The sequence below is a fragment of the Dasypus novemcinctus genome, chromosome 20, assembly GCF_030445035.2.
Source record: "Dasypus novemcinctus isolate mDasNov1 chromosome 20, mDasNov1.1.hap2, whole genome shotgun sequence".
NCBI classification, from domain to species: domain Eukaryota; kingdom Metazoa; phylum Chordata; class Mammalia; order Cingulata; family Dasypodidae; genus Dasypus; species Dasypus novemcinctus.
This window is the reverse complement of record NC_080692.1, coordinates 30,234,155-30,339,957: the sequence shown is the minus strand read 5'-3', so window position 1 is coordinate 30,339,957 and position 105,803 is coordinate 30,234,155. Positions and strand designations below refer to the sequence as shown.

Here is a 105,803-nt window from a genome sequence, read left to right as displayed (position 1 = left end):
GATTACAGAGGTAGACAAGGTTAGGTGCCTATAAAGATGGCACCCTTTTTTAAAAGTTGGTGGGAACAATATATATATATATATTTTTAAGTTATTTATTTTAGAGAAATGGCAACAAATATTTAGCTTTCTTTTGAAGATGCATTTTAGGCTGTTTAAGGATTGGCACTTACGTGCTCTGTTAGATGTTCCTGGTGAACTGGTACCTTTTGGGCAGTTGGTTTTATTCAGGATTAGTGCACTAAGTTGGAATATTTTTTTTGTTTTCAGCTGTGGGAGTGATCAGAATTACAGAATAAAGTTTTTTTGCATTTTGGTTTTAATTGTACAATTTCTGGTAATTTTGACTGTCCCCTAGGTGACCCATTACTAGTAAGTAAGCTTTATTTTTGCTATGCAGTAGAGTATACTAGAATAGGAGGTTGGCTGAGTTTGGCACCAATTAACCAGCTACCTGCAAGGTACTGGTGACCCCATTGTTTTTTAGCTAATACTGTTACCTTATTTTATAGACATGTTTATTAACTATTTAGAAAATGAAGTTACCAGGAATTTAATATGTTTAATGTACTTTTGTACCTGATTCAGAATTGAAAAGATAACATTATAATTATTAGGTATATATTTAGAACAGGAAAATAGTATAGCACTTAATATTAATTAATGTATACTTAATGTGTAGGATTTGTGCTGCAATTAATAGTTTTAAGTTTTAGGTTTGTAATACCTTGTTATTTTTCTGTGGGAGCAGGCTGTAATGCCAATTGTGTTTCAGTTTTACTTACAGTATTTTGGTAATCATGGCTCCACTTAGTATGTTTTTTATACAGTGAGCAAGTTGCAGCATTGTTGATCCTAGGGAGAGTTTTCAGTATTTTACCAGCCTGGTGCATAGTGCTTTTTGGCACTATGGAACAGTGCTAGTCTGAAAGCGATATTTATTGTATGCTTGGATGTACCAAGTTATTATTGGCTACTGCAGGAGCTTGAATTGCAAGTAGTTTTCCTTGACTTTAGGAGCATAATTGGAGGCTGATATAGCAAATATTTTTCTTTGAGGGGTTAGTGACCAGCCTAGCCAATAACTCACATGGACAGGTAACCTGTAATGTATTTAAGGCCTGGTTTGAATGCACAAGACAGTTTGACAACGTTAAAGTTCATTTTTTTGTTTTTATATATTTTAAATATTTTAATGCAACATATTCTATATTAAATGACTTTTGGGTAGTGGACTTGGTGCAGTGGTTAGGGCATCCATCTACCACATGGGAGGTCCATGGTTCAAACCCCGGGCCTCTTTGACCCATGTGGAGCTGGCCCACACACAGTGCTGATGCGCGCAAGGAGGGCCGTGCCACGCAGGGGTGATCCCCACATAGGGGAGTCCACGCACCAGGAGTGCACCCCATAAGGAGAGCCACCAAGAGTGAAAGAAAGTGCAGCCTGCCCAGGAATGGCACTGCACGCATGGAGAACTGACACAGCAAGATGATGCAACAAAAAGAAACACAGATTCCCATGCTGCTGACAACAAAAGAAGCTGACAAAGAAGAACATTCCACAAATAGACATAGAGAACAGACAACTGTGGGGGAAGGGGAGAGAAATACATAAATAAATCTTTTTCAAAAAATAAAATAAATGACTTTGTTTACTGATAAAATTTTACCATGAAGATAATAGTAGGTATTTTACTCTAGTAATAAAGGGGAAAGAATTATTTTTCATTGTTAAAATGAAAATGGAAGATTTACAATAGAATTAAGATAAATTTTAATTACCATTTATTTAAATATGCACCTTGCGGTGACCTTTAAATAGGTTTTATTATTATGAAGTTATTTTTTGCCACCTATACCAACCCAGATTTTCAGTTAACAATGACTTTTAGAACTAGAACCATTTAAATGTTTGGCAGATATTTTTACAAACTTTTTATAATTGACTACAACCACATAGACTAGTTACTTTATATTTAAATAAACATTAAATTACAATTACCAACCAAAGAAGTTCCTTTATTTAAGAGAGCATATTTACAATTTTTTAGCTTAATTTTATTAACATAAACTTACAATTTTCATTATATTTTGTACATATAATGTTAATTTATTTAATGGGTAATTTATAAACTAAGGGAGATTACACCTAAGCTAAACAAAATTGAAACCATTATAGTTTATGCAAGGAATTGTTTTTTTATACAAAGTTAAAATGTTTTATGTTGTTTGAGTTCTGATACTGTGAATAATTTTTAAAAGCCTACTGACTACCAGGTTCTGAAACACATTATAATTATATAATTTTAAAAAAATTATATAATTTGTTTAATCATAATCCAGGAAAGATTTTTTCATGGCTTTTATGGACCTTCCTTTTTTTACTTATTGAAATTTGGCAATAGAACTATGAAACACCCTTATTTGAAGGCTGTTAAAAGGTTTAAACTGGGGAATTACAGGGCAAACTGCTTTTTAATTTCCCAGCCTAGTAGATGGAAGATGTCACACCTAGTTCCACCCTCAAAGCTTTTGCAAAGGGAAGATCCTTTTTCAATAGTTCCTATAATCAGATTTTTATATGACCTTCTTATATTGCTTAGTTTAATTTGAGCTCCAGGAGTATTTATTCACATATATAACTGCATAATTAATTTTTAGCAATTTGAATAGAGCTCTTTTAAGACTTTTCATTTGTTAATTTGATATTATTGTCCTGATGTATGAAGATACGCACTGAGCAAGTAGGCAAACACAAATAGAGTTAGACACAAAAACATAATTTATTGATGTTACTTATAATTTGCATTATTTTATATACCTTTCAGGTTAACTTAGGTTTTAGAAATATATATTATGTATATAACTGTATATTTAACCAACAATTTGAGCAAATAGGCAGACATGAATAGTTTGACATAGAAACATAACTTAGTTACTAAAAACTCCTATTTTTTGCAAAACAAGTGTGACTGCAAAATAATTGAAGATTTTTTAAAGGTTTTTTTTTTTTTTTAATTTGCACTATAACTATGCAGTTTGCACAAGAATTTTGTTTTTTAACTAACGGTTTGTAACCAAAATGTTTCCAATGCTTTAATACAATTTTTATTTGTTTGTTTTAGAACCTTATATTTTACTTTGAATTTTATGAGAGAAAGCAGGGTTACTAATACCAATAGGACAGGAGACAGGGATGGTCATGTCTGCTTTCCCTTGGGCTGTAGGGGCAGAAGCTGTTATGAAATAACCATAAGCAAAGGCAAGGGTGAGGCTAAACTAGGCTGGAAGTGACCAAAAACAAAGGTAAGTTTAGTTTAGAATTTGTACTTGCAATGATACTTTCAGGCTAAATTTATCCAGTTATAATTTCAGTTATTATTCTTCTGCTGTTTTGTAATATAAATGCATCTATAAATGATCTTAACTCTTAGTTACAGTTTTCATTAAGTTTTAACCTTAAGGTGAATTGGATACTTTTATTAATTAAGTTACAAGGATTTTATTAATAACAATCCTGTGAAGTTCTGCCTTTTTCTAGTAAGGGAACAAATTCTCATCTGCAAGTTAAGCATTTAATTCACAATCAAGAGAGTATTGGTATTTGAAGATTCATTTTGAACTATTTTTACCATGAACTTTTAGGCACCAGCAACTGATAAAAGCCAAATACAGATTTAAAAGTTGAGGTTTATCCGTTTTTTGTTTCCTCTGTAGTTTTAAAACCCTGACATTCCCAGTCAGACCACTAAAAAGACTATCAAGTGATTAGAAGTTTATAATTTTCAAGTGATAGCCTCTTTTTTTCTGATAAGTTTACAGTTTTAAAACATTATAAAGCATTTTTGTATGGACTCACAGATTTGGAAAAGCAGAACCTGGGCAGGATGCAAATTTATGTTGGCCTATGACACTTTAGGGAGCGAACTTTATTGCATTTATTTCGATTCTGCTTTGCATCCCTTTCACCTCCCCACTTTCAGGCAGTTGGGTGCATAGCGATTAAGTAGGAATGTGGATTATGAATAGAAGGTGTGGACTCACTGGAAAGGGGCAAGCCACTCCCCGTTCCCAGCTTCTTGCTTCCACTATGCCCCCTCCTAAAGGGAGGAGGGGAGAGAAGGCAATGGTGGCGAGTTCTAGATTGCTAAAATTCGTCCGAAATTTGAATCCTCCAAATTCGGCGTCTTTCCTGGGGACCCCCTGTCCTGGCAGGGCTATGATTCAAGCCACTGGCTCCATCAGCCACCTGACTGGGCCAGCTCCAACAAACCTGGTGCGTGGGGTGCACACAGACACAGACAATCCCTGAGTTCCCACAAATGGGCCGACCAAGAGAGCCAAGACAGCTGAGCCTGTGCAGACACATTTACGCTGCAGTTTTGCTTCACATACAATCAACTCCCTCCTCCGCCAACCACAAGGGAGGGTTCCAGCTCGACCAAATTCCAACATTCCACACAACCACACAACTCCAACACCAGCACTGAGCTGACAGGCAGAAGCACAAAACCCATTAATTTGACCCACAAGTTTTATATATTATTTTTTCAGCATAGCTGTCCCCACAGCCATTACAAACTTTAGAAAGAGAGATCTCAACATTAACATCTGATATGAAGTTAATTCATTTGAAATTCAGCACCATAACAAAATATTTTAGCTAGACTTTTTTCATTGTTTAACTTTATCTCCAGACCAAGCTTCAGTAGAAAAGCCGATTCATTTTCCTGTAACCAAGTTTTTTAAAATCCAGACCATTTTCCAGGATGTTAGGACTCGAACCTATTAACTTCCTTTTTTAATTATAATCAAGCCTTCACTCTTTTAAAAGAGACAAGACAGATTCTAATGTGCAGTTCGACAAACCCAAAACTCCAGGCATTTTCTCTCTTTTTTTCCCTTTTTTCAGACCTAAAGAGAATAGCTTCCCCTCAGATTTCTCGAGGTAGTAGGGCTCTCTTTCTCAGGAGGTGATCGAGCTTGCATCCTAGCAATTAAAGCTGGAATTTTTCTGACTATGCTCCACTGGGAGTCTTAACATTTCTCCATATTTGGAGTCTTTTTGTTCCCAGAATTTTTTGTCCTCAGACCTTCCATTGCCCTTGATTTTTGTTAGGATGATTCTGGTGGAGCTCACATCTTTTGTGGATTAAATTTAAACCAGGGGCACCCAGATTGTGGTTCACCTGAGTTCTCCCAGCTTCCTCAGGGATCTGGAAGGAGCAGCAAAATGCTACCATTTCTGGCTTTAGTTTGCAATCCCAGACGAGCCCCCATTAATGTTGTAGAAGTTGAGCGGTATAATTATTTGCATATAGAAAGGCCAGGACTCAGGAATAATTTTGGGGAAGGAAAAATGATTTATTTATGACCAGCCAAGCTCAGAGCTTTTCATTCCAAAATCTGAGCCCTGAACAAGGTTTTTGAGTTCCTTTTATACAGAGGAAGGGCCAAATGGTTCTTCATTTCTGTGCTCAATAGGCTTGAATTAGCATATATCTTCCACATCCTAGGTAAACTTTTAGCATGAACTTTATACATTTTGGATAAACTTTTGGCACATTTGGTTTGTATTTTCCCTGAATATTTCAAGTTTATAGAGTCTGCATTGCTAAACTGTTTCTCCAGGACTGGAGTTGTTTTCATAGTTACCAGGGGCAGGGCTGCACTTCTCACTGTTCCAAATGCACCGCTCAGAAAACATACAGCTCAGGTTATTTACGAAAATATGAACAGCCCTCCCCCCCCCCCCCCCCCCGATAGCCTACATTATAGCAAGAGGAGATGTAGAATGTCCTGGTGGATGAGAAGAAAGAGAAGACTAAAGTATTAAATTGGACACAGTGAGACTTGAGCAACATTTTGAAGGAGGTGCAGGCATCAGCAACAGATATCTTAGGGAAGATATTTCTGGTGGAAGGAGCAGCTAGAACAGCAAGGAGCCAGATGATTCTTTGCTAGAGCAGAGAGAGCAAAATGGAGTATATACTGGTAGGTGTTGGGAAGACATAATTAAAAACAAAATCTTTTCACACCCCAGAAGAACCATTCTACAAGAAAGAAAAGCAGTTGTATTATTGAATAAACATTAAAGCAGAATATGATGTATCATAGGCAAGTCACAAACAGATGGCAAAGACAGAAAGAAATCTCACTTTTTTTATGTGGAGAGGCATTATATAACACATTCTATGGCCATTTTGAGGTAGGTTTACAATTTGGAGCCAGGAGCCCCTTGGAAGTAGGTCAATATCTTCTCTGATAACTGAGAGATAAGGGCAGTAAGTCCTTGATTACATTACAAATAAAAGATTTCCTTCCCTCTGTAGAACTTGTAGTGAAATTTACAAGAGGATTATTCAATATTTTGTGTACATTTAAATTTATATACATTTAAAAAGGACAAAGAAAAAGAATTCACAGCTACAGATTTTCTAAAGCAAATGCAAACAGATGGGAAGAAGGAGGAATACTCTTCCTTTATTGGAAAATTAAGGCCTTTATAATTATTATTAAAATTTGTATTTGCCCTTACATAGGTAAGCAGATAAAAATGGCAACAGGAAATAAGATCCTGCAGGGGCTTGAAGGCAGTTGTTAGGGTTTTAACTTTCACCAAGCTTAACTAGGTTCATTGCAGGGTTGGGGAAGGGGAGTTATCTGAAACTAAGATGATCATCTGGCTGCTGAGTTGAAATTAGCTGTAGCAGTGCAGGAGAGGAAGCAAGGATACCTGTGAGAGGTGATTGCAGTAATCCAGGCAAAGATGATGATGTCTTATGTCTACTTATGGACTCACGCAGAGGCCCTTCTCAGGCAACTGTTGTAAAAATTTTAAGGGAATATCTACAGGTAGAATTGGAAGATAGAAAAGGAAGTAAATGATGTTTTCCCAAAGATGTTATGAAAGGCTCCAATCCAAAAGAACCACAGCAAAAATGTTGTAGAATTTGAGAGAAGTTCAATTATTTGAGTATAGAGAGGCCAGGACTCAGGAAGGATTTTGAGAAGGAAAAATGATTTATTGATGGCCGGCCGGACTCAGGAACTTCTGTTTGAATCCCGAGCCCTGAACAAGATTTTCAAACGTCTTTTATACAGAGAGGAAGGGCCAAATGGTCCCTTTGTTTCAGTTCTCAAAAGGCTTCAATTAGCATATATCTTCCACATCTTAGGTAAGCTTTTAGCATGGACTCCAGATATTCTAGATAAGCTTTTAGCATATTTACTTTTTGCATTTCCCCTAAATACTTAAAGTTTATAGCCCTTGCATTGTTAAACATTTCCTGGGACTGGAGCCTGTTGCCATTTTCCCTAAGGGCAGGACTGCAGCCTCTTACCGTTCCACACTCACAAGTCAAACAGCTTAGTTATCTCTGAAGAGACAAAGAGCCTTCCACCCATAGCCCACATCATCCCCCCCCTTTTTGCCAAAGTTTAACTTGCTAAGCTTTGGCATAATTATTGTTGGAGCTATGAGGTGGATGGCTGTTTGTTGTTTTGATTGATTATTTATCATTCTTTAGTACAGCATCCAGGACTGTTTTTAAAAGGTTAGAACTTTTCATTCTGGACAGCAGAATCTTGGGCAGGGGCCTTCTGCAGTTATTCTGCTGCCACTGGCACTCACGTGGATTTCCAGTCAGGTTCCAGATCCATCTATTACTTTTTTTTACTCTTAAAGAGTTACACCTTTAATTTAAAAGGGGTGCTGAAGGGAGACGATCTCTTTTCTGTAACTGCTTCCTGCTGGCCATGGGCTGTAGTCATTGCCTAATAAGGTGTAAAACTCTTAATTTATTCTAACTGGAGGAAGATGGATCTGGCATTCCATACGAAGTTGGATGAAGTTTTCATATGGTTAATAAGGTGTTCACTCTGAAAGAAACAAACTTAATTAAAAATTTGGAATACCCGTTTTTAAAAGAGGACCCATTGGATTACAGAGGTAGACAAGGTTAGATGCCTATAAAGATGGCACTCCTTAAATGCTGGTGGGAACAGCACATATATTCTTTTTTAAGTTATCCATCTTTAGAGATAAATTGCAAGAGACACTTAGCTTTGTCTGAAGACACATTCCAAGCTGTTCAATGATTAACACTCATTCGCTCCGTCAGATGCTCCTGGTGAACTGGCACTCCTTGGGCAACTGGCTTCACTCAGGATTAGAACACTAATTTGGAAATACTCTTAGTTTTCACCTGTGGGAGTGATCAGAACTACAGAATAAAGATTTTTACACCTTGGTTTTCATTGTACAATTTCTAGCAATTTGACTTGTTCAATAGGTGACTCACCATCAGCAAGCAAGCCTCACTTTTGCTACACAGCTGAGTACAGCAGAATATAGAAGTTGACTGAGACTGGCTGAGACTGCCACCTTATTCTATAGACATGTTATTAACTGTTTAGAAAATGATTTTACCAGGAATTTAACATATCTAATATACTTCTGCATTTGAGCCAAAATAGAAAAGATAACATTACAATTATTAGGCATATATTTAGTACAGGATAAAAGTACAGCACTTAATATTAACTAATGTATTACTTAATGCATAAGGATTCAGAGTTGCAATTATTAGTTTTGAGTTTCAGGTTTGTAATACCTTACATGTTATCTCTCCATGAGAGCAGGCCATAATGCCAATTGTGTTTAAGTTTCACTTACAGTATCCTGGTATCATGGCTCCACTTAGCATGTTCTTCAACGCAGTGAGCAAGTTGCAGCATCCTTCATCTTAGAGAGATTTTCCAGTATTCCACTAGCCTGGTGCATAGTGCTCTCTGGCACTATGGAACAGTGCCAGTCTGGAGGCGATATCCATTGTACACTTGGCTGTACCGAGTTATTATTGGCTGCTGCAGGAGCTTGAAACTGCAATATAGTTTCCATCGACTTCAGGAGCAGAACCAGAGACTGATACAGCACATATTTTAATTGAGGGGTCAGTGACCAGCCTAGCCAATAACTCACATGGAGAGGCCACCTGTAATGTATTCAAGGCCTGGTTTGAATGCACAAGAGTTTGACAATGTTAAAGTTTATTCCTTGTTTTTATATATATTTTAAACAACTTAACACAACACATATATTAAATGACTGTTTATTTACACAATTTTACTATGAAGATAACTGTAGGTACTTTAGTAATAGAGGAAAAAATATTTTTCATTGTTAAAATGAAAACAGAAGACTTCCAATATAATCAAGATAACTTTTTATTACCATTTACTTAAATATGTACTTTGCAGTGGCCTTCAGACAGGTTTATTATTATGAAGTTATTTCTGCTACCAATACCAATCTAAGTTTTTTAGTTAACAATGACTTCTACAACTAGAACTATTTAAACATTTTCAGTTTGGAAGATGTTTTACAAACTCTTTATAATTGACTATAACCACATTGACTAGCCACCTCATGTTTAAATAAACTTACTAAATTACAATTACCAATGAAAGAAATTCACTCTTTATTTAAGAGAGCTTATCTACAGTCGTTTTCCTTTAGCCTAATTTCACTAATGTGAACTTACAATTTTCATTACTCTAAAGATTTCATACATAATGTTAATTTAGTTTATAAATTAACTATGGGAGATTACACTCAAGTTAAATGAAATTGAAACCATAATAGTTTATGCAAGGAATGTTCTCTTTTTCCCTTACAGGAAGCTAAAAACTTCTTTTCTTTAAGTTATGAAAATTATTAATTTAAAAGCATACTGACTACCAGGTTTTAAAACACATGCATACTGACTACCAGGTTTTAAAACACATTACACAATTACTTAATTTTTTAAAAATTATAACCCAGGAAAGATCTCTCCACAGTTTTTATGGACTTTCCTTTACTTACTGAAATTTGTTAATAGAGCCACTAATTACCTTTATTTTGTTGGAAAGAAATCTTCTGGAAGAAAATAAGGCTCACCAGATTGTGGAGAAGAAAATAATTTATTCTCAATCTTGCAAGAAGGGGTGCAGAGCCAGATATGGCTGGTGCCACGAACAAAGAAAAATGACACAATTTATACCCCTAAGCCTAGCATGCAAGCTCTTCCTCTGTTTTTCCATAGATTGGATACTTCAGAAGTTACAGCTTATCTGAGATTTAACTTTCCCACGCAAAAGTTTGATTTAACTGCTTCTTCTATCACATTCCAACTATTTTAGTTTTTACCTGCTCCCCTTTGTCAAATAAGGAATAGAATTAAGTGCTGAAATGGCACCAACTTAGTTAGCTCCTTCTTGGGCATCCTTCCACTGCCCATAGGACTGGCCTAAACTGGTCTCCTCCACTGCTGTCCAACCCAGGAGTGGGAGACTGAGGCAGCAGGCCACCAGGTCACATCAACATTTTTCTTATGTGAAAATTAAACTAATCTTTGTGGGGTTTTTTTGTTTTTTTTTTTTTGCATTTTATGGCTGACAAAGGTTTAAACTGGGAAATTATCAGGCAAACTGATTCTTAATTCCCTAGCCTAGTAGATAGGTTTAATCTGCCACACCTAGTCTTGCCTTAAAACCTCTTGCAAAGAGGAGGCCCTTTCCCAATTGTTTCCATAATCAGATTTCTATGACTTTTTCATCCTGCTTAGTTTAATTTGGGCTTTAAGAATATTTATAAATATAACTGCATATTTAATTTTTAACAATTTGAATAGACCTCTTTTAAGAATTTTTATTTGTTAATTTGATATTATCCTGATGTATGAAGACATACATTGAGCATTTTTTTTAAAATGGGCAGACACAAAGAGTTAGACACAAACACAACTCATTGATATTACTTATAATTTGCATTATTTTATATACTGTTTAGCTTAATTAATTAGGGGTCCAGAAATACATATTACTTATATAACTGCATATTTAACCTCAACAATTTGAGCAAATAGGCAGATATAAATAGTTTGAGACAAAAACATAACTTTAATTACTTTAAACTTCTAATCTTTACAAAACAAGTGTGACTGCAAACATTTCAAAGACTCTTGAAACTCTTCTTAATTTGCACTATGACCATGCAGTTTACCACAAGAATTTTCCTTCTTACTTAATGGACTGTAATAACCAAAATGTTCTCAATGCCTTAGCACCATTTTGTTTTAGAACTTTATATTTTACTTTGAAATTAGCAGAATTTTGGAAAAGCAACAAGATTAATTTTATATATATTTACTGAGGCTATTTGAAGCCTCAAGGAGACAGACTGCTTTCTCTCATGAACTGCCACTCTTAGGAACACTGACCGTCAAGGCAGGAGACTTCTCCCCTTCCACCCCCCTTTTTGATTTTGGAGATAATAAAGCTCCAGTGGTCATTTAACCTTATTCCATCAGGCAGCCATTTATTTAGGTTACACTTGAATTCATGAGAGAAAGGGTTACTAATACCAGGAGAGGAGACAGTGATGTCCCAGCTCTTCTCAATTATGAAATAACCATAGGCAAAGGCAAAGGGTAAGGTTAGGCTTGAAGTAACCATAAACAAAGGAAAGGTTAGTTTAGAATTTACACTTAAATAATAGTTTCAGGCTAAATTCACCCAGGTATAATTTCAGTTATTGTCTTTCCACTGTTTTATAATATAAATGCATTTATAAATGATTTTAACTCTCAGTTACAGTTTTATTAATTTTTTAAAAAAAACCTATTAATTTTATAACACCTTTAAATACCTTTCATTCGACTTATAAAATATTAAATGAACTTAACCATTACTTTAATTTTTCCTTTAAAGTAAAAGAATAAATCTCTTGCAGTTAGTTTGAAATAAAAAGCTACTTTTCAGGATTTGATTTCTAGAACATAAATGTGCTTTTAAAAGAGGTAAGACTCTTGTTTAAACACTGAGGAAATGATGAGGTTAAAGCACAAGAAGCTATTGATAAAAGATTTTCTTTCTATATTGATCTTACTCAATTTTAATCATAAAAATTTTCCTTCCACAAACCTTCTACACTTTCAGTATTCATTCAGGTTCTGTCCCACACTCTACTCTTTCCAATAATCAATCATTTTATCTTAGGACAAAATCATCTTCTGTTTCCTTAACAATAAAAACACACTCCATATATCCCACATACTAAGTTACCAGGCAAACTTCTTACAACATATAATTGCCATTAATACTAAACAAGCTTATTAAAATAATGAACTTTTCTTCACTTTAAATACTTAGTAGCATGTAATACCAGAAACAGTTCTTTTGGAAGCAAGTTGGCAGGGGAGATTGGCTGCCGAATAAGTTTGTTATAAAATTGCCTTTTATTATTATTATTATCAATTCAGTTTTGTTAAATAATGACTTTCTGCAATTAGCCATTTAAATACCTTAATTTAAACAATGCTTTGTAAAACTTTTATAATTATTTATACCCTTAAGACAAATTTTACCTTCATTGAACACATTCTCTTACTTAAAGTTACTACAATACCTTCTAAGAACCTGAGCAGAATGCAAACGTATTTTGGCTTTGACACCCTAAGGAGGGAAGTTTACTGCATTTATTCTGATTCTGCTTTCCACCCCCTTCACTTTCCCCCCCTTCCAGGCAGTTGGGTGCACAACAAACAGGAATGCGGGTTATGAATAGAAGGGTGGACTCACTGGAAAGGGGCAAGCCGCTCCCCCCTTTCCAGCTTTCAGCCAAAATGGGCAGACAGAACCTACTCAAATTAGAACCTACTCAAATTTGGCAACTCTCCCAGGAACCCAGCCACCCTGACTGGGACATTCCCAACAAACTTGGGTGCTTGGCGCGGACACAGATGGCCTCCAAGCCCCGGCAAAGGGCCAGACCAGAGACAAGACAGCAGAGCATGCACAAACATCTAGACTCCGCAAACATCCAGACTCCTCAGCTTTTGCACCAGAATCATTTCACCCCCTTGCCAATGGCAAGGAAGGGCTCCAGCTCAGCTGTAATTCTACTTTACATAAGGACACAACTCCAACACTAGCATTGAGCTGACACAGACAGAAGAACAAAGGTCACTAATCGGACCCACAAGTTTATATATTTATTTTCACCATGGCTGCCCCCACAGCCATCACAAACCTCAGAACACTTAACATTTGGTATAAAGCGAATTCATTCACAAATTAGCACCATAACAAAAGATTTCAGCTAGACTTTTCCACTGTTTAAACTTTACACCCAGACCAAGCTCCACCAGAAAAGCCAATCCATTTTCCTGTAACCAAGTTTTGTTTTCCTTACTCTAGACCAATTTCCAGGACATTAGGACTTGAACCTATAAATAGCCCTTCCTATTAAAATCGAGACTCCACTCCTTTAGTGGATATAAGACCAGTACCAGATTCTAACATGCAGTTAGACAAACCCAAAACACCAGGGCTTTTCCCCGGTTTTTCTCCTTTTCCCAAGCCTAGAAAGAACGGCTTCCCCCCAGCCTTCTGGGGCTACTAGGGTTCTCTCGGGATGTGATCAGCCTCCCCTTCCTAGCAATTAAAGCTAGGGCCTTCCAGACTGTGCTCACCCGGGGAGTCTTACCTTCTTCCATGTTCGGAGTTCTTTTTCGTTCCCAGAATCTTTCTCTTCAGACCTTCCATTGCCCTCGATTTTTGTCAGGAAGATTCTGGTGGAGCCCACATCTTTTCTGGATTAAATTTAATCCAGGGGCGCCCAGATTTGGGGCTCACCCAAGTCCTCCCGGCTTCCTTGGGGATTTGGAAGGGGCAGCAAAATGCTACCGTCTCTGGCCTTCCTTTGTTGTCCCACCACAATCGCCAAAAATGTTGTAGAATTTGAGAGAAGTTCAATTATTTGAGTATAGAGAGGCCAGGACTCAGGAATGATTTTGAGAAGGAAAAATGATTTATTGATGGCTGGCCGGACTCGGGAACTTCTGTTTGAATCCCGAGCCCTGAACAAGATTTTCAAACGTCTTTTATACAGAGAGGAAAGGCCAAATGGTCCCTTTGTTTCAGTTCTCAAAAGGCTTCAATTAGCATATATCTTCCACATCTTAGGTAAGCTTTTAGCATGGACTCCAGATATTCTAGATAAGCTTTTAGCATATTTACTTTTTGCATTTCCGCTAAATACTTAAAGTTTATAGCCCTTGCATTGTTAAACATTTCCTGGGACTGGAGCCTGTTGCCATTTTCCCTAAGGGCAGGACTGCAGCCTCTTACCGTTCCACACTCACAAGTCAAACAGCTTAGTTATCTCTGAAGAGACAAAGAGCCTTCCACCCATAGCCCACATCAAAACAACTTCAGTGATTGTTGTGTGTACATCTTACATACTGTAGAGAGCATTTTTTATCATCCAATTCTCAATTTTGAGTTACCAATGAATTTGGCAAACTGGTTTCCTCCTCCAAGAATGAGAACAAAAGAGAGGAAATCTGAAACATAATTTTGAAGCTGTAGGAGGATGACAGCAAAGAAAAAGGGAAGTGAAGCAGGCTAGTAAGATAGGGAATCAATAGACAGATCTGGAACCTCGCAAGAAGTCCACGTGGACATCAATAACCCCAAGACAGCTGCTGGAAGACCCTCCCCAAGATTCTGCCACTCAGGGGAAGACTTCCTCTGGAAGCCAGGAGAAACCCCGGATATCCCCCAAGGACTTTGTCCTTGGGCCCTCATGGGAGAATGATGGGACAGATAATCAATCAAAAGGATACAGCTGGAACTCCCCTGCCATTAACAAAGGGGTGGGATAATTACCAGTTCAAAAGTAGGCAAAGTGAGAACTGAGCTCTCTCTCTCCTGTGCACTTGCTTCTGGACCCCAACTCTGGCTGCCTTCTCCCCCACTTGGACTACTCTACAAATAAACAGGGGGATTTATAACCTATAATGGGGGATTAGAATCTGCAAATCAGCCCTTTTTCTCACTTTTAAGCCCCTCCCTCTCTACCTGGGACCCCTGGTTGTTATTTTCTCCCATTTCTCTTCCCTCTTTACCTTAGTAAAATGCTGGCCTAACTGACCCAACAAGCTCTTCAAATTCATTCCTGCAACATAGTCAAGAACATAGACAAAATCAGGTGACAGAAGCATAAGGACACTTACTCAACAGAAACATTTTTAGGTGAAGGAACAGAACAATATTTCAACAGTATCTTAGACTGACCATTTATATCGTCAGTTCTGCCTTCAGAAATTGAGTGACTTTCATCTTTGACCATAGATAGTAAAAAACTGAGGTGCTGGCTGCTCAGAGTGATTTGGAAATGTTAATGCTTGCATAAATGTCATACAATTAATTCCCGGTGGAGTATGTATTAAGTAAAAGTCTGTAAATATGTCAATGAGGCCACTTTTCCCAGCATTCATAATTTTTTTTCACTTCTTAGGAAGCTTTTGTTATGTATTTTCTGTTAGTAGTATGCGGTCACCCCTCCGGCTGAAGTGTGGTTTGCTGGCCTGGTGAGGGGAGCGGCCGCGGTAGGCCTAATTCCGCTGCCCCCATAATAGGGTGGTTGGTCGGGCCCACCGCCACCCCTGAAGGAAGCTCGGCATGGGTGCAGAATGCCCTCGGGTCTCCCCTTCTCGGCAGCCATGCTTCCGCGGCCGCCCCTCCTCCCGGATGGCGCCACCCGATGCCTTGTGGGGCGGCACCCTTCTTCTTCTTTCTCCCTGCGCAGGCACAGGGCAGAAAATTCCAGTCTGCCCTTTTCCCCTCCCCTGACAGCAGCAACAGCAAGGCGTGGGCGGAAAAATCCAGCCCGCCCTTTTCCCTTCCCCCGACAGCAGCAACAGCCAGGCGTGGGCAGGAAACTCAAGTCTGCCCTCCACCCCAGCAACAGCAGCCACCAATCCCTAAACCCTGCCCCTTCCCCCAGCAACAGCGACAGCCAATCCCTAACTACCACCCCTCCCCCGTCCAGTACCGCCCACTGACCTTTCGCCGGCAACCAATCAGAACAGGGCGTGGTTTCGACCAATCAGCCTTCCCCAGCCCCTATAAAACTGTTGCCTCTCCCTCAGTAAAGTGGACTTGCGTGTTTACCTCGTCTCCACGGTAGTTCTTCTGCCGTGCGCCCTCCAGTCCTGAGAGTCCCCGACAAGGGCCTGGCCTCCCTTGTCCCCAGTTCGTCGCCTGCTTCTCCGGGCGACCCCTTCGTCACCGGCTTCGCCGGGCGACCCCAACAGCCAAACCGCGCAACCCCTGTGAGACCGACCCCTCGTCTGCTGCCGGATCGACCCCTCATCCCAAGTGGGACCGACCCTTCGTCCCAAGCGGGACCGACCCCTCGTCCAGAGCTGGACCGACCCCTCGTCCGCAGCCAGACCCCACCTCTACCGACCGAGCAAGCCGCTGCAGTAGTACTTAAAAGTGCAACTTCTAAACACAAAATAAATAAAAAGAAAATATGTATAGGAAGAAGCAGTTAATTTGATATTCTTTAGTAAATTTGTATTAAATTCCTCAGAGTGTGATATGTTTCATAAGAACATTAAAGTATCCATGATTTAAAAAGAAGTTACCCACAACACATCATATATCAAGATAGATTCCATTTCGTATTCTAGAACCTTTAGCTCAACTGCACTGGATAAGTTATGCTTTCCTTGAGTGGAATGTCCTGGGGTGTTTTTTAAAAATATATGGATGCTGGTATGCTGCTTAGACAAATCAGAATCCCTAAAGCAGTGGCTTCCAAACTTCACCGCGCATCAGCAACTCCCAGATATGAGGTTGCTGGACTCCAAACCCAGAGATTCTGATTCAACAGGCCAGGATGGGGCTCAAGAATTTGCATCTGTAACAGGTTCCAGGAGACACTGACCTTCCTGGGCCCAGCTCCACGCTGGGAGAATTCTTACTCTAAGACAGTGCTTAGGGCATCAAGGTTATTAAAAGCTCCTCGGGTATCTGGTGTTGAACCAGGACTGAAAGCTGCCTCTCCGAGTGTGTGGGCAGAAGAGCAGCAGCAGCAGCCTCACTGGGAACTTGCCGGAAATGCAACATCTCAGGCCCCACCCAAACCTACTGAACCTAATCCACATGTTAACAAGACCCTCAGCTGATGCGCCAGTGAAGCACTGATCAGACCTCTGGTCACTGAACTTTGATAACTCTCAATTCTCTTTACTGAGCCAAAGAACCATATTTCAACATTTTACCTTGCTTATAATCTCCCAAATTTCTGTTCTGCCCCATCCTTCTGATACACTCCAATATTCAAAATAAAATATCTTGAAAAATACAAATTTCCCGGCTTTTACTAGACACTGGTTGCTCACCTAACAACCTTCCTCCTTTCCTTAAATTATAGAACTTGCGGTTTGCTAGACCAAGGCATGCTCTGGATACTGAACAAATGTGGGTCCTTTCCTCTCAGTGTCTTAAAACCAATCCATGGGACAGCTGGGTTTCAAAGAAAGAAAGGTTTCATTTGGTTGCGTAAGCAAAAGAGGTCAGTTGCCTTAGATGGCCCAAAAAGTGTCTCCCTGATCTGCAGACATTCTAATATTTTATAACATCGGGGTGCTAATGATAATTGGGTATAGGTGAACATAGGTTCCTTCATTGAAAAACATTAAGGGGCAGAGCAGCATCAGGATGGACCCCAAACTAGGGACTCACAGAATTACAAACCTTATCAGAGATCAAGGCTCTGGGATACAGCGCCGAGGTCAGTCACAAGGTTCTCCATATGGGTGGTTCTTGGGGGACCAATGAGAGGCCTATTTGAAGCTATCCGGGGCTTCCCCTTGACCCTGGAAAGAGTTCCAAACAGAACCCCATGGCCAGGGTCTTGGTGGGGTCTTTCGGGCTTTGTTTTCAGGAGCAGCTCTCCCCTCAGGGGGGTTCCATGTTCTCTACCAGTACCAGCTGTAACTTGTCTTCCCTTCACCCTGTACTAACCTGCCTGAATTCTTGCCTACAATATGCAAGCTTGTTTAGGAAACATTGTTATATATATAAAAATTGGAGGAAAAGTTATATGGGTATTATTTGGTTAATAGATCTTCTTGTTTGTTTGTTTTTAGCAAGGAAGATATATATAGGAAGCTAAGCTTTAAATATTTGACTTTAATTTAAGAGTAAAGCAACCCTCCCCCTTGGCCCTTTCATTCCTGTTGTCTGAGTTCCCACCTAGGTCTTCTTGCGGTTTTTCCAGGGAGCATCTATGGAAATTCCTTTTCCAGTGTCCTTGGCAATTCCCACATTGACTGGTTCTTAGCTCAACATTTTCCAGTCCCTGGAGGGGTGGAGGTTGACCCCAAGGGTCTTACCTTTTTGAGGCAGTCTTGTTCTGATTGTTTTCAGTCTATTAGAGCTTTGAGTAGAGTCATTCACCTTCTGAAGGGCAGGTTTTCTTTAACTCAGTCCCCAATGTTATAAACGTCATAGGCAGTGTTACCTAAAGTAGAGATGGGTGATGCTAGTTGAGGACCTGAAACTCAAACAGAATAGTACAATAAATAATAAATAAAATAAATAAAAAAGTAAAAGGTGGAGTGGTAACAGCAAGGGAATCATTCTGGAAGGAATTTAAGGGAACTCAAACTGTTGAACTAAATTCCTGATTTCTTTCGACCTTGGTGACCTGCTCACCCAGACAGGTGTCTGGACTCAGGGCTGGAACTGTTTCTCTCTCTGAAGCTATTAAGCACTCTTAGGCCCTGGAGTGCCAGCAAGGCAGGAAAAATCGGATTGTCAAACTTTTAGACCAAGAGGGTCTAGCTGCCATAGAAAGCTCAATCACTGTGCTTACCTCGCTCGCTGGAGCCCCAGGACCTCAGACAGTTGGACTCATTCAGGGACCCCTTTGTCCTCAGTTCCACTAGAGTCTCCAAATTGGTACCAAATGAGCACAAAAGGACCAATGGGTCCTTTTCTCCCTATATGTCTTTAAAGCCAATTCTTGAAACACCAGGGTTTCAAAGAGAGGAAGTTTATTTGGTTGTGCAAGCTAAGGGGGTCCCTCTACTTAGATGGCCAAAAACTTGCCTCCCTGCTCTGTAGAAATTTTATAACACTGGGGTGCTAATGAATAACTGGGGTGGAGCTGAACACAGTAACCTTCACTAATAAATATTAAGGGCTGAACGGGATTGGGGTGGGCCCCAGACCAGAGACTCACAGAGTTGCAATCATTACCAGAGATCAGGGTTCTGGAATAGGGATGTACAGAACAACGGCCGGTTACAAGGTTTCCCATACAGATATTAAACAGAGGAGGGTGGGAGGTTACCATCCCAATAGCAGGCATAGGCAAGGGTGAACCTAAACCATAAACAAGGATAAGGTCAACTTAAAACTATCATCTCAAAGAAACATACACAAGGGCAACTTTGAGTCTAGAGTAACCAAAAACAGGGGTGAAACCACTCTAGCTGGCTTCACGAATTTCAGGTATTAACCTTTTGCTTTTTCCTAATATAAAGGCATCTATACAAGGATTTAGTAATGCAAATTACTTGTTAATGCTTAACCCTCAATTATACTCATGAGTGAATTATGATTTTTTTAAGCCAATCACATAGTCACATTGTTGACAATGGTCAAGTTCCTTGGAACACAGACTCTTATATGGAGATTTGTGTGTAGGAAGTTTTTTGGGCAAGACGCTCACCACTGACTCCTGTGAGGGAAGAGGGAAACCAAACTGTGTAGACAGTTCAACTATAAAGGTCACAGGGGATCCAGGGGGGTTCTGGTGCTGGAATGTTGTTCACAGTTGTCATTCCCTAAGGGAGGGGTTCTTAACCTGTTTTGTTCCACAGACCCCTTTGCCACTCAGGTGAATACTAAGAATTCCTAAGTCCACACAATACCGTGTATTATTCAATAAATATATCACACCTGCACCAGCATATCCCCACAGGAACAATGTTATTGTAAATTTAAATTCAAGCTCACGGACCCCTTGTTAAGAACTCTTGCCTTAAGGCAAGAGTGCCAGACTTTTGTATCACTTCAGCAACCATTCTTGGATGTTCAGCTGCCCCAGGGGAGGAGGTGGGACCTGGGGGAAATGTGTTTTCTGATGCCAAGAGCAATTTCTAGAGCTGAATTCAGCTGACGTTCAACAGCCACCAACACCCCCAGAGGCTAGGGTTTTGAGTACCTCTGCCAGGATGGGATATCTAAAGGATATACCATGTCATCCTCTATTTTGGTTTAGCAACAAGAGACATGAACCAGCCTGGCTAAGGAGCTATTTAGGGTTATCTCCTATCTATTGTCTGGAGATGTTGCTCCCCCCAAAAAAGAGAGAGAGAGATGAAGAAGAAAATTCTTTTTCTGCTGATTCCATTTGTATTAGTCAGTCAAAGGGGTACTGATGCAAAATACTATAAATCAGTTGGCTCTTATAAAACGTATTTATTTGGGGTAGATGTATATAATTACCAGTCCATAAAGCGCGAGTTAATACCCTCACCAAAGCCTACTACCTTGTGTGGGAACAAGATGGCTGCTGGCGTCTACCAGGGTTCAGGCTTCCTGGGTTCCTCTCTTCCCAGGGCTTGCCTCTCTTTGGGCTCGGCTGCTCTGCTACCTTCACAAGGCCAGCTGTAGATCATGAGGTGAACAGCTCTGTCTCTCTCCCTGAGCTTGATTCTCTCTGGACTCAGTTGCTCAGCATTCTCCCACGTGTTTACTTACTGGGCTCCAGCTCAAAACTCCAACCTCCCTCTCTGCGGTGCAGTTTCTCTGTCACTCTCCACACACCAAAGGGATGCTACAGCCTATTGAAGTGGCCCAATCAAAGCCCTACTCATAATCTAATCATGCCCAGAGGAACAGTCTAGTTTGCAAACATCATCCAATATCTATTTTGGAATACATAAACAATGCCAAAATGCCACTCTGTTCTTCCAGATTGTAAGTATAAATATCTTTCTTTCTAGGAATCTTTGGCACTTTGTGTACCAAGCTGTGACCAAAATGGGAAATGATGTGGATGCACTGTAGGGGTCCCTGAAGGAATGTGCGGGGCTCAAGCCACCTTGCTAGGGAGGATCAATGTGTGCAGAGTGGTGAGGATGTGGTCAGCCGTGTCTGAACCTGCAAGTAAGCAGAAAGGAGCTGATGTCCTGATAAGAAGAAATTTCAAAAACTCTTTAAAGAATGTCATGCCTGATAGCTCCTGCTCTGAGAACAATGACCTAGTTTACTGCTTTAAATAAAGCTTGTGGTGCCAGCTTGGGACCTTGGCTTTGCCATCAGCTAGCCCTGGCCCACTTGTTCCCTTCTAAACTTGTCTTTGTGTCTGTGTGTCTTTCTTAAGCTCCCGTCACCTCCCCTCAGGTTCTCTGTTCACCCACACAGTTCCCAGCAATGTAGAGTGAAAGGAATGTGAAAAACGCTTTTATGGCTTTGGTGAGCTGCTGCACCACTCCTGTATGAACTTCCTCAGAATCTGTGCTAAATAACATGATCATTGTCTGAATTTTTTTTTAAGAGATACTGATTATTGAACCCAGGACCTCGTCCATGCAAAGCAGGCACTCCACACTGAGCTACACACACTCCCCATTGTCTGATTGTTAAAATCTCAGTTAGGCCTTCCATTACTTGCAGCTAATAAATGTGTTCTTGTCATCAACATTTTTCTTTTTCCTATTTCTTTCTCTTTTCTGCTGTGTTACCTTCAAATAGAACCTGTGCTGTCTTCTTGCCTGAGTTCTTCCTAAATGACTAACTCTAGGAAAATCATTTTTGAAAGGTGACAGGACAAGTTGCTGGGCTGTCAGGAACCATCCATTGTTCACAGTAATGTTCTTCATAATATAAGATTTTGGTGTATGTTTGCGTGTGTGTGTATGTGCGTAGTATTCTGTCTCTATAGGAAATTATCCAGTGCCAATTATGTATCAGGCACTGTGCCAATCACTTTAAGTATATTAACTTATTTAAGCTCTACAACAAACCTATTATCTTGTGTTATTAATGACAATTAAGGACAAGGCAAGAGAAACACAGAGGTCTTGAGGGAGAAGACAGATGGGCACAGCTTAACATCCATCTACTGCAGGAAAAATCTGTCTGCTGAGGTTGTGCAGAGTTCTTGTCATGAGCAGGTTATTCAGAGGGGAGGACAAGTTTCTACTGGCTACATTACTATGTGAGCAAATAATGTACCAAGTGAGTTCCTGGAACATTCCTCCAAATATCTTCAGTCTCCATCTAAGAAGAAACTCTATCTAACAATGAATGTTATGCAAAGTGATTTCAATCAGAGGTTTTAAAATGGTTAGAATCTTTCCAAAAGTTTTATATTTTCATAGTATGAAAAATTAAAAATACCACCCAGGCACCTCTTTGAAAGAAAATGAAGTAGGAAAGGTGTTAACAGAAACATATATAAGGGAAGATATCATAAATGTTAGGAACCAGTTGGCAACCCAGAGGATTCTTATTTGGGTGGGCCACTGTAATAAGCCCAAACGTAGTCACAAACTTACTTACCATAGGGCTATGTATTGAAATATTTAATAATTATGGTTGTCTCCACTAAATCAGGTTGATCAGATTATATGTGTGTATAAATAGAAATTCAAATCACCTTACAAAAGCAAAGTGTTCTAAAAGTTCTTCCTACTCAACAAATTTATATATTTGTAATGATTTGTGTGTGTGCGTTTTTTAATTCCTCACCTTAATTTCCCTGTTCTTGATGATAGCTTTGAGTTTCCAGATTAGTTGATAGTCTTAGAAAGCATTTGACCTCCACTCAATATCACTACTGGTATTATTTATGCTTGGCAATTTGATTAATTAATACAAATGTTCTAAATATAGGCACATAATTGGACTGTGCTCTTCAAATAATAAGTGACCATTTAAGACTCCTGCCTTGGACTGGGTGTTACTGGAAATGGGCATATAACTCCAAAGAATCAGTAATGGACAAACAAAGAGAGGGAGGTTTTTTAAAATAAATTTTTATTGGAGTAGGTCATTTATGCATGAATATTCATAAACAGTAAGTATATAGCAAAACAAACATGCATGTCCTCTAACAAGGCTCCCAACACCACCCCATCACCAACACCTCACATTGCTGTGAGACGTTTGTAACAAATTATGAAAGAACATCGTCAAGGAGAGGGAAGTTTTGTTGTTCCTTTCCATAAAGGGTAACATAAGTGACCAACAATCTAAGACTGTTTCCCATCTGTGATATAAAGAAGAGATCATGGACTAAGGGCATAAAGTCCATATTCTCAGTCAAGTGAATTGGGCCAATTTTCTTTAGACTTGGAGGTAAAGAAGCATACTATATCAAGCTGACTTTTTAGAAAGGAGTAGGTAAAATGCAATACAAAAATACAAATTAATAATCAGTAAATTGACCATACACTGGAAACCAAATGATGATTTATTTAATCCTTTTTAATTCTCTAGAATACGTAAGAGTGGGAAACCAGCAATAGAAAAGTTGAAAGTATGCATCTATTTCGGCATCAAAATATCAAATTCCTTCTTTAGACAAGAGGAGGGCACTCCAGTAATTTTGTTTTCCATACAATTCTGAGGGCCAAGAGGGCTTACTTACCCTTCACATCATAAAGTGGGTTCGGAGAATGCAAAGAAGTCCTCGTCTAGCCAAGAGAGTTATTAAATATTTGAAAAAACATTAGTATTCATTAAGGACCTATATAAGGGCCTATTCCAGACACTGAAAGACCAAACATTAACAATACACACAATCTGTGTCTTCAAGGTTCTCACAGAGAAGTAGCAGACACAACATAAAATAAGTATTTATAGTATAACATGACATTGAATAATAAAGATATGTACCTGAATTATAGAAACTTAAAGGAGTAACAACTAATTTCAAGAGGAGATTCATGAAAGTTTGTGCTGAATCATGAAGAACAAGCAAGAGTTACTACCTGGCAGGAGGGAAGTCATGGAGAGAGACATGCTAGCCAGAGGATTTAACACCTAAATATGCAAAGAAATGAAAGTGTGGCACTTGTTGCAAATTCCTATCATTTTTTTTTAAAGAAAGAAAGAGTGGTTATAGGACACTTTCGACACTGAATTTGAAAGGTAGGGAAGGAATTTCTCAAGAAAAAACTTGTTAAAGAGTAGACAGTCATGAGGTTGTCTTCCAAGAGCGTTTTTATTTTATTTTATTTTTTGAGATACCAGGGCCAGGGATTAAATCGATGACCTCATATGTGGGAAGCAGGAGCTCAACAATTGAGCCTCATCAGCTCCCCTGAGTTGGTTTTTTTGATTGTTTTCTTGTTGTTTGTTTGTTGGTTTTATCAAGAGGCACCTGGAACCGAACCCAGGACTACCCATTTGGGAAGCAGGCACTTGAGCCACATCTGCTTCCCTACCAAGATCCTAACGGGAAAGAAGCACAAAATAGTCGGCAAGGAGATGAAGAAAATGAAATACAACGCAGAACAAAAACTAACAAACAAAAAATGAAAATAATGTTTCAATAAACTTTTCTTCCAAGATATTATTATTTCACAAGCCATGAGACCTTGATCAGGCTGACTTAAGTCTGCTCAGATTCACCTCAAGGAGTTTCGCTGTAAATGTTGGGGATATTTATCTCCCAGCAGTCCTCTTATGTTTCTAAAGGCAAATTGTTCCACCACTTTCCTAAGCTAAGTTTATCAAGGCATAAAAAGAGGTGTGATCTTGAAAAAGTAATGGAAGAGCACTGGGGACCAGCTTGCCTTATGTTTACATAAGTAATATTTCAAGGTAATGATCTATGGATATCTTTAAGATGGCAGCTTCTTTTAGTAAAGAAATTGATAATTAAGTGCCAATTTATTTTGTATCTCACTACAATTGTAAACCATTTAGAGCAATAAATGTTAAGTCTTTTATAATACAGGTTATTAGTTATTTTCTTATCTTTAGTGTTATATTAAATATTTCAGATTTTCAGTTAATTTTTTCTCATGATTTTGAGTTTTGCCAGGAATTTTTTGGCAAACAAAAATACATTATATGGAAAATACAACCTCAGCAATTACTAATAAGAGAGTGCATGAAAATATTTGAATCATTTTTTCAATCTGAGCTTCCTTAAGCATTTTTCTATCATTATTTTTAGAATTTGCTTCCGACAAAGTAACTGTATGAAACTATTGTCAATCAGAAATGAGTATTGCATTTTCAACACAGATTTAGCTTTCAAGCTGGAAAACATTAGTATAATGAGATAGAAATTCATTTGCAATAACTGAATTTCTTGAAATGAGGTTTAATTTGGGCTAACAAAAACTCACAGCTTCATATTTTAAGTCTGGGAAGTATTGATACTAGACTTCATAAATGAGATGGTGATAATCAAATGACGTGTACAGACATGGGTACTGACATGACTAAAATTAAAAGAATGCGTCCAATTAGGTTATGTTCTGTGACTGGCTCAGGAAATCATGACAAAAACCACCACATGGATATATAGCTGCACAGTTGGCTTTACTGGCCGGTGAGAACGTTGGAGCTCCCAACACGCTGACCTGCATGTGGATCACGGATCATGATGTGGAGGAGACTACTTCTGGGCATTTTCCTCTTCCATCTTTCTCTTTCTCAGTCCCCTGGAGTGTAAGTGATGGCATGGTGTTTTTTTGTTACATGTGGAAGCCAAAGAGAGCTTGGGGTTAAAAATCAAACATTCATTGCGGTGATTTGATGTTTGACAGTATTACCACTTTACAATATGATCCAAAATATGCCGATTTGTACAGGAAATTCCATATTTGAGTGGCACTGATCCTCTCTGCCTAGTAGATATCCAGAATGCTCGTTAAGAGTTATAACCGTGCTGTATTTGTGTTGTGGAAAAGGTGTCAGACTGCTGCTGGGGAAGGAAGCTAGGTAGAGAGTAGACAAATGCCAAGTGACTTGTGTAGTATCAATTCAGGGGCAAATTGTTGGGAAGGCACTGACAGCGTCAATCTTTTTGGAACTAATGACTTAAATTAATTGCTGTTTCGTAATTGAGATTTTCCTTTTGGGTCCAGAAAATTCAATTCATAAACCAGTATCTTCCCATTTCATGCATTGCATGCCCTCAAATTTAGACTTTCGGTGTACTCCTAACATTTTATCATAACACATCTTTCTTAAACTCTAAGAGTCTGCAGTTAACAAAGCAATTGCTAAGTCACTTGACATTTCTTTATACTTTCATGTTTAATGCTCTTGCTTAATTTTTGTAGGCAATATGTTCTGTTGGTCCCTTCCGTTCTACAAGGAGGCTCTTTGGGTAAAGCGTGTGCCCAGCTTTCTAACCTTCCTGAACATGTATTTTTGAATGTCTCCCTCAACTACGCTGAAGTCCAGACCAAAATATTTGAAGAGAATGTTGCAGGAGAGAATTTCTTCAAATGCGTCAGCTTTAAGGTAAAGTACTTCATTCTTCTTTATACGCCAAAGAATGTTGCAGGAACAGAAAAACCACTACATCACTGATTTTATAAGAATGATGATTTTACTGTGTGTGTCAAAGTCTTTTAAGTCTTAAAAGAATAACAATCCTCAGTTTGAGATGATGTAAGTACAGTCCTAAGTGGTGATGTGGGCATAAACTAAACCGTGTGATTTTATGCACAAGTTTTTTGAAGGAAATGAGATACGAAAAGAGAAAGACTCTTATATAGAGGAGAAAAGGATTTTTAAGAAAGATGGAGGAGAATTAATGTAAAAGGTGCAATAAAGTGGCCAAGCAAGAGAATCAGGTTGATCATTCAATAAATAGATATGCTATGTCACGGATTAAAACTTTTAGTGATACCAACACACCGTTAATGGTTGGGATTTCTTGACAAACGCCAGTCTCGTAAGGTATTTAATTTGTTCTCTAGGTTCCTGAGGCCCGCTCTAACCCACTGGGGTTCATTACCTACTCCGCTACAGGAGCCACTCTCAAACTGGGAGAGAGAAGGTCTGTGGCAATCCAGTCCAAGGAAAGTGTGGTCCTCGTGCAGACAAATAAACCTATCTACAAACCTGGAGAGAAAGGTGAGTGTATGGAAATCACATGACTCTCAGCTAATATCATTTCTGAGATATTTAAATGGAAAGTATGCAATACAAGCTCAGCAAATTGAACAAAAAGAAACACAGATTCCCGGTGCCGCTGATAAACATAGAAGTTGTCACAGGAGAACACACAGCGAATGAACACAGAGCAGATGAGGGGGGGCGACAGGGTGGGGGGGGGTGGTTGGGAGGGTAAAGGGGGAGAAATAAATAAAAAATAAATCTTAAAAAAAAAATCCATTAGAGAGTTTGCTTACAGAGCAGATCATGTACTCTCAAAGCCAGAGATTTCATTTCTGTAAGTCTAGGATGAGGAGTTTTGGGCACTGTATTTTTAAAGTGCCCCCTACATGTTCTAATACTATCCAAGTTTGGAAATTACTAAGTTTTAGTTAAAGCAAGCTTATGAGCTTCTAGTTGAAATAGAGGTAAAAACGAATTAGAGGTAAAAACGGTGACAAAAATGTGTCAAGGCCATAAGACATAACCCTAGTGACTAGAAAATTTCCCAAGATAGAACGATCAGGATGACATTGAATTAAGCTGAAAAAGCCTCCTCCAATCCACGGGATTGGAAAGGATTGGTGGGCATAGGTACTGACAGTGGAAAGACAGACATTTCTGATCAGATGAACAGCACATGAGAACACACAGGGGTAGAATTAATTTTTAAAACTACGCCTTAAGACGAGAATTGACATAGTTGGTGTGAAGAAAAAAAAAATGAAAGGGAGGAAAATAAGTTGAAGTGAATAGAGTGGTAAAAAGGAAACCCTGGATATGGGGTCCTTTTGCATGCAATCAATTAAATAAGGTCCACCAGGAGTTACAGTAGGTTTGAGGCATAGAGCACGACAACAGTCTGAGGAAGACTATTCAAAACAATCTATTAATATTGCTGAAGTATCTCTCCTGTACTTTTTCTTTCTTTCCTTCATTTTTTTTAAAGAGGTATCAGGGATTGAAACTGGGACCTCATACATGTGAGGCAGACACTCAACCACTGAGCTATGCTCACTCTGCAGCTCTCTGCTATGCTTTTGATCAACAGTCCACCAAGGACAGTGGGCATGAAAATGAGGGGAAAAAATGATATCTTTCTCTACTCCTACTATTCATGGAGGCCTATTTTGGAAAAGAATGAATGAAATTATAAGTATTACTTCTTTTGATTAATGACATGACCAATTTTTTCATTCACTATGCAATTATCTTCAAAGATTCATAGCAACATATGCAATCTAAGAATGGCCACACTGGCTATCATATTCAGGTTTAAATGTTTATTGATGTGCAAAAGTCAATAAATCTGCATGTTTTACTTTTGAGATACATCTTGAAAAAAAACCCATACACTTACACTTTTAAAATTTAGGAAAACACACGAGAAAAGCTGTCTTTGTATAAGTAATTTACACATTTATTTTTACATTTGGTTGAAGGTATTTTTAATACTCGTGTATTAAACACACATACATAGATTACCAACAAAGATTTTAAAAAAATAAGTTTTGAATAAATGAATTGAAGCCAGGAGAGGGTCAATAGCCTGGAATAATGAAGTTAAAGAAAATAAACTTTAAATGAGTATGAAAAAACACATTTCAAGGGTTGTTAATATGTGTAGACAGATGACAAAATAGGATCTGATATCGATGAGTGATTTTTCTCTAAAGTGCAATTGCTCTGGTATAATGATGAACAGATTTTGACATGGATCTTCATTTTCCTTAAAAAGTAAAATGCATATAATATAAAATAGGACACTAACCAGAAAGTAATAGATGACATCAACAAGAATAAAAAGATATTTATTGAAACTGATAACTTCTAAAATAATAATTCCTCGCTTTTGAATTTAAGTGCAAGGAAAATATCTTTAGTCAGAGTTATGAACTTAAGTAGTTAAGTAATCCTCTTTTTGAGCCATGTGGAAGGTGAGAGGTCTTCCCTGGAGAGATCTGGAGGAAAATAGGCACCGTGGAGCAGAAAAGAGTTGGCAAGTGTGTTCTGTGAGAAAAAGAGGGAAATTGCTTCATAAGAGAAGACATTTCCTTGATGGCACAATGACATGGATTCTATAAGGACCATTGGGTTGAGAGTTATTTGGGCATGGGACGTCGTAGATGCACCGGGAATGAGAGTGTGAGAGAAAATAGATGACTGCAGAGGATTACACTCTGGATTGGTTTAGGAAAGATAGAAAGGGATATACTGAATTAAGTAAGTAGAAGATTACTGTGGGAAATTATATTAAGAATTATATTATCTGAACTGCCTCCTCAGTCTTTTGCTTCTTTGGCTTGAACATGTTTTATGACCATGCATAGGAGGTGAAGGATAGAAGGAGATACAAACAAAAGAAAGCCAGGAGGTTCTTGACTGCAATCCTTCTTGTTGGCAACATAACGTGTTCAACATGGTAACCCCAATATTTGCAAAAAATGTTATGTAAAATATGTATGTAACTCCTCATCACATACTGCAAATTTATATCACTTTCTAAGTCATCTAAGTCCATCAGTTTAGTGTGAAGGCTGTTATGACACAAAAGATACTGATTTTGCCTCACCTTTATTTCCTCCTCCAGTGATGTTTCGAGTTGTATCTCTTGATGTTAATTTGAAGCCTGTTAAGGAATCGGTAAGTTATAAATGGGAATATGTAAAGGTTTATGGGTGACTTTGCTTTTCATGTCTTAAAATTAGTCAGTGAAAAGAGGCAGGCTGGTTGAAAGTATTGGTTCTGTGTTCCTAATGGCCTAATGACACATTGAACTCCTCACTAAACCAAATTCTTTCCTTTTCTCTTTTCTCTCTTTCTCTCTCTCTTTGATGAACAAACTTGAATGTATTTCCCAATTACATAAAAGTGTGCAATTATTAGTTACATAATTATACGTTATAAAGCCCCGTGCTAGTCACTGAGATCCAAAGATAAAGAAGAAACTCTTTTCAGCCCCTCTCCCTACCCATAGTGGTTGCATTCAAGTAGAGGTGGTTGGAGAAGTACATAAGTGGTTATGATAAAAGTGACATTAGAACATTATAAGCAAAGCACATCACTATATTCTGGACATTTGGAAAAATATCTGGCACGTAGAAGGCTCTTACCATTACAGAATGAGGGAATGAATGAATGATTGAAAACATTATAACCTCTTCATACTGGTGTTATCAGGGGATGTATTATCTTTCCCCAGAACCAGATCCTGAGACAGGGAATAATCAACGAGGGAATTATTAAGAAAGTGCTCCCAAGGGAAACAAATTAGAGACTGGGAAAGCAGGACAGGGAAGGGGAAAGAGCAATGTCATCCCAATGGTCTCCTTAGGATTTTTTTCCCTCTTGTTGTTTTCTAGTTTGTTTTGTTTTTTATTGTCAATAGGCCAGGTAAGATTGTCCAATTCCCAGCTTTAGTAATCACTGCATTTGCTTAGGTACAACAGTATTGATGATCTGTTCCTTAAAAATGTGGGCCTTGGAAAGATTGTTTTCACAGAATGTTTCTGGAGAGGAGTTTCCACAGTGTGGCAAAGTACAGCAGCTTATACACAGCAATCAAAATTGATACAGTATTTCTGAAATGGTGGCAGCTAACAGACTACATGTTTACATATTTCCAGACCCTATTTGTAAGGTCCACAGCTATTTCAGTTTTAAATCCCATTTAAGTAAATGATTCAATATATAATTGGTCTTTTACGAGATCTGGGGAATCAGTAAATTTAACTGAAAAAAAACAAACAACAAAATATTATTTTATGCAAATGGATCCAGCTATGGAGTATGTATGCAGGAGGGTTTTTATTGTCCAAATTTCACATCTTTCTTTTCTGTCCGGTGTACTTACCTTCACTGCTGACTCTGTCTTTCCTCCCCCTTAAGTCAGTTATGTAGCATATTCAAAACATTATTTTTCCAGACAGCTCCATTTATATTAGGAAGTTTCAGATCTTTCCTCAAACTTACCCATAGTCTGGAACTACCTCTCCTCTCAGAGGTCTTAGATATGATCATGTCCCTGATCAGAGAGAGATTTATGAATCAAACTACAGAAGAGCATATAAAGGTGTTGCTTTCTAGGTTCTTGACTGTTATGCAAGATTTAGCTATGGACAGAGTCATTAGTTACTAAGCAGAATCAGCCCTTTTCTAATCTTTGTTTTTGGAGAAAATAAAAAAGTTTAGATCAATGGTAATATAATTTTGCTAGATCCTTGTACACCATGTTTTTGAAGTAGGCTCATCTTTGTAAAACTAGAGGACAAATTTAAGTAACAAAAACTCAATTTGTTGCATGTGCATTGGAAATATCATAATAGATATGAAAAAGGTACAGTACTCTAACTTCATTTCTCATTATTAGAATATTTCCTCTTCCATGGCACTTGTAGAAAATATACTCTTGATTTCCCTCCTGTGAGGGGATCTCACAAAGATGCCTCACCTCTAATAATTGTTGAAAACTATTCAACACCATCTCAACAGTTTATCCAGGAGATGCCATGTTCCCGAATTTGGAGTAACAGATAGAGCTTTCAGTCCAGCTGTTATGTTTTTTTGTTTCAAGAATTCTGAACAAGGATTAAGAACCCTGATCCTATCCCTGTATGTGTGTGTTCTATCAATGAATGAATGTTGCTGTCAGTAGCAGCTTGAGGAGTGAGCAAAGGACCCTAGGGAACCTTTTTTTATCCTGACATACCAGGCTCTGGATTGAACCCTGAACCTTGTATGTGGGAAGCTAGTGCTCAACCACTGAGCTACATTATCTCCCTGGACGCCATTTTGAAAATTGTAATCACCCTGTTCACCTAAGGATTCTTTCCTTGGGCTTCTGCCTAAATTTATTTACTTGTCTAGTAAGGAAATGTCAGGATATGTGGGAATGTTCAAAAAACAAAGACAATCGAATTAGTGCTGGATACAGAAATCATAGTTTGGAGTATTTCCCAGAAGGGGAATCAGCAATGTTAAACATTATAGCTGTGGGATTGAACACTGACCACAAGGTTTGTCAATAAAGAAGTCATTAATGATCTTTGGGGATAATTTTGTTATATTGGAGAGACCTAAGTTTAAATATCTGAAAAAGGAGAACCAGAGACAACACGTAGTTCTCCTAAGATATTTGGCATTAAAAGAATGATGGGAAATATTGTCACCTTTTTACTTTGCTATGAATTCTTTCTCCTTCTTATACAATTTCATAGCCCTTCACTCCTTCATTCCTTTTTCTCCCTCCCTCCCTTCTTCCTCCCTTCCTCCCTTCCTTCCTTCTTTCCTTCCTCTCTTCCTTCCTTCTTTCTCTCTGTATCTTTCTTTTTCTTTCTGAATTCTTTCTTTTTCCCTCATGTGCATTTGTTTTGCTGCTCCTCACCTGAACGATATAAGCTATTATATACTGCACAGTATTAAGCAGACTGATAGACAAATACAAGAGTATTATAAGATAATACCTCAAAAGAAATAAAATTATACCTTCTGAGGTGGAGGAGATGTCTCTGGGATGGAGCAGCCCAGTACCATGTAATTACATTAACAGTCTAATATTTCATCCAGGATTTAAGCCTCAGGTTGAATATATGCATCCTATTGATTGACCCCTTGCCTGTCTGTGAATGCATGCTTTCAGAGAAACGGTTGAGTATCTTCCACCAGCAACAAATCTAGATTTACCGAGTTCCCCAAATGCTCGACATTGGCATGGGATCAGAAACAGATCCCTTCTTCTTATCCTCGTTCAGTTTTCTTGATGTGTGAGTTGTTGTTGTTGTTTCATTTTATTTTCTTTTAGCAGTTAACTTTCACAAAGTAGTGACCATTTCCAAGGCAACCTTAAAGCAATAAGTGTGTTTGACTTCCTGCCTGTGTGCATTACCTAAAGTGAAGGAAAAAGTTTATTTAATCCACATCCTCAGTGTGCTGAAACCTGTGTTGGAAATCCAAGCAAACACATCAGGGGGTACAATATAATGTTGTCCTTGACTGAGTGGTACAGACCATACATGCTACAGAAGGGCGGTGGAAAAGCACGGCTCAGAAAGGAGGGCATTAAGTAAGGGAGTGGAATGTGGTAAAACAAAACAAAACAAAAAACCTTGAATAAAGATAAATTAACAGAAACTGGAAGGTAAAAAGGAAAGCATTCTAAGGGGAGAGAGACAACTTGAGCAAAGTCCCAGGCCTGGAAATGAACATGGACTCTTTTAGGGACCATACTAAGACTTGCTTACTGAGACTCCTGGGTGTGTGTTGTGAAAGAGTGGTAAGTAAATGAAAATTCTTGAAAACTAGCCAGAAGATTTTAAGTATGAGCAATAGACATTCTGACTTTCAGTCAGAATCAATATTTCTTTCAAATATTCTAAATTATCTCCTTACGTTTCTTTCCTTAATAATAGATTTTGATCTCTTCACTCAAGGAGAAAACAAAAACAAAAAATCTTGAGGTCACATATTAACATGATTTTTATTTTTCTTTCAGTATCCAGTGATTGCCCTTCAGGTAAGACAACTGTTATTTCAACTATGGTTTTCTCATTTTTTTGACATTCCCTGAAACCTCAAAGTCAAAAATGAAGTTTACAGAGGAAGACAGGCTATATAAATTGTCTCAGAAATATTTATTTCATGTAGCCATCCTCAAGAGGATACAAATATTTTTTCAAACATTTCACAGTAACAGTCACATGTTAAAAGAACTGAACAATAGGCAAGTATGATTTCTTTCAATTGAATGTTTATTTATTGAACATATATTAATGAGCAGTTACTGTTTTATGCACTGGAGATAAAATGACTCACACTTAGGAAATCAGAGATGAGCACAGAAACTCGAATTGGAAAAAATAACTATCCTAAAATATAAGTACTACAGTATGAACCTATGTTCAGATGGGACAGGAATCAGAGGACACACCCATGTTTTGAATGAGTAGGTGAGAATCTCAAGAAGTGGAAAGTTTCTTATTGAAAAAATCCAGCATGCAACAATATGTTCTTTCTTGCTTCTCAGGATCCACGTGGCAATCAAATACAACAGCAGGTGAATGTGACATCTTCAAGAGGGATTTTGGAAGGTTCCTTCCAGTTAACCTTGGAGCCTGTCTTTGGCCAGTATCGCATCATGGTGCAAACCCTCTCTGGAGAGAAAAAGTATAAGTCCTTCCACGTGAATAAACATGGTAAATAAGTGCTATGAAGCTATTATCTGTTAGTGACAAGAAAAACATATTAAAATCTCTCTAGTTTTGCAAGGGCACTGTTATTAAATAGCATATTAAGTATGTATCTGTATGTCTTCCTTACCTTCTTCCTTATACTCTGTTTATTATCCCAGGATTCTCCACACTAATTTATCCCATAATTCTCATGCAACACCCTGATAACCTGGGACCTCTATCCTCTTCCTTTTGTGGCATCTGAAATCTGTTTGTGTTGGTTCCTGGTGTGTTAACTCTCATTTTTTGCCATATTTATGCTTTAAAGCACCTTTGATAATGGGGAAGGAATTAGAATTAGTTATATAAGTTAGTTTATATTAACTCATAAAATCCTCAAAAAATTCCCTTATGATATTATTATTCCCACTCTACTGTTGAAGATATTTAGGTACACTTTCCGTTGCTCAACACATGAGAAGGCACAGATTTAGAATTCAAATCTATATTGTTCTATTCAATTCCAAAACCTAGCTCTTATATATTCTTAATACTATGTATTAACAGCAAACATAAGCATAGAGTCATGATCTGTGAAAGAAATACATAGTTGTATTTATGTTAATACATGTCATACATAGGAATACATAGTTATATTTATGTTAATATGATTTTTTTTCTTTTTATTGACAGTGTTACCCAAATTTCGAATTACTATGGATGCACCAGCAACCATATTAGTTGTGGACCCTGAATTCAAAATAAATGTCTGTGCCTTGTAAGTTTGAATTATGCGCAATAAAATGATGGATTCATAGAAAGAGACTAGAATGGAGTGAAGATAGCTAAAAAGAAGTGACAATTGAAAAGTGTAGAAGGCAAGGGGGGGGTGAAAAGGATTTGCTGGCTTTTGAATTCTTGCTGTATTTCAGTAAATATCTGAGTGCATGTTAGGACATCAGGTTTTAAGTAAGAGTCTTCAGACTTCTGACTACTATCTGACATCACAAGTTAACTCAGTCTTTCATGCCATCCAACATGATAAGCACTAACCACATTTGGCTGTTTTAATTGATTAAAACTAAGCAAAATTTAAAATTCAATTCCTCAGTTGCACTAGTCACATTTCAAGTGCCTACTACTCACATGAGGCTAGTGGTTATTCACTTCTGAAGCGCACAGACATAGAGCATTTCCATCATCACAGAAAGTCCTACTGAGCAGTGCCGGATGAGGAGGAAAATCATATGCTCCCTCTGCCTCTTGATTCATTCTTCATATATTACATGATTAAAGAAGAAAACTATAGTTCAAAATGTATCCTAGGGAAAACTGCCATAAGAGTTGAAAGGAACTTTACGGTAATTCTAATGCACTGGGTGGAAGATTCAAGGGCAGAGGCAAAGGGGTGATGCAGATGTGCTTGGCAGGAGCAGCAGCCAGCCATTTCAAGCTGTCTTCTGCCTCCCTCCTCACTGAGTTAAGCAGCATTAGAGGAGCTCGTGTAATGAGGAGTGACAGCTAGAGCACTCATCAGAACATACTGTCTCCTCAAACCTGATGTGAGAATTGATTCTTTCCCTGGTCACAGGTCAAAGCTCATAGACATTATGTTTCATTGTTTTTCTTTTTCCTCTTGGATATTTTTTTTGGGAAAAAAAGGAAGGAAGGAAGGAAGGGAGGGAGGGAGGGAGGGAGAGAAGGAAGGAAGGAGGAAGAAAGGAAGACCAATAACCTAAATTTCCACACTAAAAGTCCCCCAGCATGTGTCTGCTTTGGACTGGAAGTCTATAATGGAAAGAAAGGGCGTGGCCAGCAATTTGATGCCCCTATCTTGTCTTCCACCTCAAGGTAGAATGGGAGGATGCAAGAAGGTAAGGGACCAGAAAGTTCCAATGCATTTTGGTTGGAAACACAGGGAATTTCCAGGGTAGCTGGCAACAGCCATGATGAATGGAAAGCCCCGAAGCCCAGATGAGCAGGTACTGCCATTCAGGTCCTGTGTCATATTCACTGGAGGGATACTGCTACAAGCAGAAGAGGCACTCTGAGTCAGAACAGCAGGAATCCCCCCTATATAAACATGAATCATCAAACACCTGAAGACTCCAACAATTTGAAACGAGTATTAAATTTTATTAATACTTTATTCCTGAAAAACACAATTAAAGGTCAACAGAATAAAAATTTAGAAAAAAAAGTCAAATTTAAATACTCAGAGGGAGTGAATAGTGCATCTTTTAAGATATAGTCAACGAACATGGAATTCAGCATATTGATTATTAAAATAAATATATGTAGTAAGTCAACTAGAAAAATAAATAGTTCTGAAGAGAGAATTAGTGATTTGGAAGATGAAATGGAGGAATTCTCATAGAATATAGCCGAAAGGAAAAAAGTACATAATGAACGAAAAGTACAAGTATGTGGCTAGGAGTTCCAGAAGAGAACCCTGAATCAGTCAGATTTATTAATGTCTAGCTTAGGAATCCAAATTTTCAAACCTTTAAAGGAGAGGAATTTGCTGACAGGACTCCCTGGTGAGGTTTGAGAACCAGCATCAGAAGATGGAGCCAAAAGTCAGTTCTAGGACATAGCAAGGACTCCAGTCGAAATTTGCTAGAATCTAACATGCCAGCATATAGCTGCTACTGGCATATTACAAAGAGTATAATCCCTTTTACCCAAACACAAACAGAAAATGAAAAATTTATATATATTTGTATGTATCTATGTCTAAATATATATTGAGAGAGTGAGGGAGAGAGAAGAAAGTATGATTCTTCTCTCCCCTCACTCTCACAATTGGTCAAAGGGGATTTTAAATTTTTATTTGTTGTTTGAGTTTTTAACAATGAAAATGTATTTTTGTACTTCTGTTTAATTAAAAATAAATACAAGTTACCTTGTAAAAGTAAAATGAACAAAAAGTTAATATATGCCCATTGCACAGCATATTTTGAAAACACAGAAATAAATACTATTATATTTATAGACAATGTAAATATACATTAAATAAATATTAACATAAGAAAATAGTCAATAACTGCTCTATATCTTTCCTTTCTATTAATATTGTGTTTGTTTACATTGTATTTTAGTGACATAGATATGTGATTTCTTCTTGTTGATTTTCAACTTTTTAAATTAAGAGCTATCTTTGCTTAAAGTATGCACCTGAATTTTAGTCACTCAAGTTGTTTTAGATTTCCTCAAGAAAATGTTTAAGGATGGCAGTTTGCAGTTGTGGTTGTAGCCACTAAAGAAAGTTTTTAAAATAGCCTAGGCAGATTAAAAACGACATTGATCCCTATAATATTATTGTTGTTTCTCTCTCCCTTTAGGTATAACTATGGCCAACCTGTGGAAGGAAATATTCAACTTAGTGTGTGCAGGGCGTATGCATTTCAACCTGCTTGTCACACTGCTGTGACTTCACGATGTAAAAATTTTACCCATCAGGTAAGAGATGCATCTGCAACTTCATAAATACGCATTACTGTTATATTCACTTTCCACCCACTCTCCTTTCTCCTTGTTACCCTGTATACCTTGAAGATTTTTCCTTTTTTCTACGTTCCTAATCCTATTTGTAAATTCTCTATTTTTCTTTTGTCTTAATCATTTCAGTGGTAAATTTCAGTTCTTAATTAAATGATTCCAGATTGTAACCCACATACTACCAATGTACTAGAAATGTGGTATGTCTTCCATTTTACCTTATGCTTGTGATAGAAGATAAGAAAATGTCCACATGTATTTAAGAATTTTAAATGAGTGATTAAATTATTTTCTCTCAATCAATTCTGACTGGAAATAAATGAATAGGAGTTCCGGAAGGAGCATGCGTCTTGCAGAGTTCTTAACTACTAGCAAGAGGAATTAACTTTTTCAAACTGTCAAAGGAGAGGAATTTGCTGAAGAGACACATTGGGAAGGTTTTAGATCCATTAATTGAAAATGGGCACAAAAAGTCAGTTTTAGGATATAGCAAGAACTCCAGTCAGAATCATGCCAAAGGCTGACTGGCTACTATAGAGTTGCCATTACCATATTGCAATATTACAAACAATGTGATACTATTTATCAACACACATATACACACTCATATACACATGCATACTCATACTTGGCTCTCCCTGAAGATGACTTTTGAATAGAAATAATAACAAATATTCTGGCTCTTAAAATTTTAACTTTATTTATTTATTCAAACACTGAGAGCAACAGCAATAATGATAATAATACTTTTTAATAGATGCTTACCAGGTGACAGGCACTGGGCTAAGTAATTTATATACATTGAATTTTCAAAGCAACCTTATGCTTTGAATTTTTGTTTTATTATTATCACACTTTTACAGATTAAGTAGAGAGAGGTTAGGTAAATTGCTCAAGATCATATATTTTAAAATCTTGAGGGGCTGTATTCTCAGGCACTTCAGGGAACGGAAAATTTTCTCCATTTGTTCATTCGAAAATCAATATTGAGGTCCTTTAAGATGTAAGCATTATTTTATTTAGGGGCTACAATATATAACAAGACAGACTTGGTCCTAATCCTCATGAAGCTTACATTTTATGAAATATTTTCTTTCTAGAAAAAAAACGAACCATGCCAAGTACACAGTGTAGCTAGATTCCAGAATGTATTATCAAAAATATTATATAGCATAGATATATGCTATAGCATAGATTTGAGAGCTCTGACAATTGAGAATACATCGCGTAAAGTACACTGACATGTGGAAAGCAGGAATATCTATTCAATGATTCATCCAATCGTTCACCTTCAAGTCTAGTGAAATGGTTCTGGGCCTTTCCACTTGTGGAAATGGCATCAGACCTTGGTGTAGTTTCAGGTGCACTCTGAAGTGGCCATAGGATCTTGACAGACCACCTAGCATCTCTAGGTCTTGTTCTCATCTCATCACAAAATGAAGGAGTTGAAAAAGAATTTAATTTCCCCCAATTTAATATGGACACTTTTCATGACCATACTAGATTGTTTTGCCATATTCACCAATTCCCTCTGCTTAACTTCATTAATTGCGAATTTTAAATATTCTCTCAATGAGGCATTCTAACTTGACCAAATACATTTTGATTGGCATTAAAGAGAATTAAATAATTATAATAATCATAATAATAGTAATAGCTACCATTTTTTTAATGTTTTCTAAGTACTGTGCACTATGCTAATACTTTCCAGGTGTCATCTTACATAATACATACAACTCTCCAAACTCTTTATTAACATCTGCATTTTTTATGAGGTAATAAGTGGCAATCAAGGTTCAAATGCTGGTCTTTAACTCTAAAGCCTGTCTCTTTAACTGCTGTGTAAATTCTAGTTCTGTAAACATCCAATGCATGGTGACTACAAAATAGAACTCAGTTTCAAAACTGAAAAAGAATGTGGAATCAACAAACTTTCAAATATTAGATGTGAATTAGGTGACTAGAGGTAGATTTATTCATTATCTTGTGAATTAACAAAACAATGATACTATGAATTTTTTTTAGTGGACAGTATTGTAAAGGTTAATACCTGTAAAAAAAAAATCAAGTAGAGTCATAGGTAAATACATTAACTGAAATTTTATATTATGAAAGTGCAAGAATTACTTTATAAAATTAGAACTTGGCTAATACAGCTTTATTAAAGTTGCTTCCCAGAAATTACACCTTTTCCCTAAAACTACTATCACAGTCTTTTTCAAATTTAACTTTTCTTTTTACGGTTATATTCATTTATTTTTCAGTTAGGAAACGATGGCTGTTTCTCCCAGGTTGTTGATACTGATGCCTTTGACCTAAATCGGGGTGGATACAGCAGGTATTTGCACGTGCACGCTCTTGTCACAGAAACTGGAACAGGTAATGAACCCAAAGCAGTTAGACCCCAAGGGCTATTGCTGTCCATTTGCATTGCTAGTGGGTGGGCAGCTACACAGTGTTAATCTAGTCATTGTTTTCTGGTGTTTGTCCTCAGTTTCTCAGATCCACAACCTGAATGTTTCACATCGAAATCAAAATTTATTAGATTCCTGCTGATGGATGGTCAAAGATTAACTTCAAAAGAGACTAAACCAGAAGTCAGAAGGCCAATCCATGGATTTGTAACAAAGGCCTCATTTTTCAGATGTCAGCATACTCATTTCCTTTAATGATTCCACCTAGAATTTGAGAAATTTCGTTTTTGACATAAAACGTTTTTGGTGAGCATAAAATCAGAACAAGAGTAGTATAATAGTTTGGGGAGAGTGTTTTACCGAAACTCCAGAAAAATCCAATAAAAATCTCATCTCACAACCAAGAACATTCTTGTAAAGACTGTGTCTCCCTGATCTACTATCCCTTCCTCTCCCTTAAGTACAAAATGATACACTTTATTCCTTAAAATCCTTTTTTTCTGTGCTGCCCACTCCTTTTCTGTGAACAGCATCTTTTTTAACTTATGCATATATTGCTGGTATTTCAGTGAAATTTCTGCTCATGGGATATTAAATTTAATGTATATATATCATTATTCAGAGTTTCAAGCATCTGTCACATCCTCCTGAGGAAATTCAAGTATTAAATAAACATTTAATTGATAAATATATTTGACACATCAAAGTAAATAAAGAAAAAAAGAATCCTTACTAAACGATGATATATACATTCCTAAAAGGACTACTATGCGGCCTTTAAAAATCAAAATGTTTAGAAAGTTATCACAGAATCACAACAGAATGTTAAAAATGATATAAAATTACATATGCATATATACATATAAATGCATGTAGATATGCGTATTTACAACTATATTAATAGAAATATATAGGTTAATAAGTATACCATTTATAGTATAAACATCTAGAAATAAATCAGAAAAATAAGATGCAAGTCTAAAATCATTACTAAATATAATGAATCATTAGTGAATGTATTTTAATATATATACTAAATTCAATTTTGATCAAAATCCAAGAAGTACGTTTATAAAATGCCAGTGTATCCTAAAATATATATAGAAATTAAAACAATTCAAAAGAGCCAGGTAATCTTGAATAAGGAGAATCACTTGGAAAACTTACAATGTCATATTGGTATATTAAAATCTCTAGTAATTAAGGCAGTATGGTATTGAGAAAAAAATAGAAAGAGGAAGATAACAGTCAAGAAATTAATACATGATTTATAACAAAGAATTGTGCAGTTGTGCAGAGTTGTGGAGAAATGATGATCTTTCAATAGATGTAACTAGGTCAAATGAGATGGGAAAAGGTACTCATATAGGTATGTAGTTTCCAACAAAAGAGAAATAATCATGAATATGTGAAGGCCTCATATATATCAGTAACAAATAGACAAAAGTCTTAATAGAATAAATTCAACTAAATTCATAATAATACTTCCATATTTGAATTTGTAACTACAGAGTTGAGTTAACCTCTTCTATAGTACCTACAGTTAACATAACATTTAAGATTAATTTTGAGAATGATTTTACACAGCTTTTGCTCAGCTTTTTTTTTTTTCCTGAGGAGAATTACTTTGAATCATGGCATTTTTTTACTGTTTTAAAGTATGCTAACCAAGTTCTCAACTGGAAATCACTGTATAATTAATATTTTAAAAAATAATTAGTTTATAAGAGTTTTCACTGGGCTTTAGAAATAAATACCATTCTACCAACATTGATAAATGTTCCTAATGAACAATGCAGTGGAATAAAAAACTTAACAAATTGTCTGTCCAATGAATTCATTTTATATATTAAAAAAAAAAACTGATAGGAAATAGCCTAAAGTGTTAATTTTTGTTATCTTTGGTATATCTGAAGTTTGGTCATTTAAAATCTTAAAACTTCTTAATTTCTAATAATGCACATATAATCCTTACTATGATTAGAATAAGTGTGTGTTTTAACCAAGCAGACAACAAAAGAAACATTGATAAACAATTGCTTAAGAATATTGAGAAATGAATGAAGTTACTAAGCCCTCAAAATGGCATGTGAGTGGATTGCGTAATTATCAGCATCACCAAGGGAATGAGAAGCTTTTAGTTTTTTTCCCATCTTTGTTCATTTTCTTTTATAAAAGATATGTATTCAAATTGCTTCGGATGTGGAAACTATTGAAAAGAATGGTGGACGTTTGTGGGTTTTTTCTGTAGCTCTCTTTGGCTGTTGTTTGGTGATATTTTCCTAATAATCTTATTGGACCCTAGGTGTGCAACATACACGGGCTGCATCCATATACATAGAGTCATCAATGGTGAGGATTAGCTTTGAGAATATGGATAGAACCTATAAGCAGGGACTTCCTTATTTCGGTCAGGTAAGAGAAGCAATCATTTCTTTACATGCTCATTCATTAATCCGCTTTCATTCATTTGTTCATTTGTTCATTCATCCACAGCTATTTCCTGAGAAGTTACTCTGTGAGAAGCGCTGGGCTAAGCATAGTAGGGTATCCTACATTGTAGGTTTTCACAGGTTTGTCTAGGTTTATGCCTTTTGTCAAGGTGTCATTATTAATACACTGTAAAAATGTTCAGGCTTGGACAAAAGATTCTATGATCCCTGTAAGTATTGCAGATATAAGGGGTATAAGGGATAGCCAGGCACTGTCCATGCCCTCATGGAGTATAGAGTTTAAAAGAGAAAATAGACATAAACTACACAATTTCACAAATAATGATTTAATTCTAGTCATGATAGGTGATATGTCAGGGAAATATTGACCATTTAACGAATCTACATCCAGGTCAGGATTTTCGTTTCCTAGGCTGCTCAAACAAATACCATAAAATGGTTCTGCTTAAGCAATGGGAATTTTTATATGTTCACAATTTTGAGGCTAGAAATGCCCAAATCAAGGCGCCATCAATTTTTATTTTTAAAGCATTATCCTTGTTTCTATTATCACAAAAAAATAATTCCTTGAAGACATTGAAATTTCAAATTCTCCAGTTGTAATTATTAAATATATTTTCAGTTTATTGCAAAAAGATAGAATTAAGGCCCATACATTATATTGGTTGATATATCTCCTAACCCTGTTTAAAATAAATAGGATCTTCTTCCCTCTCTCTTTTGTTATCTTGAAACAAATTTATTGAAGAAATTGTGTAATTTGTTCTGCAGCATTTCTCTAAAGTTAGGTTTTTCTGACTGCATTCCCCTGCTTTCTTTAACACTTTCCTCTGTCCCCTGTATTTCCTGTAAACTAGTGGTTAGGTTTTGAGACTTGATCAAATTCAAGTTCAGTTACCTTGTAGGGGTTGAGATGCACAAGCATACAGGAATAGTGGTATGCACACTTTCTGTCACTCTTTTTGTGTTGTTAGTAGCCATTAAAAAAAAATTACTAAGATTCATCATGTCCCTAAGCCATCATTTCTCAACCTTGGCACTACTGAAATTTTGGGCTAGCTAATGTTTTGTTGTGAGGGCTACCCTGGTAGGATTTTAGCAACATCCTGGTCTCTACCCACTAAATGCCAGGAGAACCTCTGCACATACACACACACACACACACACACACACACACACACACACACACGAGAGAGGTGGGAACCAAAAAATGTCTCCAAACATTGTCAAAGGGCCCCTGGGGCCAAACCTTATTAACCAATAAATTAAGAAGTAATAAAAATAGAATATTGCAACTCCTAGAATAGTGGTTCTTAACCAGGGGTGATTTTTGTTTTAAAACGCTACCTCAGTTCCATTGTTCCATCTAAAAAACTAACGTTAATTCCTTAAAATCTTCTAGCCATGCTCCAAACTCAACTCATTGAATTCATTTATGTCTTCTTCTCTAGCACAGGACCTGGGAGCTGGGAATTTATTTTTGTGTGAACCTAAACCCTAATCTCTCAGGCTCAGATCCTTCCCACCTCTTCTGAGAGCTGCTGAACACATAGAGGTGGAGTACTATTTAATCCATGGTCAGGGACTTCAAGACACAGCCTCCTGTAAAGGAGAACTAGGAAAACCAAATGAAGGGGTTCTAAGTTGTCCTGGAGGTAGGGGGAGAAGGTACCTACATGAATCAGGCATCCTTGGATAAACTAGTCTGCTCTGTCGTAACACAGGTGCAGATACCCAGCCTGGACAGATCTCCGTTTTTAGCCTTTGTGAAAGTTAGATCTTGACAACCAACATAAAGGCTCCAATCTCCTGGATTATTTTAGGGGGACCAATGTCAGCCTTAGGCTGCTACTTTAGTTCAAAACTATGGTAGGTTCTGGATTTAGGGTCTTTTTGTGGTGGCAAAATGCCATTATCACCTCCTGGAGCTGTGCCAATATAAACAAGGCAGTCTCTTTCTCCTTCTGGAAAGGGGGCTGGTTACTCTGCAGTGAAGGAGAGCACTTTGCTAGCTACATTCTCAGAAATTACCGATAATGTATGTGGCCATGAATTCTGTGATAAGGTCAATAAGCACATGGCTCAGCATTGCTAGGTCTTTTGAAGGTTAAGTTTTATTCCCAGAATAGAGGGACTTTCAAGACTCCAGGGGTAATGTCTCCAGAGGTAGCTGTGGACTAACAGGAAAATTTCTTCCTACGTGATAGACACAGCATCAGTGGACGGCTGAAATGATCGTCCATGAGAGTTCAGGACACACAACAAACACACATGCCGCAAGGAACATCCACAGAGTGTGGCATATCTGGTCCCTAAAGACTATCCTGGGCTGGTGCCACTGGTCAACATTATTGGGTATGGGGACAAAGAAAGAAAGGAAAGCCCTTGGGAACCTTGTGGATTTTTCTGTTTCCCAAGATTAGAAAGGGCTCAAAGGAGCTGATTTCTAGCCAAGTTGCAGTAAAATAAGAACCTCTGCGTAGCAGGCTGTCATGACTCCATGGCATGTAGATTGCTGACATATGTCAATTTTTTTTTACAAGATAAGGTCTTGAGATAGAGGTGAATTATTAAGCTAGAAAGATAGTACAAATGAGGCATTAGGCTAAAGATGCCAACCACAAAAAATAAGGGCTTACTCGAACCAATGGGGAAATGATGGGGGTGGGGTGGGCAGGAATAAGAAAGCAGAAGGCTTTCAGCAGAAATCAGCTGAAATGCAAAGAGGGCGTCTAAAATAGCTCTTTAGGATTACTGAAGCCTCAGGTGTTATAAAGAAGGATGCTGTTAAAAATTCCAAACTGGCGCAGACACGGATGCTGATGTGATATTTAGTGCAAATATGCCAATCTGGGGAGGCAACTTTAAAGACTAGCATTGCCTGTACTAGTAAAACAAGGTGAAGATTTCTAGCAAATACCCATGATTTATTACAGTATTCAACAAAAGTTTTAGGGAGAAGAAAGATAAATTAAGCTTTGCATTTCAGGAAATTTGGTTAGTCACCAGTATGGAAAAAGAACAGACAGGGCCAACAGAGAAAAGAGTCATTGGATAGGAGGCAATTAAATGTGACAGGAAACAAACAGGATGACAAATGGACATAAGACAATAGCAATGGCAATTCTGGATAGTTTGCTAGGGCTGCTATGACAAATACCATAAAATGGGTAGGCTTAAACAACGGAATTTATAGTCTTGTGGTTTTGGAAGCTAGAAATTCAAAATGAAGGTCTCATCAGGCTGTGTTTTCTCCCAGTGGGGTGTATTCTGGTGCTGGCTTGCTGTAATCCTTCCACTTCCTTGGCTTGCCTCTCTGCCTCTGCCACGTGGTCTCTTCCTTTGGCTTTCTCTAACTGTGTTTGAACTTCCTCTGCTTTATAAGGACTTCAATGATGTGATTTAAGGTTCACCCTGATTCAATTTCACCTAATAGTATCTTCAAAAATCCTATTCACGTAGAAGTCCATACCTTAACAAATAATAATATCTTCGAAGATCCTATTCACAAATAAGTACACACCTTAACAAATAATATCTTCAAAGAGCCTAATCACAAATAAGTTCTCACCCACAGGAAGGCAGATTAAGACTAGAACAAGTCTTTTAGTGGGGTACATGACTCAATCCCAAAGGCAATGAATATGGTCAATTGGAAACAGAAGATGTTAAAAATAATAATAAAATTGAGAGTACTTTTTCAACAACTAAAAATGTGGTGAAAGAAAAGAACTAGGATATCCCTGAATTGTTGAATTGGTAGCTAAATGAATGAATGGTTGGGTTAATCCCTGAGATTAATGAGAAAGAAAGAAGGGACGATTGAACAGATAGGTAATTCAATTTTGAGGATTTCTTAAATATTTTTATTATAAAATTTTGAGGATGCAAGTAAAGATATCAGCCTGAGTTTCAAGAGAACTTTACGGGTGTGAGAAATAAAGTTAGGGCCATTAATATTTTTATAGTATCTTAACTGTCACATACTTGACAACAGTAGATGAAACTAGCCAGAAAGTACACACACGACAAGGAAAGAGGAATGTTGACACCAGAACCTCGGCTTATGAAGAAAAAAATGATTCCCAACTTTAGTAAATGCTTCAAAAATTTCTTTTCTTTCTCAGATTAAATTGCTTCTTCCAGATTACTCTCCTGTCCCAAATCAAGTTGTCCAGTTGCACCTGAAGAACAAAATTGTTGGCAACTATACCACAGATGTAAATGGCATTGCCCAGTTTTCCTTGGATACATCTGAGATGACATGGCCAAATATGACTTTGGGAGTAAGTTAGCTAAAAGCAAGTTGAAAAGGAAACACTGTATTTGCTATCTAATATTTAGGTCTATGTTAAAGGATATTTATGGAGCAAAAATGGAAATTGTAGGACAGAAAAGAGTAAAAATTTTAGAGAAATAATATTAAGTGATAACTTTGTGAAAGCCATATACTGGTCACTCTAGAATATGACTACAAAGTAGGAATGGGGAATTAGGTTAAACTGAATGTAGAAGAACCAAGAAATTTTCATGTAGAGAGAGAGCAGCATGATGATAAACCATCTTCTAAAATATTGTTTGACTTCTCTTTCTCTTTATCCCATAATGTCTCTAAATTTGACACTTTATCTAGGCAACCTACAAAACCAGGGAATACTGTTATGCTCATGGCTGGGTGTTGTGGCCTTATTACCCAAAGGCAGAGTTCTTGGTTCGCCGATTTTACTCCAAGTTTAATAGCTTCCTAAAGATTGTCCCTGTAACAGAAAAACTGAAATGCAACCAGAAGAATCACGTGGCAGTGCACTACCTTATGAATACGAATAACCTTCAAGACAAAGCCTACACAGCAACCTTCAATTATCTGGTATGTGCTAAAAATATTCTTCCACAACAAAAATAATTTCTTGATTTTCAAACTTCTTGGAACTTAATGTAAACCTTATATCATGGTAAATTTCAAAGTAAATGCAAAACATATAACTGACAGAACTGAAGTTTCTGTTTAAAAACTATACAAGACAGGCCAAGTCATCATACTCTCATCCACTTCATTTTTCTCACCATACTTTTTCCATAGTCTGTCATTTCCATTTTAACATATCTGAGATCAAATCATGCTTTAACCTCTAGAGAACTTTAATTTTTTAGTCTAATGAAAATAATCTAATCAGAGGGATGTTAAGAGAATTAAATGCAATAATACATATAAAAGCCCTTTGGACAATGCCTTGTCCATGAAAAGTGCTCATTAATTATTATAATGAAGTATATTTTATTATTTTATGTTGTCTAACTGGATGCATGGTCCTTTATTAAGATTGATAAGGATGATGTAAAATTAAAGAAACATGAATTAATTCAATCAACAAACATCATTAGAAGCTTTTCATGGCTCTGGGAATAGAAACAGAGAAAGTGCAGTTGGAGACAAAACATTAAATTATAATGACATAAATGCAACAAATGAAATGTGTGCAGTCAGAAGGGTGATACAGAAGAATCAATGCTTAACTCTAGCTAGGACAATGATCCCCAAGTTAGGGCATCATCCTGAACTAGGGATGGGTTTAGAAATGCAGATTATCAGGTCCCACCCTGGACCTACAGGCTCAGAATCTCTGGGGTGATACCCAGCAATTTTGTTTTAACAGATGATTCTAATGTATACAAAAGTTTGGGAATTACGCTTAGGAAATATGCATAGATTTCCTCATACATACGAGTGAGGATATGCCTAACCAGGGTTTGGTAAGGAGAAGTAGGAGTCTCCCTAGCTGACATGGAGGCAAATTTAGGTTTGTTGGAGAAAATAACATATGAAAGGTCATAGAGGTCTGAAGTACATTGTAGTTCTGGGAACTAATAGTGTTTGGATAGATCTACATGCAGTGTGAACGTAGTACAACAAAATTTCTCCTGTTTATCAAACTTGGAATCTTAGAAAAACCTTTGACACTTCTCTTTTCACCCTATTTACTGAATCACCATATCCTGCCAAGTTTTCTTTATATTCCCTCTCACTTTTTTGCTGTTCATTCATCAAGTCCATATATAATAAAATACTTCAAATCAGTTTGGTATGGGCACCAAGCAGGCAAAATAGACCAGTCATAACTCCATTAAAGCCCTTTGCTAGGCCTGGTGTGGCCTATTTAGCTTGCGGGACAGAGGAGTCTATTGGGGTGAGTCCAAGGGAAGTAGGGTGTGGGTCTGGGGAACTAAGGTTCTTTACCACCAATACTGAAATACTTCACTATTTTAACAACACTATTGCCATAGTGCTGAGTGAGGAGCACCAAGCATCCTTGGGAAGAGAAGCTGAATCTAATTAGTCTTTAGAAGACATCCAGCCTCCCAGAGTTAGGTTCCTCCCCTCCCCTCCTTCTACCCCTGCCCACCTAGGTATCCCATATCTCCCACTTCTGAGCAGAGCCATTCTGCAGTTCCATGGGCTGAATTGAGTTGTCATCAGCTTCCTCTTGAAATAGCTTATGTTTATTTTTTCTCTTCTCCTATAAGGGCTTAACAATTACTTCACCTGATTTCTATTTTAAAAGATAGCGCAGGGTTACCTCTGTTTCCTAATGTAATTAAACAAGGAGTTTGTCCTTCTTTCCCTCCTCTACCTCCCTCCCTCCTTCCTCACTTTCTTCCTTTCTCTCTTCCTCTTCCTTTCTCACTTTCCCTTCCTTCCTTTATTCTCTCCTTTCCTTCCTTCTTTCCTCCTTTTCTTCTCCTTCCTTCCTTTTAAGTTTTTGTTTTTCTTGCTCTTTCCAAGGCCTTTTATAGAAAAGAGAACACAGAACTCTTAAATCTGGAAATCTAGACTAATTTCTTCCCAAAGCAACAGGGATTATTTCACTCCCCTAATTGAAATACATTCAGTGGCTTCCTATTACTATTAAAATAAATCCCAAACTCCTTGTCCTTGCCTGCCAGGCTTTACCTCTCTGTCTCTTGGAAAACTTGCCAGTGCCATTTGGCATTATTCTGCACTGTGACTTTCTTCTTTGCAGACACAGTGGTCTTTCATGTTTATGGACAGACAAGCTCTTTTCTGTCTCAGGAGCTTCCCACATTCTTTTCCTTATGCCCATCATACTCTTCCTTCCCAACTGCACCACTACCACCCCAACTGCCTACACTCTATTTGCTTAGATGATCCTCTTCATCATTCGATTCTTGGCTTCAATGAAACTCTCTAAGGAAACCTTCTCTGCTCACCCAGACAATTCAAGTCATTGTACTGTTCAGCTCTACATATCCTTTCCTAATCAATGGGCTTGTTTCTCCTGTGACTTATCAAAGTCTGTGCTCATGTCTTTGTTTATGTGATTGCTTGCAAATTGCCTCTCACTCTTCTGTAACCTCTAGGAGGTCAAGGACTGGGTTTGGAGAGTGCACAACATCAAGGACATAAAAGTACAGTATTTCAAAATGAATTCTTTATTATGCTTTTAAAAGGCAGCATAACTGTGTGAACGTGGGTAAATACCTTTACCTCTTCGTTCTTCCTCAGTTTCCCCATCTGTTATAATATCTTACTGTTTTGAGGAGTCAAAGAGTTAATATACACAACAGTATTCAGAACTGTGGCCAAAAGGCTTATTAAATATTGAGTCTCATTCCTCTTTGCACTCTTACATTACCAAATACAGTATCTTACAATTAGCAGAGACTCAATTTTCCTTTAGGATTTAATTACCAAAACAACGCACTCCAGATAGTTAAAGCAATTTGAGAGTTCAGTGAAATATTGACAATAGTAGGATTACCTGGTCCTGCAGTTTCAGGTTATATGATTTTATAGAAATTTAAATTTTCTCCGAATTTCAGCATCTCTTTAGATAATACTCTGAGACTTTACTCTGAAATACAATGGTTTTCTTAACAGAGGTCACATCTCCAGCCTTTGTTTGTACTTTAGAGATTACAAGTAAAGCGTGTTGATGTAAATTTGCACAAGGTTGTTGATAAAAGCGAAGTGAGAGAAGCTTTCTTCTGTGACACCCCCTCCTTTTTTATTTTTCTTCTTAAATTTTGATTGGAGATGGATGAGCATTCCTTACTTACACCGTTTGGGTCAAACAAATCCATCACCCAGAAAGACCTTTCAAGCACTGGGAGACTCTTGATAATGTATTTGTGTAGTTTTGTTTTATTAAAGTAAATGCATTTAATTATTAATATAATTCAATACTTTCAAATATGAGTGGAAATTTTTTCACGTATAGGAAACAAACCAATATATAACAAACATAGGGAATTGTTTGTTTTGGAATGTGGGATATTAAATTGCTTTAGAGAAATGTATCCAAGATGCCTAAATTCTGTTGAATATAATTATTAGGGTTATAAGCTCATTTACAGGTATCCTATTTCACACATGAACTTGTTCAATTTTATTGTTCAGACCAAATAAAGAGGTAAATGACAGAAGTCTATAATGAAATTAAATTATGTTACTTTTGCCTCAAGTTTATTATAATATTTTCATTCTTCTAGGTAATTGCGAAAGGTGTAATCGTGCTTCATGGACAATATAAAGCCCAGATCAGTGATAATGGTGAGGTCCATCATTTTAGCATAGAATTTAATGCAACTAGAATGTTTTAATGTGGGTGTATATTACATTTTTCTTTAAAATCATAGCCCCTCATTTTTAGGGTTGTTTACTGCCCCAAATCAATGTTTGAGAATGTGTAAAAACATATGAATATGAATAGGCTTAATTTCAAAGAAAAAATGTATTAGTTAATAAATATTTATATTAATTATAACTAAAGCACTATTGTAAGGGACAGGGTCACTGACCCTTTCCTTTCTCTTCCAAGAAAAACAGTATCTTTACATTGAAACAAGGAAGAATTTTAAAAGTGAAACAAAGTAAGACTTTGAATTTGAAACATTAAGGAATGCCCAGCTGTCATTTTCTTTTATAATTTATTAAAGAGTTGGGTGACCTCCTTCTGGAAATGCTTTATGAATTAGTTTGTTAGATTAGGTATCCTCTTGTTCGCTGGCAGTGGGTGAGACGGCTAGAAATTCATGGAGGGTTTTGCTAGCTAAAGGAGTCGGCAATTTTTCTAAGACACTTTTCTAATTTGATCTTCTCTTTTCACAGCCAAAACTGGCACATTTTCCATCTCTATAGAAGTTAGCACTAAGTTATTTCCCTCTGCAGTTATGCTTGTCTACAGTTTACATCCTGGAGCAGAAATGATGACCGACAGTACCAGACTGAAAATGGAAAAATGCTTCAATAATAAGGTGAGGGGGAAAAATTCCCCTTCAGAATTGTTCAAGTGTTGGAAAACTGAGGAGAATTTGGAACATGTTGGCTTGAGAAAATTCCCAATTTCTCTGAGAACTGGAAAAGAAAACTAGTATGGTAAAGTTAATACACTGGGGGATTAAAGAATACCAGGATTACGGCCTCCACTTTGAAAGTTGTTCCCTTTCTTCTAAGTTCCAGATGCCATTTGGAGGGTAACTCGATTAGAAGACATACCTAAATGGTATGTGCATTTGAAAAAACTAAGGGTAGTCTGAAAGAATCTCATATGGCTTCCCATCCCTTGTTCTTTGTTCTATTATCATTTTCAGGTCGACTTAAATTTCTCTGAAGAAAAAAGTTTACCGGGATCCAGTATCAGCCTTCAAGTCTCAGCTGCGCCAAACTCTCTTTGTGCCCTTTTGGCTCTAGACCAAAGTATATTGCTACATAGGGCTCATGATCAGCTATCAGAACAAAGTGTAAGTGATTGAAACTACTTTTATTTACCATCCACTCTAAGTTTTATGTCTTTACCTCAGATAAAAATGGGAAAACTTAAATAAACGAGGGAACCAAGAAATTGGCAAAAGTCCACTTGGAATAAAAAGTATTTTAGGTTGGAAATCATGTGAAATGAACTACACTAATTCTCTTGTGGTAAAAGGAAGCAACACTTTTAAAAACAAATATTGACTGAACGTTTTCTATTCATAGCCATGCTACTGAGTATTCTGAAATACATTATTTCCTTTTATTTTTATATTAACTCTATGGAGTTGAAATTATATTTCCACTTTGACTAATGAATAATCTTAGGCTCAGGGAGATTTAATAAATTAACCAAGGGCGTTGTATGACAATGTCCTTGAATGATGACTCATCAAAGAATGTTGTGCTATCCCTTTATATGAAGTTCTTAAAATCCAGTTGATTCTCATCATTCTTTATTGGTTTTAATATGATTAAGCCAGTAATTGTGCAATTGATTATATGACAAATCAAAGTATTGATAGCCCTGTGATCCTATACTTTCCTAGTAGGTATTTTGTATAGATAAGATGACAATTTTCCTTAGGAATTTTACGATTGTATAGAAGATATATATATTTCTTGTGGGAAGAAAGGTAAATTATTATCCATTAAAAATACATCATTGATTTTTCTCTACCATTAGATATATAATCAGCTATATCATAGGGAACTGAGTGGCTATAATTTCAAAGGACATAACTTAGAAGATGTCCAAAAAGAACCATGTCTCGATGCTCAAATCCTTTACAAAGGAATTTATTATGAACCAACATCAGCTGACTTTGGAGAAGATGCCTATGACCTTGTGAGGGTAAGAAAATCATTAGTTAAAATGGTTAATACATGTGACAAAATCAAAATAAGAATACTAGAATGAAAACAGCAAGGAAATATTTAGAATGTGTCTTCATTAATCTAAGAATTCTCAGAGTATTGGTTTACAATGCAAGATAAAGAATATCTAAGAAAATTACCAGTTTTCCTGACACAATGTTGCCTGCATTATGTACTGGGTATCTAATATAAATTCCCAAACACTTTTCTCCTACCCCTACTCCCCAAATTGAAATTCTGTACTATCAATATATATATATGTTTAAAGTGTTTCCAAGTGGGCTTTTGTTCTAGTCCAACATAAAATGCCAAATTCAAGGCAGCAAATGTACAGTATAAGATTTTTTTTCATTCTTTCTCATTTAAAGATTTTCATCAACAGATGTTAGTATTAAGGAAAAAGGGAGCAAAAGTCATTATAATCGGAGGAAATAAAGGAATTGAAAACATGGAATTTGGAAAATGGCTGTGAATTATGTCTAAATATATGACAATTAGAATTGGAAAAGTAAATAAAAGGGAATAAATATGTAAGGAAAACAAAAACTTGGTCTAAACTGCTAGTCTGTATTGTCATATGATCTAAAACTGATCTTGCTTTGCAAGGCAATGGGATTAAAAGTCTTTACCAACTCTCATCTCCGGAAACCAGTTCTGTGCAAGAAATCCAGATATCGTTATGATGGTCAAAGTTATTCAGGTGAGTCTTGATATAACATAGAGGACAGGTGATAGATTGTAATTTCTTAATTTTGCAAAGCATTTTTGGGAAAAAGGAGAGGTTTTTTGTTTGTTGTATTTATTTTCCCCTGATACAGAATATTGGTGACATAGTGACAATATAGAGTATATGTAAAGGATATATTGAGACTATAGCAGGAGAATCTTTATATTCAGGAAGTTTACATTGAAGTGGGCTACAGACAATTCATAGAAACATAATTTCAGGTGGTAATAAGTGCTCTGATCATTGGTATTTCTTAAATAGTTACTCCAGTTTAATGATGAGGAAAATGATGCACAGAGATTACCTAACTTGCCCAGTGCAGCAGATAATTATTGGAAGAGACAGGATTGTAATCAAGGCACTCTGACCCCAAAGTACATGTTTTTTACCATTATATTGTACTCTTTCCAAAGAATTGCTATGGAGAAAATAAAACAAGAAAAAAGAAAAGAGCAGAACATGAGCATGCCATTTTAAATAAGATAGTCATAGAACACCTCTATGAAGAAGTGATTTTTGATTAGAAATCTAGAAGATGTCAAGGACCATACAAAAAAATTTTTGAAAAAATTGAAAAATAGAGAAAATATATGAAGGCATGATACAAAGGAGGGGAAACAAATAGGTAAAAACTGTATGAAGAGATATTTAACATCACTAGTAATATCATAAAAAAATAAAGGAACATCAAGAAACGAATTAACATATACACCAATTTCAAAAGGTTTAATTTCCTAGCTGCTAAAATAAATGCCATGTAGTGGATTGACTTAACAGTAACTTATTGGCTCATGGTTTCAGAAGTATTTTAGTTTGCAAAAGGCTGCCATGGCAGTGTGCCAGAAATGGGTTGGCTTTTACAATGGGAATCTATTAACTTAGAAGCTTACAATTTTGAGGCTGAGGTAAATGTCCAAATCAAAGTTTCATTAGGTGATGCTGTTTACCCTGAGGACTGGCTTCAGTGGTCCTGGATTCCTCTCTAATCTGGCAAGGCACCAGATGAGGCAAACAGCAGCATCTGCTGGTCTCTGCCTTCTGCTGTAGGCGTGGTTACTTTCTGATCAGTCTGTGGCTTCCTCTCTCCTGGGTTCCATTGATTTCAACTTCTGGCTTCCAGGACTTTCTCTCTTAGCTTTGTGGAGTTTCTCTTTGTCTCTGCAGCCTTGCCAATTCTAGTGTATAAAGGACTCCAGCAAGAGGATTAAGACCTACCCTGGGCTACAGCTTTCCTTAAGTAACCTAATCACATGACCCTTAACCAAATCTACCATAATCTAAGTTCTTACCTACGATAGGTTCACACCCACAGGACTGGACCAATTTAAGAATATAATTTCCTGGGATCCACAAAAGACTCAGACCATCACAAGAAGCTAGAAGACCTGCTCCTTTCCAGGGTGGTATCTTCTGGCTGGCTGACAATATTTGGGATTCCTTGATTTTTCTGTCACATGTCCTTTCTCTTCTGGGTTTCATTGACTCCTAGCCTCTGGTCACCCTCCATGACTTCTTTCTCCATCTGACTTTCACTCTGCTGATAAAGGACTCCAGTAATCCAGATTAAAGCCCGACAGGCTTTAGTTGGGCCACACCTTAACTGAAGTAACACCTTGAAGAGATTTATTCATGATAGATCCACATTAAGGAGCCACCCCCATGTGAGAAAAGTGTAGCCCACCTAGGAGTAGCACCACACACGTGAAAAGTTGTCACAGCAAGATGATGCAACAAAAAAGAAACACATATTCCTGGTGTCACCGAGAATGCAAGCAGACACAGTAGAACATACAGAGAATGGACACAAGAGAGCAGACAACTGGGGGAGGGGGGGAAGGAAGGGGAAGAGAAATAAATAAAAATTAAAAAAAAAATTCACCAAAAAAGAGACAACATGAATAAGATTTAAGCACAAAGTTATACATAGAAAATCTAAGAAACACAGTGAGATCTAAATTACAGTGTCATTTATATGACTTTAAAATAGATAAACACACTAAAACCATATTATATATCTGTGAAGGATATATACAAATTGCATTAGAGTATTAGACAATGTGTTGCTTTTAGGAAAATGGGGAGAGGTAATATTTTAATATGCTATATGGACATTAATACATATTATTTTATATTAGTTTATTGACATAGGGAGAAATTCTTTGCAATGTATTTAATAAAAACAAAGAAAAATTAATTACTAGAATATACATAAAACTCCTACCAATTAATAAGAAAATGTCTGACAATGCTCTAGAGAAAGTTAAAAAGCTAATGAATGAACAGTGCACAGGAGAGGAAATACATATGATTAATAAACATAATAAAATTTGCTCAATCCTGTTAGAAATTCAGGAAATATAAATCAAATGTGGTACAATTTTTACTTCATAAAAATTTTTATTCTGGTAATGTCAAATAACAGATGCTCTCATGCCATTTGTTTGTGAAAATATAAATTGGTCTCCAAGGAGCTTTTTAATGGTATTTTTTATAAAGAAAAATGTACATACCCAATAATCCAGAGAGTATACATGTTGTGTTAACTGCAGAGAAGTAGTCGTACATTAGAATATCAATGAACAAAGATACTGAATAAAACAGGAAATAAATCTGAAAATTTGCCCATCAAGAAAGGTATAGGTAGCACCGTAAAACAGCTAAAAATAATGAAATAAATATATTTATATAAACATTAGTATAGCTCAAAAATAAATTGTTAAGGGAGAAAAACAATTTATTGAATGATAAATATACTACCATTTTAAAAATAAAAGAGAATAGAAAATAGACCTATATTTTCTACGGATACGTGGAAGATTACATACAAGAGGGGAAAAAATGCAAGGTTGGTGGTGAGGTCAAAGGGGGCCTCACTTTATTTGTCATGTTTTAATTATTTTATAGAACAGTGTATTCCCATATTACTTGTGTATGTACTTATAAGTACAATCTGTCAAAATATCAATGATAGATGATCACAGGGATGAATAGTTAATATACTCTTACTTTTTTAGTAAGCATTATAAAATATTCATAGAAAATTCACCAAACCTAAGGTGAATCCTTTTATCTAGGAAAAGGATCTTAAAGCATCATAAAAAAATATTGTGAGGATTAAATGAATTAAAATATGTGAAAAGCATTTGTATAGCGAATGGAACATAGCAATAATTCAATGAATAATAACTTCTTTTATTGACTTGTGCTCAAAATATAAGTTCATTTGCCAAAAAGTTGAATTTGACTTTTTTCTATATGAAATAGTTTATTGTTCATAATGTGTTTTGTCTTCTAGGAATACATTCAGAGGTAGATGCACGTTCTCAGACTTCTGAAAATGCTAACTCTTACACTGAGACTCTGACGACATCATTTCTTGAAACTTGGCTTTGGAAACTTGTCACAACTGAGTGAGTTTTTTTATTGTTTTCCTGTACTTAATTATTTTTTTCTTTTTACCTGAAAAACTGAGGAAAAATATCCATAAATACTTCTCAGCCTTAACAAAATAAATGTGCCCCAAAGTAAGAAGCTTAAAAGAGCATGTTGAAAACTCTTCAGAGCCTCTGATAGGCTTCTACTAAGTCCTCTCTTTTCATCCTTTTAAATTCTCCTTCTTTCATTTTTACTTACTTCTTTTCCTTATTCTGTTACTTTTTATTGTATATTTTTATTAGAATCTGATATTGTGGGAAGAAAAGTTGTATGGGAGATCATGAAACTGTTTTCTCTTATATGAATGGTAAACATAATAATCACAAAATACATATGGCTGTAAGGGAGAAAGGAGAGAGGAAACAAAATGTGAAGTTAGCAAGAAGAGGCAAAGAATGGAAGAAATAATGAAAAAGAGGTAGAAAAGGGAGGAGAGAGGTTGGGGAAAATGAGTTTCTAAGTAGGGACTGTAATAAATTCAAATATATGATATTTTAAAATTGTACGGCAGGGCTTATACTTCTAAAGTTGTCAGTAAAGTTGGATAAATGTGGCAAAACAAGTTTATGAGTAAATTAATCACTAATGCATGTATCCCAAGTAAATTAATGTCATTAGTTCATGTATCCCACCTATTCCAACATTTTTAAATACTTTGCTTCTAAGATCCATCAAAGCGTCTATCAATAATTAAAAAAAGAGAAATATACACAGAAAAAAAGTATCTCTCTCAGTATTTTATAAGTAAGTGAGAGATCAATCCCTATGTCAAGTATTTCAACAATTTGTAATTTGGTAAAGATTATAAGGAAAGATAGATGATCAATAGAATTTAGAGTAAAAAGATACCTCAGAATTAAGAGACAAAATAGAGTCTAAGGAAAGTATAAATGAATAGAGGCTAGTACACCAAACACAGGGCTTGCCTTTGAGCTTCTTTAAAGATAAGGCATAACAAGAAACTAAAGAGAGGAAAAATGGGATTTATTTAAAAAAGAATTCTCCTTTTGTAGTTTAGCTGAGTGTTGACTAGTTCAAGAGAGGGATGCAAAGCTTTGAGTAAATGAATGATCCAGTTATTTCTTATGTGGTGACTGATCCTTTCTCCAGTGTTGTCTCAATCTTCTCCCTTAGCTCCACAGGTGTAGCCAAAATTCCTCTTACTGCTCCTGATACCATTGCACAGTGGAATGCCAATGGATTCTGCATTAACGATGAAGCTGGATTTGGCATCTCCGAAAACACCTCCCTCAATGTTTTTAAGCCCTTCTTTGTAGATCTTACTCTACCCTTTTCAGTTGTTCAAGGAGAAACATTCACTCTGACGGCCAATGTCTTCAACTCTATGAAAAGATGTATTCAGGTACTACCTTGAGTCTTTTTAGTAAATAGACATTTTTTTGTCAATAAATTGAACTTTGGGGGTACTTTATGTTTCCTAAATTTGTTTTGAAGAAATTTTATCAATCAGGATTCTCTAGAGAAACTAAACCAATAGGATATTGATTAGATCACTAAGTAGGTAGGTAGGTAGGTAAGTAAATAGATAATAGATGATAGATAGGTAGGTAGGTAGGTAGATAGATAGATAGATGGTATAAAGATATTTATTTTGAGTAATTAGCTCACGATTGTGGGGGCTAGCATATCCACAGTTTGAAGGGCAGGCTGGCAATCTGAAAACTCACTCAGAAGTTGACGTTGCAGTCTTGAGTCCAAAATTTGTAAACTGGCTTCTGGAAACCCAGGCAGAATTTTATGCTGCAGTCTTGAAGCAGAATTTCGTCCTCTGGGAAAGCTCATATTTTGCTCTTAAGGCCTTCAACTGATTAGATAATATCCATCCATGTTATGAAGGGTAATCTCCTTTACTTAGTCAACTAATTGTAGATATTAACCATACTTTACAAAATACTCTCACAGCAACATTTAGATTAGTGTTTAACTAAACAACTGGGTACTATAGCCTAGCCAAGTTGACACAATGAGACTAACCATCACAGATATTGTCGAGCTTTACACAGTCATGCCGTGGGGACTTTAGAAATATAAATTAGTATATCTGGATGGATGGATGACCAAAAGAGAACTGAAGACAAACTCGGAGGCATAAATTATCTTTTCCGTTTGTGTGTGTGGTGTGAGGAGGAATGATTGGATGAAGAGCTATCTAGCGCCTTCAATTCTTCAACATATCCAAGAACTTAGTGGAAGGATTTGTTAAATAATCAAGCTGAATGTTATTAAATTAAGTTTTAAATCTGCTTACATTTCCCCTTGAAATTAGCTGAAGATGTGTAGAATATATAAATGACTTCTTAGTGGTTTCATGGGCTCTTGACCATTGGGCAATAACTGTGGAAAAGCAGCAATTTCTTAGAAGAAAAGCACAGACTTTTCCCTCTGGGTTAAGATCTTGGTTTTTACACTTCCTGGCACTACTGCTTTGAACAAGGTACTTAATCTTTCTAAACCTCAGTTTACCAGTGTGTAAAATGATGTTACTCTACATATTTGGCTGGATTCTTAAGAGCATTGAATAAAGTAATGTCAATGATGAGCCTTTCATAACATATTGCAAACACAGGCATTTGGATTATTTTCCCTTCTCTGTAGTCTTCAACTAAATGAAAAATTTTAGTAATATCTATAATGAAAGTATGGCCTTTTGCTATCTTATTGCTCACCTTTTATTTCAGTATGGTTTCAGCATGGTATGATGCTCAAACCCAACCCTTTATTGACATCCAATTATTTTATCAACCTAAGTAAAAAGCAATTACAGATTTACATAACCAAAATGTCAAGTAAGATACTTGACCTATTAACATATTCTTGATTTAACTGAAACAGTTTATTGAAAAAAACCAGGTGTGTAAAAATCTATTAAGTTAACTGGGATTCAGCATTCAAGTAGCTAGTTTTTAGGGAAAAAATAATTTCTCACATTAAAGGAAGTTTTGTTCATTTGCTTCCTTGCTTGCTAATAAAAATTTTATTTCTAAGCCTGAGATGAATGCACTGTTCTAGATATTTTATATATGCTACCTGCTATAACAGACATAACAACTGTGAGCAAGAGAAAATAATGGGGGAAGTGGATTTGGCTCAACTGATAAGAGCATCCTCCTAACATATGGGAGGTCCAGGGTTCAAACCCAGGGCCTCCTGACTGGCGTGGTGAGCTGGCCCACATGCAGTACTGATGCGTGCAAGGAGTGCCATGCCACACAGGGGTGTTCCTTGCATAGCGTAGCCCCACATGCAAGGAGTGCACCCCATAAGGAGAGCTGCCCCATGCAAAAAAAGTGCAGCCTGCCCAGAGTGGCAGCTGCATACATGGAGAGCTGATGCAGCAAGATGATGCAACAACAACAAAAAGAGACACAGATCCCTGGAGCTGCTGACAAGAATGCAAGCAGACATAGAAGACCATACAGCAAATGGACACAGAGAGCGGACAATGGGGGAAGGAGGGCTTGGGGAGAGAAATAAAATAATATTTTATTTTATATAAATAATAAATATTTATTATTTATTAATAAATAAATAATAAGTCTTTTAAAAAAAGAGACAATAATGGCCCTAATTTACAGATAAGTGAAAGGAAACTGAGGCTCACAGTATGATAACTTGATCTACCCAGATTGATCAAAACATCTGCTTATTTTGTGATACTTTTCTAAAGTAGTATATTATTCTATGTGACTTAACTATTGTTTTTGTTTTTTTTCCAAAATAATAAGTCATGGGTCAATAAGTGCCAAAGGTCAGATTATAGTAATTATGTAGCAGAACTTTGAAGGTTTCTCCATGGCTGATAAGCTATTTTTCCCATGGTAGGAAATATGGAAGGTGAAGAATTCCTTTAGAACCTCTGGGACATGCCTGGCTATATTATGTAAATGTATGGAAAGAACTGAATCTTCTCTTTTTCTCTTTTTGTATCTGGATCTCACAGATTAGTAATTATCTGGAAGCATCTAGCACCTTCCAAGCCACACTTCTCTCAACTGGTGATGAAAATCATTGTATATGTGCCAATGAGAAAAAATCCGATGCTTGGCTGGTTACCCTGCAAACAGTGGGTAAGATTGTCAATTACTATGTATTTTTACATTCCTTTTAAATCTTCCTCAGAGTTTATGTTAGTCTATTTCTCTTTTACAGCTAATTCACACATTGCTGAGTACCACCTCACCTGTCCCTTCTTCTATTCGGACTATAGTCTTCTCTTTTACAACTCAGGTCTACTCTGTCTTCAGACAGGGGTCAGAGTTGGAATCAAATGCTAGCTTTAAGAGCTCTCATACTGTCCATGTCAAGTTCTTATCTCTCTTCTGTAAAATGTTTAATTTATAATTAAACTTAGAGCCTAGAATGATCTCTACGTCCTTGAATTACTTTCAGTAGAAGGAACCACTGAAACCCTGACATTTGTATTTCCTGCCATTCAAGGTACAGTCAATCTCACTATCAGTACTGAAACCCTGCAGAATAATAACTGTGGGAGTGGGTCACCCATGGCCTCGGATACTGCCTGGAGGGATACACTGATTAAGCCGTTGCTGGTAGAGGTATGGCCTCAAAATAAAACTTATCAGCCTTGAAAATCTGTCTGTACTTCAAAATGCCATTTCATAGCTGACAGAAATAGGAACAAGCCATCTATCCAAAGAGACAGTACTATAATTTCATTCAAATTGGCAGACCAGGAAAAGAAATTTAGTCTCCCCCTACAGAGAACCTTTGTAGTCAAAGGTAAAACATTCTTGAAAGAGAGAGTTGGAATTTTGTAGCTTGAAGGATATTTGAGAAAATCCTTGCCTTTAAATTTAGAAACACTCAACTTATTCTATTATAGCATGCAAAATCCAACTTATTCTATTATAACATGCAAAATCCATTAGTTCTTTCTGCATTAATTCAGGTTTAAGAGTTCATGTACTCATTATCTGGCATAGAATTTTATAGCTGATTTGTTCTTTTCAAATATTATCATTAACTTATGAATATTCTTATTTACTTGATGTATGAAATTGATGACATCTTCCCTCTTTTCTTCTTCCAATGATTAGCCCGAAGGCACTGAAAGGGAGATAACACAGGGCTCCCTTATTTGCACACATGGTAAGTAGACACTTTTACCTGGTCTTGCTAATATGACACTATTGAATGAAACTTCTGTCTCTGTTTTGGAATTAATTGCTTTATTATTGATCTTTAGCAGCATGCTGCTATGAAAGATTAAACTACTTTCAAGTTTAAATATGCCATGAGCAAAATCAAAAGAACTTCCTCTTATTCCCTTCTCCCCAGTTTGGAAATACAAGTACACTGGACTTTCATTCAACTCTTATCTTACCCCTTAGTTCCTCTTCATTCAAGTCTTGATTTCTTCATTTAAAAATTTACTGTGATTACAAATATTCTGTCAAAAGACCCTAGTCAAAGTAGAACTGTTTCTATCTGCTTAAAACATTCATTTCAATGGGGCTTTTTCTTGTCATCCATCTCTGAGACAGATTCTTCCAAATCTTTCTTCTGAATAGCACACTTCAGAGGCCCACCCCTATCCAGGGCACTGACCCGTATCCATTGCCTACAAATATTTCTATTCCCAAAACTGCAACAACTAGATTGCCTTATATATAGCACCTGGCCACAACTTGATTTTTCTGTTATCTAAATTACTTTGCAATTACTCCATCTGTAGTATTTTTTTTTTTTCATTCTAGAATTCCTTAGGCCCCTACAGTTGGAGAGGCCAGAGAGCTCATTTCATTTTCAATATATTATTACCTTAAGGAGCACACTCAGGTGTGGAGTTATTTCAATACTATGTGGAAATTATACTGACCTTGAATTCAAAACACCAGGGTCCAGAGTCTGTGTTCCATTACTGTTTGTGATCTTTTGTGATCTTCCAATTCCCTTATTTAATTCTGGCTTGAGCATTCTTTTCTACGTGGGGGGCGGGGGCTGGAATAGAGGAGATATATCTGACCTATTCATCCACTAAGTTATTTTGTGAAAATTCAATTAGATAATATGTGTGAAAGTATACAGGACATTTTAATGTGATCTCCAAAGTCAAAGTTTTGTCATGTGTTCTATTTTAATTGAATGTGAAATTTTTACATTAAGTCTGATTAATTTTTATCATAGGAATCCCTCAGCCCTTTTTTCCCCTGATTATTTTAAAAGTAGGAATGATTAATAAGAAGATATTAAGTGTTTTATCGATAGGGAGGATAAATTACAATCACAGTCAGAATCCTGGTCTTTACGATAAATGAGAGTTCTGAATTAATAAATTCTCTTTACTATTTCTTAGACTCTACAGTGTCTCAACTAGTAGAACTAACTTTACCAGAAAATACTGTGAAAGATTCAGCTAGAGTTTATTGGTCTGTCCTTGGTAAGTCTGCAATATAATGCAATATTGGGGAGTTATACAGACTGGGAGGAAAAAGAAAAGTTTTACTTTTATCTGCTTGGTCCTACTTGTTGGTTTTGTCATTTGTTTGGGGTTCCATTTCTATCCTTAGACTTTGAAGACTGAGGTTTGTGTATTGACCTAACCAGTAAAATACACTAAGAAAACTGCAGATTATGAAATCATATTATCTCATAGTCTGTAACAAATGTTCCTTCATGGTGTGGTGTGATGATAGAGGGGTATTGTATGGGAATTCTGCACATGTGCATGATTGTTTTGTAAGTTCACAACTTCTGCCATAGAAATATATTTTTAAAATAATAGGGTGGGTTAGGGGAAAAAACCAAATGCAGGATATGAACTATAGTTAGTAGTAAGATTTTGATGCTATTCTTTCCTAATTTGTAACAAATGTCTCACAACAATGCAAGGAGTTAGTGGTAAGATGATGTGTGGGACCCCTGAATGATGTGATGCATGTATGCCTTGTAAGTTCACAACTTTTACTATATACTTATTGTTTATGTGTGTCTATGTATAAATGACGTAAAAATAATATTAATAATAGTGTGGGTAGGGGGAAAATAGGCCAAATGTAAGATACTTTGGTTAGTAGTAATATTTTGAGGATATCCTTTAATCATTAGTTAAAAATGTTTCACGACAATGTAAGATACTGGTGATAGGGTGAGGTATGAGAGCCCTGTATGATGTTATGTGTGTTTGTTTTATAAGTTCACAACTATTCCTATACACTTATTGTTTATATATGTTTACATATGAGTGATATACTTCAATAAATTAAAAAAAGAAAAGGAAAAAAAGAGAATATAAGTATCGGAACCAAATTTCTGGCTCTTTCTTTTCTCAAATACCATTTTAACTCTCTCATAAAAATTAAGTTCCAGTGTTAGCCCTCCTGGGTTGTGTCTCATTCCAGACTAGCCTGTAAAGAAAAGTTCTGACCTTTTTTCACACTCCAGTGATTTTGAGAGCGTGCATTCTAAGCCAGTTAACTGTCGAATGTCACTCTTTTTTGCACAGGAATTGGAATAGTCAGGGAGGCACAAACAACACTACCCAAAGATCATTGTTCTGTGGGTCAATGACCAGAGCAACGTAAAGCTTTTTACTCCTAACTTGCAGGCCCTATAAAGCCAGAACCTCAGTAGTCCTGCTCAAAACTGAAAAAACTAAAAATTAACCAAGAGCAACTACAGAACACTTTCTTCATTGATTCTCTTTTGAGATGTTCTGTCCAAAGACAAAAAAAGAACTTCCAGAAGTTTTAACATTGATATAAAAGCAGTGATCACCAAACGTTCTGACGGGAAGGAGAGAGAATAGGTATAACACGGGGCATTTTGTGGACCTTGGAATTGTTCTGCAAAACATTGCAATGCAGATATAGGCCGTTATACAGTTTGTCAAAACCTATAAAATTGTACGGTGTGAAGTGAAAACCACAATGTAAACTATAGACCACAGTTAGTAGCAATACTTCAATATGTGTTCATCAGTTGTAACAAATGTAGCACACTAAGGAAAGATGTTAATGGGGAAAAGTGTGGGACGGGGAAGGAATGGGATCTATGGGCATCCCCTATATTTTTAATATAACTTTTCTGTAATCTAAAACTTCTTTAAAAATAAAATTTTAAAAATGTTAAAAAAAGAGAACACTTTCTAACACAGAAAGGGCCATAGAATATATCTGCTAAAATTAAAGACAATATTTACCTATCCTTGTTCCCCTGTTGCAAACTAGAAAACTGCTTTCTTGGTCCACTTAATATTTTAAAGTATTTCCTGCCTGATTTACTTCTATCTTTAAAAAAAGAAAAAATCCTGGACTGTTTAGCCCTTTCCCTCTCCCTACCACCTATGGGCAACCCAGGGTAAAATTTTATGATAGAAATATAATGAATTCAGGGGAAGAGATTCTACACTCTGTGATGTCACAGTAAAGCCTGTTTGTTGCAGTAGGCAGAGTGTGGGCCAGGCAAAGCTCATGGGGAAAAGAAACAAAAACATTTCATATCAAGAACAAGTCCCAAGATCAAAACTAAAGAACACCTGAGTTTACCTGAACTTTTGATTTTAAGCAAATCAGTCCCATCCATACATCACCAAAATGATGTCCTACAAGGCATTTTCAGGACAATCATTGGAAGGTGTTCTTATTTTTTGTGATCTTATTTCCAATTTCCATCCAGATGGTAGAAGTTCCTTACAGTAGCTAAGTATAGGGCATAAGACAACTAGCTCTACAAGCAGATCGTCTAGTTTTGAATCCCAGATTCACCACTTCCAGTATTGCTTCGGTCAAATTGTCCTCTGCCTCCTTTCCTCATCCTTAAGTGGAGGTAATAATAGTACTTATTGCATATGGTTGTTATAAAAATTAAACAAATTAAGATGCTTGGAACAATTCCAGTTGCATACTAAGTGCTATATGAGTGTTAGCCATTGGTAGAGAGTGTGTAGGGAAGTGACAATCTGTCCAGACAATCTGAAGTCTAGTCTGTGATCTATTCCTGATTCGCTCTGCATTTTTCAGTTTTTACATCTATAAGATAGAAATAATAATAGTGCCAATGTACATTACTGCTATAAGGATTGAATGAATTAATATAAATCAAGTGCTTAGAACAATATCTGGTACAATGTAAATGTTTCAGAAATGTTTATTTGGGATCCTCTCAAACTGATGATTGAGCTTTATCTTGAGAATTGTACAATAATTTTGATTCCTATAAACTTTTTTAGCTCTTCTGCTCTTGGCTGCTTTGAGTACCACATCTCTACCTTAGTTCAGGAAACAAAGTAATTCTATGGTCTGGGCCCAATAAGTAGGAGAGGGAGGAAGATTCAGATAATATAGACAAAAAGTAATTATTTTGAATATCTGTAACATAGAGTTCTTAAACACAATTTAATATTATTAATACTTACCAATTTTGATAAATTACATCATATCGACTTGATTGACTTTTTAGGAGACCTTCTCGGTTCTACCATGCAAAACTCACAGAACCTTCTCCGAAGGTCTTTTAGTCGTGGAGAGCAGAATTTGGTACTAATCACTCCCACTATTCACCTCTTCGACTATCTGACTCAGACTCAACAAATGACAGAAGAAATAAAATCCAAGGGTATTGGATTCCTGTCCACAGGTAGAACTTTTAAAAGTCCTTCTTTTATCTCAAGTAAATCCCTGAATTCCACCTGGTTTGTTTATTATTAAGTACATGAATTTCTTTTTTTTGTATGTATATATTCACTTATAACTAATACAAATATTCAGTTTATACAGTTTTTATGCTAGATTAGTATGTTAAGTTTTAAAATAGGTCCTTTCCTGTTCTAGGATATCAAATGCAATTGCCCTATAAACGCTCAGATGGATCTTACAGTATCTATGGACGTCCCAATCAACAAGGAAACACATGGTTTGAATTGCTTTATAAGTTTTATCAAGAGTTATTAGAGGTTTCTAAACATTTCTTTCTTTTACAGGTGAAATTTTGACAATTTCATAAAAGCTATGGGCATTCTCTCCTAAACCTTTATATACAAGGCTCCACAGGCATATACACAGAGATGTGCTTTAATAGGATCTTTGCACTGTCAGATTAAAGATTCATGATGTATGGCTTTGGCTCTATGCCCCTCTTTTACTTAGGAAAAATGCATGTTCAGTAAACAAATCATAAGGGGGGAAAGCAACTCAATTGGGCAGTATGAGTTCTGTGACACTCCAATTATTATGCAAGCAAATTATTCCATTTGAAACATAAATATTATCCCAATGCAACCCCAAAGGTAACTTCAATAGCACTTATACTCATTGGTGATATAACGCTGTGCAGTTATGAATACTCTTGATGACATATTTAAGCAGAATGGACTTCCTATCAATAGTGAAATAAGTACTAAAATCAAATTAAATTAAGCATAGATTGTGTTATTACTTAAAGCCTGAAAGACTAGGTGATCAGTTAGATGCAAGTTAAATTTTAAAAATTATTCTTTATGTTCTTATCATTTATTTATAAACACATATTTATTCCTGAGAATAATAAGCCTTTGAGATACAAAAGGACAAATGCTAATTATGATCATTCTTACTGTATCCTCATAATAACCCAACAAGGTAGCTAGCACTGTATACCAGTTTCATAGATTAAAAAAACAGAGACACAGAGACGTTAAGTAATTTGTCCAAGATCATGCTGCAAATTATGGGGCAGAGATTTTATCCACTATATGATTTTGCTTCTTGATAACACATGATCTTTGATCTTAGAAAGTTCAGAGTATAGTAAGGAAAGACAAGTAAGTAAAATATTATAGCATAAATTGATAGAAGACGTAGTAAAAATAAGCACATGACACTATCGAGCAGATAGGAAGGACCACTTTTCCAGAAACATTTGGTATAGTTAGGGGTTTTTTGACCTTTCTAATGGCAGTATAGTGGTGTTTCATCATGGTTTTAATTTAAACTTCTGTGATGACTAATAAGCTGGAGCATGTTGTTATATGCTCATTAGCCACTTGGATACCTTCTGTGGTAACTTCTGTGTTCAAATCTTTTGCCCATTATTTGAGTTATTTTCTTATTATTGAGTTATAGGATTTTAAATATATATATATTCTGAGTAGAGGTCAAAAGAACATATGATTGTCCCAAGACACAAGATTTAAAGACCATTCCCTCTGCTTCTCAGCATTTACTATACATGTTCATGCTTTGTTGCATTTTCCCAGGATCACTGCATTTGTTTACAAGTCATTTGCACAAGCTAAACGCTACATTTATATTGGTGACGAAGTCCAGTCCCAAACCCTTGTTTGGCTCTTAAATATTCAGAAATCAGATGGCTGCTTCCCATATCTGGGCACTGTCTTCAACAGCACTTTGAAGGTACTTAAATTTACCTTACAATTTCCTGTCCTTTCATCATGAACATTTAATAAACACCAAAGTACCAGGGTAAAATTTAGTAGAAATCATTGAAGTGGCATTCCTACCATAATAAATCAATTCTCTTGAAACACCCACAAAGCCTTTCTTCTTAACATATGGAACATTTTCTTTCTTTCAGTCAGATCGAAACCCCTACAGTTCAGATTTCCTAACATCAGTTTGGTGACGGTAGTGGTGGTGGTTATGGGAAAGAGTAGGGGACAGTGGCAGGAGTATTAGTAAAATTATATGAATGAACCAGAATAATTACTAATATTTTAAAGATTTAGCATTTAAGAAATTCTGTTAAAATTGTTTGATTATTAGAATTCAATTTTTTTAGCTTTTACTTGTTAATATCCCCAAGGTAAGTATTTATGAATGAATTTGCCAATTAGTTCTCAGTTTCTCTAATCTCACTTTTTCTTCCTAATTGTTATGGTAATGCTCATTAATTGAAAGTAGCTTGGAGACTTAATATAAAGAATGAACCAAAATATCATTCCTATGTCAACTACTCAGAGATAACTACCATTAAATTTTTGACATTTTTTTGTTCAGTCTTTTTTCCTGATATATAAGCATGCTTTTCTATAACTGGGATTATCCTCTACTACTGAGTTATTAGTATGCTTTTTATGAAATCCTAACATTATTTATAATGACCTTGCCATGCATTACATTAAAATGTTTAAAAACAATCTTAAAAGTCTTGTAATACTCCATCATATGGATCAACCATACATGTTTATTACTCTTTTGTTGAACTTACAGTAATGTTTTATAAACTCAAAGAAATATTGTTTAAGCATTCTTACATATAAATATTTGTTCCAAGATCAATATTGACTTAGGACAGATATATCAAAAAGTGGACTCTTTCTAAGATTCTGAAAAATGTCACTACATTGTTTTCTAGTAAAATTGTGCCAATTTTTACTGTCACCATATATAGACTATCTGACACATAGAATTATCGTTAGCATTGAGTAATACAAATAAGTACTGAAAACAAAAATCTTCACAAATGTAGGAGCAAAAATATAGTGCTTCACTTCTATTTTTGTTTATAGGACACGAGGTGTTCTGAAGATAAATATTTTTCAGGTGTTGACTTTCAATTTCTATTTTCTCCCTTTTAATTTCCTTTTATCTTTTGGGGTTAGTTTGAATTCATTAATAGTTAATATTATTGATCTGCTAGAATGTATTTCAGTATATTGTATAATCTATATATGATTTATTTCTATATTCTAAATAAATCGCTACTTATAACACCTTTTGTTAATTAATGCTGTATGCCCTACTGATTTTTAATGCCAACTTTATTACATTGCTTTCTATACTTGCTAGGATTTCTTTCTGCTTTACCTAATCCATTCCATTGACCAACCTTTCTATTTTATACTACACTATTGTAATTACTGTAATATTATAGCATATGTTTTCTTTATTATTTCTGGAATTCTTTGCCTCCTTTAATTCCAAATACCCCTTTTGGCTCACAAGTTCCTTTTTTAATTAAAGAAATTATGGGTTTACAGAACAAACACATAAAATACAGTTTTCCCATGTACCTGTTATTAACAACTTACATTGATTTGTATATTTGTTACAATTAAGGAAAACATGTTTTTATAATTGTATTATTTACTATATAGTCCATGGTTTAATTTATAATTCACTGTTTATATAGCGCAGTTCCATGGATTTTTTAAAAATTTTTATTCTATTACCATATATATAACCTAACATTCCCCCCTTTAAACCACATTCAGATACATATTTCAGTACTGTTAATTACATTCACAATGTTGTGCTACCATCACCACCATCCATTACCAAAACATTTCTATCATTCCACCATAAGTTATTTTTATAAGTGATGATTCTACACTGTGAATTCCCTGGATTTTCATTCAATACTCCCTGACTTTATAAGTAGTACCTTTTGTGGAAATGAAAAACACTACCCCAAAAAAAAGGAAGGAAGGAAGGGAGGGAGGGAGGAAGGAAGGAAGGAAGGAAGGAAAGAAGGAAGGAAGGAAGAATATAATGCATAAACAAAGAAATGTATTCGTCCCTCTGAATTCTACGAGACTGACATATTACCCTTTGTTTTGTTCAGAGAGAAGACTATGAGCTTTCTCTCACTGCACATGTTACTGCTGCACTGATGGAAGCCGGTCACCCAGTCTCAGTACGTAGCCCACTGGTGAAACCCCTGACTTAATTCTTATGAACTTGAAACATTTTATGCCAACAACAACAACATTTTATACATTATTAGGAACTAGAACTATGCTTGTAACTACCACAAAATAACATTGAATCACTATCCTTCTTAATTAGTCAAATCACACCTTGCAGGTAGAACCATACTGAAATTTAAACACATGTGGCATTTGCCCTTTCAACGTTTCAACACAGAAAAGATCCAGCCCTGACTTTTTTCCTGGATTGAACATTTACATGTGTTCACACATATGCGTTTGAGGGCACGAATAACTTTTTTTCTTTCCTTTCCTTTGAAGTTTGAGGCCGTTCAAAAGGGTCTCCAGTGCTTAGAGGCTACGTGGAAGAAGAGAGCCATCACTACCTATGAACAGGCGCTCCTGGCCTACACTTTTGGTTTAGCAGGCCAGGAAGACAAAAGGGCATTCTTCTTCAATGAGCTCAGCAAAAAAGCAAAGGAAGAAGGTGAGTGCATGTGAGTTTTCCCAGTCAAACCCTGAAGAAGTAAAGTGACCGGCAGTGGTATAATTATCATGCCCTCATGTTTCTTTATTTCCCATTGGCCCCCACCTGAGCCTACACATATCCCATGCTTTGGCACAGACACTCTGCAACTCCTTTTCCTTTTATGGTCAGGTGGCTCCATTTACTGGGATGTAGAAGAGAGTATCTACTGGGTAGCACCAATTCTCTTCTCTCGGGCGTCACTTGCACATATAGAGACGACCTGTTATGGCCTGCTGGCTCTTCTCCACAAGCCCCAGCTGACTTCAGAAGAGCTGACCTATGCTTCTCAGATTGTGCAGTGGGTGGCAAAGCAGCAGAATGCCTACGGCGGGTTCGCCTCCATGACGGTAACTCTTTGTCTATTTCAAGTTTCTCAGAGCAAGAAAATTGAGCACCTGCCTGGTACTGGTCTTTGGGCTTATATGTTAACTTTTTCCAATTAGATGGGTTTGACATCACTATTAAACTTGCTGTCACTTTGTGATTTGCTATCTTTTAGGCTTTTTGAAGAGAATAGTATTTTATCTAGTAACAATCTCTGATTATTCAAAAGCTAATTTCTTTTAATTTTTAATACGAGAATTTAAATACCAACCTGCAAAATTTGCGGTATAAAGGAATACTCAAAATGAAACATTACAATACATATTGGTAAACTTTTTAGGGGAAGTTGCAGCAGTTTGCATTGTTATTAGCTGTGTGTGTGAGTACCTTTCTCTACATAACTTCAAAATCATTTGTAAAAATCTTTTTAAATCTGATACAATAAAAATAGTAACATTCTGTATAAAAATAATTCTCCATGGTTTCTACTTGGGTAGAATGTGCCTTCATTTTTAAAAGTCCTCCTTTATTTCATGCATTATGAATTACATGGTCATACCATCTGCAGATTTCCTAATAGTGTTATTAATCTTTTTCTTGATTGTTTATAAGATTTTGAATACAGTAAAGATACTATCCTTTGAACATGCATGTAACATATCCTTGCCGAATTTTCATTTTCTTTTCAGCATTTTTTTAAAGATTTTTTTATTTATTTATTTCTCTCCCCTTTCCACCCCATCCCCACCCCCCAACCCCTGCCCCAGCTGTCTGCTTTCTGTGTCCATTTGCTACTTCTTTGTCCGCTTCTGTTGTTGTCAGTTTCACAGGAATCTGTGTTTCTTTTTGTGTGTCATCTTGCTGAGTCAGCTCTCCGTGTGCGGCGCCATTCCTGGGCAGGCTGCACTTTCTTTCACACTGGGTGACTCTCCTTGTGCATGGGGCTCCCCTACGCAGGGGACACCACTGCGTGGCAGGGCACTCCTTGCGCGCATCAGCACTGCACATGGGCCAGCTCCACACGGGTCAAGGAGGCCCGGGGTTTGAACCACGGACCTCCCATGTGGTAGATGGATGCCCTAACCACCAGGCCAAGTTCGCTTCCCTCTTTTCAGTTTTTATAATGCTTTAAATATACGGATTATTTTATTTTCATTTTCTCTGAGTGTAATCATTCCGTTCAAGCTTTTTCTCTGTAATGCTATGATAACAAAAGCGTTCAACACAAAAATATATAAATATATAGCCATACTTTCGTATACTATTATGGATAAATGTATAACTTTTCAATTAATCCATCTGCAATGTATTTTTATAGAGATGTGTTGTAGATACTCAACTTGATTTTTTAAAAATGTTCAGCCAGTTGTCTCAATGTAATCTAATTAATAATTTCCTCAATGATATGAAATGCCTCTCTTATTGTCTAACAAAAAGATACAAATTTTGGTGTCGTTTTAGGTTTTCTGTTCTTTCTCTGTGATCCCTTCGCTTTTTTGTGTGCTTTAATACCTAGTAGAACAAAGCCACTCAGTAGGCAATTTAAAAATTTCCTTGGCTCTTCTCACATTTTATTCTGTTAGAGTTAAGTTTTCCCGTAATTTTAAAGAGTTGATCTTACAAATGAAAATGTCATAAATCCCATTTATTTTCAATAAATTATACAGTGCTCAAGACACAGTAGTTCATAAAAGAACGGTTATTGCATTTTAAATCATTTTTAAGCAATTCACAGCTATATTGAGCTTAAGATTTCTAAATCACGTAGTATATTCTAATAAAATTTATGACATTATTATTTCAGGATACCGTTGTGGCTATCCAAGCTTTGACCCGGTACCAAAGCCTCACCTTCACTAAAAATAGACAAAATTCAGTGAGGATTTTCAAGGACCAAACATTCAGTAGGGACTTTAGAGTGAATGACAGGAACCGTTTGCTGCTACAACAGATTCCGTTACCAACAACTGAGGGGAGATATACTGTGGAAGTGAGCGGCAAAGGCTGTGTATACGTACAGGTAAATCAGGACTTTTTTATCCTAGCATCAAAAATTAGAAATAAAATATAATGAATACGTTCACACTTTGCAATTTTTGCTTTACCATTTTTTTCTGGGGGGTGAATTTTAAAGTAAATTTAAGACATCATGGTGCTCCTAAATATATCATAGTGCACCTTCCCCAAAAAGAACATTCCATCGTGTAACTGCAATGTCAGTATCACACCTAACAAAAATTAACAATAGTTTTATAATATAATTTTAAGTGTCAACCCTCTGCCCCCAAATATATTTTATAGTTGTTTCTTTCAAACCACAATTTAATCAAGGACCATGCTTTACAATTTGTTGTTATGCTTTTTAAGCTTTGTAAGTGTCTTTAAACTAAGAGTCCTATCCATTTGTTGTTTGTTTTTGTTTGTCTGTTAATTTGTTATAGCATCAACTTTGAAGACTTCAGGCCAGTTGTCTTAGGATGTTCCTCATTCTGGAATTAACAAATTGTTTTCTTTTTAGTGCCATTTAATTTGTTGTCCATTCCCTATATAATATTCTTAAAACTGAAAGTTAGGCCTATATTCCTATTTCATCACATCGCCTGGCACCTGACTATTAGTCAGATTTGATCATTGGATTTAGGTGGTGACAGCCATGGTTCTTCAATTATGGTGCTGTTTTCAGCCATTGCCACTAGCAATTAATATATGAAGTGATCCATCGAACCATGCAAATATGGAGTCTACAGCAATTTTCACTGAGAAATTTTAGTATGCCATTAATGATCTTTTAACATAGCATTCATCTTTGGATGCTTCTTTCTCTCTGGGAAAAAAGGGAGAGGACTGGTTCCATCTTGCACTTTACCTGTCCTAGACCTGGAATCATATTTTGCCAAGGAGTCCTCATCTTTTCAGGGGAGTATGGTATTTTTCACTGAAGCCTGGTGATGGTGTTCCTTTTACTACCGAGAGGCTGATAGGTTTTGCCCTGGGGCAGAGCTCGGAAAGTTTTAAATCTTTTGAATTCTTACAAATAGTCCCACTCAAATTTAATACTACAGTATTTGACTAAGAAATTATAATGATATAACAAAAATTTATTTGCTTAGCCTAAAATATAGAGAAAATAGTGCTTTTGTTTTTTTAAAAGATTTATTTATTTGTCTCTCTCCCCTCCCCCCCACCCCAGTTGACTGTTCTCTTGTGTCTATTTGCTGTGTCTTCTTTGTCCACTTCTGTTGTCAGTGACACAGGAATCTGTGTCTCTTTTTGTTGTGTCATCTTGTTGTGTCAGCTCTTTGTGTGTGTGGTGCCATTCCTGGGCGGGCTGCACTTTCTTTCATGCTGGGCGGCTCTCCTTACGGGGTGCACTTCTTGTGCGTGGGGTTCCCCTACGCGGGGATACTCCTGCGTGGCACAGCACTCCTTGCACGCATCAGCCCTGCGCATGGGCCAGCTCCACATAAGTCAAGGAGGGCCAGGGTTTGAACCACGGACCTCCCATGTGGTAGGCGGATGCTCTAACCACTGGGCAAAGTCCGCCGCCCGAGAAAATAGTTTTAAAATAACAAACAATGTTACTATTAAATGGAACTAGTGAATGAAATGGAACTACTGAATTTTAAAGTCCATTTTTTATTTTAGAATACATACTCCTAAAGATATATAGTCAAATAACTATATTCTGTACTTTCCTTTGTGTGATTATATTGAAAATGTGATATGGTTAGGTTTATTCATTTCATTTTCTCTTTAATTTCAGGATTTGTTTTTTTATTTAAGTATGACAATATTTTGAATTTGTAAAATAATTACATGGTTTTCATTTTTTGAAGTTTTGGTTTGTTCTTCCAGTGTTTGTTTTTGTAAACGTATACTAGTATTAATCTTATAGTTTTCTTATTTCTCATCTGTTTTTATACCTATGTTAGCATTCAAGATAAATATTTAATATACACTATATGTATAATTAGTCAAATATTGATGGACATTTGCACTGTATATAATTTGGCCATTACATAGTGCTGTAATGAATGTGTGCACAGATTATTGCATAAATGGACAGGGATTCCTTCAGGCCATATTTCTAGAAGTGGGGTGATTAGTTCAAGTTAAATCTTTAACCACACTTATTTGCATTATTCTGGATTTAGAGTCTACAATTTCCCTTTCAGTTATTTTATTGCAATCATGCTATTCATCTTGATTCTTGCAGCACTAACATGATCTATAGTAATTTTATTTCTTACAGGTGAAAATTAGGTAATTGTAATTATCCAAGAGACTATATAGGTATACTCTGGCTTTGTTATTTTTTTACTATATGAGATTTGACAAGTTATTTTACCTTTGAAAAGTTCTTCACCTCTCTACCTGGGTGCCTTTCCTGTAAAATAGTGGCTATAAATAGTATCTACATCACAGGGATGTTGGAAAGTTTAAATGAGTTATTACATAAAAAGCACTTAAAAATAAGTGCATTGTATGTGCTCAGTTAGTGTCAGCTATTATTACTATTGTTGCTAATGGTATAGAAAATAGGAGACACAGAAGTCAAATTTGACTTTTAGTTTCAGTTGAAATGTTTATGTGCAGGTAATAAATTTAAAAGTAATCTTGTGGCTAATAAAGAATATATTTTGTATTGATTCTAGTCATCTCTGAAATATAACATCATGCTCCCCAGGAGTTCATCTGGGTTTTATCTTTATGTGACGACAGCCAATGCTATCTGCAGGGGATTATCTGATACAAAGATTGACCTTATTATTTCAGCCAGGTAATAGCTTTTTTTTCTTGGCTTAGACATGTCTCTATCTCTAAAGCAGGTATCCTAGTCACTCTCTCTGCTGCCTTATGAAACCACATCCCAACCATTTTCTGTAAGAGGTTGGCCTGTCTTGATTCCCTAGGGATATACATTTCATGGTACTTAAATTGCCTAAGGGGAATACTGGGTAGAAAAAAAATGTGAATTGAAAATATGAAATAGGAGGGAAAGAAGGAGACTATAGGAAAAACAAATTCTACAAATTCCTCAAGAAGTATATTTCCTTAACATTCCTACTTCAGAAAACAACATATTGCTACCTCTTCTTTCTGGAAATCAAAGATCCAAACCAAGAATATCAGTCAGGTTCAACACTCTGGGTTCAGTTAGGAATGGATTGAAATTTATGTTGCTTCATTTTGGAGGACCATTAATTTCAGGTTATTATGAGATTATTCCAGTCCCACTACAAGAAACACTATATAGTTTATAATAAAATGGACAATTAATAGCTAACAAAACTGAATTTTGCCTTTGCTTTGGCCCAAAAATTGTGCATTGACTCACAATTAATAATGCTTATAAATTGTCTTATTTGGTAAAAATAGTCATGTTTTTTGATCTTATCAAGAAAAATTTAATTGATTGAAGCCTTTGCTTTTCACGGAAATTTGAGATTCTAGAGATCATAAAAATACACAGAAATAAGTCAAAAGCACAAGTTGGAATCTCTGCTAGATATGCTTTTATGTTTTATTTCCATTATACAGATGTCATTTACTCAATTTAGCTTTGGGAATATGGCAAAACACAAAACCCTGTTCAAGATTGTACCATAACTCATTGAAGAGTTTTGCATGCAAATATATTTTTTGTTGGTAATTTGATTTTCTAAATAATTTCTAAAGTTTATCTGTATTTTATATTTTGTACTTTTTAAAAAAAGGTATTATGGAAAGCACAAAACTTCCAACATGGCAGTCATAGATGTGAAGATGCTTTCAGGCTTTGTACCTGAAAAATCATCTATTGAGAAGGTAAATAATTACATGATTTTAATTAAATAATTTTCACAGATGACTGTTTGTGTTAGGTCCTGCGTTATACATTGGGCACAAGTTGGTAAAAAAAGAAAAGACACATTTTCTCTTTTCAAGAAATGAAATTTCAGTCTCCAATTTCAATCTCATATTTCATAGTACAACATTGTTTGAGTTTTTCAAAGTTATATTCTTACATTGTTAATACAATATAAGAAATTATCAAAAAATAAAACAGGTAGATGACTTGGTGTTCAGTTACTATTATTCTATTCTATTATTCTATTTATTGAAAATTTAGCAGCTAATATTCTACAGACAGATCTCTCAAAAATGTTAAAGGAATGAGTTTCAAAGATTAATATTTATTTCTGAGGTTATGTGGAAACAATGCTGTTATTTATAAAGGAAGCAAGAAAACCACCGAATTGGATATTTTTGAATAGATATTTGTATTACAGGTTCCCTGTATTTAAAGCACAATTTTTTTCTTCTCATTTTTAGCTTCAACGAGATGGCCGAGTACAAGAAGTAGAAATCAAAAGCCCTCGTATCTATTTCTATCTGGAGAATGTAAGTCTATCTCATAATTTGTTTATTGCCATTGTTTATGCCAGAGGTACACTGTGGGATTGTTTGTTTTTTAAAAATTTTCCCAAGAACACAAATGTCAAAAGAGCACTGTTAAAATAATTCTGAATATTTGAAATGGAGAGAAATTAAGGAACTAAATTTCAATATGCCTAACAATATTGTTTTTTTTCCCAGCTTACTAAAAAGTCAAATCAATTTTCATTTTCCATTCAACAAGAAGTACTTGTGTCTGACATCAAGCCAGCATCCATTCAACTCTATGATTACTATGAAACTGGTAAGAGTTTTCTTTAATTTTTGTGTTCTGTTTATATCCTACATTAAATGAAACATATATATACACACACCAATTTTCATTTTCTCTGCTGTTGCTACAATTTCTATTTCTGAAATCTTCTTCCCTTATTTGACTTCTTTTAACTGTTAGTGCCATCTAACCCAAAATGTTTCAGAATGTTAACAGCAAACAATCCTTGAGATTTATATCTCTCTCTATAGGCACAACCAGGTCTATAGATAGGGGCACAATTGATATGATTTTTTTTTTTTTTTAGTCTGTAGAGGTAATGTTTATTTTCAAGACAAATAGTACTGTCAGTTTGACTTGCATTTGCTAAAATTTACAAGATAATATTAGATGTACTTATAATTTTGAGATTGTAGCTATGTTAAGTTAATATGGCAAGATAAATTTATTTTGAAGTAGGAACATGGTATCTATGAAACTATTTTATGAACAGTCAGTTCTTAAAGTACCATGTTTACTCCAATTTGCATTAGCCAGAAGTTATTTTATCATACATTCTGCCTAAAGATTAACATTTGTAAATTGGCATGGGTTTTTTCGTGTTTTACATAAAGTCCCTGTTACTTTTTAGCTTTGCTTTTAGTAATATACATAAACTTGGACTTTTCCTGTCAACCACTGTCATACCCACACTAGTTACAAACATTATGATATACTTTAACCATTTCTATTCATTTCCAAAGACATACAAACCACCTTTTTACCAATTCTGCACAGATTAACCCCTAGCCTTCCATTCTCCACCCTCCTTCCATCTTCTGGTGATCTATACTGTAATTATTAACTCCATGAGTTTACACAATGTATTTAGTTCATAAAAGCACAATCATACAGTATTTGTTCTTCTGTGTCTGCCTTGCTTCACTCAACATAATGTCCTCCAGGTTCATCCATGTTGTCATATGTTTCATGACTTCATTTCTTCTTATCACAGCATAATATCCCATTGTGTATATACACCACAATTTGTCTATCCATTTATCAGTTGATGGACACCTGAATTGTCTCCCAACTCTTGGCAAGCATGAATAATGCTGCTGTTAACATCGGTGTGCAGATGTCTGTTCATGTCTCTGCTCTCAGTTCTTCTGGGTATATTCCTAGCAATGGTATTACCAGGTCCCATGGCTAGTCTATATTTACCTTCCTTAGGAATTGCCAAACAGGCCTCCACAGTGTTTGTACCATTCTACATTTCCACCAAAATTAAATAAGCATTTCTATCTCTTCACATGCTCCCCAATATTTACAGTTTTCCAACTTTTTAATAGTGGCCAGTCAAATAGGTGTGAAAGTATATCTCATTGTAGGTTTCATTTGCATTTCCCTAATAATTAGCAATGTTCAACATTTTTTCATGTGTTTCTTTTTTTTTTTAAAGATTTTTTTTAAATTTATTTCTCTCCCCTTTCCACCTCCCACCCACCCCAGTTGTCTGCTCTCTGTGTCCATTCACTGTGTGTTCCTTCTGTGACTGCTCCTATCCTTATCAGCAGCACCAGGAATCTGTGTTTCTTTTTGTTGCGTCATTTTGTTGTGTCAGCTCTCTGTGTGTGCGGCGCCATTCCTGGGCAGGCTTCACTTTCTCTTGCACTGGCTGGCTCTCCCTAGGGGCTCCTCTACACGGGGGACACCCCTGCGTGGTAGTGCACTCCTTACACGCATCAGCACTGCACATGAGCCAGCTCCACATGGGTCAGGGAGGCCCGGGGTTTGAACCGCGGACCTCCCGTGTGGTAGGCAGACACCCTATCCATTCGGCCAAGTCCGCTTCCCTTCATGTGTTTCATTGCCATTTGTATTTCTTCTTTGGACTTTCATGTTTTCAAGACTTTTGCCCATTTTCTAATTGGGTGGTTTGTCTTTATATTGTTAAGTTGTCTGATCTCTTTGTATATTATGGATATTAAACCCTTTCGGATATGTGATTCCCAAATATTTTCTCCCATTAACTCAGCTGCCTTTTCATCTTTGGACAAAGTCCTTTGGACTACAAAAGTACTGAATTTTGAGGAGGTCACATTTAATTTTTTTCTTTTGTTGCTCATGCTTTGGGTATAAGGTTTAAGAAACTACTGCCTACCACAAGATCATGAAGATATTTTCCTACATTTTCTTCTAGGAGTTTTATGGCTATTGATGATCCATTTGGAGTTAATTTTTTTATAAGGTGTGAGATACAGGTCTTCTTTCTTTCTTTCTTCTGGATATGGACATCCAGTTCTCCCAGCACCATTTGTTGAACGGACTGTTCTGGCCCAGCTGGGAAGGCTTGACATCCTTGTCAAAAATCAATTGTCCATAGAAGTGAGGGTCTATTTCTGAGTTCACAATTCTGTTCCATTAGACTCTATGTCATTCTTTATGCTAGTACTATGCTGTTTTTACCACTGTAACTAAGAAATATACTTTAAAATCGATAAGTGAGAGTTCTCCAACTTTGTTTTTTTCTAAGATCTTTTTGGCTATTCAGAGACACTACCCTTCAAAATAAATTTGATAAATGACTTTTCCACTTCTGCCTAAAAGGCTGTTGGGATTTTTATTGGAATTGCATTGAATTGGTAAATGAATTTGGATAGAATAGACATCTGAATGATATTTAGTCCTCCAATCTGTGACCACCTAATATCCTTCCACTTATTTAAGTTCTATTCAGTTTCCTTTATCAAAGTTTTGTAGGTTTCTGAATACAGGTCCTTTATGTTTGGTGAAGTTTATTCCTAAAATTTGACTTTTTTTTCTGACTTTCTCCTCAGATTGCACATCAGTAGTGTATAGAAATGCTATTGATTTTAGTGTATTGATCTTGTATTTTGCCACTTTGTTGAACTCATCTATTAGTTCTAGTAAGTATCTTGGGGATTTTTCAGGAGACTCTAGATATAGGATCATATCATCACCAAATAGTGTAAGTTTTACTTCTTCCTTTCCTGTTTGGGTGCTTTTTATTTCTTTATCTAGCCTAATTGCTCTAGCTAGAACCTCTAGCACAATATTGAATAACAATGGTGATAGTGGACATCCTTGTTCTCTTCCTGATCTCAGTGGGAAAACTTTCAGTCTTTCACCATTGAGTACAATGCTAGCTGTAGGTTTTTCACATATACGCTTTGTCACATTGAGAAAACGTCCTTCTATTCCTAACTTTCGCAACGTTTTCATCAAGAATGGATGCTGTATTTTGTCAAATGCCATGCCTGCATCAATCGAGAGGATCATGTGATTTTTATTCTTCAATTTATCCATGTTATTTTTTACACAAATTGATTTTCTTGTTTAGAACCACTATTGCATATCTGAATAAAATCCACTTGATCATAGTGTATAATTCTTTTAATGTGCTTTTGGATTCTGTTTCAAAGTATTTTGTTGAGGATTTTTGTACCTATATTCATTAGAGATATTGATATGTAATTTTCTCTTTTTTTTTGAAGTATCTTTATCTGGTTTTGATATTAGGGTGATGTTGGCCTCACAGAATGAGTTTGGTAGTATTTTTTCTAGTTCAATTTTTTGGAAGAGCTTGAGCAATATAGTTATTAGATTGTCTTTCAGTGATTGGTAAAATTCATCTCTGAAGCCATCTGGTCCTGGGCTTTTCATCTTTGGGAGTTTTTTGATGACTGTTTCATTCTCTTCATTTGTGATTGGTTTGTCAAGGTCTTCTTTTTCTTCTAGGACCAGTGTAGGTGGTTTGTTTTTCTTGGAATTTGTCCATCTTCTCTACATTGTCTAGCTTCTTGACATATAGTTATTCATTCTATCCACCTATGATCTATCTTATTTCAGTGGGAGCCTGGGTAATGACGCACCTCACATATCTGATTTTATTTCTTTCTTTCTTCTCTCTTTGTTTCTTTGTCAGGCTAGATAAAGTTTTCTCGATTTTGTTGATGTTTTCAAAGAACTAACTTTTGGTTTTGTTGATTCTCTATTTTGTTTTTTGTTCTCAATTTCATTTATTTCTGCTCTGATCTTTACTATTCTTTCCTTCACCTTGGTTTGGTATTAGTTTGCTGTTCTTTTTCTAGTTTTTCTAGGTGTACAGTTAGATCTTCAATTTTAGCTCTTTCTTCTTTTTTAATGTAAACATTGAAGGCTATAACTATTCCTCTCAACTATCTTTGCAGTGTTCCATAGGCTTTGATATATTGTGTTCTCATTTTCATTTGTCTCGATATTTACTAAATTCTCTTGCAATTTCTTCTTTGTCCCACTAATGATTAAGAGTTGTTTAATCTCATATATTTATGAATTTTCCCTTTTTCTATCCATTATTGATTTCCAGCTTCATTCTGTTAGGATCAAAAAAGTGTTTTATATAATTTCAATCTTTTTATATTAATTGAGACTTTTCATGTGACCCAACATATGGTCTATCTTGGAGAGCATTTGTAAAGAAAGTACATCCTGCTGTTTTGGGCTGCAATGCTCTACAGATGTCTGCTAGGTTTAGCTCAGTTATCATATTATTCAAGTATTCTTTTTTTAATCCTATGTCCAGATGTTCTATCCATTACTAAGAGTGGTGTATTGAAGTCTCCAACTATTATTGTAGAGACAGCTATTTCTCCCTTCAGTTTGCCAGTGTGTGCTACGCATATCTTGGGGCATTCAGGTTAGGTGCACAAATATTTAGCATACTTATTTCTTCTTGGTGAATAACCCCTTTTACTAATATGTAATGACCTATTCATCCCTTATGACAGTTTTGCATTTGAAATCTATATTGTCCAATATTAGTATGCTAGTCCAGCTCTTTTTTGGTTACTATTTGCATGGAATATTTTTTCCAACCTTTCACTTTTAACTTGGTCATGTCCTTACATCTGAGGTGGATGTCTTGTAGATAACATGTACACAGTTCATATTTTTTTATCCATTCAGTCATATGCATTTTGATTAGAGTTCAGTCCATTAACAGTCAATGTTATTACTGTAGAGGGCATTACTTACTTCATCCGTTTAGTTCTTTGGTTCTCTGTTGTCAAACTGTTCTATTATCTGTCTTCTTAAACTTTAGTTTACCCTTCCTAATAATCTTCATTTTGAAACTTTTCTCCAAAACTCTTGTCCTTGTTTCTTTTCCTTTCAGGCAGCAGCACACCCTTTGGTATCTCTTATAATTCTGGTCTTTTGGAAACTGACTCTATCAGTTTTTGTTTCTCTGTGAAGACTTTGAACTTACCTTCACTTTTGAAGGATAGTTTGGCTGGATACAGAATTCTTGGCTTACAGTTTTTTCTTTTAGAATCCTAAATACATCATACCACTTTCCTCTTGCCTCCATGGTTTCTAATGAGACGTCACATTTAATCTTTTTTAAGATTTATTTATTTATTTATTCCCCCCCCCTCCCTGCCCCAGTTGCCTATTCTCTGTGTCTATTTGCTGTGTATTTTTCTTTGTCCACTTTTGTTGTTGTCAGCAGCACGGGAATCTGTGTTTCTTTTTGTTGCATCATCTTGTTGTGTCAGCTCTCCATGTGTGTGACGCCATTCCCATGCAGGCTGAACTTTCTTTTGTGCTGAGTGGCTCTCCTTACAGGGCACACTCCTTGCACATGGGGCTCCCCTACGCAGGGACACTCCTGCGTGGCACGCACTCCTTGCGCTCATCAGCACTGTACGTGGGCCAGCTCCACATGGGTCAAAGAGACCTGGAGTTTGAACCACGTACCTCCCATGTGGTAGACGGATGCCCTAATCACTGGGCCAAGTCTGCTTCCCACATTTAATCTTATCAATCTTCCCTTGTATGCGATGTTTTGTTTTTCTCTTGCTGCTTTCAGAATCCTTTCTTTATCTCTGATATTTGTCATTCTGAATACTAGGTGTCTAAGGGTAGATCTATCTAGATTTATTGTTTGGGGCATGTTGTCCTTCTTGGATATTGATATCTATGTCTTTTATAAGGACTAGGAAGCTTTCACTCATTATTTCTTCAAATATTCTTTCTGCCCCTTTTCCATTCTCTTCTCTTTCTAGGACATGGATAACACAAATGTTCGTTGATTTCTCATTGTCATTCAATTCCCTGAGACTCTGTTCCATAATTTCCATCCTTTCTCTTTCTGTTCTCCTGTCTTTTCCAGTTTAGATGTTCTTTCTTCAAAATCACAAATTCTCTCTTCAGGCAATTCAAATCTGCTTTTATGTGCCTCTAATGTATTTTTTTTCCTCTTCCCCTCCCCCCCATTGTCTGCTCTCTGTGTCCATTTGCTGTGTGTTCTTTATGTGACCCCTTCTATCCTTAGCAGCAGCAGCGGGAATCTGTATCTCTATTTGTTGAGTCATCTTACTGGGTCAGCTCACCGTGTGTGTGGCGCCATTCTTGGACAGGCTGCACTTTCTTTTGCACTGGGTGGCTCTCCTTATGGTACACACTCCTTGCACGTGGGGCTCCCCTATGTGGGGGACACCCCTGCTTGGCATGGCACTCTTTGCGCGCATCAGCACTGCGCATAAGTCAGCTCCACATGGGTCAAGGAGGCCCAGAGTTTGAACTATGGACCTCCTATGTGGTAGGCAGATGCCCTTTCCATTGGGCCAAGTCTGCTTCCCTCTAATGTATTTTTAATCTCAGTCATGGTGTCCCTCATTCCCATAAGATCTGTTACTTTTCTCTGCAGGCTTTCAAATTGTTCTTTATGCTCTCCCAGTGTCTTCTTAATAGCCTTCATTTCTTTAGTCATATTTTCTTTAAATTCTTTAAAGTGATTTAGAAGAGTTGTGTAATTATCACCATTTACTTGTCTCAAATCCTCTCTCTCTTCAGGATATTTGGTTAGTTCCTTTGGTCGGGCCATCTCCTCCTGTTTCCTAGTATGGTTTGGAAGTTTTTGCTGATGTCTAGGCATCTGAATTGGTGAATTTACTCTGATGGCCAATTTCTCTCTTGCCTATTGTTTTTCACAGCTCTTCTTTGATATTTGTTTCAACTTGTTCTAAATCTTTAAAATTGCCAGACTTAAGTTATCAACATGGGAACAGGAATTCACTAATGGTGTACAGATTTTCTCCCAGGGACAGGATACAGAGTTGAGAATTTTGTCCCTGCCATTTCAAGATCAGACAGGAGATGGCACTTGTCAGCACACCTTTCCGTGGAGGTATTCCTGTCTTGGCTTTCCTGTGTTCCTGTGTTGAATCTCCAGAGCAGAGATTCAAAGCAGGCTCTGCTGGTCAAGTTCACTGAAGAAAAGCCCCCTGACTCTTCCTCCCTTTTCCCTTGAAAGCACTGACAGGCAGGATGGTGTCTGTTCCCTTCTCAGTTGGCTGCAGTGAGCCTGGGTTTTACCCCAACTTAATACCTTGGGAGTGGGTGAGGGGAGCCCTTACCATCCACTGCAGGGTCTTGGTAACTAACATTTGGCATTCAGCCTCCTTGTCTCTCTGTCTGTCACCTCCTGGGAGTTGTATAGCACCATACAGGTCTGCTGTCCCCCAAAACAGGTGCCTCAGACAGATTTTGGCTCTTTGACTGAAGTTTTTGTGAAAGCATTGAGCTCTGTCTGTTAATCTAGCACCATCTTCCCACAATCAACATGATTGTTTATAACCAGGGTTTTCACAAAAGTGTTTAATTAAACTTACTGGAAACAAAATCTTTGGTCCATTACATAAGTTGTGGATTCAGGCAAATAAATTGCAGATTCAGGCAACATAAAACTAGGGGCTGCGAATGTTGACATAGAGGCTGTTAAAGCATTAGCGTTGATTAGAAGACAGACATTATGTGTTTATCTGATTAGAGAAAGAAATTTATGTACTATTGAAGATGACAGAAATGTCTTAGTGAAAATATTTAGAGGAAGGTTATTTTTTTAAAGTCACAATTATTTATTATTCCTCATAATAGTATAGACTGGCCAGGCTGGCTGGCCTGGACTGGCTTGGCTGAGCTCTGCTCCAAATCCCCCCATGGCTGAGGTCCACTGGGGGCCACTGGCTGTCTTACCCAGAGTGGCCTCACTCAAAGGTCAGGGGCTTGGCAGGCCCTTGTTTGGAGGCTGGCTGACTGATGAATCAACTTGTTCTGGCTGCTCACCTTTAGCAGACTGCTTTAGACATCTGTATCTTTATCTACTTAGTGATCATCTATCTATCCATTTATTGCCAAGTATAAAGGAATTTTTGAATAATATATATATGTATTTACATGATAAGAGATATTTTGTCAGGTAATTTGGGGTTTCTGTTTTATTTTGTTTAACCATGTTTTATTGGGGTTGTGTTGTTGTTTTAACCAAGGCTGAAAGTCACTTATGTCACAACATGAATAAGAGCAAGGAGGATAAATTGTGTCTCTTTACTTGTAATTGAGGCTTGCCTGAACTGTAGCACTCTGCATTCCTCAGATTCAAATATTATGCATATTAATAAATTAGAATATAGATCTAATCATTTTATTAACCAAAAAATGAAAATAATTTTCAAGTCAGATTATGTCAGCCAATAAATGACTCAATCTTAGTTTTTAAAAAAGACTGTTCTATCTATGATATAGTGATAAATATTTCAGCCAAACAAGGAAGTGCTTAACTACTTAACAGTAACTTACAAACTTTGGGTACCCAAACATTTGGTAAGTGTAGCTTTACCTGTTGCCAAAGACTCGATTGATTGTTTTCACTGTCTCTCCAGCACTTGTGATACTATAGACTTTCTAACCTGTCATGTTTCACATGTATTATACACTAAATGTATACCCGAAACACTTAAAGTGATTATATATGTATGCATGCAATGTAATTTGGAGGAGTATCAATATATATGAAAGTTGTGGTGCAGAGAAACTGTTTTAGTAGCATAAATTACTTAGCATAGAGTTTGTTTCTGAACAGACTTAAGAAGCAAAGATGCTTATTTCTTGAACAATACTGTGAGACTGTTCTCATAACAATTTTTCTCTTCCAGGTGAAATTGCTGTTGCAGAGTATAACTCACCATGCAGGTCTGTTGAAACCTCCTAATTCCAGGATAAGGGAAATGAGACGTAAAAGAAGACACCTTGGATCGGGGGTACATATTGAGTAACTACTTCCAGAGTTACAACCAAATAAAAGCATTCGGAACAGTTAGATGACAGATGTTCAAGTTCATCTTCCACCAACAGCATCTCCGCTTGGGTAGACCACCAAGGACTTCTTGCTTTCTCCCCTTGACCTTCCCTGGAGCCCTGGAAGGCAGCTTGACCTGTGTGCAAACGCAACTGAGAAGAGCAGGTTTAAGGCCCCCAGGGACAAACTTCAACCAATGAGTAAGCAACGCTCCAGCCTCTTGCCTTTGGTCAGAGAATTTGAGGACACGTTCCAAGAGCTTCTGCTGAAGTCCCCTGGACTGGAGCTCCCTGTTTCTCAGGGAGGCAACCTCATAATAACTAGTCCTTAAATTAGCCTCTTTCCTTCCATGTCACAAGCTCCCTGCTCCCCAACTCCTGCTCCCTGGATCATCTACAAAATAAATTCTTTGCACCCAATTCCTTGCCTCAGATTTGCTTTCAAGGCAACCTAAAGAAGACAACATATCACATCAATTCATGAAAAATAATGAAAAGGTTTAATTAGATGTGGACCATTCTAATATGTTGATAATTTAGTTCAGGTATATGCTTTGGAACAAATACTTCAGGAACAATGAAAATGTAGAAATTTCATAATTAAATGAAAGCAAATTTAGTTTCCTTGGGAACTATTTTTGGAGCTAGATGTGACCAAAATTTATTTTTTTTAGCTTCTATTTCAAAATAAAATTTTCTTCCTAAGGATATACCTGGCATGGAACAAACACACCCAAACCTACAGACACACATGATTGCTTGAGGATCTCATTTGAAAATTGTATCTGTAATTTTTTTGATGTAAAATATTCTGAAGAGACTTAAATGCTTCATTTAAAGATAAGATCAAACATTCATTACCATATTATTGTTGTATACATCCACATATATGTATAATTTAGAAAAGGTTTTAAATCTATGCCTACAGTGTCCGTGCCCCAGGGCCTCCTTGTGAAGGCAGGCTCACCCGCCCGCTGCGGAGAGCCCCTGGCCCAGGCACCGTGGGGTGCTGCCCGGCCCACAAGTGCCATGGAGAGCTGACTCAACAAGGCGACACAACAAAAACAGAGACAAGCAAAAAAATGCAGAAGAGTGCACAGCAAGCAGACACAGAGAACAGATAGCAAACAAGCCACAAGAATGGGGGAGAGGGGGGTAAATAAAAATAAATACAGACACAGAAGAACTCACAGTGGAGGGACACAGAGAGCACACAGCACGCAAAAAGCTGCAAAGGGGGGAATAAAAAACAAACAGGAACCTGCAATATCTGTGCCAATATGGCTCTCTTGAAAACTATAGGTCTTTTATTAATTAATTTCAGCAAAATGCAAGTGCAAAAAGCCAAAAACCCACAATCCTTTTTCAGATGGCTTTTCCCTCTTGATTTAATTATAGGTAGCTTCAAAGTACCAAGGCTCTTAGTAGGTCAACCTCCTCACTTTCCTTTCTGAAGAGGGAAGTTGGGAAAGTGAAAGGAAAAACACCCATAAAAACGGTGGACTGAATCAGCTTTTCAAACAGGAAGGGGTTCAATTTCTCTATATGGCTCTCAGTTATGTCTACAAACATCTTTTCCTCCTTGGAGCACCAAGTCTCTGAGCAGAAAGACTTGATTTGCTGTGTGTATTGAGGAGGGTAGCTATGTGAACCACAGCGTAGTGGACTCATATTTCATAGAGGGATACCGCTTAAGTAAATCTTACAACTCATTGTCTTTTGTCATCCTGAATATTGCATACAATTCCTAAACTCAGTTTCTGGATGTGAAAAATACTCGTGCCACCTAAATGTTCCTTCTTTAGCCAGCTTATAATGTATTTTATAACATATTTTTATTAGAGACCACGCTGTGAAATCACAAAGCCATCATGCAATTTAAGTAAGATTTCCTGAAACAACGTTGTATTAGGAACGATTCTTTCTGTGATCGCTCATCCTTAGCAATATTTTCAAACTTGTCCATAATTATATTTTGATTCTGAAGGGTTAGAGAATATCTAAGCTATGTTCAAAATAAATTCTAAAATCAAAAAATGTTAGCCCATTAGACCTGTACTGATGGAATTAACCCAATCTTTAGGCCAGCGTTGGACCTGATCACAGAGGGAGGAGGGTATTGCTTAGGTTAACTGCCCCAAGGGCTTCTTGCCCCACTCAGTGTCAGCCCCACCACAGTCCTCTGACAACTGCACAACAAGGGAAAGGCGGGAACCAGGAGATGCTGAGGAGCAGCCAGGTTACACACCTTAGGAAAAAAAGTCTTGAAGAGAAAAGATGTTGGAAATAATTTGATGCTTTTCTCAAATTAGGGTGCAGGAGGGCCTTGGAGTCTCAGGTCAAATCAGTTTCAATCTTTCTTTTAAGTGATACAGAAATTTGATGGCATCAAACAACAAATACCAGCTGCAGTATTTTACAAATCTATAGTAAGCACTATTCAAAATACAATATAAAAAAAAATGACATTATTGTAATTAGAAATGCTTTATATTCTACCTAAAGATGGAAAATTTCAAGTGTCCAAGCAATCCTCAGGCATGAGGTAGCCTACTCTTCTCTCCAATGGCAGGAATTTTCAGGACTACCATGGATGGAAGATACAACTTAAACTGTAGTCCTCTGATGGACCTTCAGCTAATCTTCTGCAAGAAAAATAATGTCTGTTGCACTGAGAAAGAAAAACTCACTTAGCAGAGTGAAAAAAAGATACTTTGTTGTTTGTTTGTTTGTTTGTTTGTTTGTTTGTTTTTAGGAGGTACAGGGGAATGAACCTCAGGACCTCATACATGGGAAGCAGGCACTCAACCACTTGAGCTATATAAGTTACCCAAAAACATTGGGTTTGGTAAAAAAATTTGCAACCACCACCTAGCGCCACCATGTTTAACCACAACACCAAAATTATATTTTCTCTCTGAAATCCAAATACTAGAATGAAAGCTATATTTTTTTATAGGAAAGTTCATTTCTAGTCATCCCTTCAATGTCATTATACTTAATCTCACTTGACACCACTACAATCTTCCTATGTTTTAGGTGTTGGATAAATATGAGTGATCTTCAGCGATTATATAATCACCAAGAAACTTTATATGCTAATTCAAATGAAAATAAGAATAGGAATATTCTTGGTTAAGGTGTCTGAAGTTTTATTAGATTACCTGCGGGACAAGGGGTTGGGAGGTCACTGAGATCCAATCACCTGATTTGCATTGATCTAATTTGCTTGTCCTTATGATGTTCATTCGCCTGGTGAGTTTTCTCTCTGATTTCAGACGTGGAGTCCTTGTCATCCCAGGTAAGTTATCATTCATGTTCCCGAAAATAAAGGAAATTGGGAATAGCAGAGAATTATTATCAAGCATGTGGAATTCTTTAAGGGAAAACAAGGATTACTGAGGGGTTGGGAGAAAATTTCACTTTCAAGTCTTGAAAGTGCTAGTAATTCCATGTTCAGAAAAGTCTTAAGATGGATTAAATGTTTCATGAAGAAGATACCAGTGGTTTAAACTACTTCATCAACTAATAGCACTCTGAGCTCTAAAAAACTCCATATGACTGAAAATGTGCCTGTGACAATTCAGTGACAACAAATGAAGCTATATGGATTTTATAAATGAGCTTGTCAGGATCATGGTCAAATAAATATTGGGTTCAGAACCCCTAAGGCATTGAAGCAAAGCTACAGGCCATGGAACTTTCCCCAATTTTTTTCAATGACCTAAATGCATGTACACCTTCTAACTGAAACCCCTTACACACCTTTTAAGCAGGAAAGGTTCACCTTAGATTTAGTTTCACTTTATATCCTGTGAAGCAATATTTAGCAAAAAAAAAAAAGGCACACACAAAAAGTCCAGTTTTAGTCACCTACCACGTCTAAAAAACCAAAATTGCTCCCTTAGGCTCAAAGCCTCACTATAATGCAAATCTTCCCCTGTCTTTTTCAGAACCATTCATTGGACTTTCCTTTGAACATACTCCAGAAAGAGGACATCTCCCAAAGAGGTATGCCTTTGTCAACATTGTTTCTCTCATCAAAACCTCTGTTCTTCTCTTCTTTATGTGTTGTCTTCTGACACTTACCTTGGACATTGCAAATGCCTTTCTATACAGGTTAAGGTAGCAGAATATCAAAGGCTGAAGACAATACAATATCCTTCTTCACTAAGCTCATGCGTTTAGGTCCTTTCTACTTCTCTTTCAGTCTGAGACCCAAACACCTTGTGTCACTTAGCTTCTCTCATATTCCGAGTGGCAATCTCTCTCTCTCTCTTTCTCTCCCTCTATGTCTCTTAAGGTTAAAATGACATCCACACCTTTGTTCTCCAGTGCACCCACTGTTGCCATCAATATGATCAGTGAAGTGGGCTGTACTGCATGCTGAATACAGGGAATGCTCTGGTGAAATAATGTTCACCTGGAAGCCCCAGGTTTCAGCAATTTTTAAAATAATTTCAGGTAAAGCTGTTGTTGCAGATGAATTCCAAAAGAGGTTTTACAAAGCTGTGAAATGGAAGAAGACATTCAAATGCTGTTGGAGATGCCAGTGAAGAGAGAAAAACAAATGGCAGGAAGGAATCACGAGCCTCAAACTACTTTGCCAGGTTGGTCTCTCAAAAGAGTTTTGAAAGACAGTCTGGGTGGGGTGAGGGGCTAGAGATGGGATGTGGGAGACAAGACACTTTATTGTATTTGCAAGGATCTAATTCAGGGATTCCCTTGCTTCTGTCATTTTCGTGCATATATTCACCTCCTTCGTATTTATAGTCCTGTATGCATGGAACACTCAGACATAGACTACTATTTAAATCACTAATTCTGAGTCATGAAAGAACATTTAGCAATTTCCCCACAGGCCTGTTTTGTTTGAAGGGGCAATTTTGAAGCTGGATGATGAGAAAGTAGAAAAGAAATCTTTGGTGTCTGAGAGAGCAAAGGATGGTGTGTGCAAGTCGAGAAGAGAAAAGATACCAAGGAAAACTCACCTCAATGCTAGCAAAGAGGTAAAGCCAATAGTAATCCTGTGAGGCAAAGTCATCTTGTTAATTCAAGCTTCTCTGGTACTCAAATAAAGCACCATTTGACTCCCCATTCCTACATCCTCTGTGTAAATGGGACCCAAAAATCCTATTCAGGGCTTGGGTTTTGGACAGGAGTCCCTGAGCCTGGCTGCTCATAATAAATCTTTTTCCTTCTCAAAAACATTCTTGTGTCCTGGCCTTCAATACATAATCAATGAATCTTTCTGCTTCCACAACATTTCTTGGGGGCTCGTCCAAGTTCGCAATGAAGGCCAGAGAGGCAGCACTTCCCTGCCCCTTTCAGACATCTCTGAGGAACCTGGAAGGGCTCAGGTGAAGCCCAAATCTGGGTACCCCTGGACTCTTTTCAGTCCAGAAAGAGGATGTGGGCTCCGCCGGAGTCCTCCTGGGGAAAATCGGATGCATCAAAAGGTCTAAAAGGAAATTCTGGGACTGAAAAATCGCCACATACCAGACAGGTAGGACCGCTCAGAAGGTATAGTGTCGGAAAAACCTAACTTTAAACGTTGGAAGGGGGGCCTGATCAGCTCCCAAAGAAGACCCTAATAGCCCCAAAAGTTTTGGGGGAAGCTGACTTCTCCTGGCCTGAAAGAAAAAAAAAAAGCCTGATGTTTGATTTTAGCTAACTGTGGGTTGGCATCTGGTTTTGCCTTCATTAAAATAGTTACAATTTGTTTACAGTGGGAGAGGCAGTGATGGGTTTAAGTCCTGCTCACTACCTTCCTTTAAAATTTTAAAAAAGGGGGAAATGACCTGCTGCCACTTGTGCCCTTATTTGGCTGCTCTCTCTCTCTCTCTTTCTGCCACCATAGAAAATGAGGTGTCAGTATCCCAGCGCTTTCATCTAGAATGTATCCTGAAAAAATGATCTGGATTTGGAAAATCTTAGTTACAAAAAAATGGATTGGTTTTTGTAATAAAACGTGGTCTGAATATGAGTTAAACAGTGGAAATGTTTTGCCAGAAATAAGTCTTTGTTTCGGTGCTGGATTGCAAATGAGCTTATTTTGTAAACAACAAGAGTAGGCAAAAACTCCAGTTAAAAGTGTTGTTAGAAGTTTCCCCTCGCTAAGGTTGCAATAATTAACAAGCTATAGATTAAAAACAGCCATACCAGAAAAATGGAAATTATAAGTCAAATCAATGGACTTGTGTTTCTGTCTGTGTGCCATGGCTCTTTAGTGGTTGTTGGTTTATTCAATGCAGTGTATGTTTTCATGCCTCCAGATAGTGGTATTGAATTTTGTGAAATAATGAACTTTGGTTAAGCTGCAATCCCTCCCCTGCCATTAGCAAAGGAGTAGAATAATGAATAGTTTATAAAGCAGAGCACAGAGCCAGAACATGCGCGCACTCCGCTTTCTTGACTCTGAACCCATTCCTGCCCTTTGTGCGCTGCTCTCACCATTTGCCGGGGCTTGGGAATTCTCCATGTCCACCTCCGTGCCGCGGACCCAGGCTTGTAAATTCTGACCCCAGTCAGGATGGCTGGGTCATAGGGCAGTGGCTTGAATTATGGCCCTGCCAAGACAAAAGTGACAGGCCCTGCAAAGCTTCTTCAACCCATTTTCCTAGCGAATCTTTGTCCTCGGGCTTGCAGGCCATTGTCTTCTCCCACCCTCACCCTTAGGGCCTTGCGTGGCAATGGCAGAAAGCCAAAAACTTACCCCTCCCACTGGGCCCACGCCATTACAAGCAACATTCTTATCTAATCACACCCAGCTACCTGGCAAAATGAAGTCAGAAGGCTGTGGGCAAAAGCCAAAATGGATGCCATGGAAGTTCCTTTCCCAGGGTGGTCACAAGCCAGGATACCCTTGCATAATTTACCTTTACCCATGTTTTACCTTTGTACTTCTTGCTTCTGAATTTCTCTTTGCAGGTTGGTGTCAGAATGTTTTGGAATATTTTTAAAACTGTAAAAGTAAAAATGCCTTTGTCTAGCAAGAAGGTTCTTGTCTCAGAACCCCAAGGCCTGTTGGCTAGAGCAATTAACCTCTGATCACTTAATAGCCTTTTGGTTTTGTGGTTTTTTTATTTTTAAGATTTATTTATTTCTCTCCCCTCCCCCAGTTGTCTGCTCTCTGTGTCCATTCGCTGTGTGTTCTTCTGTGAACACTTCTATCCTTATCAGTAGCACTGGGAATCCGTGTTTCTTTTTTTGTTGCGTCATCTTGTTGTGTCAGCTCTCCATGTGTGCGACGCCATTCTTGGGCAGGCTGCACTTTCCTTCATGCTGGGTGGCTCTCCTTATGGGGCACAATCCTTGCGCGGGGGCTCCCTTATGTGGGGGACACCCCTGCATGGCACGGCACCCCTTGCGCGCATCAGCACTGCACATGGGCCAGCTCCACGTGGGTCAAGGAGGCCTGGGGTTTGAACCGCAGACCTCCCATGCGGTAGGTAGATGCCCTATCCATTGGGCCAAGTCTGCTTCCCACTTAATAGCCTTTTGATAGCTGGTTTAACTGGAAAACTAACAGACCGTAAAGTCATAAAACTGAAACTATATCTAAGAATTCTCAAAAAATAGGAGAAAAAGCACAATTCAGCTTGGCAGCTTCAAGTTAAAATCTAGTCAGCCTGTCTCCCAAGTCTAAGACTGCCCAGGAATGCCTAGTGGCAGGAACTTTATGATTCCCTGGAGTAACAGGAAGCAGAGATCAGCCTCTGTATAGAACCCTGAATTCCAGTTAAACCAGTGTAAGAGAAAAAAAATATATCTAGATCAATCTGAAACCCCAAAACCTCATGTCATGTCTCCTTAAAGAAATAAAAAAAAAAACAAAACCTCATGTGCCATCAATTAAGGTCAAAGAATTCCTAGAAATGCTAAGTATATAAAATTCTTCTGTTTTGATCTGTGCATAACCTTGTGTTTAACTTTAAAATCTGTATTTAACTTTGTCTGTTTGCTTGAGCCTAGAAAATCAGATTTGGGGTTCAACTCTTATGCATTGTATAACAGTAAAAGGTAACCTAAAAATGAGTCTTTACATGCCAACACTGTCTTGTTAGTGAATTTACTGCATAACTAACAAGTAAAATTCATTTAATTGCTGGAAAAAGCAGAAAAAAACTGCAGGGTTGTTACTAATAAAATTGTTTTAACTGCGTAATTAATAAATAAAGGTACCCAAATTAATTTTAAGTAAAAACTTTCTAGAAACTAAGAGTTGAAATCATTGTATAAGTACCTTTATATATATATATAATAAATAACTGAAATTATTATAGCAGAATAGATGTAGCCTTAAATTTCAGCTATTGCAATAGTAAGCTTAAACTAATTTACTTTTGTTTATGACTACTTCATATTTATTTAGTGCTTACTATAGTAATAGTAATTATAACTAAAATTTATCTTTAATTATAGTTATTTTATAACCAACCTCACCTAACCCTAGACTTGAATTATTGTAGTGGTAATCATAAACTGAGCTTGCTTTTGCTTACAGTTACTGCCAATCTAGGCTTACTCCTTGCCTCTGCTTATGGTTCTAAATCAAAGAAAACTTGTATCATAGCATTAGAAACATTTTGGTTGTAAGCCATTAACTTAAAAAAGCCACAGAGGGGGGAAACTGCGAACCCCTAGTCTGAAGAAGCCAGCAAAGAAAAGCCTTCCAGAAAATCTTTCAAGTGTTCTTTTACAGTTAAAATTGTTTTGTAAAAAGAAAAGTTTTAAGTAACTAAGTTGTGTTTCCAAGTCAAACTATTCATGTCTGCCTTTTTGCTCAAACTGTTAAAATTAAATATGCAGTTACACATGTGATAAATATTCCTAGAACTCAAATTAGACTAAGCAGTATGGAAAAGTCATATAGAAATCAGAATATAAAAACTATTGGGAAAGCTATGAAAAAAATCCTTACAAATTATAATTAAAGCAAATTAAATAATTATTTTATATTCCAAAGCCTAGAAGTCAGTATGCTTTTAAGATTATTCACAGTTTTAAAGTTTTATCAAAGACAAGAAGTTTTAAACTCCTGTAAAGAAAAAAGAAAAAAAAATTCTTTGTTTAAACAATAATAGTTTCAACTTATTTAGCCTGAATGTTATCTCTTTGGTTTATAAGATACCAGGTTAATAAGTCAACATAATATGTATTAAACCTTTAAAATAATAAAAAGCTGTAAGTTTGTGTTTAATAAAATTGAGTTTAAAAAATGGCAATGTGCCCTCTCCTAAGTGCATAAAGTAAAATCCATCGGTTGCCAATTATAATTTAAAGTAAATTAACCAGTCTATGTAATTGTGTTTAAGTATAAAAAGTTTGTAAGAACATCTTCCAAATTAAAGCATTTGAATGGCTAGCTCTAAAAAGCCATTATTAATTAAAATCTAAATTGGTATTAATAACAAAAAGTAACTTCATAACAATAAAACCTGTCTGAAAGTCATCTTAATGTGCATATTCAAGTGGTGTTAGTAAAAAGTTACCTTGATTCCATTAGGAACCTTCAGTTTTCATTTTAAAAATAAAAAAAGTGATTTTTCCTCTACTGCTAAAATGACATACTGTGTAATTAATGTCTTTGTGGTAAAAGTATAAAAGTAAAAACCAAAGTACTAAAAGTTCTTTTAATATATGATACATTGCATTAAGAGTGTTTAAAAGATATATAAAATTCAAAAGATAAACTTCATCATTGTCAAAATCTCTTGTGCATTCAAACCAGGTGTCCAATACTTGCAGGGTTTTTCTCCATGAGAGTTAGTGGCTAATTTGGTCACTGACTCCTAAAACAATAAAAGTATCTGCTACATCTCTGGTCATGCTCCTGAAGTGGTTGAGAACTACTTTGCAGTTTCAAACTCCTGCAGCAGCCAACAGTGGCTAAGTATAGCCAAATGTACAATAAATATCATCTCCCAACTGGCACTGTTTCATAGTGCCAGAGAGTGCTACGCACCAGGCCAGTAAAATCTGCTCCCTAGTTTCTCTCTAGAGTCAATGGTGCTGCAGCTTCTGTGAAGAACATACGAAGTGGAGCAATGAATACCAGAATACTATAAGTAGAACTTAAACACAATTGGCACTATAGCTTGCTCCCATGGAAAAATAACCTGTATGGTATTGCAAACCTGAAGCTTAAAGCTATTAATTGCAACTAAAAAAAAAAAAAACTTATACATTAAGTAACACATTAATTAGTATTAAGCACTGTATCTATATCCCATTCTAGATATATTTCTGATAACTATGATAATGCTTCTAGTAAATCATATGCAGAAAAACATTGAACAAGTTAAAAGTCATGATCAACTTCATTTTCTGAATAGTTAATAAACATGTCTATAAGATTAAAAATGGCCACCTTACCTAAAAGCAGTAAAGTCAACAGCATTTTAATTTAAAAACCACCAAATTAACTTGGGGGCAACCTCTTACCGTCTTCACCCCACACCAGGTAAAAAAATGTACTTGAGCCCAGGGCCACTAGTGGCTTACAAGTAGGCAATTAACTAATGCCAAGCTCAATTACTAAAACCCCCCAAGTGCAAATAAGGGTGTATCAAACTTATTCCAGCACTATTATATTAATACTTAAAGTTCCACAGTGTAACCAGGGCAATTAGCTTGGGGTTCACCCTGGAAACTGATAAGTAGCTTCTTAAAAATGTTCAAGTCTACCTGCCAGGGACAATACAGTAAAAAGTCTTTATAAACTTCACCAAGCCACTCATCTGGGGAGGAATACCCTAAATAGCTTAGCAAAATGGGTTTTCAAAAAAAAAGCCTGGTAAAAATACTCAAAAAATTTATCAGGAGTTGCTCGATTAAAGCCAAAATATAAAACCTTTACTCTACAGTTCTGATCACTCCCCCAGCATTAAAGTTAAAAAAATGTCCAGCTTGGTTTACTAATCCTGAATAAAGACAGTTACCCAAGAGTGCCAGGTCACCAGAAACACTTGACAAAACATATAAGTGCCAGTCATTGAATAGCCTGGGATGCATCTTCAAGAAACAAAGTTAAATAGTGTCTATGTCAGTATCAACTGTTTCCTTTAACTCTAGCCCAAAGGCCAATTGCTAAGAAAAAGACAAACCAGACTTCCCTTTAAAAATATTGCCTCTTTTCATCTGCTTTGGCTTAACGGAAAGGAGAAATGCTTCTTCTCATTTCTCTCCTCTACCATAAAAACTGATATTAATGATTTATGCCTAATCCCATTGTCTATTGCAGTTTCTCTCTGGGATTAGCCAACAGCATAAAATAACTTAAAAATGTGTGTATATATATCTCTTTCTCTCTCTCTCTCTCTCTATATATATATACTGTTCCCTACCAACTTTAAAAAGGTGCTGCCTTTGCAGGCACCTAAACTTTTCTACTTCTGTGGTCCAATGTCCTCTTAGATAAAAAATGTATTCTCAAAATTCTAATTTTTGAGTTTGTTACTTCCAGAATGAGCATCTTGTTGGGCATGTGAGAACTTCATCCAACTTCATATAGGATGCCAGATCCATCTTCCTCCAGTCAAAATAACATAACAGAGTTTTTACACCCTGTCAGGTAGGGACTACAGCCCATAACCAGCAGAAAGTACCTACAGAAAAAGATCATCTCTCTTCAGCACCCCTTTCAGATCAAAGGTGTAAACTCTCTGAAGGGAGAATAAAGCAGGCAAATAAAATAGGGAATTAATAGATGGATCTGGAACCTGGCAAAGAGTCCATGTGGATATCAGTCACCCCCAAGATGGCTGCTGGAAGACCCCCACCCCCAGGATTCTGCTATCCAGAATAAAGACTTCTTCTGGAAACAAGAGAAAAAAACAGATAGTCCCTAAAAACTTTATCATTGAGCCCTCACTGGGGAATTGATCTGTGGGGTAACCAATCAAAACAGCCAAAACTCCTCCCATGCTTGCATCATAATTCCCTGTTTCCTCCCCTTAATAATAACTAGAGTATGCACTTTAATAAATGAAGCAATAAGAACACAGACAGTCACCCACCTCATGACTCTAACAATAGTGATGCCAAAGCTTAACAAGTTAAGCTAGCATCAAAGGGGGGAATGATATGCACTATGTGTGGGGGCTGTGTGTTTCTTCATGAATAACCTGGGCTGTGTGTGTAAACTTGCTAAGACTTAAAATCCAGCATAAGCCATGTGTGCATGCAAATAAGAAGAACTGCAGCCTCACCTTCTGTAACCATGTCAATCACTCCAGTCTGCCTAGTTCCTGGAAAACCAATTAAGTGATATATGCTCCAGATGCTTTGGATATTCAGGGAGGATGCAGACTAAATGTGTTAATTCAAGTTTACCTGGAATGTGGGGGATATGTGTTAATTCAAGCTTTTCTGGTACTCAAACAAAGCACCATTTGACTCCCCACTCCTACATCCTCTGTATAAATGGGACCCAAAAATCCTTTTTGGGGGCTTGGGTTTTGGACAGGAGTCTCTGAGCCCAGCTAGTCATAAAAAATCTTTTTCCTTCTCAGAAATATTCCTGAGTCCTGGCATTCAATATGCGATCAATAAATGTTTCTGCTTCCACAACAATCTGTTCAACTGCTTGACTAATTCTGAGGGTACATACACAGGCACATTTTTCAGGGATACAAAATGAAAACTAAACTAAACTAATTTTCTTTTAGATTAAATATAATTAAATAATATGATTTAATTATATTTTAATTAAGTTTATCCTGGGCAAAAGAACAAGAGACAGTATCTCAGAATAGTTCATCAACTCATGAAGAAGTCAAGAGTTGTGTGAGTACTTTTCTGAACCTGGCCCCATAATCACCATAGAATTCTCTTTTTCCATATCTTCATTTATTTCTTTGCAAGCTTCTTTACTTGACCAGCAGCTGTGTCCTTGGTTTCAGATTGAAAATCACACTCTTGAGACATAATAGGCTTAGCTATGGCCAGTGTTCCTCTGTAAGAAAATGCACAGGACAGGCAAAATCACAGCATCTTCTCAAAGAGCACAGAATAATTCTCCCAAAGTGACATTCTGATATCCCCAAATCACACACCATTTGGGACACTCATGGCTATGTGGTCATGATAGTTGAGGTTAGTTGGCAGCCATCAGCTCTGAATCATTTAACGTTTTATGCCTTTATATTCATACAGCTAACCCCCTACTCCTAAACTTCTGCCCCCAGCATTGTGGACAAGCCTTCCTTCTGCGTTGCAGCTCCATCATCATTACAAGGTACTCTTTGCTCAGTAAACTTGATAATGAGATTTAAGTGTCGATTCTGGGATTGCTACACCTCATCTAGACTCATTTATCTTAGATCTGATATACTCTTATGAATTATTTGTTTTAGTGTTTCAAGTTGCATTCCATCATGTAGGAAAGCTTGGGTAGCCCTGAGATTGCAAAGAAAATAAAAATACCGTAGTATTTCCTCTCTTCACCCTTTACTTTTCCTGCTGCTTCCACTTTGCCTCCTTCTCATCCTTCTCCTTCTCTCTCTCTCTTGCTCTCTCTCTCCTTTTATCTCTCTGTCTCAGAATTGTGATAGGAAAGTCATCTAGTAAGAGTTGTTCTTCAAAATTATGGTCAGTTTGACAAGAACATATTCTTCTGAACAATTATGAAAATATGACTTTCCATGTCTTCTTGAAATATCTAAGCTCTCCAAGCCTCCAGATGCCACCAAATATACTGAATTGTACAATTTATTTGAACTTTTTCTTTTCTTTTTCGTTCAGGAAGAAATTGTTTCAAATATGCTGCACTCTGAAATGACTACTTCTAGAAAATCATGCAATGAATACCTCAGCCATTTTTGTTTCATTGACTCATGAGCCATTTTTATTAATACATTTATTGTTACTGTCAAATACTGAAATCTTTTTGATGTATGTTAAAGCTTTCCACAAAGGATCTTGTAATTACATGACGCCTTCATAATTAGAAATCTGATGGAACATTGGAGTTTGAGATGCCATTTTCTAGGAAAATTTAAGCTTTACAGTTGAGGAATGCAATGAGAATGTATTATGAATGTATACAACTCATAAGTAGGGGGTTCTGCCACAGTGGCTTCCTGCCCTTATAAGCATCCAGGGCTGCTACTTCAGGGTTCCAGAGTTTAAGGGAAGGTCAAGCCTGTCGCTAGGTTAGACCTTATTTCCCCCAGACTTCCAAATGGAAACCGTTGAAGCATCTGCACACAATAGTAAAGTAAGAGGGGTAGACTAGGGCTGGGAGATTGCTGCTAGGTGTGTCTCTCACTTCTCCAGTAAAGGCTGTATCAAACTAATGACAATTTTATTTCTTCATGGTATTTTTAAAAACAAAAATCTGATACATTATTTGAAAAAATGGCTCTTCAACCAGTTATCTGTAACCTACCTTAGCTATAATAATAAGGGGTGGATGGCAGGGCTTGCATAGCAGGAACTACTTATTTGTCCTGTGACCTCTTGCCCTGAATGTCAAGTAACTACTTTCTATAAGTTTCTTTGTTTGTTTGATTTTCACTTTTAAACTATGTCTAATAAGTTCAGGAAATATTTTTAAGTATGTAGAATTATTTCTTAGAGCATAAACATTTTTTAGACTATTTCTTTCCCCCTGCTTTCTCATTGTCTCTGTAGATCACTCTCAGACCATACCAAAGAGAGAAAAGACTCCAATAACTTGCCTTAATTGCAGGGCTATCAGATTCTCTTGCAAAGCCAGATTTTTCTTTCCCAATGTCTCAGTTAGAAAGGAGGCACTAGAGTGACCAGCTGTCTGACTTCCCAGTCCCATTTTAGGCATGAAAGTCCTATATCCCAGGAAATCACTCCCCAAGAAACAGAAGGTGTCAGTTTTTGGAGACGGTTGGGAAAGATTGGGTATAAAGCATAAAATACATACGGTGACTCAAAATACAGAGGCAGAAAACAACAGATGATCAGCCTCCTATAGTTGTAGCTGTTTCTTCCTCACCACCACCCCCAAATCTGATCACTGATTTAGGCAGCCATGGTTGGCATTTCCCAAAAATGGATCATCTATGTTTGCATCACTCCAAGTGATATTGTTGTAGCAGTTGTGAGAGGTTCAATTATTTGCGTATAGAAAGGCCAGGATTCAGGAATGATTTTGAGAAGGAAAAATGGTTTATTGACAGCCAGCCAGACTTGGGAGCTTTCTGTTTCAAACCTGAGCCCCGGACAAGAATTTTGAGTTCCTTTTATACAGAAGAAGGGCTAAATCATTCTTTGTTTCCGTGCTCAATAAGCTTCAATTAACTTATCTCATCCATATCCTAGGTAAGCTTTTAGCATGGACCTTATACATTCTAGATAAGCTTTTAGCACATTTGGTTGCCAAGGGCAGGACTGCAGCCTCTTACTGTTCCACACCCACAAGTCACAGATAGCTTAGATTATCTACAAAGAGATGAAGAGCCTCCCACCCAGAGCCCACATCAATATGGCTTAAATTAAAGCTTATATGCATTAGCAAAACCTCTTTAACTTTCCCTGTGAATAAATGCTATGCTTTGTATTGAGATAGTTGAATATTTGAATATTTTGACACTGTGAATGTTATGATTATGTTTTCCAGTCCCAGGAAACAGTTTAACAATGCAAAGTCTATAAATACTCAGGGAAAATGCAGACCAAATGTGCTAAAAGCTTATCTAGAATGTATAAGATCCAAGCTAAAAACCTAGGATGTGGACAATATATGCTAATGCAAGTCTATTGAGCACTGAAACAAAGAACAATCCTCTGTGTATAAAAGGAATTTGAAACTCGTATTCAAGGCTCGGGTTTGAAACAGAAAGGTCCTGAGTACAGCTGGCCTTCAGTAAATCATTTTTCCTTCACAAAATCATTCCTGAGTCCTGGCCTTTCTATACACAAGTAATTGAACCTCTCTCAATTTCTACAACAAGTCCACTCAGTGGCCATGGCAGGACATACAATGTCCAGCATCTGTCACTGCAGCACCACCCGGGACAACTCCAAGTCCTATAAGGAGGTTTGAAAGTCAGTCTGGGTGGGGTGAGGGGCTAGAGATGGGCCGTGGATGACAAAACATTTTGTTTTATTCTCATTTGCTTGTACTTCCTAATTCAGTGGTTCTCTTGCTTCTATTTTCATGCATATAATTCATCTCTTTCATATTTATATTCCTATATCTGTGGAACACTAGGACTTGCACTGTATCTTAAAATCACTAATACCGAGTCAGAAAAGAGTAACATTTAAAAATTTCCCCAGAGTGCTTGTTTTGTTTGAAGGGCCAAATTTGAAGCCAGATTATCAGAAATTAGTGAAGAAATCCTTGGTGTCTGAGAGTGACAAGGAATGCGTATGCAAGTCGAGAAGAGAGAAGATACCAAGGAAACTTGCCTCCATGCAAGCATGTAAGGCCAACAGAGATCCTGGGAGGCAAGTTCACCTGTTCAACTGCTTTCCTAACTGGGAGGGTCCATATGCATGTACATGTTATAGAGTTAAAAGTGGATTCTAAACTAAAATAATTTCCTGTCTTTTAGGTTAAATATAAGTACACCATACGATTTAATTATGTTTTAATTAAGGTTATCCTGGGCCAGAAGAGTAAGAGACAGTTACTCAAAATCGTTCATCAAATCAATGGAGAAGTCATGAGTTGTGTGAGTAATTTTTCTGTATCTGGCCCCATGATCACTGATAATTCTCTTTTTCCTACACCTTTTAATTCTTTGCATGCTTCTTCGGCTTGATCACCAGCTGAGCCCTCATTTTCAAATTGAGAATCTTACTCTCTGTAAGAAAATACACAGGATAGGCAAAAGCACAGCATATCCTCTAAGAGCATAAAATAGATCTCCCAGAGTGACATTCTGATATCCCAAAATCACACCCCATTTGGGACACTTATGGCTATGTGGCCATGATGAGGTTTCTTGGCAGCCATCACCTCTGAATCGTTTGAGTCTTTACACCTTTGTGTTCATGTAGCCGATGCCTCCCCCTCCACCCCCATTCCCCTGGACATTTTGGACTAGCCCTCATTCTGTGCTGCAGCTCCATCATCAGTACAGGATATTCTTTAGTCAATAAACTTGACAAGATTTAGGTGTTGGTTCCAGGATTGTGTTACCTCATCTAGATTTGTATTTATCTTAGGACTAATATACACTTACGAATTATTTACATTAGTGTCTCAAGTTGCGTTCAACCATATATTAAATCCTTGGGTATCCCTGAGGTTATAAAGGAAGTAAAAAAACACCTGTTCTTCCTCTTTCCTCCACATTTTACATATCTCCTGCTTCTATTTTGCCTCCTTTTGTCCTCCTTCGCACTCTGAACTCGCTCTTTCTCTCTCTCTGTCTTTCTCTCTGTCTCTCAGAATTGTGATGGGAAAGTCTTCTAGCATGAGTTGTTCTTTAGAATGATGGACAGTTTTACAAGAGCATATTCTTCAGAAGAACTATGAAATTGTTTTTCCTGAAAAATCTAAGTTATCCACGCCTCCAATTGCCCCTAATGCACTGAATTGTACAATTAATTTGAACTTTTTCTTTTCTTTTTTTTTCAAGAAGAAATTGTTTCAAATGTGTTGGACTTTCTGAAATAACTAATTCTTTTAGAAGATCACTCAAAGGATATCTCTGCCATTTTTGGTTCAGTGACTCAGGAGCCATTGATTATTTGTACATTTACTTTTACTTTCTCACACTGGAAGCTTTTGGTACATGTTGAGGCTTTCCACAAGGATCTTGTGCTCATTTGACACCCACACATTTAGAAATCTGAAGGAAAATTGAAGTGTGAAAAATGCCTTTATCAAGGAAAATTTAAGTTTTATACTTTTGGAATTCAGTGAGAATGTGTTGTTAATGGAATATATTACTGGGGAAGCAGATTTGGCCCAATGGATAAGGTGTCCGCCTACCACATGGGAGGCCACGGTTCAAACCCCAGGCCTCCTTGACCCACGTGAAGCTGGCCCACGTGCAGTGCTTATGCACGCAAGGAGTGCCCTGCCACGCAGGGGTGTCCCCCACGTAGGGGAGCCCCACAGGCAAGGAGTGTGCCCCATAAAGGGAGCCGCCCAGAGCGAAAGAAAGTGCAGCCTGCCCAAGAATGGTGCCACACACACGGAAAGCTGACACAAGATGACACAACAAAAAGAAACAGATTCCCTGTGCTGCTGATAAGGATAGCAGCAGTCACAGAAGAACACACA

General features: G+C 36.8%; 1 protein-coding gene across 2 annotated transcripts; it reads left to right on the top strand.

Moving 5' to 3' along the window:
- The first annotated feature begins 25,411 nt into the window (after positions 1-25,411).
- Positions 25,412-88,003, top strand: LOC101424489 (ovostatin-like). Of its 2 annotated transcripts, XM_058282760.1 has the most exons (35): positions 25,412-25,547; positions 26,165-26,348; positions 26,810-26,966; positions 29,578-29,630; positions 33,478-33,498; positions 34,009-34,177; positions 34,847-34,931; positions 37,498-37,615; positions 39,919-40,033; positions 42,374-42,483; positions 46,649-46,807; positions 47,155-47,388; positions 51,030-51,090; positions 51,649-51,794; positions 52,131-52,280; positions 52,976-53,143; positions 53,773-53,866; positions 57,189-57,303; positions 58,463-58,691; positions 61,290-61,416; positions 61,787-61,905; positions 62,407-62,458; positions 63,666-63,749; positions 66,770-66,946; positions 67,141-67,222; positions 68,544-68,700; positions 70,871-70,942; positions 71,277-71,442; positions 71,614-71,831; positions 73,613-73,828; positions 76,464-76,588; positions 77,526-77,616; positions 78,124-78,192; positions 78,388-78,490; positions 87,442-88,003. In XM_058282760.1, the coding sequence occupies exons 1-35, from the start codon at positions 25,480-25,482 to the stop codon at positions 87,495-87,497; spliced, it is 4,350 nt and encodes a 1,449-aa protein (XP_058138743.1). In that variant the 5' UTR covers positions 25,412-25,479; the 3' UTR covers positions 87,498-88,003. The 2 variants fall into 2 exon arrangements, with proteins under 2 accessions (XP_058138743.1, XP_058138745.1); XM_058282762.2 differs by lacking the exon at positions 63,666-63,749.
- The last annotated feature ends 17,800 nt before the right edge of the window (positions 88,004-105,803 follow it).

Bases quoted from the DNA above. Each gene is read 5' to 3' on its own strand.
- LOC101424489 (XM_058282760.1), top strand. From the start codon at position 25,480: ATGATGTGGAGGAGACTACTTCTGGGCATTTTCCTCTTCCATCTTTCT. The intron at 51,091-51,648 runs GTGAGGTCCATC...CTCTTTTCACAG, and splicing joins AGCCCAGATCAGTGATAATG to CCAAAACTGGCACATTTTCC. The intron at 57,304-58,462 runs GTGAGTTTTTTT...CTTCTCCCTTAG, and splicing joins TGGAAACTTGTCACAACTGA to CTCCACAGGTGTAGCCAAAA.